General features: G+C 41.5%; 2 protein-coding genes across 3 annotated transcripts in view; both read left to right on the top strand.

Moving 5' to 3' along the window:
• Window positions 1-44,274, top strand: part of RAB3IP (RAB3A interacting protein) — a 53,469-nt gene extending 9,195 nt beyond the window's left edge. The window contains exons 2-11 of one of the 2 annotated variants that reach the window (XM_084609968.1): window positions 10,587-10,862; window positions 11,092-11,353; window positions 18,432-18,527; window positions 21,937-22,014; window positions 22,419-22,622; window positions 26,117-26,245; window positions 32,978-33,090; window positions 37,832-37,931; window positions 38,033-38,102; window positions 43,918-44,274. In XM_084609968.1, the coding sequence (XP_084466094.1) occupies window positions 10,587-10,862; window positions 11,092-11,353; window positions 18,432-18,527; window positions 21,937-22,014; window positions 22,419-22,622; window positions 26,117-26,245; window positions 32,978-33,090; window positions 37,832-37,931; window positions 38,033-38,102; window positions 43,918-44,000 (1,411 nt within the window). In that variant the 3' untranslated portion in view covers window positions 44,001-44,274. The remainder of the gene's footprint in view (window positions 1-10,586; window positions 10,863-11,091; window positions 11,354-18,431; window positions 18,528-21,936; window positions 22,015-22,418; window positions 22,623-26,116; window positions 26,246-32,977; window positions 33,091-37,831; window positions 37,932-38,032; window positions 38,103-43,917) is intronic. The other variant, XM_084609969.1, reaches the window with a different exon arrangement.
• Window positions 44,275-61,512: 17,238 nt separating this feature from the next.
• Window positions 61,513-119,740, top strand: MYRFL (myelin regulatory factor like). Its single transcript, XM_084613822.1, has 24 exons — window positions 61,513-61,589; window positions 65,421-65,488; window positions 65,580-65,838; window positions 66,943-67,034; window positions 69,054-69,204; window positions 75,315-75,510; window positions 76,868-76,944; window positions 79,740-79,850; window positions 80,707-80,797; window positions 84,951-85,151; window positions 85,542-85,650; window positions 88,907-89,016; window positions 98,518-98,681; window positions 99,342-99,405; window positions 101,918-102,003; window positions 102,683-102,754; window positions 102,843-102,889; window positions 102,995-103,153; window positions 110,226-110,288; window positions 113,571-113,658; window positions 113,932-114,006; window positions 116,189-116,297; window positions 119,109-119,183; window positions 119,279-119,740. Exons 1-24 carry the CDS (start codon window positions 61,531-61,533, stop codon window positions 119,363-119,365), a joined length of 2,613 nt encoding a protein of 870 aa, XP_084469948.1. The 5' UTR covers window positions 61,513-61,530; the 3' UTR covers window positions 119,366-119,740.
• Window positions 119,741-144,179: the final 24,439 nt, after the last annotated feature.

Raw genomic sequence — 144,179 nt, 5'->3', positions numbered from 1 at the left:
ATAGCTGCTGATGCTCCCTACGTAGACTGGCACTTCTAGTGCAGGGCCACAAGCACAGACTGGTGGGATCACATCATTATGTGCAGCTGGGATGACCAGCAGTGTGTCCAGAACCTTTTCGTGAAGAAAGCCACGTTTCTGGAGATTTATGAGCAGCTTCCTCTGGTGTAAAGAGACACATCTGAGGTCACCCTGGCTGGTCCAGAAGCAGGTTGCTATAACTATCTGGAAGCTGGCTACCCCAGACTGCTACAGGTCCATTGCCAACCAGTTTGGGGTTGGAAAATCGACTGTGGGTAAAGTGGTGGCAGAGGAAACTGAGGCCATCAGGCATGTGGTTTACCCTAGGTGGCTGACATTGGATATTCTGGAAGTAATTGCTGGCTTTGAGAGAATGTGGTTTCTGATCTGTGCTGGGGCTATTGATGGGACTCATGTGCCCATAGTTTGCCCTCCTCAAGGAGCATGTTCAGCCTCAAAGGTTACTACTCCATTGTTATGCAGGCATTAGTGGACCACAGATGCAGATTTATGAATGTCAATTTGGGTTGTATAGGAAAAATTTACGATGCCAGAGTTCATCACTTGGGAATCTACATTCATGGACAGGCTAGGATGCTATTCACACCAAATTACATTGACATAAACGACATTACTGTCCCCAATGTTCTTCTGTATTCTGGGGGACCCATTGTACCCTCTTTTGTCTTGGCTTATGAAACCATACCCTGATTTCAGAGGCCTTGGCCAAAAAAAAAAAAAAGACTTAATTACACTCTCAGCAGGTGTAGAATAATTGTTGAATGTGCTTTTGGCAGATTGAAATCTCATTGAAGGTGTTTACAAACCCATTTGGATGCCAGTGTCATCAATGCTGTTTGAATTACTATGGCTTGCTGCGATCTTCACAACCTTTGTCAAATCTGAGGAGAGCCATTTCCCCCTGAATGGATATATGACAGTGAGGGGATACTGGATCAGTACCCTCAGCCAGAAAGTATATCTGCCACTGCGGGAGCTGGTTGTATCTGGGCAGCAGAAGTCAGGAATGCTTTGCATTCTCACTATATGGACTTGCATGGCCCTATGGAAGAGGGGGAATAGTACCTGTATGAATGTGCTAGTAGGACAAAACTGGCTCTCTTATTTTGGAGGGGTGGTATTTGGCAGGGGGGTTGGGCTTGTTTGCTATGCAGTGTAAGTCTGAATGACATGATGAACAATGAATTTGGTTGGAGTGGGCACAATGGCTGTACAGGTGGAGTTCATAGAAATGTGAATTGCTGTGAACCCTAAATAGAGGAATACCATTTGCTTACTAATGCATAATTGCTCCTGAACATGTTTTCACTTTTATTATTGCAAATCATGATTGTGTAATGTGATGTAATGACAGTGACAAACTTTCTTGGCATCATAACATGCCTTATTTGTAAACATGTCTTAAAACAGTAAACCATTTCATCACGGAAATGCTTCCTCTTGGAACAGTCTGTGCAGTTACAAGGGGTCAGGGTTCGAGTTCCTGAAGAACAGCAGGCAGTATAGATTGAGGGTCCCGAAATAGGACAAGAAACAGAGGGTCATTGTCTAAAGTAGTTCAGTAGAGCAGGACAGAATTATTGTGAAATTTCCAGGACATAAAATGTAACAGTTCTAAAGTGAACCAACACATATTGTGAAGGGGATGCTTCAGTCCTCACACTGTCTCTGCACACAGCCTTGTTAATTGCCATTATAGAAGGGCAGAGACCATGGTAATTTTAGAATTATAACCTGTATTCTGTTACACGAAAATTTCATAACTAATTACCATTTGGAGTTGGGGGCGGGGAGGAGGGGCGTGTATAGTGCCCTTGCCGCCAAAGGCTTTCTCTTTCATTTCAGGCCTTTCATATTTTGGAAGACTTAACTGTTCTTGTGGTGCCCCACTGGCAGTGGGAGATGTTATTCCAAGCTGCTGGAGGGAAACTTGCAGTGTATGCAGCTGGAGTATTCAAATGAATAGTAACTGAACAGCACATTTTAGTGGAGTGGGCTAGTCAGCTATATGGGGGGGCCTGAAAAATACACCCCTATCTGCAATGTGACTAACTATCTGGAGTTCCTGCTTCAAGAAGAGTTTGTAGCTAACAGCAGCCAGGATTGGGTCAGAATCCATGAGAGAATTAATATGAATTATCCTGTTGTTGCTGCATACAAGCTCATTGAAATCTGCAACTTTACTCCATCCCGCACCCAGCACAGTTCTGGGAAAAAACTGCCACCACACTCGTACTTTGGAGAAATGATTTTGTGAATTGCATGGATTACCTCTAACTGAAATGGACTAGATCTGGAAATAGAATACTGTTTCCCAAACGCACACACGCAGTTCACTAATTACAGGTGTCTGCATAGACCCAGGAGACGTGATGGCAGAGTGGCAAATTTCTAAATAATGAAAAGAAAACAAGAGTGACCCTAGCAAACCTCTGTGACTTAACAGTTAAAATAATCTTTACAGCTGTTTATGAATGTTTGAAATTCCAAGTCACTGTCTTGAACTCCACATGGTGGGAGGAAAGGGAAGAGGGAGAGGGGACGCCTAGGTGGTGTGATACAGTCGGCCACTAGTGGCCAAATGTTGGTAGCCAGGGCTTACCATTTTTGCTTCTCTCCCATTAGTGTAATAATAACCTTTTGAGTCATACACTTACCAGGCTCTGGAATGGCTTCTGTCTCCACCGGATTCTCTCCAGGCTTGGCAGCCGGCTGTTCCTCATGGGGTGGAGTGGGGCAGGGCAGTGTCAAACAGCTCTTTTGAGTAGGGACTGAGAATTTGTTATTGGTCCTGATCCACTGTCTGCTCTGGAGTCACTTCATGCTCCTGACTGGGAGCCTGCTGCTGGCTCCCAGCAGTTCCCCAGGCTGGATTCAAGGGCCAATGGGGTACCATCCCGGCTGACCAGGTCATTATGAAGCACGGTTGGCTTCCTGCTGAATGCAGTGCCCGGGACCTGGTCAAAGACATCACAAAATGGGCATGTTGTTGGTGAGTTGCCTGAGGTGCAGTTATTGTCTCTGGTCTTCTGGCATTCACTCTTCAGCCTCTTTATATGCTCGCTGCACTGATCACCTGTCCAGAAAATCTTGGAGAGCTGGCAGTTTTTACCTGTCTGCTGGTATGTGTGATGATAGTTCCTTCACATTAAAGTTTTTCATACTTGATGAAATGGGAGTCACGGAGCAAAGGGATTGACGTACAGAGGAACTGGCAGGATTGTTGCTCCCACTTTACTTCCTAGGCCATATTCTCCACTTGTCTGCTAGTTGGGCATGTAAAAGGCATGTCATTTCAGGCAATTGTTCTCCCTTTCAGTCATGCAGAGGACTTGCCTCCCTGCTTTTTCTTCTCATTGAAGAAATTGGGATGCAAAGGAGAAGTGGGGAGGCAGAGAATGAGAATGTGATTGTGGAAAGTTTAGATTGGCTTATTGAGGAAAGGGGGAACTGAACTGTGAAGTGGTGGGATGAGTAGGAGAAATTGAATTGACTCATCAGGGTGGGAGGCAGTGGCTTTGGGTATGTTGTGGACATTTTTCAACTGGTCTAGTAAGTTCCTTTGTATAGCTGCAGGGGCAGTTTTTTAGCCCTGGTCTACACTAGGACTTTAGGTCGAATTTAGCAGCATTAAATCCATGTAAACCTGCACCCGTCCACACGATGAAGCCCTTTATTTCGACTTAAAGGGCTCTTAAAATCGATTTCCTTACTCCACCCCTGAGAAGTGGATTAGCGCTTAAATCGGCCTTGCCGGCTCGAATTTGGGGTACTGTGGACACAATTCGACGGTATTGGCCTCCGGGAGCTATCCCAGAGTGCTCCATTATGACTGCTCTGGACAGCACTCTCAACTCAGATGCACTGGCCAGGTAGACAGGAAAAGAACCACAAACTTTTGAATCTCATTTCCTGTTTGGCCAGCGTGGCAAGCTGCAGGTGACCATGCAGAGCTCATCAGCACAGGTGACCATGATGGAGTCCCAGAATCGCAAAAGAGCTCCAGCATGGACCGAACGGGAGGTACGGGATCTGATCGCTGTTTGGGGAGAGGAATCCGTGCTATCAGAACTCCGTTCCAGTTTTCGAAATGCCAAAACCTTTGTCAAAATCTCCCAGGCCATGAAGGACAGAGGCCATAACAGGGACCCGAAGCAGTGCCGCGTGAAACTGAAGGAGCTGAGGCAAGCCTACCAGAAAACCAGAGAGGCAAACGGCCACTCCGGGTCAGAGCCCCAAACATGCCGCTTCTATGATGAGCTGCATGCCATTTTAGGGGGTTCAGCCACCACTACCCCAGCCGTGTGGTTGACTCCTTCAATGGAGATGGAGGCAATACGAAGCAGGTTTTGGGGACGAAGAAGATGATGATGATGATGATGATGAGGTTGTAAATAGCTCACAGCAAGCAAGCGGAGAAACCGGTTTTCCTGACAGCCAGGAACTGTTTCTCACCCTGGACCTGGAGCCAGTACCCCCCGAACCCACCCAAGGCTGCCTCCTGGACCCAGCAGACGGAGAAGGGACCTCCGGTGAGTGTACCTTTTAAAATACTATACATGGTTTAAAAGCAAGCATGTGAAAGGATTACTTTGCCCTGGCATTCACGGTTCTCCTGGATGTACTCCCAAAGCCTTTGCAAAAGGTTTCTGGGGAGGGCAGCCTTATTGCATCCTTCATGGTAGGACACTTTACCACTCAAGGCCAGTAACACGTACTCGGGAATCATTGTACAACAAAGCATTGCAGTGTATGTTTGCTGGCGTTCAAGCAACATCCGTTCTTTATCTCTCTGTGTTATCCTCAGGAGAGTGAGATATAATTCATGGTCACCTGGTTGAAATAGAGTGCTTTTCTTCAGGGGACACTGAGAGGAGCCCATTCCTGCTGGGCTGTTTGCCTGTGGCTAAACAGAAATGTTCCCCGCTGTTAGCCACAGGGAGGGGGGAAGGTTGAGGGGGTAGCCACGCGGTGGGGGGAGGCAAAATGCGACCTTGTAACGAAAGCACATGTGCTATGTATGTAATGTGAACAGCAAGGTTTACCCTGAAAGAGTGTAGCCACTGTTTTATAAAATGTGTCTTTTTAAATACCGCTGTCCCTTTTTTTTCTCCACCAGCTGCATGTGTTTCAATGATCACAGGATCTTCTCCTTCCCAGAGGCTAGTGAAGCTTAGAAAGAAAGAAAAAACGCACTCGCGATGAAATGTTCTCCGAGCTCATGCTGTCCTCCCACACTGACATAGAACAGACGAATGCGTGGAGGCAAATAATGTCAGAGTGCAGGAAAGCACAAAATGACCGGGAGGAGAGGTGGCGGGCTGAAGAGAGTAAGTGGCGGGCTGAAGACAGGACTGAAGCTCAAATGTGGCAGCAGCGTGATGAGAGGAGGCAGGATTCAATGCTGAGGCTGCTGGAGGACCAAACCAGTATGCTCCAGTGTATGGTTGAGCTGCAGCAAAGGCAGCTGGAGCACAGACTGCCACTACAGCCCCTGTGTAACCAACTGCCCTCCTCCCCAAGTTCCATAGCCTCCATCCCCAGACACCCAAGAACTCGGTGGGGGGGCCTCCGGCCAACCAGCCACTCTACCACAGAGGATTGCCCAAAAAAAAAGAAGGCGGTCATTCAATAAATTTTAAAGTTGTAAACTTGTAAAGTGCTGTGTGGCATTTTCCTTCCCTCCTCCACCAACCCTCCTGGGCTACCTTGGTAGTCATCCCCCTATTTGTGTGATGAATGAATAAAGAATGCATGAATGTGAAGCAACAATGACTTTATTGCCTCTGCAAGCGGTGATTGAAGGGAGGAGGGGAGGGTGGTTAGCTTACAGGGAAGTAGAGTGAACCAAGGGGCGGGGGGTTTCATCAAGGAGAAACAAACAGAACTTTCACACCGTAGCCTGGCCAGTCATGAAACTGGTTTTCAAAGCTTCTCTGATGCGTACCGCGCCCTCCTGTGCTCTTCTAACTGCCCTGGTGTCTGGCTGCGCATAACCAGCAGCCAGGCGATTTGCCTCAACCTCCCACGCCGCCATAAACGTCTCCCCCTTACTCTCACAGATATTGTGGAGCACACAGCAAGCGGTAATAACAGTGGGAATATTGGTTTCACTGAGGTCTAAGCGAGTCAGTAAACTGCGCCAGCGCACCTTTAAACGTCCAAATGCACATTCTACCACCATTCTGCACTTGCTCAGCCTGTAGTTGAACAGCTCCTGACTACTGTCCAGGCTGCCTGTGTACGGCTTCATGAGCCATGGCATTAAGGGGTAGGCTGGGTCCCCAAGGATACATGTAGGCATTTCAACATCCCCAACAGTTATTTTCTGGTCTGGGAATAAAGTCCCTTCCTGTAGCTTTTGAAACAGACTAGAGTTCCTGAAGATGTGAGCGTCATGTACATTTCCCGGCCATCCCACGTTGATGTTGGTGAAACGTCCCTTGTGATCCACCAGAGCTTGCAGCACTATTGAATAGTACCCCTTGTGGTTTATGTACTCGGCGGCTTGGTGCTCCGGTGCCAAAATAGGGATATGGGTTCTGTCTATGGCCCCACCACAGTTAGGGAATCCCATTGCAGCAAAGCCATCCACTATGACCTGCACATTTCCCAGGGTCACTACCCTTGATATCAGCAGATCTTTGATTGCGTGGGCTACTTGCATCACAGCAGCCCCAACAGTAGATTTGCCCACTCCAAATTGATTCCCAACTGACCGGTAGCTGTCTGGCGTTGCAAGCTTCCACAGAGCTATTGCCACTCGCGTCTCAACTGTGAGGGCTGCTCTCATCTTGGTATTCATGCGCCTCAGGGCAGGGAAAAGCAAGTCACAAAGTTCCATGAAAGTGCCCTTACGCATGCGAAAGTTTCGCAGCCACTGGGAATCGTCCCAGACCTGCAACACTATGCGGTCCCACCAGTCTGTGCTTGTTTCCTGAGCCCAGAATCGGCATTCCACAGCATGAACCTGCCCCATTAGCACCATGATGCATGCATTGGCAGGACCCATGCTTTCAGAGAAATCTGTGTCCATGTCTTGATCACTCACATGACCGCGCTGATGTCGTCTCCTCGCCCGGTATCGCTTTGCCAGGTTCTGGTGCTGCATATACTGCTGGATAACGCGTGTGGTGTTTAATGTGCTCCTAATTGCCAAAGTGAGCTGAGCGGCCTCCATGCTTGCCTTGGTATGGCGTCCACACTGAAAAAAGGCGCGGAACGATTGTCTGCCTTTGCTCCGACGGAGGGAGGGGTGACTGACGACACGGCTTACAGGGTTGGCTTCAGGAAGCTAAAATCAACAAAGGGGGTGTCTTTACATCAAGGAGTATTTCAGGCAGGACTTCACGGAGGGTTCCAGTAAGAAATGGTGCACCTAAGTTATTGTTCTTATTGGAACAAGGAGGTTAGCCTGGCCTCTGATTGATTGATACATGGCTAGATTTACCTCGCTGCACCTTCTCTGTGAGTGACTGCAGTGTGACCTAGAGGAATGAGTCCCCTAGACAGGGGAGGAGGCAAATGATTACAAAACAAATCTGGTCTATTTCTTGTTTTGATCCACTCCGTCTATCTTTTACATCTTTGGCTGGCAGCAGACAGTGCAGAAGGACTGCATGCCATCCACATCTCATGGCTGCTCGGCAGAAGATGGTACAATACGACTGCTAGCCATCCTCATCTCTTGCCTGCCCAGCAGAAGATGGTACAGTACGGCTGCTAGCAATCCGTATCGCCTGCCTGCTCACCATAAGACGGTTCAATAGGACAGACTGCAGGACTAAAGAGAATGACCTGGTCAAGTCACTCCAAATTTAGTCCCTGCGCCCATGTCTGCCCAGGCGCTCCCAGCCGACGTGGCCAGGAGCACCTCGGACATGACGATGACGGCTACCAGTCGTACTGTACCGTCTGCTGCCACAAGGCAAGGGGTTGCTGCTACTGTGTAGCAATGCCGTACCGTGTCTGCCAGCACCCAGGAGACGTAGGGTGACGGTTACCTGAGCGGGCTCCATGCTTGCCGTGGTATGGCATCTGCACAGGTAACTCAGGAAAAAAGGCACGAAACGATTGTCTGCCCTTGCTTTCACGGAGGGAGGGAGGGAATGGGGGCCTGATGATATGTACCCAGAACCACCCGCGACAGTGTTTTAGCCCCATCAGGCATTGGGATCTCAACCCAGAATTCCAATGGGCAGCGGAGACTGCGGGAACTGTGGGATAGCTATCCACAGTGCAATGCTCCGGAAGTCGACTCTAGCCTCGGTACTGTGGAAGCACTCCGCCGAGTTAATGCACTTAGAGCATTTTCTGTGGGGACACACACACTCGAATATATAAAACCGATTTCTAAAAAACCGACTTCTATAAATTCGACCTTATTCCGTAGTGTAGACATACCCTTAGTCCCTATGTTTGAGCTTCTAAAATGTTTAAAAAAAAAATCCACTTTCACTCTAGTGATTGCAGTAGAGGGAAGCTGAAAACATATTGTTGAAGTTTTAACTTTGAAGAAATGGTCTGTACTTTTGTCAGCCTGCTCCCATCCATCTTTTCATTTGTTAATCTAACAGGCTTTATCCTCAAAAGTACATTAATGGAATATTTTATGATAGTTAAGCACAGGTGTAGAAAAAATAAGATTCTCTTGCCAAAGAAATTGTTTACATGGAAACTTAAAAATAAGCTGCTCATGTTTGTGGTTCAGTAGAGAAGCTGTAGATTTAGAGTTTACTCTGCTTACAAAAGAAACACTGTGCAACTGGAGGAGATACTACTGTTGTAGGTAGTTCTAAATAACACATTTCTACAGAAAACAGGAATGGAAGGAGGGTCCCTTTTAAGCCATACATGGTCCTTACTGTGCATTTTCTGGGATTTCCTGCAAAACATCTCTGTGAAGTAGCAAGGGCATACTTAACACAGAAACAGCACAGTGAAGCCATTGTGTTGAGGTGCAGGCACATTTTAGGGTTTTGGGGTGTGGTTTTTTTGTTTTTTTGTTTTTTTTTGGGAAACCTTACCTGGCAATGTATTTAAATAGCTAGTCGCATTAGGAAATAATTATCGATGTACATGTGTCCAGTCAAATACAATACTGGCAGTAGAAAACAGTTTGTTTTATTAAATGGACCAAAAAAGGGATGCAGTTACTAAATTACTGCAAATGCAAATTGCTGATCTCCACCCTGGACACTGTCCCTACATTGTAATAAGTATTTTTAAAAATTCACAAACGGGCTGCAAATGTAATAGTAAGTATATCAAATGATATCTGACTGTTTTAAACCTCATCTCTGCATACCTCCTCTTGCACCACCCTTTGTCATAATTTGCGGTGCTATGTCTTTTTAAATTGTAAGCTCAGAGCAGATTTTTGTCTGTAAAATGCCATACATGTCTGTTGTTTAAATGCTGTAATTCTTTCCCATGGTACTATGCAGCTACATGAAGACACATACTTTATATTTATATTGCATTTATTTATACTTCTAAACAATGGAAAAACCTGTTTGCATTGCCACCACTTTCAGAGGTGGTCATGTAAGTACTTGGTACTTAATTTGTCCCTCAAGTCTCCAAATTCTACCCTGAAATGTAGAATCCTGACTTTTACAAAGGGTTTGGATGTCATGTGAAATTTCTGTAAATTTGGAGTTACCTGGTCGTAAAGGGCACATAGTCTCCCTGATTTTATGCTGAAAACAAAGAAATTGTGTTAGAACCTGGTCAATTCAAAATAGTGAATTTTCACCTTATGGTGAATATGGGGAAAATGCAGAGATTTGTGCATGGCAGTTTTATTAGTATTTTACTACTTCATAGTATTACTATTTTGTATATCTTTGGGTTGATATAATACGCTAAAGATATAAATTTAAGGGCTCATTTGTCTGAGTAGTCCCGTTTACTGTTTTTGCTGCTTGAGCGAGCTATTTCAGGAACAGACCTGTAGTTTAACAAACCATAGAAGTTTGGGAGACTTATTTACAGATACACTGATTGGAAATACTTCACACACTGGAATATGAGCTTTCTTATGTTCTTTTCTGTGTCTATTTTATTGAGATCAAAAGAGTACTGATCTAGGGTAGAAGAGAGGTTTCAGAGTAACAGCTGTGTTAGTCTGTATTTGCAAAAAGAAAAGGAGTACTTGTGGCACCTTAGAGACTAAATTAGTTAGTCTCTTAAGGTAGAAGAGAGGTTTTACTTAAAACTTCCATTTTTCTCCTGTAACTTCTGTTCCCTACTCCACTACATACAACCCATGTGTTCGGCACATTTGTGTAGCTTTACAAGACACCTGTAGTCTAGTGCAAGCTGACTTCATTGTATAAAACAGAACACACATTCATCACAATACATTCAGTTCCCATCACTCTGGTAAACAGGCACCTAAAGCTTAGTCCTAAGCCCCCTGCTTCATCAGCCATGCTGTCCAGTGTTTGAGTAAGAATGGGTTGCTTGCATTTGAAGTTAATAATGTAATATATAAATGTATTCTTTACTAATCATTCTAATAATTTGCTTGTTTAATTCAGGGTTTCATATGATGAGGCTTTTATTATGGCCAGTGACCCATTGGAAGGCTTTCATGAAGTGAACCTCGCTTCTCCCACTACACCAGATCTTCTTGGAGTGTATGAGCCAGGGACTCAAGAACCAACTACCTCACCCAGCGTAATCTACCGCCCACATCCTTCTGCTGTGTGCTCTACACCTATCCAACCCAATGCATTAAATGTTTTTGACCTTCCCACACAACCTGTTTATTCATCTCCAAGGCACCTAAACTGTGGGGAAACATCAGGCATCAAGTAGGTTATTGATGATTAACATATCTGATTTATTTAAATGCAGATCTTGTTAATTTATTTAAATGGTTTACATAGCATGTCTTTAGTAAAAACATTATGAATATCTTTAACATCCTATGTTAAGTTATGCTTATAGTGGCACATGTAACAGCAAAACTGACATTTCTAAAAGTTTTATTCCTCTTAGTGTGTGTTCTTATTTAAATAAAGAAATGTCATTTCTTTCCAGCATCAATGTTACAGACACGGTTCCTTGTTCTACCTCTGGACCCCAGAGTGGGTCATCCAAACACAGTAGTTCCAGAAAGGAGAGCAATAATGCAGAGAGAGAGTTTTTGCAGGGTGCTACGCTAACGGATGTTTCCGAAGGGAATGAAGATATTTTTGGGCTGAGTACAGACAGTCTGTCTCACTTACGGAGCCCATCTGTACTGGAAGTAAGAGAGAAAGGCTATGAGAGATTGAAAGAAGAACTTGCAAAAGCTCAGAGGGTAAGATTTGTTTTATTGTATTCTCTAATGATTTTTGCTTGCAGAATAGAGAGGTTTGTACCATCAAACTTATAGATGGGTCAGAAGTCAAAATAGTCTGGGTCCCCCATGTTTTGCAGGATTATCACTACATCATTATTTTATGACAGGTTTCAGAGTAACAGCCGTGTTAGTCTGTATTCGCAAAAAGAAAAGGAGTACTTGTGGCACCTTAGAGACTAACCAATTTATTTGAGCATGAGCTTTCGTGAGCTACAGCTCACTTTATCTAAGTGAGCTGTAGCTCACGAAAGCTCATGCTCAAATAAATTGGTTAGTCTCTAAGGTGCCACAAGTACTCCTTATCATTATTTTATGTAACCTGATCCCCAATATCTGCAGTGATAATGACTCAAACCTCCTCTGGTAGTTTTCCAGTATTGATTCTTCTTGTTATGAAAAACGTTTTCTGTAATGTCTAAATTAAAACATTTTCTTTCCTTAAACTTAGGACGTTTCTCCCTTCTGAGAATAAGAATAATTCCCTTCTGTTCTGGTGTTACCTTGTAGGTGTTTATAGACGCTGATGATGTACCTCTTGAGGCGTCTCTCTCCCATACTACATAAATGTAGCAGATGCCATATAAAATAGAAATATTTTTATATACAGGTGTTCACATACTATAATGATGTATCATAGGGATGAATGTATATGAAAGAAGAAATATGAACATCAGTGGCACTCTTCACAGTACCAGTATGTCATACTTCGAATGGAATGCTGTCTTCTGTCAGATAGAATAGCCTTGTTGTTAAAGCATGTGACTGGGAATCAAAACCTCTGGTTTTATTTCTTGTTCTTTCCGCAAACTGACATGTAACCCAGAGCAAGTCCCTTAAACTCCTCTTCTGTTCCTTTATCTGTAAAATGGAAGTAATACTTTTTTACCATGCAATGTGCAGAGGTGTAATTCGTTAGTATTTGTAAAGCGCTTTGCCTTCCTTGGATGGAAGGTATGCTATATAAATGGAAAGCATTATTATTTATTGTGTTAACACCACTTCGTCTTTCTTAGAATTGCTAGTTTCCTAGTGGATGTTACCCAGTTTGTAGATGTGCTGTCTTTACTCTCTCTCCACATTTATTTGTATTTAACCCCATCTTGCCACATGTTTGGACCAGTCTTCCTGAATGCTTTCCCTCCCTCAGTGTTGGATGTTGTCATTAATTCTGTCATGGCTGACTTTACCCCTTCATTATGATGGTCAATGTAAATTTTAAATGTGGGTTCTCATATTATTCCTGATATTGATATTTTTCCACTAAATAATCACTCTTTGCCAACTTTCAATTCTTTGCTATACTGTTTTATTTTGTTGTAATTTGGCAAACAAAACAAAACCAAAAAACAATTGTGTTAAGTTTTTGGGGAAAGTCAATCACTGTCACTAACCAGTTCTCAATTCATTGTAGTTTTCTAAGTTTAAAGTTCCACTTTACAGAAAAACCCCAAACACTTCAAAGTACACAAATGCATAGCTAGGGTTACCTAAACAACTTGACATAGCCCTGGTATTGTCAACATGAGAACAACCAGAAAATCTGAGATAGGTTGACAATAGTTTCCCAATTTCAAACTTCCCAGATAAGGCTATCTGCCTAATGGGGTCCAATATTCATGTATGTATTTGAATATGCCTTCTCTCTCTCACTGCTGGACAGAGTTCTCAGAAAGATATCAGAGGGAACAGGGCATGTGCTACACTGGTAGTGTTTCTGGGCCTAGAAAATCTGTTATGCTAATGATTTGGATGGTGGTGGAAAACCCACTTATTTCCTCAGAGAGGCCACACACTTTAGTCACTTCTCAAGATGCTTTGCACCATCGGCGAGGTTGTAAAACGGAAATACCCTAGAATTTCTGGGGGTCTCAGTGACAGGTATGCTTACTCTGCTTCAGTCTAGATGAGCCACCACATCCAAAGCTTATCATAAGATTGTGGGAAATTTTGCTGACATAAGAGCCAGGATTTCATTCACCTTTATTCTAGGCATTTCTTGAATTCAGATATCCTAAAGCATTCTCCTGTCCACAGAATTTCCCTCTTGCAAACTTAATTTTGTCTGAGCTCTTTGTGAACCTCCTTTTGAGCTTATTCCTGCTGTTTCCACTTTCTCTTTCTAATCCTTAATCTTATTTCTAGTGGCTATCTTCTGATAAGAGTGTTGGAGTTGGTAGGAAGGTTGATTAATGCTCTCTAGTTATTTATTGGAACTAGACTGTATCTGTCTTTAGATTTAAACGTCTCTGGCACGAATTTAGTGTTGTGAGTGTGCATTCCATAAATAAAAAAATACATATAACATAGCAATATAAAGGACTGCCCATCCCACCATGAGAGATAAACAGTCACCAGCAAGTATAATAAGAATTATATAAACCTCAAACCCACCCCTTCTTAAAATAAAGTAACCATTTTGCAGCATAGCCAGAGGTTAGCCAAGACAGGCTCAGGTGAACCAATGCAAAAAAGCAGTCTTGTAGTCAGAAAACTTGAGTTGACTCAGTTTCATCAACTTCATATTGAAGATAACAGGGGCACGGGGTCAGTCAGTGAAAGTAAACTTTCACTTCAACCCACTATGGTGTCTTTTGTGTGGGCTGTTCAAGTTTGCAACTCATCAGCTATATTCCTTCATTAAAGCAAATATCAAGAAACTCAAATGACGGTTAGCCAAGCATGGTCATTTCAAGACTCGTTTCACTGACTCAGTACACTTGTACCTAAGACTTTTTCCACTCATGTCTTTATGCACTTATATTTTATCTGCCAACCTCAGATTGAGGTGTTTGTGAAAAGTGGTTAAGAAAAATGAGCCAACCACGTTTAGATGTCATCCAGATGAATAGTGACCATGTCTTGATGTACAGCATTCCGTGACCTGTTGAAGAGTGCAAGAGAGTGGCTTCAAGGGAGTTCCTTTTGTTTGTTCCCCATTTTAAGTAATTGGCATCTCAAAATTGTCTTTTGTTGGGAGCTTATCTGGAATATCTGATTATGCTGTGGCATTTCAAGGAAAACCAGACTTCCCATAAACAGATAAGTGCTGAGAGCAAACCTCTTGGTCCTTAAGCAATTAAAGGTGAATTGCAGATGCTGGTGGACCATGCTGACGTACTTTCAGTTGTGTATATGTTGCACTATATAAAAACCTTTGTTCATGAGGATCTAGTCAGGAAATAAAAGCACTACCATTGCTATCTATCTGCATAGGGAGACTATTTTTGACTTTTGTTTTTGGGTGAAATAATTCCATAGTAATTTTGTGAGTTTTCAGGTTTAAAATAGTTGATTTTTTCCAAGTAGCTTAACTTTTTTTTTTTTAAGTAGCCAGGTAGGGAGTTCCTCTAAACCAGCTGTCTCAGCTTGTGCTTTTTATTTCTCATTACTCACAGCTGAGTTTAGCTAAATCTTCAGTAACAGCTTCAGACATAAAAGAGCCTTAAGCATCTGCCTAGATATCTTTACTTTTAAAGCACATCAACCCAAAATATGTAGCTTGCTTGACAATATAATATATAGTATATGATATTCCTCCTAAATAACAGCCTGGAAACTTGCCCAACAGGATTTAAGATTTGACATGTCTAGCCAAACTTCTAAAAGCAATAGGCTATGTATGGTGTCCTCTGCTCTTTTTGTTATGTTTCAGTAACCAAAACTGAACTCCTGCTTGGACAATTTTATTGTTTAAGTTTACACTACAAGTCTGATTTACTTTGGCAGCCTACACTGAATCTTAAAAAGGCAGTCTTTCCAATCACCACAAGCTGAACAGTTTAAAAAAAAAATCCATGTATCTAAACCACAATATTTTATATGTATGTTCTGTCACTTTAAAGGTTTAAAAGTGGGCAAAACTAGTTTTACCTTTCAATGTGACTTGAAGATAATGCTTGACCTAATGTTATTTTAACTTCCTTTTGAGATTTACTGATGCATGTAATGTTTCCTTTACAAACAGTGAAGTTGAAAACTAAGTGCTGGTATGTTCCCTCTCCATTGTAGAAACATACGAGGCCTGAATATTCACCACTCCTGGATCAAAACCTGCCTTTTCCCTTCTTCAACTCCCCTACTTTTTCCTCGAGAAATACAGTTAAACAAAAAGGAACATGAGTAAATATAAACTTGCTGACCTTCAGTGTTGTCTTCCCTTGGGTTTATTTTTCTGTTTAATTCCTTTATTGTACTTTGTTTCTCTCCTTTTTATTTCCATGGTGTTCCTCTTTTTTCTCTTTCTTTCTGTTCTCCCACCACAAGATATGCATCTGTCTCCCTCCCTAGCCTCTTTCATTTTTCTACAGCATTCTCTTTGGGAAAGCTAGCTGCTTGTGTATGGAACAATATATATTTAGTTGGGAGATATATCTTAATTGCTGTGCCTTTGCATACATAGTACCTCTCGAAATACAATCTTTCAAAAAAGTTAAAAGGCTGCAGATCGGAAAAGCAAAAAATGAAACTTTCACACAAACCCAAAATAAACACAACTCCCAAATTAAATAAAAAAATCTACAAATTCCAACCTAGGTGGACCTATAACTGTGCCCTGAGGCTTGTCAAACTTTAGTTGTCCAAAAGCAGGATATTAGAAAATTTTGCTGCTGATGTTATTCTAGGAATTGAGATTAAGAGCTCAATTTGATGCTACAAAGTGAGATGTGGTTTCTCATGACTATGTCCTAGGGTGTTTAAGCTTTTGAAGACAATTGGGAACACCTGCAGTTGCATCCAGAACTGTACAGGAAGCCAATGCAGAGATTTGGGCATTGGTTCTATGTCTTCATAGTGATTTCTTCCCCCAAGGAAGTGCGAGGGTTGGCGGGTGGGCAGCTGAATATTCTGGGTGACTTTCAAGGGAAGTTTTAAGTAGAGTGTATTAGAGTATTCTATTGTGGCAGTGACAAAATTGTGAATGGCTGAGTTCTACATCACAGTGGAGTGGCTGTAGCCTCATGTCCCACTGGGGAATGCAGGGTGCTAAGACCTAAAGCTGTAACCTGAGAATTCAGAAACAGTGATGGCTTCTCCATTTTTAAATATCTAAAAAAACCCCACATTAGTGTGTATTCAGTGGTGCTATTTTATTGCTTTCATTGAGTGTCATGAGTAGAGTAAGCTGATGATTCGAGCCTATTGAATGTAAGCCCCACCAAAAATGTCTCGTGTATGTAATGTGATGTACTGTGGAGTACAGTGTTACATGCTGCCATTTGGAGACTTAGTGGGGCACCTGGAGGCTTCAGTAAAGGTGGCTTCCAATGAGGTAGTCTAGCTAAAGGTAACATGGACTGAGGGCAGCAGAGGGAGGCGGTAATAAGTAGGGAATACAGGCATCCATAGAGCTGTTTCAGATCACATGCACACCCTCCCTGCTGCCTCTTCTGCTTTTCCAGATCCATCAACAAGTGGAGTGGAAGGATTTCTGAGCGTGGTGGTGGTGTTGGATGTCAAGTAGAAGGGAAAAGAATTCTGAACCTGGAGTCTTGGATAGAAGAGAGCTTAGAGCTGAGGTGGGGGGTAGTTCTGAGCTATTGCAGGTTAAGCAGGAAGATGAGGGCTTCTTGACTACGGAGATAAATTGTTGTGTGGGGGTGTATGTGGAGGTGCTTCTGAGTTGGTGGGAGTTGGCTTGGAGGGAGCTGATGTACTCTGGCACGCTGTGAGCTGGAAGGGGGATGAGTTTAGTTGGCACAGATGAGAGCAAGGGGAATTGAGAGTCAATTGGTTAATGAGTTGGTGTACGTGAGGAATGGTAGATAAGAATCGAATTGAAAGAGGAGAGGTTGTGACAAAGACGACACCAAAGGCATTAAAGTGGCATATATACTGTTTTCTCCCACCCTGCCCTTTCTTGTAAAAGGTCCCAGGTTTTCATTTTGAAAGGGCCAAGCAGTGGGGGGGGAAGGACCAGAGTGGCCCCTCCCCCTTTTCTTCCCACTTCCTCACCAACCTCCCTTATACCTGTCAAAATACTCCAAACCCCAGTGTTTCAGTTTTTCACTTTGAAAACATGATCAACCTGGGCACCCTGGGAGGTTGTCACCCGCAGCACTACCACTTGTTTTGGGCTCCAGCTCCCGCTGTTCCTAACTGTATTTAGCACCCTAATGTCAGGAAGGACTGGCAATAGGAAGACTCTTCTGAGCTTTTCCTTCCATTTTTAAAATATATTCAAGAAATCTTGGACCATATTACCATTTACACAAAGACTTCTTTACGCTGCTTTGCTCGGTGGTAAGACCTTAAAGTTGGAGTAAATGTAATTTATGCCCACTTTACAATGTTCTGGCAGTGTAAAGGGTCCTGATAGGGGTCTTAGTGTAAATGAGATTAAGCTACCCAGTCCCCAAGCTTTAATGATTAAACTGATTTGATTTGACTGCATATTGCTGCCTTTACAAGGAGCAGGGATATAACTAGAGTGCTGTTTTGGGGTTAGCTAGAGCTGTACTGTAAGGAAGCTCTCTGGAGACAAAACTTTATATTAAAAATATATAAAAAAGATTCTGTGAACTGGGACTCTTCTTCAGACAAATGTTTTTCTTTAAAGGAAAAGAAAATAAAACATTATTGCTTTAAAATAAAATTAAAATTTTGGAAGGTATATATTATCTATATGGCTATATCAAGCACTAGTGAAAGCAGTATTCACATAGTCACAATACAAAACTTATGAAATTAGCAAACTTATAGAATTCTTTTATATATTCTCCTTTTGGTTTCTATAATCTGTTTCAGTGAATGTGGTCTTCTGTATTTCAGGAAAGAAGCCTTTGTACTTCAGAGAATTTTGGAAACACACATTTAGCTTAGTTGTATTTTTAGATCAGCCTGACAGGTTGCCATATAGAAGGAAGTACTAGGTATACATATACAGCATTAATGTTGTTGCCTCTAGTGTTAAGATCGATGTTTTGAAAGGTTTTATTTAGCAAAGGTTATCTGTTGCACTGATTTACTTGTGGCAGAGCTTTAAAAGCCCACAGACTACTACATTAAGTTAGAATAAATAATTTTCAATTTTCCGTAGGAGCTGAAATTAAAAGATGAAGAATGTGAAAGACTTTCTAAAGTGCGAGATCAACTTGGACAGGAATTGGAAGAACTTACAGCTAGTCTGTTTGAGGTTTGTTTGAGTCATTGCTGTGATATAATTAAAGGAGACTGGGCAAGGTGTGTTATGTAGCATCAGTACATTGTACTCTGATAGAGAAAAATCCAGCTTGTAAAAGAATTTGTGGTCTCAAGGCTTGGGCCTGTTGAAGTGGAGACTTGAGAGCAAGAAATCATATAGCTTTACATGTATGAGAGAGAGAGACCTCATTAGCCTTGTTAGTCTGCCTACTGCACCCAAAATGAGGGATGTAAGAAAAAATAGACCAGAAAGCTTAAAATGTGTCATTCTTCTCTTTTGTATAACCATTTTCTATCAAAGTCAGATTATCTGTCTAGAAAATTGCATAAAAAAGAAGTAAATTTGGGGCCACAATGAGGGGGACATAAAAATGAATAACTTATCATGCTTCCAGGTTTTAGATTTGGGGCCAGGTGCATTGCTCCCCAAAACTTTGAAATAAACCTATTAAATATACACAGTTATTTATGTGCATTTGTGTAATCAGTCAGTATAGAATCTGGTTGCACAATTAGAAGCATAGATATCAAAGGGGATCTCTAAAGTTAAGATAAGGATAGTTATCATAGCGAGAATGAATTTGTGCCATCTCAGGAAACCATTCTAAAGATATATTTATACTTAAAGGAGGCAGCATACTGCCTAGTATTGACTAGTATTTTAAAAAAATTGAGTTCAGAGGCATGTAATTGGAAAAGAATGAATAGAAGGCTAGAAAGAGTAAGGTAGAATGTGTGTGTATGAGAGAGAGAGAGATGGTAAACAAGAGAAAGGAGAGAGGAAAATGAGAGAAATTGGGTAAGTATTTCACATAAAAATAAATATACCTCTGAAACATTAAATTGATGCCATGTCACAGCACCATGAAAAAGTGTATTAATCTGTATTAATTAATTAATTTGTATTTGATATGCAAAACATGAAATGTGGGGCATTTAGTAACTATTCTGTAATGTGTTTAAGTGTTCAACACTCCCAAATGTTAACATACCACTGAAGCTTTACTTCTGTGATTACTTCACTAGGGCCTTGGGCCCTGATCCTGCATTGGGATCCACAAGCCTGGACCTTCGTGTTTATGCAGAGTCTCATTGGCTTCCTTGGGTCATTGAATGGGCACGGGGGCTTGTACTAGTGTAACCTATGTAGAGGGGAGGTAAGTCAATCTACTTACCAATTCTGGCTATGGAGTTCCTCTCTCTGACTTAAAATATTTATACAGACCATGAATTCCTGTCATCGTAAGAAACTACAGCTGGATTATATAGGACCATATAAATACTAAAAGTGGAAATTATAATAAGATTCACTTTCTTTCTCATCTTGGGAATCCTGTACCAGTCTTTACCATCAGCCAGTTATGCGCGCACACACAATTAATAATTTAAAATTCCTTTTTATGAATAACACTCCAAAAATAAACTGTTACAGCACAGTGTTACAATGCACCCTAGCTAGATGAATATCACTAACTAGAGATTTTGTTGTTTTCCTTGAAATGAAGACTATAACACAGGACCTAAACCTGAAGCCACATATATATATATAATTCCTTACAAAATAAATACAGGAATTGGGATTCTGACAATCAGAGATCTTCTACCTTCACATAAAGAAAAGGAGTACTTGTGTACTCCTTAGAGACTAACAAATTTGTTTACAAGTAGGTAAAATTGACAAGTAGGTAAAACGTTTAGTTATAGTATATAACCAACTATTTCAGCATCCACGCTATTGCATATGTAAACTTCAAACAAGAAAGAAAAGAAAACTTGATAATTACCACAGCTTTTAGGCTCACACACTGTCTTTGGTTCGGTGATATAGTACACCTCCTGAAGACATTTGGCCTCCAATCTGCAATTCCTTCTTAATGGTGTTTCCCAGTCTAACTCTTATTGACTTCTGTAAAATTGTAGGAAATGGCACTAAGATTCAACCCAGAGATTTAGTCTGGGTTACCCTGACAGCTCTATCTTCTCGCTGCAGGACTGGGTGGGATCTGACTGGTCCTCCAAATGGCTGCCAGTTTTGTAACCCTGACAGAATTCACTACTGATTGGCTTGCCACCTTGTCTGGGAATGTTTCCATATCTACTCAGAGCAAGTAGAAACAGCAGCAGTAATAACAGCAATGAGTGTGTTTGGCTGAACACCGTGATGTAAGAAAAAGAAATAGGGGTTACACTAGCATATCCCAGTGCAGGATCCAGGATTTATTTTGTATAGTTGTGTGTGTGTTTTACATCCCAAATACTTAAATTGTAATAATATGACACACTTTTTGTTTTGTGAGATGCATCCCTGCTTGGAAACTGCATGGTCAATGTTAAATGTACCTGTACAGATTGTATAAATGTGTGTGTTCTTATTCCTGCATGTATCTGTTGTGATTTAAGGTAATTTTATAAACCCATAATCTAGAGCTCTCATGTAAGCCAAGGGGAGCGAAGTCATTCCTGCTTTAATGATTTATTATTTTTTCTTTTATTTATATAGCATCCAAAAATATGCTAGGCGCTCTACAGATATAAGCTAGGTCCGTGTCCCAAATAATTTATAGTCTAAATCCATTGTGTTGACTTTCCTTGGCACCAGCCAGTCACAGCATTTACCCATGTGCAATAAGTTGTTGAATCAAGGCTTAAATAGACATGACATATACAGACAAAATGATGGTTTTTTTTTTTTTTTTTTTTTTAAATCTTAACCCCTTAGCTCTCTTCTATTTCCCTTTATTAGCTGAATCTTGCTTCCTTACCTGGATTGTTTTTAACACGTTACTATTTACATTTTTTAAATGTAATTTATTAATCTCTAGCCTGATATATTTGTTTGGTTTTTATGTTGCCCGTTTTCCTGTTGAATTTATTTTTACTGTTAAGTATTAGACTTCATATATTCATTCAATGAGCCGCCTTCATGCACAAATTAAGATTATTGAGGTTGGCTCTGCTGGCAACAGGAGAGCAGAAGCAGGCTCCTTTGAGTATGAATGTGTGACTATGTTGCTTCTCTTGCTGCTGGTCCTCTTTCTCAAGAGAGGAGTGGGGTCTTCAGTTGGCAGCCACGAGAGCTTGATTGGAGTTTGGAGGTCCTGCCAGGCATGGTGCTTAGGGGTTGGCTGCAAAGGATTTCAGTTGCCCAGTGTCTGTGATCAGGGCCTGCTGATCCCCTTTGTTTTGCCATTGCAAAAGTAATAGGTTTATAGATATTTTGAGTTAATAACTATTTTATTTAAATTCCAAGAGACATCACAAATCTTACTCTTTTTATATGTAATCTTCATGAAGAAATGGGTGGTTATGTCATTTATTTTTAAAAGTTTTTTTTCCCTGGATTTTGTAGGGTGACTATTTTATGGGAAACATGCACACTACAAAAACATTTTGTTTTATAGGAAGCACACAAAATGGTGAGAGAAGCTAATGTCAAACAAGCTACTGCAGAAAAACAATTAAAAGAAGCACAGGGAAAGGTGAGTTTTTTTTCAAACTTATTTTCTGTGCATTATTAGTGTTTAAATCCAGAATTGTTCGTGGGTAAAAAATTTAAAAAGGATCCTCACTTGTGTAAATCTGTGCTAATAATTACTGAATTGTTCTGTGCCATCTACATATACAGTCTGTAAACGCTTTTGGGTTTGGCATTGGATTTTTCCAGCACAATGTTGAAAGTTGGCAGTGGACACAGCAAAACAGCAGTGCTACTGCATACTGTGCTCTGAAGGTGTACATGTTGCTGTTCTTTATGCAAATCAAGACAATTACATTCACTATCCATATTTGAAAAGTATCTAACAGTATTGCCAATTGACATTTATATCATGCCATAATGTGTGCCTAGGTTGCAAGTACTTAATTGTATTTTCTCATTTTCAAGATTGATGTCCTTCAGGCTGAAGTAGCAGCTTTGAAAACACTAGTACTGTCCACTTCACCAACATCACCAACTAAGGAGCTTCAGTCTAGTGGAAAAGCTCCATTTAAAAAAGGACATGCAAGAAACAAAAGTACAAGTAGTGCTATGTGTGGCAGTCATCAAGACCTCACCACAGTGCAGCCCATTGTGAAAGACTGCAAAGAGGTAACAGTTCAAAGATTGTGTTCTTTTTGGCTAGTGGGATGGTCATTAATGTTTCCTGAATTAAAAAAGCAATTTTATTTTCATTCCCTATAAAATTGTGTATGGTTATGCATGTGTCTGTAAAATCTTTGTGTACCACTGATTGCTTTCAGAGATTTTTTCTGTTAACTTCTGTTTCATCTTGGAGTTCCATATCAATAACTGGTGAATTTCTGAATCTTCCTGTTTACCTTTAAATGCTTTCTTCGGGGGAGAAGATTCTAAATATTTGAAATATTATAAGATAGTTACCTCTAACATTTTCTGCAAGAGTTTTTTATACTGTGAGCTTTTTTGTTATACATTTGGAAAATGTATGAGACTTGGTTAATTTCAGGCCTTTCTGCACTATTGGGCATAGAACTGGGAAGAATCAGACTAACACATGGTAAAGTCAAACTATAACTCTGAAATCTAGTTAATCTAAAATAAAAAAAAAAGTTGTTTCCTACACTTGCTTCTTAGTCTACTTGCCAATTTTAATTGTTTTGCAACTAAATTAAAAATGTTTTTCTTTCTCTTGTTGCTGTTCAAGGGAAACAAACACAAAGGAAACTGACTGTATAGAGGAAATCAGGAAACTAATTATATACAAAATGATGTTATTGCACCAGTATTTTTTTAAAGGGTTGTAATATAATTCTCTAATCTTTCATATTTTAGTAATTTTAGGTGCTGTTTGTAAAGATGGAAAAATATTCAGACAGAAGAGTAATTTATAATGATTGTATCCCTTTTAAAATTTTGTTCCATTATAATTCACTGCTGATTTGATGAGGGAAAGAGTGGGGATAGAAGAGAGATACACATTCAGTACCTAGAAAGGAAATGAATAAGGCACTCAAAGTATGAAGCAGAAAGCCAAATAAAAAGAGCTTTTCAAGTCAGCTTGGTTTCTTTTAAATATTGGATGAAGAGGGAAACTCAGCAAAATACTAAAAATAAATGCAATGTAAATAATGACTGTTAGATTTCCAAAATGTTCAGTAAACACATACAAAAATTATGCTTTTTTTAAAAAAAGTTTTTCACCCCTGTGGGTGACTCTTTAAGGTATTGATAAACCATTCATTTTCTCATGCCTCAGAATTTTGATTGAGGCTACGGGGAATGTTCCTTTACGGAACAGCATACATTTATTGTGTTTCAGTTGCACAATGAGATTGGTGGCTTAGCAACAAAGGCATTTACAATCTGGTTTAACTGAGACAGCTGACTTTGATTATACCTAGGTGAAAGTCAAGTGGATCTAATAGAAAATAAATTGGCCTGCCTAAATTCTGTGTGTTTTTTTAAAAACTAATTATAGGAAAATGGTAAAATGCTAAAGATCAGGGAAAACTCTGAAAATGGATAGACTAGAATAGTACACAGGAGGTTAATATACATAAACTAATCTTTTGAGTTCAGTCAATTAGGATTGTTCTAGTGTGAATTATTTTCCCTCTGCAGTGCCTCATTTACATAGAATATTTTAAAATTATTTTTAAATGGTAATTTAAACCTTATATTCTTTCTAACAAGCATACTATAAAATAAGCATAATTAAATTCTCAGTTGGGTGTGTCTGCTTGTTGAACGTTACTTTCCTCTAGAACACCCACCCCATTCATAGTTTCTGAACTCCTGCTCACTCCATCTCACTAAAACAACAGCTTCTTCTCTTTCACAGTCCCTAATCATGAGGTGGCCCAGAAAATCCATCAATGGGCTTCTCTTCCTTTTTCTCTATTTCGAACTTTTCCTGTTTTCAGTTCTCCAAGTTTGTCAGTGAGTTTCTGTTTTCTTCTCTCAGTCCATAACTGTCCTCTGCCATCCTCTAGGTGGCCACATCTTCCCCATCTCTTATTTATTTAAATGGCATTCACCCTTCCTCACCTCACAATCCTCGACCCTCTTCAGCTTTCATGCTATTGACCTACATATCCAACTCTTTCCTTCCTGCTTCCCTCACACATACCTCCTCATTTGACCTTTAACTGTGGATTAATTTACAGACAAAACCAAGACCATTCCCTAAATCTTCATTTATATTATGACAGTAGTGTGCAAGGGCCCTGTGGAGGTAGGCACTACACCAACTATAGGAAGACATGGTTCTGGCCCCAAAGAGTTTACACTCACTTGTGTCATCATATTAGATTGTAACAAACAGTAGGAAGGAAAGGAGATGAGGGTAATGGTAATAAGGTCACAAAGTTAATTTGGCTAGTTAGTGACATCTTCATAACTTCAAATCTAAAAGGTTTTTTTATTTTCAAATATAAGTAAGTAGATGGACATCATCGGTCCTCATTGGAACTCTGTGTAGCTATTTTAATTTCATTTTTCTGTAGGCAGGTGTGGATCTTGAAGGGGTTGTGAGGAGATGGTAGTAGCCTTATGAATCAGTTCAGGGAGGGTATTCTGTGTGTTAAGGAAGACAGGTTTGTAGGGCAAAAGGACAAGTGGGTGATCCATCCTCAACATCCCATTTATTTGTTTCGCTTCTGCTTCTGTCTCCTTTAGTGCTGCTGCCTGTGCATAAAATACCATTCCAATCCCACTTCATCAAGACACTATCTTTCTCATTCAGAGCTCTCATAAGCTCCATCAGTTCCATCAAGAAGTGAATTAATAATAAAAACTACGCCAACTCCCACCCTTTCCCCAAAACCCCACCAATTATTTCCCCTTCATGCTTTCCCAATGTACCTTCCCCCTCCCCTCCCTCCCCCCCGAACATGATCTCATGTGGTTTGGCTTCATGTTCCAATAAATGCTATGTGGTACCTGTGAAATTATAGCATGAGATAGGCTTAGCAAAGTGGGAGAATGAAGTTTTTGGACTTTGAGGGACCTCAAATGAAGAATAACAGCGAGTTTAAAATGATGGGCTCGATTCTACTCTTACATTAAATTCTGTAGACATACAAAGGTATTTGTTTATTTACTTTGCTTTTAAATATAATATTAACAGATCACTTAGATTTGGTCACCTTACCAAACTTTTCAAATTCAGAAAATAAGCAGTGGACAGACTGAAAGGATGTAACAGATGCACAGATGTAAAAGAATTAGTGACTTCTTCCAGTTAAACAGTTTCTCTTGTATTGCCAAGGGTATCCTGACTTCAAGACTTCAATGACTTGCCAGTTTCCTCTCTTGTCTCATTTTTTAATATTTCAGTGCCCTAATACTGCAATAAGTTCAAGATACATGAAACAACACAACTTAAATTGCTTATTTTTGTATACTTAAGCAAAGCAGAGATTTAAAAAAAAAGTGTGGTTAATGTGCAGTTGCTGGAGCTATAGAATAATGTGGAATAGTGGTATTGGTTCTAATGCTTGTTGATTGAAATGCAGGTGGTATTAACTGTTCAGTTTTAGCAGAACTGCTGTAATCCATAACATTTGTCACTAGAATACAACTTCTTTTTGTTTAAAAAGTATCTTTCTGGGTTTGTTTGTTAGGCTGACTTATCTCTGTATAATGAATTCAGATCCTGGAAGGATGAGCCGACGATGGACAGAACATGCCCTTTCTTAGATAAAATCTATCAGGAAGATATCTTCCCATGTTTAACCTTCTCAAAAAGTGAGGTAATGTATTTATTCTGTCTAAATGTTGATGCTGTCTTTATATAATGTACATAGGTACTCATGGAACAGTTGTTTCCACATGTTTTACTCAGTACCTGAAGGCTGTAAATTATTTCTTCACATAGTTACATAATATTTAGCTATTTGCCTCATTATAAAAAAAATTGCACTAGTCAAAGTGAAGGGCTGAAGCCTAACTTAGAGTGGTAAGATGTTGTACAGCAGTGGTCACCAGCCCGTAGATTGCAATCTACTGGTCGATCCTGGAGCCTCTGACAGTCAATCACAATCTCCAGCCGCTAAAAGTTCAACTCCCTCCTCAGGCCCTACGCCACCAGCACTCCCAGCTATCTTGGAGACACCACTGACTTCCTGAGGAAACTACAATCCATCAGTGATCTTCCTGAAAACACCATCCTGGCCACTATGGATGTAGAAGCCCTCTACCCCAATGTTCCACACAAAGATGGACTACAAGCCATCAGGAACAGTATCCCCAATAATGTCACGGCAAACCTGGTGACTGAACTTTGTGACTTTGTCCTCACCCATAACTAATTTCACATTTAGGGACAATGTATACTTTCAGATCAGCGGCACTGCTATGGGTACTCGTGTGGCCCCACAGTATGCCAACATTTTTATGGCTGACTTAGAACAACGCTTCCTCAGCTCTCATCCCCTAATACCCCTACTCTATTTGCGCTACATTGATGACATCATCTTCATCTGGACCCATGGAAAAGAAGCCCTTGAAGAATTCCACCATGATTTCAGCAATTTCCATCCCACCATCAACCTCAGCCTGGACCAGTCTACAGAAAAGATCCACTTCCTGGACACTATAGTGCTAATAAGCGATGGTCACATAAACGCCACCCTATACCGGAAACCTACTGACCGCTATGCCTACCTACATGCCTCCAGCTTTCATCCAGACCACACGATCCATTGTCTACAGCCAAGCTCTACGATACAACCGCATTTGCTCTGTCCTTCCGACAGAGACAAACACCTACAAGATCTCTATCAAGCGTTCTTACAACTACAATACCCACCTGCTGAAGTGAAGAAACAGATTGACAGAGCCAGAAGAGTACCCAGAAGTTACCTACTGCAGGACAGGCCCAACAAAGAAAATAACAGAACGCCACTAGCCATTACCTTCAGCCCCCAACTAAAACTTCTCCAGTGCATCATCAAGGATCTACAACCTATCCTGAAGGACGACCCATCATTCTCACAGATCTTGGGAGACAGGCCAGTCCTTGCTTATAGACAGCCCCCCAACCTGAAGCAAATACTCACCAGCAACCACACGCCACACAACAAAACCACTAACCCAGGAACCTATCCTTGCAACAAAGTCCATTGCCAACTGTGTCCACATATCTATTCAGGGGACACCATCATAGGGCCTAATCACATCAGCCACAGTATCAGAGGCTCGTTCACCTGCACATTTATCAATGTTATATATGCCATCATGTGCCAGCAATGCCCCTCTGCCATGTACATTGGCCAAACTGGACAGTCTCTACGTAAAAGAATAAATGGACACAAATCAGACGTCAAGAATTATAACATTCAAAAACCAGTCGGAGAACACTTCAATCTCCCTGGTCACTCGATTACAGTCCTAAAAGTCGGAATATTACAACAAAAGAACTTCAAAAACAGACTCCAAGAGACTGCTGAATTGGAATTAATTTGCAAACTGGATACAACTAACTTAGGCTTGAATAAAGACTAGGAGTGGATGGGTCATTACACAAAGTAAAACTATTTCCCCATGTTTATTCCCTCCCCCCCACTGTTCCTCAGACGTTCTTGTCAACTGCTGGAAATGGCCCACCTTGATTATCACTACAAAAGGTTTTCTTCCCTCCCACCCCCACTCCTGCTGGTATTAGCTCATCTTAAGTGATCACTCTCCTTACAGTGTGTATGATAACACCCATTGTTTCATGTTCTCTGTGTATATAAATCTCCCCACTGTATTTTCCGCTGAATGCATCCGATGAAGTGAGCTGTAGCTCACGAAAGTTCATGCTCAAATAAATTGGTTAGCCTCTAAGGTGCCACAAGTCCTCCTTTTCTTTTTAAAAGTTCAATGGCGCAGCGGGGCTCAGGCAGGCTCGCTGCGGCCCCTGATGGGGGTGGGGCAGGGGTTCTCCATGCACTGCTCCTGTGTGCAGGCATCACCCCTGCAGCTCCCATTAGCCGGGAATGGGGAACAGCGGCCAATTGGGACTGCGGGGGCCATGCCTGCAGAGAGGGACAGTGTGTGGAGCCATGCCCCCGCCCCAGGCACCACAGGGAGATGCTGGCCACTTCTGGGAGTGGCGTGGGGCAGGTAGGGAGCCTTAGCGCTGCTGCCTGGCAGGAGCCCGCACCTCTGCCCCAGCCCTGAGCCCCCTTCCAGAGCTTGCACCCCAACCCCCAGTCTTGAGCCTCCTCTCAGAGCCAGCACCCTGAACTCACTCCTGCATCCTGAACCCCTGTCCCAGCTCTGGAGCCCACTCTCAGAGCTAGCACCCCATACCTCCTCCTGCATCCCAGCACTCTGCCCCAGGCCAGAGCCCCCTCCTGCACCCAAACTCCCTCCCAGAGCTCACACCCCTCACCCCCTCCTGCACCCCTGCCCCAGGCTCAGCTCGGAGCCCCCTCCAACACTCTGAACCCCTCGGCCCCAGCCCAGACCTCGCACCCCAGCCCAGTGAAAGTAAGTGAGGGTGGGGGAGAGCAAGCAACGGAGGGAGGGGGATGGATTGAGCAGGGTGGGGCCTCGGGGAAGGGGCGGGGTAGATCCTGGGTTGCACTTTAATTCAAAAAGTGATCTTGTGCATAAAAAGGTTGGAGACCACAGTTGTTCAGATTCCCCCTTCCCTACTTCTGTCACTGTATCCAATACTAACTTGGAGTTCTCTTGCTATTCCAGACATGACTCTTTCAAGTAGAGACTCTCATTCTTCTCCTATCCCTCCTTCAAACTCTAGTGCCCTGAGGAATTGGGGATTGTGTACTTCTCATCTTACTAGGGACCTTTTAGGAGGGACATTGTCCATTTACTATCTTTCTTACTTACGCCTTTATGTAAATGGCCATACAGGCCACAACACCCTTTACTCAGCAGACACCGACACCTGTCTTCTCTCCCAATCTATCAGCGCAGCAGAGAAAGTCAGGCTTTGGAGCAGGCAGCCAGAGCTGTGGTGCATTCTGCTTTCTTTGAGGAGGGAAGCCTTAGACAGAAGGGCTAAGCTCAGAGAAAGGTGAAAGAGTTGGGAACATAATTGATTTTGGATTAAAACAGTTGTGTGAATTTCACCTTCTTTGATTTTTTTTCTGCATTTTGAATTTTCATTTGTTGCTGTAAATATTTTCCTAGCCTGTCGCTTTGACCATGTCATCCCTCCACTGGCACCCTCTTCTCTATCATATCAACCCTAAGCTACTTGTCAGCACTTTCAAGGCCCTTCATAGCCTATCCCCACCCTATCTATTATCATTCACTACCAAGCTGTTGATACTTACCTCTGATTGGCCCATGATGCCAGCCTCCATAGCTCACTTGTTAAATTTTCAAACAAGCACTTTTGTGCTTTCTCCCATCCTGCCCTGTGTGCTTGGGATGTACTCCCCGTAAACGTGTGTAACGCCATTTTACTGTTCTTGTTCAATCATTCCTTAAAATGCTCCACTGTGGTGATGCCTATACTTGAAAACAGCTAGGCTAGGCTGCTGTTGTCTTGCCACAGCCTACCATGCTGACCAATATTGTCTCGTTGCCTTGTACTCTCCTGTTGGTTGGTCTGTATTCGTCTGTCTTATACCTAGTTTGTAAGCTCTTTGGCAAGAGACTGTCTTTTTTGTGCTGTTTGTACTGTACCTCACACAGTGGGGGCCTGGTCCATGACTGGGGCTCCTAGGTACTACGATAATTTAAATAAGTAGAAAAGTTACCTTTTTCATCATGCAAACCATTTTTATTTTTCATCCACCAGATATCAGTTCTACACAGATTAACTTGCTCCTCCCTTCTGTCAAACTGGCCTTTGCTGGTCATGGCCAGATATATTTTCTCAGTGCCTTTTCTCCGGTTTCTACCTATTGTAACTTATTCCATCTAGAAACCCTTTATACGGTTTAATTAAAAATATTGTTAGTCAATTAACTGGACAGAGGAGACTGTACAAGGATAAAATATGCAATCCCTCCTGCTCCTAGCCTGGCCTATCAGTTTTACAGAAAGATGGAGATGCAAATAGTTCCAAATGACTGTGGTGAGATCCAGAGTTAATAAATAAAAAAAAAAAGTAAGAATTCTCATGTTTCAAGTAGGGAGAGGTATTACTGTTTTGGAAATTTGCATGTTTTACAGTAAAGACATGAAAGAGGACGTTCATTTTGATTGCTAACCTCCTCCTCCCCCGACCATAAAGAAAGAAACACAACCTTTTACAGTAAATTGTAAATGAGATCAAGGCCTCAGGTGGGACAAAAGGGATGGAAAGCTGTTGTAGCCAGTAAGCAGCCAGTTGTGTATTTGCTGTCATGGGGAAATCTAAGGCTGGTTCTACACAACTCCTGGACCCCATTCCCAGATTTTCCAGTGATGCTGTGGGGTCAGAAAGAGGTATGGTTGGAGCATGCTACACTCCTAGAATCACTATCAGCAAGAGAGCTCATTACATACCTGCACTGTTTAGAGCAGCCCTAAGAGTGTCCTAACCTGTGCTGGAAAAAGCACAGAACTGGCCCAGGTCATTCCTTCTTTGTGAGTTTGCCCCTGTCACCTCTACACAGCACTTACTGGGTACAGTTGAAGATTCAGCCCTAAGAGTAAAAGAAATTTATTCTTGGATCTTCCTAAAATACAAGAGGCAAGATTGAATCTTTTAAGCCTACAGAGATTCATTTGTTTGAAGCAGATGAACATTGACAGCCTTTCCTGGCACAGTGCTAGATTTTTCTCCTGCATACAACATGATGATGATTTAATTGGGGATGGGTCCTGCTTTTGAGCAGGGGGTTGGACTAGATGACCTACTGAGGTCCCTTCCAACCCTGATATTCTATGATTCTGTGATTCTATGAACAGTCTCATGTCTTCACTTGACTGGTGTATCACTCTATCATGATTCATCCAGTCTTCTTTCAAATGGCCATTGGCACACAATCTGGGTAGCTATTTGCATATTGGTTCATTTGCAATCCATGTAGAGCAGTACGTTAACTTCTTTCAGTACAGTGTTTTATCTGTATGCTCCTGTAGTTCATATTTGTGTCTCTAATTTATATAACTAGGCCATCTTACTGTTTTCCCTCTGTAGCCCTCTCACCCTGTTAATTGCTACTGTAGACTTATTTGTTGCCTGAAAAGGCCAGGATGCAGTTACCACCACTTCTGTGCATAAATTACAGATAATCACTGTACATGGAGTGACCATCTTTTATTTTCCTTTAAGTATAACCAGACGAACTGAATGTGTAAACTAAATGGTAACTAGATTAAGTTGTGATGTCTGCTTATGTGATTAGTTGATGTGTTATATAAATTCTTGCCTGTATAAATATGCTGTGAATGTGAACTATTTTATTTTATTTCTTGGGGGAGGGGCAAACAAGGAATATTCCATTTAAACTTATTTAATACTGTATTCTGTGAGTTGATTTGTAAAATATCCAAAGCAGAATAACACTATATAGGTGGTAGCAAAGATCATTGGTACAGAGTTGTTTTAATAATACAGTTAGGAGTTTAGTGAAAACCATTGACGAATAACCCTTTAATGGACTATATTAGCGAAACAGAACTGTTGAGTCTATTTAAACAATCATATGGGCTGATATTGAGTCACATCCTGCTTAGTTAGCATTTTCCTCCAGGCAGATTGGAAGAGGCCCTGAGGTTTTTCGCCTTCCTCTGTAGCATGGGGCATGGGTCACTTGCTGGAGGATTCTCTGCTCCTTGAAGTCTTTAAACCACGATTTGAGGACTTCAATAGCTCAGACATAGGTGAGAGGTTTTTCGCAGGAGTGGGTGGGTGAGATTCTGTGGCCTGCGTTGTGCGGGAGGTCGGACTAGATGATCATAATGGTCCCTTCTGACCTTAGTATCTATGAATCTATATGTAAAAGCACTTTAAAACAATGAGTCAGGAAAATGAGTTAGGGAAAGGTATTTTAATTTCTGCTTTATGTTGTTTCCACAGGAAAATATTATAATCAAGCCTACTTTGACAACATTGATAATGATCTATTGTTTTTTAGGTATTCTATAAATTAACAGGTTTTATTCCTTCCTGAAAATCTTTTAAATAATAATTGGCTTTAAAAAAATGTTAAAAGTGAATGTCCAGATACTTGGACTGAAACACTCCTTGCTTTAAAAGCATGTTTGATTCAGCTTAAGAAGAATAATTTCACTATGAGTCAATGCTTAACAAGAAAACAAACTAGACTTTTTGTTTTTGTTGTTCTAAATGCAGTTACCTCACAGCTTGGAGTTCAGGGTTATTTGGAGAGGAGCCTGGGAGTTAAAACCAAAAGGTCCTATTTACACTGACATACAGGGCAACTTCTTAACCTATCTGGGGTGTTGAATTTGCATGTTTAGACTTTGCTTTAATTAAATGATTATTTATATAGCTGTAAATCTTGTATTACTTCAGTGCAATGGATAATGTCAAACTACTTCTAATTACTTTCTTTGCTATCCTTTTGTAGTTGGCTTCAGCTGTTCTAGAGGCTGTTGAAAACAACACCTTGAGCATTGAACCAGTTGGCCTGCAACCTGTTCGATTTGTGAAAGCTTCTGCAGTTGAATGTGGGGGACCAAAGTATGTTACACCAAATATTCTGTCATATGAGAGGCACAATATTTTTCATTTGGCATTTGAATGGTTCTTGTGTTTGATTGAACTGTTGTAACTGTTGCATGACCCTAATAAAATGGATATATCTTAACCTTTTGTTTATGGCCTCTGCATCAAGAATATTAGAATGCTATGCTGAACTCTGTTAGGGGAAAATAAATGAGGACAGGGACCATCTTTTTGTTCTGTTTGTACAGCGCCTAACATAATGGTGTCTGGGTCCATGATTAAGTTTCCTAGGTACTGTGGTGGTGGTGGTAATCATCATCCTCATCACCACACATGTAAAACACAGGCAGAATAACACTGCAGAAAAAGCCTATGAGGAATCTAATAATCTTTTGGTACTTCACTTAAGTAAGACACATAAGGAAGAGTAATATTTAATTCATTAAAACGATCCAGTTCTTGACTTAAAGGTTCAGTTTTCTCTGCTGCTCTTTTGTGTTCTGAAGCACCATCTACACTTAAACAAAGTAAACCCTCACAAAGTTTCGTTCCTGAAGAGTGTTTGATCTAATATCAGATAGGTAAGTTACATGCAATAAGTTAAATTGCAAGAGGCTGTGAATGTGGACACCATCTGAGGGGACACTATCCATTGAAAGGCTTCATGAAAGAAGTAGGTATGAAGAAATAGAGAGTGAGTGTTTGATATCTGGAGGTGTTTCAAGCATAGCAAGCTGCATGAAAAAATTCTGGAACCAAGACAAAGGAAGCAGTTGAAGGCACTCAAGAGGATGGCAAGGAGCAAGGCCTCACCAACAAGCATAGATAGGAGGGTGGAGTTGAGATGAGGATGAGTTTGAAGCTGATGCAGGAAGAGAGAAGAAGATGGGGTGTAAGTAACAGGAAATAAAGATTGTGTTAGCAGCTGCATTGTGGATGGAACTGCAGCAGTATGAAGTAAGCTATGATGATGGGAATTTGGAGAAGAGGAGGCTGTAGCAATTGGACCGAGAGGTGACTAAGGTATTGGAACAGGGCTCTTGCAATAGATGTGCAGAAGAAAGCAAGGAGTTTAGAGGTCATCTATAAAGAGAGAGCCAGGACTGTTTAAGCAAATGGTGAGCCTCCTGGCAGGAAAACCCAAGTCGTCTACTCTCTTCTGTCAAAACAATTTGTCAAATAAACATGTTCCCACAAAACATTTCACTTTGACAGATCTGCATTTTCTGATGGAAAACTGTTCCAGCTCTACTTGTATATTTAAAAAATTACAAAAATCATTATGGTGTCTCGTATCATATTTAATGTAGGATATTTGCATTTTGTTTTGCTATTCCCCACTTTTCCTAAAAAAGAGAAAAGGAAAATATTTTGACCACACTTTGAAGGAAGATTCAGAATTTTTTGTTCAAAGAAGCTGTTTAATGAGAAGTCACACACTCACTACTTTTGAACCATGCAGAACCCCAAAATCATTAAAGGGTTTGCATATTCTTAAATGTCAACTTAGTCCCTCGGCCATAACTGTGTCATTACTACCAGTACTCACAAGACAAGCGCAAAAAATCGTGGGGTTCCACCACTCCAGGTTAGTTGCTGGTATGATATTTACTTCAGTGCTATATGGTATATAATACATGCTGCTTAGTTCTGAGTACCTTGTGGGAATAATTATCTGAATCCTGTGGGGGTAATCAAGCTCTATCCCCCTCTTTATTGCAGCCCTGGTTGGGGCACATCATAGGTTCTACTCAACATCCTCTGTATGAGAAGAACCTCCCCCCCCATCATTGTCTTAACTCCCTCCCACTCCTTCCCTGTTCTGGGAATATTACTCATTCCGTTTTGCACTTTCTGTTTCTTCATACCTACTTCTTTCATGAAGCCTTTCAACGGATAGTGTCCCCTCAGATGGTGTCCACATTCACAGCCTCTTGCAATTTAACTTATTGCATGTAACTTACCTATCTAATGTTAGATCAAACACTCTTCAGGAAATAGACATTGTGAAGATTTATTTTGTTTAAGTATAGATAGTGCTTTAGAACACAAAAGAGCAGCAGAGAAAAGTGAATCCTTAAGTCAAGGACTGGATCATTTTAATGAATTAAATATTACTCTTCCTTATGTGTCTTACTTAAGTGAAGTACCAAAAGATTATTAAATTCCTCATAGGCTTTTTCTGCAGTGTTATTCTGCCTGTGTTTTACATGTGTGGTGATGGTGGTGATGATGATGATGATTACCACCACCATCACCACAGTACCTAGGAAACTCAATCATGGACCCGGACACCATTATGTTAGGCGTTGTACAAACAGAACAAAAAGATGGTCCCTGTCTTAATATTTCCTCTAACAAAGTTCAGTTCCCATGCGGCAGGGAGTCATAGAATAAAATGTTTCATATTGACTTCTATGTTTTATTATACATATTTAATATTTTGGAACCAAAACATATTTTGAATTTCCCATGGGATATAAACTCCATTTTATGATCAGTTATGTGTTTAATAACAATTTTGTCATGGAGAACTTCCTAGCAGATTGATTTAAATAGCTAACCCAGGCTAGTTATTTACTTGTAGGCAATACGCTAGACTGAGGGTTTTGTCATTGTAAGACCAAAAAAATTGGTTATAGGTTGTTTTTTGTTTTTAAAGTAGGTCATTAATATTCAAATGGTATTGGGGTGCCGCCTTCCAAGCCGGGCACCTGGCCAACAGCCACCGCTCCCCGGCCGCCCAGCTCTGAAGGCAATACCGCGACCCCCGCCCCTGCAACTCTTTTGGGTTAGGACCCCCAATTTGAGAAACACTAGTCTCCCTCATGAAATCTGTGTAGCATAGGGTAAAAGCGCACACAAGACCAGATTGCACAGTCTGATGCGTTTTTCATGACAGCTAATTTGGTAGGGCCCTATTTATTAGTTTTAAATGAATTGTAGTGAACTGCTCTTCTCTGTCATGTGACTTGATGTGTTTTGTCACCATCACAGACTATCTCCTATTTTCGTCAATGGGATACATGTCACAGTGGTTTATCTTTTTTCTAAAGCATTGGTTTGAGCTTCTAAATTATTTTTAGCATATTAAAAGGACTTAAGAATATAAGAATGGCCATACTGGGTCAGACCAAAGGTCCATCCAGCCCAGTATCCTGTCTACTGACAGTGGCCAATGCCAGGTGCCCAAGAGGGAGTGAATCTAACAGGTAACAATCTAGTGATCTCTCTCCTGCCAGCCATCTCCACCCTCTGACAAACAGAGGCTAGGGACACCATTCCTTACCTATTCTGGCTAATAGCCATTAATGGACTTAACCTCCATGAAATTATCCAGTTCTCTTTTAAACTCTGTTATAGTCCTAGCCTTCGCAACCTCCTCAGGCAATGAGTTCCACAGGTTGACTGTGCGCTAAGTGAAGAAGAACTTCATGAAATGAGACTTGTATAACCATAAGAACATAGCAGGAGACATTTTCTAGCTTTTAAAGTCTTTCCTCCTCTCCCCAAAAGCTTTGCCAAAATTGAGATCAGCTAGTCTGATAAACACTGAATGTATACTTTTTAGATAAACACAACAGAATATTTTAGCTATTGTGCTTTTAGTTGCTTTTGTTTCATTTTTGAAAAGAGTGTGGTTCTTGTACCTCCTGATTTTGGATAATGTAGAATGGGAGAAGAGCAAAAAACTTCAAGTCCACTACTCACCTTGGCATAGGAACCTAATTTACCTGTGAGATGTGCTGTTACTATGCTGGCGGTTGCTACAGAAAAATCTAAAACTTTTTTCTAGTTATATATATGAAGCTTTTATTGTAGCAACAGTTTTTTTCCGTCAGATAAAGCGGAAGATGAATTATTCCAAATTGTAAATACCCCCTTTTCTGTTGCTAAAGAATGTAGGTGAAAATTCATTTAAACTTAGTGCTTTCCCTTAATTGTTTAGCTGGATCACCATTAGCTAACATGACCCTTCCTCTGGGACTCAATGTATTATATCTGCCAGCATGCTTATTATATTCAGATGACCACAAACAGTGGTTGGGGTGCGGCGGGGAATGGACCTGGTCATTTAACCGTAGTTTTCTGTAAGGCAGCCCAAAACATTGCTGTCAGGCTTTCACTTCAGTCCCTCTATTCAGGATTTTTATAGTACCTTGAATACAAAATGCAATATAAACGTCAGCATAAAAGCAAAATTGATCTTATAAAATACATCTTACACAAATGTTTCAGGGTTGAGCAGTGTAACAACATAAAATATCAGTGCTTTAGGACAAATAAATATAATGTCAAGCGCAGTTCTTTAACTGATTTTCAAATAATTGACATTAACTCAAAATATAGTAGCATATTCCACAGATGAGGAGCTCTGTTGGACAAATCCCTAGCTCATTGTTTCAAGTTATATTCAACCAACTTGAAATGTAATGAATGAGGGAATATATGACTAAGAATGATCAAGTTTTCTCAGGTTCTGCCTTAAGGGTCTTAAAAAAGATGTTAAAATTAGTAAAATTTAATGGGGCGAGAATGTTAAAAACAGAATAGTCATTGTAAACCATAATAGCTGACAACCTAGAATAGTAATTGCAAACTACAAGTCAAGAGGCTGGAAGGGGAACTCAAGCAACTATTACTACATATCTTTCTTTAAAACAACTAAAACAGCATCTTGCATCCTAAAATTTGCAGGTGGTTGAGTTTCCAAAATTTCATTTAAAGCAAAATAAGCAAATTTTATATTTTACAGGAAATGTGCTCTCAGTGGACAAAGTAAATCATGCAAGCATAGAATCAAGTTAGGGGACTCAAGCAGCTATTACTATATTTCTCCTTTTTGCCGATACAGGGTAAGTATCTACCTTTATCTTGAATTCATTTGAGCTTACATTGTGTTTCCATACAGATATGTAATACATGAGAACTTTTTTTTTCCTTCCCATTCATTTAGATCACTTCTGTGTGTAACTTCTTTACATACATTCGGTATATCCAACAAGGACTTGTGAAGCAGCAGGATGGTAAGTGGAGAACTGTAGTTTGGTACAGATGTAAATATCCAGGTAAATGGTGTATCTGTGTCTAAAACATACCAAATACCCACTTATGCATGGCAATAGTGACATGATATGACAGAAAGGTCCTTTGCTGGTACCCATATACTAGTCATTACATTAGGTGTTCTCATACAGTATTTACATGAACAGTGGTTGTTCTGAGCTTAATGTGTAAAAATATGCAAGAGCCAAATGCAGATGGAAAATATGCTTTTAGCCGCTGCTATCAGGACATCATGAAGCAGTCTGCTTAGACACCCAGTTTACAGTGTGAATGACAAGCAATAGGTGAATTCTCCAGTAAAGGGAACAGATAATATTGCTGCCATTTCCTCAGGCTGTTTCCCCGACCTGCTAGCTTCATTCTTCTCTGGACTAAGCTTTGGACAGCTGGCTCTCTATCCAAGCTCCTATCTAGGTTAATAATTAGGAAAGCAGCTCAGTTGAACTGTTCAGTTCCAGTAAAATGGATACATAGAGCTGGCTATGAAGACACTGCAGCCCACAATTTAGATTTATACCATTTTAGAGAGATATTTTGCAAACTTACTGCTTTTTGGAGTAGGCTTTGAGCTTCATTTTTTAAGTGCGCTAGCCTTGCAAAGTTTCATGGTTGGTTTGTTATTTTTTAAGTCAGGAGGGACAGTTATGATTATTTAATCTGATTTGCATAGCATAGGTGTCACAAAATATCATCCAGCAATGCTTACTTCCACTCCAATAATCTGATTGAATTACAACAGTGGTCCCCAAACTGTGGGGCGCACCCCCCTAAGGGGACACAGAGGAACATTTAGAGGTGTGTGGTGGGGCCTGGGCCAGCCTCCATAGGGAGTGGGGAGGGAGCTCCACCCAGCCCTGCTCTGCCCCCAGCCCCACTCCAGCCCCAGCTGCAGGTCTGGCCACGGGAACTGGCTCCCGGCCCTGACTGTGGGCCTGTTCTCAGCTGTGGCAGCTGGCTCCGACCGTGGCCCCACTCCCGGCCAAGGCCCCAGCTACAGTGCTGGCCACGTTCCCGGCCCTGGTGCCCAACCATGGCTCCTGGGAGTGCACAGACCAAAAGGGGAAAGGCGCAGACAAAAAACTTTGGGGACCACTGCCTTAGAAAGACACATAGACTTGATTTAAACACATCTGGTGATGGAGAATGTACTATATCCCTTACTAAGTTCCAGTGATTGATTATCCTCACTTAGAAATTTGCTGTCACTGTTAAGTTTTGCTAATATGTTTGAGGCAAATGACTTTATTTTTTATAAAAGAGTAAAATAATATTGTCACGGTTCAGGACTGTCTGCGCTTTTGCCACTCCTCCACCTTCCTTCCCACCCCCCCACCCCCCCGTCTCTGAGTGCACCCCTTCAGGAGACAGGCCTCTTGCCTTTCCCTCTTTCAGGGTGGAATCCTGCAATTCTCCTACCTTCAGACTTGTTCCAAGGGCACAATATCAGCTGTGATTCCTCAGCAGCCTGACTGGGTTTGAGCCTTAGTGATCTTCCTTTTGCGAGCTATGACTAGTGTGAAAATACACAAAACAGCCTGTTCAAAACAAAGTACCTTTTAATCTTAACAGCAGGAATGAGGCATAACAAGAAAAAGGGTTTTCAAGACAAGTCTACATGCATCTGTCTTATCTAAAGGCTAGGTAGGTCTAGCTTATTCAGACACCCCCACCACTGCTCTGCACCCCTACAGTCTGTCTTCCTCTCTCCTGAACTTCAGGGGCTCAAGGTTTGTAACCACTCTCAAGTTCTTTGTTTCTCTTTCTCACTTGGAGTCTCCCAGAGGTTTCAAGTTGAAACCTTCCCCACCAGCCAGACTGCTGATCCTAGCATGGCGGAGGTAAAACGTCTGAGGAATTGACACCTGCATTGTCTTTTTAAGTATCAGTAAATAGAGGGTTATCAGAAATGTTTATCTGCTTTCCTGTCTAGATACAAACTAACCTATACCTAAATTAATCCTTACTAATTATATAGCAAACACAATAACAATCAAATTCATAGGATGTATAATCACAAAATATTACATCCTTCACAATCCATTAATTTTCTTTATTATCAGAGTAAACTTTGCCTTGTGCTGCAGCTGCTAAATTTTCATAGCTAATAATATAGATGCTTTTCAAGAAATTCCCCATAATTGCTTGTTTCCATTATCTCTAGAACTTCAGTAATGTTGATTGCCACTTCAGTATATTGGCAACAATATGTGTTGGATGTGTCAGTTGTCACTTCATGTTTACAATGTCACCTGAAAGTGCGAACAGGTGTTCTCATGGCACTGTTGTATCCAGCATTGCAAGATATTTACGTGCCAGATTCGCTAAAGATTCATGTTCCTTCATTCTTCAACCACCATTCCTGGGGACATGTGTCCATGCTGATGACAGGTTCTGCTCAATAACAATCCAAAGCCGTGCGGACCAACACATGCTTATTTTCATTATCTGAGTCAGATGCCACCAGCGGAAAGTGGATTTTCTTTTTTGGTGGTTCAGGTTCTATAGTTTCCGTATCGGAGTATTGCTCTTTTAAGACTTCTGAAAGCATGCTCCACACTTCATCCCTCTCAGAGTTTGGAAGGCACTTTATTTTCTTAAACCTTGGGTTGAGTGCTGTAGCTATCTTTAGAAATCTTACATTGCGTTTTGTGAAATCTGCAGTGAAAGTGTTCTTAAAATGAACAATATGTGCTGGGTCATCATCTGAGACTGCTGTAACATGAAATATATGGCAGAATGTGGGTAAAACAGAGAAGGGGACATACAATTCTCTCCCAAACAGTTCAGTCAAAAATTTAATTAATGCATTATTTTTTTAACGAGCATCATAAGCATGGAATCATGTCCTCTGAAATGGTGGCCAAAGCATGAAGGAGCATGCGAATGTTTAGCGTGTCTGCTACGTAAATACCTTGCAATGCCGGCTACAAAACTGCCATGCAAATGCTTGTTCTCACTTACTGGTGACATGGTAAATAAGAAGAGGGCAGCATTATCTCCTGTAAATGTAAACAGACTTGTTTGTCTTAGCGATTGGCTGAACAAGAAGTAGGACTGAGTGGACTTGTAGGCTCTGAAGTTTTACATTTTGTTTTGTTTTTGAGTGCAATTATGTAACAAAAAAAATTCTACCTTTTTAAGTTGCACTTTCATGACAAAGTGCACTACAGTACTTATGAGGTGAATTGAAAAAGACTATTTCGTTTATCATTTTTATTGTGCAATTATTTGTAATAAAAAGTACTTTGATTTCAGTTACAACACAGAATATCATCTATATGAAAATATAGAAAAACATTCAAAATACGTAATAAATTTCAATAGGTATTCTGTTTAACAGTGTGATTAAAACTGCTATTTTTTTAAAAATTGCAATACATTTTGAGTTAATCACATGAGTTAGCGGCGATTAATCAACAGCCCTAGTAAATTTACATGAAGACAGCCTACTTCTGAAGTTATGGCTGCACTAGAGATCTTACAGTGACGTTGCTGTAAGCTCTCTAGTGTAGTCACTCTAAGCCAACTGGCGGGGCTCACCTGTCTATTTAATTAATCCACCCTCAGTGAGCGGCAGTACTTACGGTGCTTTCTACACCGGTACTTAGGGCAGTGTAACTTACATCACTGAGGGGTGTGAATAAGTCACCCACAAGTGACATAAGTTCCACCGACATAAGTAGTAGTGTAGACATAGCCTAAGTATTGAACAGGTTTAGTGCAAATATATGTAATGCATATGTCACTGGTTTCTGCTAATAATAATTTAAGGAAATCGCAGGAAGTATGCTTGGAAAATGACTGGCCTTAATTTTAAAGCAATTGAATTTAAGAGGAGGATATTGTTCTGACCAAAAAAGCTTATATTTATCCCAGTTTGTGATATTATGCTTGCCACAATACTGTGAAGATTAAAAGACTGAAAACTATTTGAAGGGGAGAGATTATAATAGATAACATTGGAAACATTTTCCTATTTACCAGAATTGTTAATGTTTAACAGCTATGCTCTGAACTCAGTATTTTGGCTTGATGTTCCAACTACATCACACTTTTAGGAAAATTTATTTTTTTATATAAATTGGACCTGTTGCTTTATGCAAATATTTTCTCAGATAATGTATACAATGAGTTAGGGGAATATAGGCTTTTTTATGGTGGTCATCCACATACTGTATTGTATGCTTCTTTGCTACTTGTATGCTTCTGGTGCTATCTTTTTATTTTAGATAGAACTCTATCTTAGAGTTCAAGAATTTCTGAAAGATGACGGGGAAAACATTTTACTTAGTTTTTAGTCTTAATTTGAGCAATACCTTTACATTTACTTAGAGCCAGGACTATGATCCTAAGGAAGATGATGATGTAAGAGTGGTGTGTCTCTTGTTGTCTTATGTGTTTAACCATGTAATTCATTATGATTATGATTTGTATTACTGTAGCATGTAGGAGCCCTAGTCATTTACTGTACCATCTTATGCTAGGGGCTATACAAACACACTCTCATTTGATAACATTTTTCATATGTAAAATCATAAATTTTTGATGTTCCTAGATTACTGTTTACATCCAGTAGAACCAGTTGAAAAAGTTAGTTTAATTTTCATTCCCAGGTTTTGAAAAGGAGCACTTTTTCGTAATCCAAAAACTTTGGTTTTCCTTTTTCCCTTCTGTTTCTACGCCTTTCTTTTTTTTCCATTTTGCCACTAAAAAAGATCCCCTCTTTCAGAAGAAATAGGCAAGATGAAAATTGATTAAACTGAAAAAAGTAGGTCAGTGTTTGTTCCATAGTTTGTTTTTTAAAAAAGGGGGGGTGGCACCCCCTTGCCCCCCAATTTTTATGGAAATTTCTGATTTTAAAAGCCATTTTTAGTGTGAAGATATTTTTATATGGAAAACTTCAACTCTGACATCCAGTAAAGTGAGAGATAAGGTGGGTAGGATATCATCTTTTATTGGACCAACTTCTGTTGGTGGAAGATGGAGACAAGCTTTTGAGCTACACAGAGCTCTTCAGCTCTGTGTAGCTGGAAAGATTGTGTGTCTCTCTTCACCCATGCGTCTCTCATATCCTGGGACCAACACAGCTACAACAACATTGCAAACAATATCCAGTAAAGTGAATAACAAATACATGTATGACTGCCAAACTTCCATGTTTTTATGGTCTGGTTAGGTACAGCGATGTCAGCAAGGTTGCTATGAGACTTTGCTTTAAAACTGTTCATATGCAACCTGCAGAAGGAAAACCATTTCTGGCAACAGGCACGCCAGCAATCAAGGATGCAGAGGAGTTAATAGTTTAAGCCCTTTATGTGGGGATTCAAGGTTTCCTTAATGTATTATTACTGCACATAGTGGCAAGGCCTCTGGACTAAATATTTTAAATTCTTGCATTTTTTACATCTCACAATTCCAAAGGTCACTTAAAAGAGCTCTAAACATGCCTTCTTTTAAGGCTGCCAGTGTGTCGCAGATCTGCAGTTATAAAGTGAATAGAAAGCCCACTCCTGACTGGGATGACCTCTGTGTGTTGAAGGGATGGTTTTAAAAAAAAATAAATGAAAAACATTGTATAGTCCTTTCTGCAAAATAAAAGGATGGGATTTTGAAATTGGTGAAATTAGCTTTGAAATCATGCCACTTTGTAAAATGTTTCTAAAGATGAAACTACTGTTTGAATAAGGTAGCCTACATATTTCAGTTAAAAACCCTGAAGAAATGAGGATGGAGATTTAGTTTCAGTAAGTTTTCTACACTTTCTGTTTTGTACAGCGGATCAGATGTTTTGGGAAGTTATGCAGCTGAGAAAAGAGATGTCATTGGCAAAACTTGGATATTACAAGGAAGAGCTCTAATTCTTTACAGTCTGGCGCATGCGTGAACTTCGATATGGATAAACTCTAAAATGGCTGAAATTTTTTGTCACTTGATATTTATTTCCAACAAGTCGGTCCAAGATCTTTTCTCCTTTTTGCAAATTGCACTAAGTACTGTGATTATTTTAAACTCTCCTATGCTGTGTATGCTTAGATATGATACTTCAGTTGAACAAAATGTGGCAAGTACTCGTTATTGTAATTTACAATTGAAAACAAAACCTCTGATTAAATAAATGTTAGATTGAAGATATGTTTTTATTGTCCTGTACAGTTTATGATGCAGAATGGCATGTGAACCACCACCCCACATCCCCACCACCACCATAGTCACTCTAAACTCTGTAATCTGTAGGGTACTGACCCTTAGAAAAGAGTTGGTTTGAGGTACATCTCAGAATTTTATGAACAGGTGGGAGTAAATGTGTCTCTTAAACACTTAAAACGTTCCCGTCACTGCCGTATCTGGGCAATTGATCATCAGTATAGAAGGAAATTTGGGGATTTGGGGTTCTCTGAAATATTTTTTTAAATGTTGCCCTCTCCCTATGTTTCTCATTTATAAATTTGTAGAGTTTAAGGCCAGAAAGGACCATTAGATCATCTGGTCTGATCTGTGTATAACAGGCCCTTAGATTTAACTCAGTTACCCCTTTTATTGAGCCAAGTAACTCGTTGATTAAATCCTAACTTGGATTTTTGCTAAAGCAAATCTTCCAGAAAGGCATCATTCTTGATATGAAGACATGAGAGATTATGCTTTCTCTCCTACACTGAAGAGACCTTTACTACCTAGTATTTATTCTTTGAGAAGGTACTTAGACACTGTAATCAAGTCACCTCTCAATCTACTTTTTGATAAATTTAACAGATTGACCTCTTTAAGTCTCCCACAGAAGGCATTTATTCCAGTCCTCAAATCATTTTGGTGGTTCTCTTCTGCACCCTTCTCAATTTTTCACCTCCTTTTAAAAATATGGACACTAGAACTGTATGCAGTATTCTATGATCTGTCTCCCCAATGCTATATACAAAGGTAAAATCAACTCTCTACTTCCCATTTTATACATCCAAGGTTCACATTACCCCTTTTTGCCACAGCATTTCACTGGGATCTCATACATGTTGAGTTACTTGTTCTTAAGGCTAGTTGAGATGGAAAAACAATCGTACTATGTAGTATTCTAATGGGGGATATGTTCAGGTAGCTCACCCCTAAACTTTGGTGTACCACACAATTCTGCTCAAAGACAATACTATGGTTATCAGTGTTAGAACACTGCTTTGATTTCTAATCTGTATCCTACTCATAGCCACCTTCTGGTTATGCATCCTTTTTTCCCACCCTGTCCTTCATTCTCTCTGCATGTATCTGGTTTCTTTTTCCTTACATCTTTTTTTTCCTATATTAAGAATCAGTAATTCTTTACACATCAGTTTCCGTCAACTGCCATTGCACATGTAAATCATTTCTGCCCTCCTTCTTAGATGGAAAATTAAGATTAGCAAATTTCTTTCTGTTAATCTCCTCACACGTAGAACTGCTTGCAAAGGGAAACTGAAGAAAGATGATCATGGTTCCTTAAGAAAAATGCTTCTTTGCTCAAGTGCCACTTTGCCTGCTTTTGTTACGAAGTGGCACTTTGCCTGCTCCACCGGCAGACAACTGATCAGGATTTGTGGAACATAGCCAGCACTGTATGGCAGACTTACTACACATAATCACTTTGGGGAAAACAGTAGCTTGTTTTTGATCCTGACAGCAGCTTTTAATTTACAAATATCCTAAGATTATTGGTGGGTAAATTGATTATCAAATTAAAATGTAGAGACAAAAAACTTTTGCTCTAATTATAATAAAAGCACTTAAGTAGTAAACAGATGTTTCATTTATTATGAAAGATTCGAAACATACATAGTTCCCAAGTGATTTCTTTTAATCACTAAATATATACTTGCAAAAGATATCTCATTTTTACACAAAAGTAAATCAAATGAGCTGCAAGATTTAATGGAATAAATGTGTTTAACACAGTATTTCAGGAAAAGGTGTGTGTGTGTGTATGGGTGGGGGGCCGCGGCAGGTGTTTGATAGTCATTCCAATAGTGAAATACAATTTTTTCCCCAATCACTCTCCACTGCCAGCAACATATTCATTGAAACCATTGGTGAAAGGATTTTGTATATCCTACCACTGGTTCAATGGTTTCTACTGTAGCAAGCTGGATGAATTTTAATAATGTCAAAGGTTATTAATATTCTGTTAAGCAATAATAGCCTAAAGGTCTGTTTAATTCAGTTGCTATTTTCAGTAGAAAACATGACCATATGTTCATGGTTATCTCTCTGTGCTATACACAGAAATGCTTGCTAAAGATCTTAAATTATCATTATTTCTTATTTTGAGTATTTGAAAGATTAAAGATTTCAGAGTGTTAGCTGTGTTAGTCTGTATCATCAAAAACAATGAGGAGTCCTTGTGGCACCTTAGAGACTAACACATTTATTTGGGCATAAGCTTTTGTGGGCTAGAACCCACTTCATCAGATGCATGGAGTAGAAAATACAGGAGCAGGTATAAATACATGAAAAGATGTGAGTTGCCCAACTCAGACTTAGACTGACTTCTCACTTGTTGTTTTTGAAAGATTAAACTTTTCTGTTGTTGAAATCAAACCATTTTCAGAATTACTTTATTCTGTAATCGAATGATACCTGATACCTAAAAATCTACAATTTACAAACTGATTACAAACAACACTCATCCCATCAGAAAAGCTGTTTTGGTATCTGGTTCTGTGTAGGCACAAAAGGTATTTTTATATATATATCTGAAAGTTTATCATGCACACTTTTTTTTTTTTTTTGGTAGCCAAGGACTACAAAGGTATACCCATTGGGTTCTGGCTTCCATGAGGCAGTAACCCTGGCTATTAGTCTGGTCTCAATAAATTACCACCCTTTAACACTGATCTGCTAGTCTCTTGTCTTCTTTCTTCCCCCGCCCCTTAAATCCTATTTCCGCTCTATGCAGCTGTTCTATTGTAGTGTAAACTTTATGGTTAAGAGACCAGCCTCTTAGGAGAAACTATGCAGCTCTGTGACTGGATGTAAAGGGACATAACAGCAGTTATACAATTGCTGCCTCTGCAGTGACCTTAACGTCTCTGTATCTGGTCTTCATGCAGGTTTCTTGAGTTTGTATTCAGACCTTGATACTCCAATCCAAATGCCCCTTGGAGTTACCCACCATATTAGATATGGTCGATTTCCAATTTAGTCTTTGGGGTGAAAGGGAACAAACTACTTGGAGTGCATACGGTATTGCTCTATATACATCAAATAAATGAGGAAAGGTGGACTGGTGGTAGTGCCCTGTATTCAGGAGATCTTAGATCAGTTTCCAGCTCTGATGCAGACTTTGTGTGACTTTGGGCATGTTGCTTAATTTCTGTGCTTTAGTTTCATGACTATAAAATGGAGATACTACTTCCCATAGGTATATTGTGAGGTTAAATTCATATTTATGAAATACTCAAATATAATGCAGGGAACCATAATAAAAACCCAGATAATGCACAATTATGGTACAGTGGTGTTTTTCTGTTACGTTTGATCATATCAGTTTTTATCTATAGTACTTACTCATTTACACATAAATACACTAGTGCGGAAGGAAAAATACAAGATAAGTAATTTTTATTGCCTTCTTGCTTGCGCATGTGTAGCTAAGAGCATTACTGGGGGCAAAGGTCCTTGAAACAAGGAAGAAATTAGACTAATTTTACATAGTTTTCAATATGAAGTAAGGAAAATATGCCTTCCAAAATTTTCCTCCTAAAGTCTTGTCAGGTTCTTCTCTGCATGCGGTAGAAGCGTTGAGTCCATTGCTTGGAATTAGTTTTGAAAGAATCAACTTCCCTGGGGCAAAGACAATCAATCTGCTTAGGACATGTTCTTTAGCAGCAGAATGACATGATTATGAACATGTTCAAAAATACATCCGCTGGAAAAGAGAGGATAGTGCAACTGTTTCATAGTCTGATGTCCCTAAACTTGTGAAGAAAAAAAAAGCTTCTACCTTCTTGTCATGGATGTGGTGGGAGAAAATGAGGCCCTGCAGCAGTTCTTTGAAGGTAAGAGTACAGTTTCTAAAGTAGCTCAACAATTTCTGAAAGAGAAACTATTTCAGATGGCATGTGCGTTTTAATAAGATGTACTTAGTATTACTTTTTTTAATTTCAATTTTTAGTTTGGAGAAGAAAATATGCGGAAACACTAAATATTCTGATATTTACACAGCAGTTCCATGTAACAGGATACAAGAGGACTAATGACATAAGAGCACTGGAAGGATTCATTTATGCTCTCCTTTATACAGCAGAGATAGGAATAAAGGAAACTATGATCCCCAAGAGTTCCCAGTGATGAATGACAGGGAGGAAAGTACCAGGGAATGGCTAGATCTCCTAGTAAATGTCCAGAGCTCTTTAAAGAAAATCCTTAGGATATGGCAATATCCATGGAGCTTGAGAACCATTCTTCCCCACCAAAGTGGGAGCCAAAACTTGCTCAGCATGATGTTACTCTATTGAAGCTGACTGAACATCATTTTCTTGGTGTCTTTAGTCCTCTCCCTTGGACTTTTTTGGGAGGCTGTTATCTGATCTTCAACTGTGTCTAATTTTCTTTCTGTAAAAACTTCTTGCCAGATGTGTCACGGATTTCATCATCAGCCAGACCCCACTACAATCTCCACCTTTCCTCCTCTCCATCACAGTTAATATGCACTTTATTATGGGCAAATGTACACCTCTAGGAACAAAGAATGTAGGCCATAGTTACAGGAGACTCTATCCTGGCATGCGGTGACCCTGAAAAAGATTTGGGGGTTGTGGTAGTTAATCAGCTGAACAAGCGCTCCCAGTGCAATGCTGTGGCCAAAAGGGTTAATGTGATCCTGGGATGCGTAAATGGGAATTTTGAAGGGAGTAGAGAGCTCATTTTGCCTCTGTGTACTATATCCAGTTCTGGTGCCCACAATTCAAAAAGGAGGTTAAGTGGGGAGAGGTCAGAGAAGAGCCCCTAGAATGATTAAAGGATTAGAAAACATGCCTTATAGTGATAGACTCCAAGAGCTCCATCTATGTAGCCTAATAAAGAGTACTTGTATGGGGAACATATTTGGTAATGGGCTCTTCAGTCTAGCAGAGAAAGGTATAACATGATCCAATGCCTGGAAGTTGAAGCTAGACAAATTCAGACTGGAAAAAAGGTAAGTTTTTAACAGTCAGGGTAATTAACCATTGGAACAATTTACCAAGGGTCATGGTAAAGACTCCATCACTCGCAATTTCTAAGTCAAGATTGGATGTTTTCTAAAAGATACATTCTAGGAATTATTTGGGGGAAGTTTTATGGCCCGTGTTATGCAGGAGGTCAGACGACATGATCACAGTGATCCCTTCTGGTCTTGGAATCTATGAATATTTCTATTTTTTTGATTTTTGTAATCAAATAAACCTAATTTCTCAAGCCTCCTAACATTGAATGCAACCTGTTCAAAATGGTTATTCAAATTTAGATGATAAACAAAAGAACACGCAACTTCCTTTTTTTCTTTCCTGATTTTTCACTTTGTCAAAAAAATTTAATTTGAATTGGCTGGGATATTTGTTCTCGCCGCCATAACTCAGGTGTAAATACTCTTGATGTGAAACTGAGCCTCAGTGTAATATAAAAAAGCCTCATCCAATACATTAACTTATTTAGTTAATAACTATAGATCTTCCGTTGCCCTGTGTTCTTTTTATAAGCTAAGCAGTTCATACTATTAACGTGAATCTGATAAAAATATACTGAAAGTGAAAGTTAAACTGTTTCTTCTCTTTGCTTTCAGAAAGATTTAATTTTGATTTAAACAGACTGGTCGGTTTCTAACAAACCTTGCACTGTACTGAGTAACTGTTAGATACTTTATGAAAATCAGGAATTTAATCTGGGAGGTGTGTTCAAAACTAAGTCTAAGCACGCTGGAAGTACCTGCAGAGTACCATGGAAAGGTCGCTTCCAAAGCAAGGATTTAGGAGAACTGTGAAGCATACACTGGTGACTTCTGTGGCAATGATAATGCAGCAATGGAATCTCACCCTGGGAGAATTCCAGCAGCTCTTTTAGCGGGTGCCATTTCTGTAACTATAATCACTAAGGTTTTTAACCCTTTCAGTATACTGGATATATAACGTGTTCTGGGAACTAGATGAAAGCTTTGTCTTCAAATTAATGTCAAGTAACGAGACACAGTTTGGAAAGATGTTCCTATAAACATTTGTTCTAAGTAGAGTGAGTTAACAGTATACCGTTGTAATACAGGTGTCACACAGAGCAGTGCTGGTAAAAGGCTGAATTTCATTTTCTGGCCACAGTCACGTAGTATGAGTCAGGGTTACAAACAGCTTAATAACCTTGTCATATGACAAGAGTTGGTGTTCAGAGGCCAGTGGCTACTTTTAAAACCACAGCTAAAGCACAAAAAGGAGCAAGTATGTTAGCTGGATTTTGCTTCAGTTTAGGGTAGTTGTCACATTCACTACATATGATGTCAACTACTATTCTATTCTTTGTAGGTATCTATCCTGCACCCACCCCCATAGTATTTGAGATAATTTCAGTAGTGCAAAGAGATCACACCTCTATCACATGTTGTTTGTTCTCTTTTGCTCTCCCCAAAAAGAGAAATGTATGGAGTGGAGTGTCTTGTTTTGGTAGTTTTTTTTTTTAATTGTTAAACATATCTGTTGCTATGTGTTTGTTAGAGAAGGCAAGGTCAAAGAAATACACCTTGCACTTGGCAAGGAAAATGGTGAGGTTTGTGATGGTCCTTAGTTCCCAGGGCAGTTCACTGCACAGGTTCAGACCACCTCCAGAGAAGGCCATGTCTCCCTCAGACAGCTTTACTGTTGTTGTTGAGAGTTCCATTGGGCCAGAGCAACTGCTGCATTGACCACAATCTTTGTCCAGGAGCTTTAAGTGATGTTTTCAAGCCCAGGCCATGGAACACTTCGAAGATAAGGACTGAGACTGTAAACTGGATTTGAAATTCTATGGGAAGCCAGTGGAGAGAGCAGAGGACAGGTCTGATGTGTTCACGGCAGCCTGTGTTGCTCAAGAGGGTGCTGCAGCATTTTGACTAGTTGGAGTTTCCTAAGTGCTGAAGGTTTTATGCCCAAGCATTTTACATTGCTGACATCCAGCCGAGAGGTGCGGAAGACACGAATAACAGAAGCCAGGTCTTCATTTGCCAGAATGGGTCTGACTTCTGCCTGGGCAGGGCTGTGGGGTTTGGAACATGTGTTAATAACATCACCCCGGAGGATCTTATAACTTCCCATACAATGTTGCCACACACATTTTATCAGGACAGTACTGACCAGCAAATTATGAGTTTTCAAATGATACTTTACAAGGCATACTTTGTACAAAGATTATTACAATGGCTTGTAGGGTATGAACACATGTATTCCATCAAATACAAACTTTTTTGTCAGTAATGTGAGCAGATATTATTCCAAACACCTATGAAGTGTGTGTGCGTGTGCACCATTTTTAGGTCTCTTCGGATCAGTGCTGTTTCTAGATTGCTTTCAGGGTGGAGTGGCAGACATTTTAACAATTTTTGCTCGGCCCAAGTTGAAAGAAGAAATATTTCCGTCTTCACAGGTGGAAATAAAGAGCAATTTCTACTTGGATGAGAGATCGGAAAATGAAAGAACAAAAGGATGACTGAGGGAAATCTTTCCTCTAAATAAGAAAGTGGTGTTTGGGACATATTAGAAAAGGGAGATATCAAGTTCACCCTCTGAGAAAATACATTGAGGATACAGTTAAGTCTGGGAACAGGCCACCTTTAAGACCTTGGGTGTCCTTTTAAAATGTTCATGTTTAACCTCTACAAAGACGTGGTCGTGAATTTTTTTTTTTTGTTCGAGTGCTTGCTCATGTCGATTCCATTCTAGGTGTGTGTGCGCACGCATGTGCACAGTTGTCTGAGACTTTTGCCTTAGCAGCATCCATAGGGCCAGCTGTGGCGCCCCCTGGAGTGCCATGATCATGCATCTGTGTATTAGGTGCCAACCCTATGCCCTCTCAGTTCCTTCTTACCGCCCGTGACGGTTGGAGTGCCTCGTCTTGCCATTTGCAAGTGTGTTAGCGGTTCTTCATAGACCTGTGTTCTACTTAATCTGTACATAGTGTGACAAAACTCTGTCCTTGCCTCCAGGGGTCCCACGTTTCCCGGCGGATTTTGCTAGCCTCAGAGGCTCACTGTGACCCTGCACGTAACCCTTCTCTCTCTACAGACAAGGGTTACAGTCTACTGAGCCATTTTCATCATAAGCCAGCGAGGGAGGTGAGGGGAAGTTATCCTTCCTTGCATAGTCTCTGTTGTCTTCCAGGCTCAGTGATTAATCAGGGGGCAAAGGTGAGGGGGGAGCCCGAGCCCACCCTCTACTCCGGGCTCCAGCCCAGGGACCCTAATAGTATCAGCTATGGTAGCTGACCTTTTAGAAACATGACATGTACAATTCCCTGGGCTACTTCCCCCACAGCAGCCCTCACTTCCTCAAGCTCCACTTCACCCTTACCTCAGGGCATCCTTCCTTGTGCCTGATATGGTGTGTACAACAGCGCAGCTTCCTCCCACAGCTCCTGACACGCACACCCACCTGACTAACTGGGAGGCTTTTACTAGTTTCAGCCAGCCCCTGATTGGCTTCAGGTGTCCCAATCAACCTAGCCTTCTCCCTGCCTTCTGGAAAGTTCTTAATTGGCCCCAGGTGTCTTAATTGACCTGGAGCAGCTGCCATTTCACTTATCCTGGTACCAGGGATTTGTTTAGCCTGGAGCTAATATATCTATCTTCCACTACTTTTCTATAGCCATCTGGCCTTGCCCCGTCACATATTCCCCCCTCACCCCCACCGGCTCAACACCATAGAGTTAGGCAACTTGGGACGCCAGGCAGTATGCTCGTGACAGACCATCAGCGTTGCCATAGTGGCATCCAGCCCTGTTCCGTATGCGGAACTGGAATGGTTGGAGGGATAAGAACCACCTGGTGACCCTTGCATTCTTTTCCTTATTCTGCTGCATCCACTGGAGGGGTGCATGGTCTGTCACAAGAATAAATCGCTGGCCTAAGAGGTAGTAACGCAGTGTCTCCATAGCCCATTTGACAGCAAGGCATTCTCTCTCGACTGCTGCATATTTCTGTTCTCTTGGGAGAAGCTTTCTGCTTAGGTAGAGGATCGGGTGTTCCTCTTCTCCCACCATTTGCGACAGAACTGCCGCCAAACCCACCTCAGAAGCGTCTGTTTGTAAAATAAATTCCCTGTTAAAGTCCGGGGCTATGAGTACGGGGTCATTACAGAGGGCCGTCCGAAGGTCTGTAAATGCCCCCTCTACTGCGTCGGTCCACTTTACCATGTCTGGACCTCGGGCCTTCACCAGGTCCATTAGGGGACTTGCCCTAGTGGGGAATAAAACATGGGTAGTAGCCTACCATGCCTAGGAATGCACGGATCTGCTTATTTCGGGTTGGCCGGGGCCAGTTTTTAATTGCCTCTAGCTTATTCGTTTGGGGCTTCACTATGCCCCTTCCCACAATATATCCCAGGTACCTAGCCTCTGCTAGCCCTATGGCGCATTTAGCAGGATTAGCAGTGAGGCCAGCCCACCTTAAGGTGCACAGTACTGCCTCAACTTTCTCCAAGTGGGTTCCCCAATCTGGCGTATGGATGATGACATCATCTAGGTATGCAGCTGCATAACTAGTATGGGGGTGCAGCAGCTTATCCATGAGGCGCTGGAATGTGGCTGGGGCCCCATGTAGCCCAAAAGGGAGGACGGTGCACTGGAATAGCCCATCCGGGGTGGAGAATGCTGTCTTTTCTTTAGCTTCTTTGGTCAGAGGAATCTGCCAGTACCCTTTTGTCAGATCCAGTGTAGTCAAGAATCGGGCACTACCCAGTCGGTCCACCAGTTCATCGATGGGTGGTATGGGGTATGCATCAAACTGGGATATTTCATTCAGTCGGCGAAAGTCATTACAGAATCTCATGGTACCGTCAGGTTTAGGCACTAGAACAACTGGACTGGACCACTGACTGTAAGATTCTTCAATAACCCCTAATTCTAACATTTTCTTTACTTCGGCCTTGATTTCTTCTCTTTTGGCTGCTGGGATTCTGTAGGGACTCAGTGTTACCTCGGCTCCGGGGATTGTGCGGATATGGTGATAGGTCTCAGTCGTCCGCCCTGGTTTTGTAGAGGACACATCTTGGTTGCGATTAATCATGTCGACTGCCTCGATCTTTTGGATCGGCGTCAAGTTGGATGATATCCTCACTTGCTCGTGTAAGTTATCCTCCTGGGGAAGGGTCTCCTGCATGACTAAGCATGCCTCGCGATCGTGCCAAGGTTTTAGAAGATTGATGTAGTAAATTTGCTCCGATTTCCAGGGGCCTGGCTGCCGTACCTTTATAGTTCACCTCTCCCACGGCTTCGATTACTTCATAGGGTCCCTGCCACTGGGCCAACAGTTTACTTTCTGCTGTGGGCACCAGTACCATCACCCGATCCCCTGGTTGGAACCGTCGAAGCTTCGCTTGGTGGTTATAATGGGTTCGTTGGGTCTCCTGTGCTCTCTCCAAGTGTTCCCGTACAATGGGCGTAACTTGGGCTATCCGATCTCTCATCTGCAGTACATGCTCAACTATGTTCCTTCTGGGATTTGGCTCCTCTTCCCAGGCTTCTCTGGTTATATCCAATATGCCCCGAGGGTGGCGCCCATATAGTAGTTCGGATGGAGAGAAACCCGTGGAGGCTTGCAGAACCTCCCAGATGTCCAACATGAGGTAAGGCAATAGGGTATACCAATCTTTCCCATCCTGGCTCACCACTTTCCTGATCATGGCCTTGAGGGTCCTATTGAAACTTTCCACAAGGCCATCTGTTTGCGGGTGGTATACAGAGGTCCGTAGGGCTTATACATGGAGCAATGAACAGAGATCTTTCATCAACTTGGACATGAAAGGTGTCCCTTGATCAGTCAATATCTCCTTGGGTAGCCCAACCCGGGCAAAGATCTGTACTAGCTCCTTAGCTATTGTCTTGGAAGCTGTGTTGCGCAGGGGAACAGCTTCCGGGTACCGGGTTGCATAGTCCAGTACAACAAGCACATGTTGGTGGCCCCGAGCTATCTTCTCTAGGGGCCCTACCAGATCCATGGCTATCCGTTTGAAAGGAACCTCTATTATTGGAAGAGGTATCAAAGGAGCCCGCAAGTGCGGGTGAGGGCCATGTAACTGACACTCCGGACAAGAGGTGCAGTATCGCCAGACATCTTCATGTACTCCTGGCCAGAAGAACCTCCGTAGGATCCGTGTCTGGGTTTTCTCTACCCCTTGGTGTCCTCCAAACAGATGACTGTGGGAGAGACTCAATATGGCTTTTTGATGTTTTCGTGGCACCAGAAGTCGTCGTATCTCTTGCTCCTGCATTTGCACCACACGGTACAGGAGATCTTTCTTCACTATAAAGTAAGGTCCGGCACTCCGGACCTTCCCATCCACGGGTATCCCATTGATATTGGCCACCTCTTTCCTGGCATTATCATATCTGGGGTCCTCCGCCTGGTCCCGCCAAAAGTCTCTCTCCCGGGACTAACCTGCCCAAGCTCCCAGGGGCCGGCTTCTGCTTCTTCCAATGGCTCATTGCCGTCATGGCTGGGGGCAGCTTCTGGCTCACCTTCTGTGGTGGAAGTTTCTCTGTTGGCTGCTCACGTCCATCTGCCTACTAGGGAGGTCTTCTGACCCTGGGTCAGGATCTGGGTTCTCAAGGCCTTAGTGGCCTTCCTCTCTCTTTTTGTCTTCCAGGTCTTTCGGGGGGCTGAGAACAGATCCTGAGAAATCTCAGTGAACATTAGGGGTTGACATTCCCCAGTGAAGAGTTACTGTCCTCAGGGTTCCCACCTCCTTCCAGCCTTTCCGGGGGGAGTAAATTATCAAACCCTGGATAGTCCCTCCCAATGACTCCAGGATATGGGAGTTTAGGAACTACGCCCACGGTCACCTCAATGGGGTTTCCCTGAACCTCTGTCTCCACTGGGATGGTGGGGTAATGGCTCATGGCCCCATGCATGCATGTCACTGCTACGCGTTTGGCTTGTAGCAGCTGACTACTTTTTACCAGCTTACCCGATATGAGGGTGATAGCACTCCCAGAGTCCACAAGCGCTGTAGTCTCTGCTCCATTTATCCTCACTGGCCTGGTGTAATTATGTGGGGCTAATGCGACCCCCATGAGGTGGAAAAGGGAGCATGGGACCTCCCAATCCCCCAAGTTACATTGCATAGGCTCCTCGGTGCTGGGACACTGTGCTGCTATGTGTCCCCACTCCCCACATGCATAACATAGAATCATAGAATCATAGAATATCAGGGTTGGAAGGGACCCCAGAAGGTCATCTAGTCCAACCCCCTGCTCAAAGCAGGACCAATTCCCAGTTAAATCATCCCAGCCAGGGCTTTGTCAAGCCTGACCTTAAAAACCTCTAAGGAAGGAGATTCTACCACCTCCCTAGGTAACGCATTCCAGTGTTTCACCACCCTCTTAGTGAAAAAGTTTTTCCTAATATCCAATCTAAACCTCCCCCACTGCAACTTGAGACCATTACTCCTCGTTCTGTCATCTGCTACCATTGAGAACAGTCTAGAGCCATCCTCTTTGGAACCCCCTTTCAGGTAGTTGAAAGCAGCTATCAAATCCCCCCTCATTCTTCTCTTCTGCAGGCTAAACAATCCCAGCTCCCTCAGCCTCTCCTCATAACTCATGTGTTCCAGTCCCCTAATCATTTTTGTTGCCCTTCGCTGGACTCTCTCCAATTTATCCACATCCTTCTTGAAGTGTGGGGCCCAAAACTGGACACAGTACTCCAGATGAGGCCTCACCAATGTCGAATAGAGGGGAACGATCACGTCCCTCGATCTGCTCGCTATGCCCCTACTTATACATCCCAAAATGCCATTGGCCTTCTTGGCAACAAGGGCACACTGCTGACTCATATCCAGCTTCTCGTCCACTGTCACCCCTAGGTCCTTTTCTGCAGAACTGCTGCCTAGCCATTCGGTCCCTAGTCTGTAGCTGTGCATTGGGTTCTTCCGTCCTAAGTGCAAGATCCTGCACTTATCCTTATTGAACCTCATCAGATTCCTTTTGGCCCAATCTTCCAATTGGTCTAGGTCCTTCTGTATCCTATCCCTCCCCTCCAGCGTATCTACCACTCCTCCCAGTTTAGTATCATCCGCAAATTTGCTGAGAGTGCAATCCACACCATCCTCCAGATCATTTATGAAGATATTGAATAAAACCGGCCCCAGGACCGACATCTATAATTGCTTTTAATCACTCCCCTATCCCGGGGGTTAGGGGCTTTAGTCCCGGGGTGCCCCCCCTTCTTCCACTTAGGACTCCCCGGGGGTTTGGCTGCCCAACCTTCCAGGGTTGGAGTCCGGTGCTTGCTTCGAAAGGGGCCTTCCTTGGGTAGTCGGGTCAGTTCCCTGGCTGTCATTCATCTTTCTACCAGTGTGATCATCTCGTCGTACGTGGACGGATCATTCTGGCCTACCCATTTGCGGAGATCTGGCGGCAGTCCCCACATGTAATGGTCTATGACCAGAGTCTCCAAAATCTCCTCCGGCCTGCACAACTCGGGCTGTAACCACTTCTGCGCGAGGTGTATGAGGTTGAATAGTTGGGACCTCAGGGGTTTGTTCTCCTGGTATTTCCACACATGGAACCTCTGGGCCCTTACTGCTGCCGTTACCCGTGATTGTGCTAGGATCTCTGCCTTCAGACGGGTATAGTCGCATCCGTGGCAGGTAAGTCAAAGTAGGCCTTCTGGGCCTCTCCACGCAAAAAAGGGGCGAGAATGCTGGCCCACTGCTCCTGGGGCCATGCCTCACGCTGAGCAATCCTTTCGAATGAGAGGAGATATGCCTCTACGTCATCTCCTGATGTCATCTTTGGCAGACAACCAGTGGCCCTCAGGGTTCACGTCCCATCGGACCCCCGGGCCTGGATGATGAGGATCTTCAGCTGGTCCACCACCTCTCTCAAGAGGGCACGATCTTGGGTCGCCTGGCTTGTTAATAATTGATTGATTTCCTGCTGTAGCCACATAGACTCTTGTTGTGCCATTGCCTGAACCCGGGTGGTCTCCTGGTGGGCTGCTGTGGCTTGTATCTGTCCTTGCCTCCGTGGGTCCCACTTTTCCTGGCGGATTTTGCTAGCCTCAGAGGCTCACTGTGACCGTGCATGTAACCCTTCTCTCTCTACAGACAAGCGTCACAGTCTACTGAGCCATTTTCATCATAAGCCAGCGAGGGAGGTGAGGAGAAGTTATCCTTCCTTGCATAGTCTCTGTTGTCTTCCAGGCTCAGTGATTAATCGGGGGCAAAGGTGAGGGGGGAGCCTGGGTCCACCCTCTACTCCGGGCTCCAGCCCAGGGACCCTAACAGTATCAGCTATGGTAGCTGACCTTTTAGGAACATGACATGTACAATTCCCTGGGCTACTTCCCCCACAGCAGCCCTCACTTCCTCAAGCTCCACTTCACCCTTACCTCAGGGCCTCCTTCCTTGTGCCTGATATGGTGTGTACTACTCAGCCTCTCCAACAGCGCAACTTCCTCCCACAGCTCCTGACATGCACACCCACCTGACTAACTGGGAGGCTTTTACTAGTTTCAGCCAGCCCCTGATTGGCTTCAGGTGTCCCAATCAACCTAGCCTTCTCCCTGCCTTCTGGAAAGTTCTTAATTGGCCCCAGGTGTCTTAATTGACCTGGAGCAGCTGCCATTTCACTTATCCTGGTACCAGGGATTTGTTTAGCTTGGAGCTAATATATCTATCTCCCACTACTTTTCTATAGCCATCCGGCCTTGCCCTGTCACAATAGTTAATAGTAGGTAGTTAGTCTTTAGTGTTAAATTAGAGTACTTAGAGTCCCGACTGGAACTTCGTCCCCAAGTGGAGCATGTCCCGCTCCCCTGGCTTCAAGTCAGGTGCGTCATGCAACAGGCTGATGCAAGTCAGTGACCCACACGACAGCTGCCTGAAGTGTTTTGGGGGAATCCCATAGGAAGGACAAGTGTCGTATTTGTAAAAACTTTCGTCCTTGCACAACTTGGAACTGCCCTGTAACGTCTTCAACAAGGACAAGGTCCAGCTGAGACCATGCCCAGCTTTCCTGCCCAAGGTGGGGGCCTCAGTTTCATTCAAGCCAGGACATTTACTTACTGGTCTTCTTTCCAAAGCTGCATAAGTCAGAGGAGGAGTGTAGACTGCATGCCTTGGACATTAGGTCACTAGCCTTCTACATCGATGGAACCAAGCCATTCCGAAAGTCTATGCAATCACAGTGGCTGACAGGATGAAAGGTCACCCTGTATCCACCCAAAGAAATTTCTCCTTGGATCACTGCCTGCATTTGCTGCTGCTACAATCAATCAAAGGTTCCACCCCCAGCAATTGTCACCATCCACTCGACCAGAGTGCAGGCCTCTTCAGTGGCTTTTCTGGCCCAAGTGCCTATCCAGGACATCTGTAGGGTGGCCACCTGGTTGTCCGTCCATACATTTGTCCCACTGTACACTTACTCAGCAGGCCTGGGACGATGCTGGCTTCGGTAGGGCAGTACTGCAAGCCACAAAACTCTGCACTCTGAGCCCACCTCCGTAGATACTGCTTGTGAGTCATGTAGAATGAAATGGACATGAGCAAGCACTCGAAGAGAGAAAGAAAAGCCTACTTTTCATAACCTTTGTTCTTCGAGATGTGTTGCTCATGTCCATTCCATTACCTGCCCTCCTACCCCCTATCCAAGTTGCTGGCAAGAAGGAACTGAGAGGACATAGGGATAGTGGTTCCTAATATACCGACGTGTGAGCGTAGCACTCTCGGGGGCACCACAGCCGACCCTATAGATACCGCTAAGGGAAAAATCTGACGACTGTGCACATGGGCGCGTACACATCTAGAATGAAGCAACACATCTCGAAGAACAACAGTTGTGAAAGGTATGTAACACGTTTGTGTGTGTTTACCATACTTGAAATGTTAATGATTCCCCCTAGGTTTTGCTTTTTAAAATTTGACTGTGGTGAAAGAAGGAATGTTGATCACACCTCTTCAAACTATTCAGCCTCTTCCTTATTTCCTGCTGTGTGGAGGACAGTAAAGCTGGGATTCTGTAGCAAACAGAAGTTACTCCATTTTGATAATGAGTGAGTGATTCCTAAATGCACATTTCATAAATTGCTTTGTGCTCACATAACATAGGAGGAGTTGGAAGTAATGCTATAGCTAGGTGCTGGCAGGTACATAGAAGGGAATTGTGTAAACGGACAGATGCAGATTTGGGTGTTTGCAATTAAATGGTGTCCAAAGTTACTAGCAGAAGTCATCTCAGGATGAGAAGAGAAAAAAGCAGAGCAGAATGGAACTTCAGAGCATAGCCATTTACTCATGCAGATGCCTAGCAGTGTTGTCCATGCAGCCTGCCTTATACCATATTTATTATGAACCCAGAAAGGCCATAAAGTATTTTAAAAAGTAAGATTGTTTATCTTTTTAGGGAGTTCCAGCTGACTTTTGAAAAAGTCCTTGTTAATGCTATAGACCTTATAATCATAAAATCCATTTATAGCCTTCAGTTACTAAGCAACGAAGGACAAAGTACTGAACTTTTTCACTCATTACTAAATTCTATATGTTAGTGCTCTGGTTTTGTAAGGAAAACATCAGGAAGATAATGCCTAACATCAGATTTCTGATATTTTGTTCTGTTTGTCTAAAGTTAAACCAATCCAAAGGAAAGTGGTTTTTATGTGTTTTGAAGTGTTTCAAAAACAGTTTGACAACCCAAGTCTAGTAAATGGAGTAAAATATCAGAACCCCTGATGTCCAGACTAGTTGCTTTGTACTGATCCCAGCAAGCAGATGACTATGAAATAGTCTTCAATACCTGCATTTTATGGTGCAAAATATGGACCTACATCAACCTACCTTACACTTATATTTGATTGAATGATGTATGCAAACAATGGTTCTCGAAGTGTGATGTGAAGAAAACGTCTCATGTCTAGAGCTGCTCCGTCATCTCCCACTACCTCTTCCATGCTGCCCACTGCTTCTTACATTTCCCATCCCTCCTTGCATGTGGAAATCTAGCCCCAGTGTGAAAGTGTGGCCCTTCTATCATGTGCAGGAGGGTTTTATCTGAAGGCAGGGGCAATGTGGTTGTCTTCTGTACACATGAGAAAGTGAGCTACAGCATTCTGCATGTGCTGGAGTCTGGAGTATTATGATCTGGGGAAACCATGGACTGAATGTCAATCTTTCTTTCTTTTTAATTGAAGGGCAAGATGTGCATGGAGCCCTGGAGAATGCTATGGTGGATACAAGTATGTTGGAAGAATTCCTTGGCAGTGACTTGGAATTTGGAGCCTTGTAAGTATTAGCAATGAGAACTGAACTTGTTAGCACATTTCTTGGGTTCTGTAATCGCAACATTGCTACTGTCTGAACACAACAATCACACCTCAAGTCCCATTCAAATCTGTGTTCTACAGAAAGTAACTTGATCAAACAGAAGTCCTGATCCTTTCTTGAAGCTCTATGTCTTGAAAAAAGAGAGGGAGATGGCAATTGAAACATGATTTTCTTTTAAGGTACAGTAGAGTTAAAGGCATGGATGATACTGAAGGATAGGCTCATTGATAACTTTCACATTAGTTATTGTGGTAAATTTAAACGTGTCAAACATATTACTTTTTTGTGGATAAGAACTGCTGCTTCCATCCTAATGTCCCTTTCATAACTAAGAAACAACTCACTGATCTCTTTAAAAAATAATTTATAAATTACGATACACTATTCAACAGAGCATAATTGAGGACAACTTACTATGGACCACAAATCCATCAGACCTTAAAACACCTTAAAAGATAATTCATCCTAACTGCCAGATGACTGTCATTAAATACAAAAGATTGTTATTCAAAGCCTGAAACCTACCAACACCTGGTCAAAGAATGTTTGGGTGGGGAGGGTAAAACCTCATGCCATTTCTCATTCTGGACGTACACATACACTGCACAGATTTACAATGGGCTAAGTAGGCTATTACTGACCCATTTTCATTCATGAATTATGAATAAACTTTCTCAGTTTGCAGGCAGAGGAAAAAATAAGAATATAAGGAATGCTTTACTTGGATACTTGCGGTCTTAGTTTTTAGTATCACTAAGCATATAGAAAGAACTAGATTACAGATGATTAAACCTCCTTTAAAATGAGACTTCACTTCTCATGACCATATGGTATTGCCAGTTAACAGGTTAAGTAGGAAAAGCCTATTACTCCATATCTACTACCACCGTTATGAATCTACAGTAGATATAATATTATATACTTGTAGATAACTGCTGTATAATCATGTAACTTTTTTTATATATACATAAATAAAAATGTGTGTGGGGGGGAGGCAAAATATCAAATGTATCATATTTTGGGGGCTTAACTGATTTTTAACTATAGTGAAGTGTAGTAACATTTTATTAATTATTAGGTTAACAGTTCAATAACTATTCTTGTCAAAATTCTGTAACTAAAATTACAATTCTCTGCATTGAAGTATGAAAAACAAAACCAAAAATAAAGTTTTACGGAGAAATCCATATAAATCCACATAAAGAGCCTGGGCATATTTAAAATACAGATAAAAGAAAATTATACACAATTCCATTAAAGAGAAAAGTATATTAATACAACTTTTTCTCTGTTTTTTTTGAAAGAAGATATTCATATTATTAAGAAGGAGCAAGGATGCAACGCTGATACAAAAGACATCAGGCATGGTGCAGTGAATATAAAAACTGGCCCAAATAAGTTTTTGCACTTACATTTTGAAATGATCTTTAGGAACAATGCATACTATGTTGCAGGCACAAACAGAGTAGAATCTCAGTGAGTTGCTATTATATGTTTTTTAAAAATTGTGAGTGCCATGGAATACATCATCTACACTTCTCTCCTTTTGCACAGTGAAGCTGACACAATATGTGGTTTTCCCCACCTTTTTCCATAGTAAAGGCAAAAAGTGAGGGGCAAATGAAAAGTAAAACATTGAATTTTTGTTTCCCAAGTGGATACTTAATGGATGTACCAAGTTTGTGATTCAAGTTTATTTCAAACATATAATTTTTTTTTAACACAAAACCATGGTATTTTTCCAACTTGAATCTACAGTAATTTCCTTCCCCTTTCAATGACTGTTTACTTTCCTTCTTCTAGTAGTGTATAAAATATGTTGTTGGACTTTCATTTGAAATATTTTAATCTAAAACAGAAATTAGGTGGGTACCTGAGACAATGTCTGAAACCAGGAAACGTACATACAGTATATAGAAGGGAAGTTGCAGGCTTTTATAGATTTACAGTTCAAATTTTACGAGGCAAATCAGTTTCCTAACTCTAGTTTGTTAAAAGTTAGAAAACAATGTTTAAAATATTAAACACAGTTTTTAAAAGCTCTAGAAATATCTCCTTACTCTGAAGAAAACTTTAAATGTTATTCATACACTCACTTCTTAAAGGGCATTCACCAAGTCACATCTGGTCCAAAATGTAGGTTTTATAAATGTGACATTTTATAAAACCAAGAGCAATAGAACCTTGAAATGCACCACAACATGTAAGTGAAATGGATTGCAAACAAAAGTGAAACTGACTTGTCTTTCACAGTGTGCAAACTAAGATATACAAAATTAAACAGTGTAAATAGTAGAATGTAAACTAGATCACTGAAACTCTATTTTAATCACAAAAGTGTTTGCAATAGAGGTAAGGGCATTTTTGTATTAATGTTTTTAACTTAACAGCATCCCTTTAAATAATTGCTTTCTATTTAACCTTGTTGCAGGGCACTGGGTGTTGTACAAGCAGATAGTGCTCCTCCCCCACCCCCCAAAAAATTCCTTTTGCAATTAGCTTTCTTTTATTAACCTGTCTATTTATAAATCCTACCCATCAATTTCTCAGGCAGCATTTCAAAGTAGAGATTGAGTCTGAAATTTACAAAGGAGCCTATAGGAGTTATGCACCCAACTCTGACTGAATTTCCATTTCCTTTTGCGTTTAAAATAATTCCTACCTTTAACTGAGGGTCTCTTCCAGTTCTGGGAAAATTACAGTGTTATTGCATAGGCAATTCCCTGCCTTGGGCTCCTTTGAAAGTCCCAGCTGGAGTGTATGTGTGAGAGCTGCCTCTTGGCCAACATCAGGAATTGAATGGGGGCGGAGGAGGGGCTCTGCAGCTTGAAATGGAGAGTCAACCTCTTAAGCTGAGAGCTGTAACAGACCCCATGTTGACTGGGCACATTGGGGACATACACTGGCCAGTGGGTTACACATGCAGCTCTTATCTTTACAGACCATTTTAATGTAGTGTGATGTCAGAGACTGGCTTGCATGGTTATGAGCCTAACAAAAACATCATTTGTAATGTATTTTAATTTGTTCAGATTTCTAAAATGCAACCATAGGCACCAAGACTGTTCTGGGCAGCTATCCCATCGGTCGAACAAAGTGGGAGTGGGGTTTTATACATGGTATGAATAGCTGGTCTTAAATGATAAGGTTACGCTGGCTTTTATGCTTTTGCCTCAGCAGGGCTGTGTGCATTTAAAAAAAAAATCTACCAATCCTCTGTATTCCTGAGCATTTTGGGAGTTAGCTATGAACAATACAAATATTGACCCCCTGTTAAGGTCTTCCAAACTGAGCTGAAAAATTACACGGGGATGAAAATGAGTCCAAATAGACTGCCTGGGGGCGCTGAGCAAAGCATGCATCTTGCCTGGAAACCCTGCCCTGAACTCACTCTTTCCCAGTGAGTTTGCAGGGGCCTGGCTCTAGTTTCTATTTGAATCAGACAAATGCAAATTCAACCTCCTTCCATTGTGTCCCGTGCCCTCTCCTCTCTACTATTCCTACTTTGCATCTCTTAATTTCCACAGCGCTGAAGTTCTGGAGGCCAAAGCATAAGCCAGAACAAATTGTCTAAAGCTGATAGCTTCTGCTGATGAAGATACTGGGCGTCTCCCATCCACAGCCTAGAGAGAAAGGGAATTTTAAATTTTTATAGGCAGGCCAAGCCTTTAAGGCTACCAGGTCCATATGTTATGAATTACTCATGTGGTTTGAGGTAGTTAAAGATTGGCTTATGATTATTATGCATTTCTTTTCTTAGTGAAATAAAAGTATCCTTTTCATCTCTAGGCAAAGCCTGTTACCAGAATCACCGCCAGATTCAGGATCAGAACCATATTCTCCAGCACAATTGAAGGGTGGGTTGTGCGAGTTCTAATCTTACTGTACTTATTAGCATTCTTTCTATTCTCTTTATGATTAAAATGTTTCATTTGTTACTCCTTGCAGCTTTACATTATGATGCTTCAGGGCCAACTGGACTGCGGCCGTCACTTTCCTTCCCTTCTGCTGGGGCACCCGATACATTTCTTTGTAGATACCCTGACAGTTTCTCTGACGTGAGCACCAATGGACATTCTTGCGGTGTTCCTCAAGACTGCTGTCTCAAGACAGATAATGCCACGTCTCCATGGAATACTTCTATATCCTCCAGCTGTCTGGGTTTAAATTATTCCTACCTTCAGCCAAGGGCCGATCATAGTGCTGGGTAAGGTATAATTCTATTATGTAGGAAGGAAGGCAGATACAGAAGAGGGAAGGTGGCAGCTGTTCTTAAGAGCTATATGGTTTCAGTCTGGAAAGAACTACGTGTAGAAAAATACTGGTGGGTGCAAGTTTCTCCACATGGTGGCTCTGTTTAGACATTTTATGGGATCCTTATCAGCTATTGTTCTTTAAGCACCATGTTTTAAAGATTAAAAGTCAGATTAAAACCAAAAGCAATTCAATTCAATAAAAAGTTACAAGGTTAGAGAGAGATTGTAAGCTAATGAGTAGCTGGGATGGCAGAAATATCTCTGGTATTTTACAACACCCATTTGAGGGATTTTATTTTCATGAGTTAACATTCTGACGTGAGGCATGAGAAAAACCAGCTCCTCTTACTCGTGTGATAAAACCGAATACTCGTTATATACTTGATATAGTCTTCAGCCACCAAAATGTGTTGGGTGCTTAATAATAAAACAAATAAAGATTAAGGCAAAAGCTTTCCCTCAGTGACTAATCAAAATACCTTGGCAGGCAAAGGGAAAGGGTAACCATCCCCCAGGTTGTGGACTGGAACCTATTTTGGCTTATAGCCCTTGCCCCTACACCTGTCTGGGTGGCAAATAAAAGGTCTCAAGGATCCGTATAGCGGCAGATCCTCCAGCCCTGTCTCTTCTCCCATGTGGAACTAGACTCCATGCTGCACAAGAGGTGCATCATATCCCCCTTCTCCTCATATAGCAGAAACACTGTAAATGGTCTTTTTCCTTCTCCACAGAGGAGGGAACAGAGTTTGCCCCTGTCTGACTAAACCCATTCAGGAATAAGGCTGGGATTTTAGTACAACTGGCCCAAAACAAATGCAATCTCTGTGGTGTGCTGTGTGTGTAAAACTTGCTTTAAAAAGGGTGAATTCCTTGGTCACATGGAATAAAAAGGACACTGGTATTTAAGACTGAAAAGCATAAGTCACTTAATTCAGTAAAAATAAAACAGAATCGGAACTCGAGTGAAAATTCTGTTAGAAATCAGGTACATTGGTGTTACCTTATACATTTAGTTATTCTGTGGAGTACTAATGTACAATGTACTTTTTTTTAAGTATTTCCCTGGCATCAGCTAAAAAGAGAAGGCACTCACAATTGTCAGAAGATGCCACTGATTCTCCACCATGGACTAACAACTCTCAGCAGGGTAAGTGTTTCATATTGTTGACCACTAGGACATTTTGAAAGTCACGCTAATGCTGGCTCAGAAAAGATAACAGTATTAAACCTGACAGGACAGGCTCCTTCAAACAATTTTCTTCACTGTTTGCTCAAAAGTGAGGAACTATCTGTTTTTGCAGGTTACAGATGAAACTTTAAATGTTCACACTCACTGAGTGCACTCTTCAGCCAAAGGGTTCTGTCCTTCTTACCTGCGTGAGCCTGCGGAACGTAAGGGATTCTGTACTCTGTTGACCTAGTCAACAAAAGTTCACTAGGGCATGGAAACCATCTTGGGTCAGCTTAACAGGTGATTAATGTGGGGGGCAGAAGGAAGGAAGAGAATGCATTTCAGCGTCACTCGCCATCTGATTTGACAGCTCCCTTTCTTCTATAAAATGTACCTATATAAGGGTCTGATAAAAAGCTTTTTATTGTTTTCCCCCCAACATTCATGTAATTCAGGGTTTTATCATGATGAAAATGCTGAGTCTATAATCGTCCATATGTACCAAAAGACTCATTGGGCTTCTACAGGATTGGATCAACTTTGGCATATGAGATTGTATGTAACCGAATAGTTAGTTCACAATGAACAATTTATCTGATGAATTTAAGCCTTTTAGTGAGAAGCTTGTATTTAGCTGTGACACTTTGTACATTCCCCAGACCTGAAGAAGAGCTCTGTGTAGCTTGAAAGCTTGTCTCTCTCACCAGCAGAAGTTAGTCCAATAAAAGATATTACCTCACCCACCTTGTCTCTCTAATATCCTGGGACTGACACAGCTACAACAAAACTGCATAGTCAGAAGTCTGTCACTCTTTCAGACTTATAAGTTGTTTGAAATTATTAGATCAATTTTTGTGGTGGTTTCTTTTATCAACTAGTATATGGATTGACCACAAACCTTTCTTTAAGTATCTGTTGTTTGAGCTGTGTGGTAAATTGTGATTGGTCAGATGAGTCCCATAATATTGCTACTATTCCTGATGGAATGGATAAACGAGCAGTTGTAGATGCTTGCTTATGTGAATTTAAAATGTTAGGTTTTAATAATGGCGATACAGCTTTGAAATTTGCTCTGTGCAAACATTAATGTCAGTAAAACCCAGTGGCTCAATTTTAGTGGACTGTGAACACACAAGGGGCTCAAACATGGCAGAAGAAAATTAGTTTAAAAATCAAAATGAGTAACCAGAGAACACTGTTTGTAGTATTCACCCAGCTGTCTGTCAGAAACACAGTTATTGCAGCTAGGGGCTCTGGGCTGCAATTATTTCAACAGTGCTGTGCTTTTTCTGTCACACCATGCCGCCTCAGGCCACATAAGGATTCTTAGATTGCTTGCTCACTGTAGTGTACGCTATATTCTGGACTCCACTCCATTTATTTGTCTCCCACATGAAGTGCTCCTCAGCCGTCATGACATGTGGAGTATCTCAAGCATCAGCATTGACGCTGGCTGCTTCAAGCTGATGTAATCGGCAGTCTGGGATGTTTCTCATGATAAAGCATTAAACAGTGATTGGCCAGCCAGTTTGAATGGCTCAATGTTGCTTCTTTCTTTTCTTTCTTTTTCTTTTTTTTTTTTGCTATGGAATTAAATACTTGTTAGTTTGGACTGGTGGATTTTTTTATTTTAAGCTTATCGCAAGGGGGGTATTTGATAATTCTGGCATTTCTTCTTTCTTTGCTAGATCTTGTCACAAAATGATTATTTCAAAAATTAAAATGCTTAGCTGACAAATGATTTTTTTGCCATGTAAAAGTTGTCTTTTTCGGGGTGGGGGAGAGTAGAAGAATTAAAAGCAGTGCTACCTGAGTGATATCTCAGAGCATGAAAGGTAAAAAAACAAATACTCTGTGACAATAAAATAAGGCAGGAAAATATTTTTGGAATAGCTACGAAGGAAAACAATGTTTTTTTTATTTGCTGGTCTTCTGCAGTGTTACAGGCTAGCCCTGGCATGTAGCAAATGAACTGTGGCATTTGTCTCTTCACAGTGACAGTAAAGGACTGTGGCACTGAAGTGCAAGACTATGACAGCGATGGACAGAATGTAGCGGCTGTGGACAAATGTTATCAGGCTCTAACATGGCAGCCATATCAAACTTCTCACTGGAGCAGCTTATTTAACTATAGTTACGAAACACTGTAAGCACAGATGTTTACACTTGGATTTATTTTTGTTTGTTTGCACTGAGCTGCTGAAATAAATGGTACATGTAGTTTTCAGAATGAAATGAGGTGGGGAGGGAAAGTGACAGTCAGAAGTGAGGATGAATCTGATCACCAGATTTTAAGGAATCACTGAAGGTTCATGCCAAGCATTCTGATATATTGTTTTCAGCACAGCAGAAGGACTCTAAATCAGGTGGCTTCAGGCATGAGAACACTTCCAAGCTAACTTAAATCTATTTGATTTTTTTTCTCCTTTTGGCAAGACAGTTTGGAGCAAATAACTATTGCACATACTGCACATCACCTTCTCATGGCCTAAGGTCCTCTTAAGGTAGTTACCTTTGTTACTTTGTTATTGCTGCATGGGCTCTTGTAACCTATGCAACGAGGTTTTAATATTGTGCACCTGTTTTGCCTGTACAGACACAGAATTTTGCAGCAGCAACAAAAGGGGAAAAAAACCTCCCCAATATCAACATACCACCTTCAGAAAGGTCACTGCAAGTTCAGCCCTCCCTCCATCCCCCAATTTTCTATGTTCTCCTATTCAGAGAACATTTTTTTAGCAGAGATCCTTCCATGTCAGCTTGTTTATCTCCCAGGGTTGCAGCAATTAGTCACTGTGCACAGTAGAGAAGCCTTTTAAGTGCTAGGGTTAACTTGTATTTTCCTCCCGCTCCACCCTCCAAAAATAAAAAAAACACTTGCCAAAAAGAACACTTTCCAAAAAAGGTTAATTTGGGTGCATCATGTTCAGCCCTGAACACTAGTGTCTTCCATTTATGCACAGACAGCACTATGTAGCTGCAATATGAGGTGTGGGGTTTTTTTTTAAAACACAACCCCATGCTGAAGGGATTCAGAGTAGCAGCTGTGTTAGGCTGTATTCGCAAAAAAAAAAAAAAAGGAGTATTTGTGTACTTAGTCTCTAAGGTGCCACAAGTACTCCTTTTCTTTTTACTCTGAAGAGACTGTCTTACGGGTGAGCCAATAGTTCAATGTCTCTGCCTTTCAAACCTTGGTGCCTTTGCTGGGAAAGCCTACGAGCCTCCCAGTCGGCTTGGAGAGGTGATTGTGGCCTGGATACCTCTCCACAAGGAAGTGGCCTGCCACAGCCAATATATTGCACATCCACTTTTAGTCAATGGCTACATTTGAGCTGTGAATTAGAGGTGATAGGCTCTGAATCCAGTCTTATCAGCTATTTAGTTCCCCAGATGTTGAACACTTAAAACAGATGTACTTTTTTGGCGCATTAAATCAAGGAACAGATACTATGATGATTACCATAAAAGTACCTAACTAGATAAATTATGACCATTATTTGGTCACTTAGGGGATTAGCATCTTTTTTTTTTTTTTTTGAGTATAGGTCCATGTTAGTAGTCTTTCTCCCAAGATGCATTGTAGTTATGATCTGTGTACAGAATTTCTCTGCTTCCTGATATTATATCCTGTTTGTGTCAAAAGAACGTTCGTATTATCACTGCTAAGTCTAGATAGATTGTCATTGAGCCTAAAAAACCTTACTGTTTCCTCTTTTTTTAGAATTTTGTTTCTAAGAAAAAATTACCATTTTCTTTTTAATCTTTTGGTATTTTCACCGTCACAGTTTACAGCAGATGGGATTCCATTCTGAAACATGTCTCGAGCCAATTTGTTCTTGTTATAAAAGCTAAGATGAGATGGAGCTAAAATTCTAGATCTGAAAATTCCCTTGTTCTGGGAAAATTTAAATCTGAGCTGTGTGGCTCTGGCCTGTTTCTATTAAAAAAAAAAATTCTCAAATTTCAGCTAACTCTTAAGTCATGGGTTAAGATTTTCAAAGGTAACTGCTGATTTTTGTGGGCCTCAGTTTTGGGATATCCCATCTGAAACCCCTGAAAGTGGCCTGAGTTTTCAGAGGGTGGATACTCCATACTTTCAGAAAAGATGGCCCCTTTATGGTGTCTCAATTTGGACACCCAAAATTACTAGTTATTTCTGAAAATTCTGGCTATTGAGTGTTAGTTTTTCAGCCTTCAGCAGTCAGAATGTAAATGCTAATTAAAATTAAGTCAGGTGGTGATCCTGCAAACACTCAAGAATGGGCTTTATGTTATACACATTAGTAGTCCCATTAAGTGCAATGGAGCTATTCATGTGTGAAAATGTAAGCACATGCACACATTTTCCCAGGATTCTGGCCAGTATATATTTGAGACATCAGTAATCCTAACTGCAGGAATGCAGTTCATGTAATCTTAAACTCACAGAATCTGTGAAATGAATAAACTTCCTGGAGACTTCAAATCAAGAAAACGAGAATAAATCTGTTTATTTTTAATTCCTAGCTACAAGTGCAAAAATTAGGAGGAGGAAAAAGTAATTCAGTGTTTATTTAGGGCAGCCAGTCTCAAACTATGGGTTGGGACCCCAAAGTGGGTCCCAATCCTGTTTTAATGGGGTCACCAGGGCTCGTGTTTGACTTGCTGGGGCCCGGGGCCAAAGTCGAAGTGTGAATCCCACCACCCAGGGCTGAAGCCCAAGGGCTTCATGCCTGGGCGGCAGGATCAGGCTTCAGTCCTGGGTGGCAGGGCTTAGGTTACAGGCTACCTGCCTGGGGCTTGAAGCCCTTGGGCTTCGGCTTTGGCCCCCCCACCCAGGGTGGTGGGAGTAGAGCTTTGGCTTTGCCCCCATCTCGCCTGAGTGGGCAGGGCTTGGGTGGGCTCAAGCTTCAGTCCCCCTCATGGGGTCGTGTAGTAATTTTTGTTGTCAGAAAGGGGCTGTGATGCCATGAAGTTTGAGAACCCCTGATATAGGGGAAACAGAATTACATGTTTATATAAAAAAAACCCTAATCTGTTTATTTTCAAGTGCAAAAATGTTTACAACTCCCTTTAAACATTTAAATCCATCAGTTAACAAACTCGCCTCCACTTGCACTCTATCTATTTAATTTGCTGCTGCTGCTGCTCAACGATTTATTTACAGCTACATTTTAAAGAGATGTGTAAGGCATTGTTAGTCAGTGCACTAGAAATGGCCTCATGTCACGGCTGACTGCTTTCATAACACACATACAGGGCATGATCTTCACTGTTTTATGTGCGTGATTATACTTTTTCACATGAGCAACTTTACTGACATCAGTTGGACCACTTGTGCATAAACCTTCGTATGTCCTGGGCCTGAAGGTTCTGATCTTGCAGCCCCTCTGACCATGGAACTGATATCGACTTCATTGGCAGCTCCATGTGTGGAGGGCTTGAAGGAGTGGGGCTCTCAGTCTGTGATTTAACTCTGTGGATCAGATTACACCTCCCCTTAGATGAGTGGGAAGAAAGGTATGAGAGAACATTTCTCTTCCCCTCCCATACACCTTGGGCCTCTGCATGGAGTCCACACAGAGTCCCTCCCAGTGCTATGAAAGAAATACTGTTGGATTTGCTAGCAACCCAGGCAGAGGTGTGCTGATGTGGAGTGTATTCCAGGAAAGCTGCACTGGAGGAGCACTGTCAACATTACAGAGGCATAGACAGGTGAAGCATGCTGTCTCCTCATGCTAGCATTCCAGCCGTCTGCCTCCTCCCCAACCGCACCACGGCTCAGACTCATAAGAAATATCACTGAGCCCTAGTTAGGCAAAGGAACAGGCTCAGCACCTTCAAATCCCAATAAAACTCCTTGCAAAATCAGGCCTAGATACTCCATGTGTTTCTTAACTGCTTTATGAAGATGTGCCTGGGTACAGTAGGTAAGAATCCAACCATGACAGTACTCTTCAGAATAACCTTCAACCCAAATCATTCCTCTTGGGGAAGGAAAAGCTGTACTTCTATTTCTTGACCTGTGTGTCTGCATTGAAGCAAATGTTCAGAAATTGCTTTAAATCGTCATCTTATAAATTGGCATTGCCCTTACCTAGAAGAAATTTCAAAATTTATATAGAGGCTTAAGGAGTTTCTTCAGCGATGATGCTTTTAAAACCTGCTATACTCATTATTACTTATGTTAAAAAATAAGGGAGTTCAGAAGCAATATGGTAGTTTATGAAGCCTTTTTATCTTTGCTCTATATGCCAGAAAATCTATGATTAAAGTTTGTTCAGAAGATGATAGTCTTTATAAATCTTTTGTAAAATATTTATATTAAATCCTTCCAACCTATAATGACCAAATAAATGGATTAGTCTTGAAAAGTTGTCATTAATGGTTGTGCTAATGAGGGGTTCCATAGTGGAACTTGATCATTATCATCAAATCCCTCATTAATGAGGAAAGTCATTCTTCGTATCTGGAAGATTTGCCGTGTAGTCCTGTTACTTCAAGATTATCAGTCACTTATGTCAGCAGACTGCAACCATTGTCTGGGTGGCTAATTTGCTGGATCTTTCTGAAGATCTTTTGACCCCTTTGCCTGATGTGCTCTGAATCAGGGAATATAAAGACAGAGAACTTTTCTCTCTAGCTGATAAATTATCCCTTCCAATAAGTAGAATAGGGTTCCATTACTTTGTGGATGAGGAACAGTACTATAAAACAGTGCTTTGTGGAGATCTCTCCAGATGTGTCAACTGTTGTATGTTTGGCCTGAGTAAAACCCTACTCCACTTCAAAAGCTACTGTGAAAGTGTTTGGCTGCATGAATTCCGGAACAAAGCAAGATGTCTACTTGGCTGATTGGCACGTCAATAAACACAACGCATTTTCAGCTCAGCTACTTACAGTGGTGCATTTTGAGCTCTGGGAATAAACTGATATGGTTTGGAGGTATGCTTTTCTATATGATTTGTAAGCGAGAATTGTGTAAATTTCCCCCACTCTTAACCTTCCTATATGTAAGGTGCCAGAGTAGAATTACAAGTCAATTTAAAAAGAATTCCTAGTCCTACCCTTATGAAGATAAAAGAACAACACATGCATAGGTGCCGACTTCTTCTGGCTCTGGTGGGTGCTTGGCCTGCCTCTGCTCCCACCCCGCCCCGCCTCCAACCCCTTCCCCAAAGTCCCTACCCCAACTCTACCCCCTCCCTGCCCCTATTCAATTCGTTCCCCAAATCCCCGCCCCAGCCCCACCTCTTTGCCGCTTCCTTCCCTGAGCACACCATGTTCCCGCTCCTCCCCCCTCCCTCCCAGAGCTTGCTACAGCTGTTTGGCGGTGGAAAGCATGGGAGGGAGGGAGGGAGGATTGGAGACGCTGTGCGCTGGGAGGAGTCGGTGGAGGAGGAGGTGAGGCGGCGGGGTGGGGCAGGGAGCTTGACTGCTAGTGGGTGCAGAGCACCCACTAATTTTTCCCCGTGGGTGCTCGAGTCCCGGAGCACCCACAGAGTCAGCATGTACACATGTAGATCTGTTGCTTGAGATTATACATAATCCCACTTTCATTTAATCCGTGTTACACTGTTGCAAAAAAATCAACATCATTCTGGGATGTATTAGCAGGAGTGTTTTAAGCAAGACACGAGAAGTAATTCTGCCACTCTACTCCGTGCTGATTAGGCCTCAGCTGGAGTATTGTGTCCAGTTCTGGGCACCACATTTCAGGAAAGATGTGGACAAACTGGAGAAAGTCCAGAGAAGAGCAACAAAAATGATTAAAGGTCTAGAAAACATGACCTATGAGGGAACACTGAAAAAACTGGGTTTGTTTAGTTTGGAAAAGAGAAGACTGAGAGGGGACATAACAGTTTTCAAGTACATAAAAGGTTGTTACAAGGAGGAGGGAGAAAAATTGTTGTTCTTAACCTCTGAGAATAGGACAAGAAGCAATGAGCTTAAATTTCAGCAAGGGAGGTTTAGGTGTCAGACATTAGGAAAAACTTTTGTCAGAGTGGTTAAGCACTGGAATAAATTGCCTAAGGAGTTTGTGGAATCTCCATCATTCAAGATTTTTAAGAGCAGGTTAGACAAACACCTGTCAGGAATGGTCTATATAATACTTCGTCCTGCTATGAGTGCAGGGGACTGGACTAGATGACCTCTCAAGGTCCCTTCCAGTCCTAGGATTTCATTATTTAACTCCACCCAAAGGAACATGAGCAGGGTTTGTCACTGAAATGTATGTTTGCTTACTGCAGCTGTTCTTTATTCCTGTTTTCGTAGCCCTGATGTAGGATACCACATTGTCACAGACAAAGGATTTAATTTTTCAACAGCAGATGATGCTTTTGTATGCCAGAAGAAGAACCATTTCCAGATCACAGTCCACATCAGTGTTGTTGGGAATCCAAAATATGTCAAAACCCAGCAGGGGTTGAAACCTATCGAAAAGTTTTACTTGAAAACTTTTGGAATTAAGGTAATTCTCCCTGTGCTTTTAATTTGTCTTCATTATAAGTATGTGATTATCAGTAGAGCAGGAGGAATAGTGCAAAAAGCATTTGCAGTAATTTATTTGAATAAAAAACGGAATTCATTTCATTACTGTTGACCCTTTTTGTTAGTTTTTTGGTGTCTGGTAGAATGGGCAACATTTTGTTCATCAGGATGTGTTCAGATAGTGAGATTGTGCACACCTGTGCAGATGTGTGCTGAAGGGTGCAATGTTTGTACAGCTATCATAACACTGATTTCCCTCCTGTTAGTTTGTCATCCAATCAGGGAATGTAGATGGTACCATATGACTTAGGTGGTCAATCACATACCATGAATAAGGACTAATTAAAAAAAGTAGTTCACAAAAATGGTAAAAATCGAATTCTATTCCCAGACAATCCACAAACAGAAAAAGGGCTAAACTGGTCATTATGAACAATTCTGCCAGCTCGATTTATCAGGCTTACTGTATACATAAACAGTCAGGGGTGGGAAGATGGTACATGATTTGGGTGGGGAATGATAGTTTAGAGTGGAATTTCTGCACAACAAAAGTGGAGGTCATCTTTGGATGATGGCAGAGGCCTGAATCTATGAAATTTAACCAAGCTCTCTGCAGCCAGTCAAGTGGAATCCAAAATTTCATTTCTCATCCTCAATTCCTTTTGTGTATAGCAATGCTCTTGTATTCAAATTCCCTTCTGTCTGAAAGATTTGCCCTAGGTTTTATTTACCAGAAGAGGGTAGTGGTTTTAAATATTTGTATAGGTATTTTTAAAGGATACTGTAGTTAATAACTTTGCTTCGCTTCATGCTTCTTAGAACTCTAATACATAGTTAACTGGTGGAACTCACTGTCACATGGTATTATTGAAAAAAGAGCTTGACAGGATTGGGAAAAGGTTTAGACATGTCTAAAAGAATTTCTGGAATTTCCTGGTTTGTATAAATAGTCATAAAAGATATCCACACTCATGCTTCAGGACATAAACCAACCGTTAACAACTTGGGATCAGGAAGAAACTTCCCCCTTGACGTATTATTGCATAACTGTCCATGAAGGAGGCTTTGAAATCTCCGTTACTTACTGGCTACGGTGGGATCCATGAGTCTGGACTAGTGAAACACTGCTCTGAACAGGTGGCGATTCCTATGTCGCTATATATGTGGTTCCACAACAATTGAGAGAGTTTGGTTTTCTAATTAATTTGTATATTGACGCTTGGTCTATTCTCACTACAACCTTTTACATTTATTTGTGAGAAAATTAACCTGTTAAAAGTGTAACCTGTCACGTTTTCAAATTTGTACTTGAAAAGGTTATTTCCTTTTAATTATAGGCGGACGCCCCAAATCAGATAATCACCATTGAACAGTCTCAGTCGGACCGAAGCAAAAAATCTTTCAATCCTGTTAAGTAAGAATTTTTTTCTCCCTCCCAATTCTCCTCACCAGAAATTGTTGTTCCATGGCAAATAGATAGTAATTCTAGGCCTGGCTCTACAGTCTTTATTCAAGCAAAACTCTAATTGACTTTACTGAGTCACAAAGTGAGGAGTGCATGTCAGCCCTGGAGCTGGGGGAGAGGCTCCAGCTGTGAGCTCCACCAGGGGGAGCCCAAGACAAAATGTGAAATAATAGCAGCGGTGAAACTGACGAGTGTCGATTTCATTGCTGGTAGGCTTCTTCCTGTGAAATTGAGCCCTGGACCGAGCTCACAGCTCAACCCTGGTGACTGGGAGGGCTCCAGATATGAGCCCAGCATGGCTGTCAGTTCCCCACAATGCCCCGCTACAATTTGTGTAAGTGCTCCTGGTGAGGACACGCACCACCAGCAGAAGGAGGGCAGTGTGGACACCAACAGCTGATTTCATTACTGCTGTGGCTGACCTAACTTAAGTCGACCTAATATTGTAGTGTAGACAAGCCCTAAGACAAACTTACTGAAAGCCTTTTGTACTTCCTCATACTTCCTTTTCCTCTCGCTGCTGATAGTCAGGCTATTTGTGTCAATATCAGACATCTCCTTTCTAAACCTGCTTCCCCTGATTTATTGCCTGATATCCTCATCCAGTGTTGCAACATCATAGCCATTCTCCTGAACTATTAATGTCTCAGTTGGTTTATGTAAAAAGGCCCTTGTCTCTCTGAAACACAAGAAATGCTTTTTTTGGGGGGGTGGGAGGGCACTTTATTTTTGGTAAAACACGTTTGCTAGAGGATTCTTTTAATTTTGATGACATATATGTCTTTATTGTAGCAGGTGCCCAATGGTTGTGTAGAAATGCACATTCCCCTTCACATCAGCAACCAATCCAACAAAAAGCAAAGAGACCTGAGATTTTTAATTTATATGCAGAGCTCCTGAACACTTGGGACTTATACCAGAACAACAGTGTTTAGAGGAGTCCCTGACAGCATGGACCCCCAGAGCACTAGAGAGCCAGAAGCAGAAGAGGGGGCACTGGAGTTGATTTGGAGATGTGGGGCACAGATGGCCCGGAAATCTCCAGCGATCTACAAGATCTGTGTGTTCCAGGCACTCAGAACTGCCTGTTCCATCTGAAATTTAGGGGGATGGTTAAGAAAAATGGCAAGGGGAAGTGTGCATGTCAAAGCCTACTCCTAATGCGGGAGAAGTTCTGCAAGGATTTCCTCTCCTCCGGCTCCCTCCTGTGTGCACCGTTATATTTTATAATGAAAGGCAGGAAGAGCTGGTCCCATAGTATTAATCCAATAATGTATAGGTCTAGTGGATACAGAGTCTGCTTTATTTTTCAGTTCAACTCCTATTCTCTGAGTTTACTTAAAATCTGTCTGTCAGATGGATCACAAAAAAAAATGTATGTACATTTTTGGAAAAGTTTGAAAAACAAAACAAAAAAGACCTTTTAGCTGCAGAAGCAAAATATAATGTACAGCAGAACAGAACAAAAAAAAATTCTATAGGGGAGTAGTTTCTGTCTAAAAACCAGTGTGTTTATATCACATGTATCTTAGTAGTTTGACCTCTGTTAAACACTTCCCTTTTGTTACTAGTATAAATATTTCAGTTGCAGTCATGGACTGGAATTGACTGCGTCCTATGACCGAACATTTGCTTGTGGTCGTAGAAATTTTGACAAAAATAACTCTTTCACACAGCAGTGTGATTTATAGGTAAATTCATACCACTTTTCTACATGGATAAAAACATCTGACCAAAAACATTTTGGATGTAGAACATGCCAAGAGAAAAGCAGCAAAATTCTATAATAGAGCTCTGTGTGGTTCAAAAGCTTCTCTCTAACCAACAGAAGTTGGTCCAGTAAAAGATATTACCTCACCCATTTTTTCTCTCTAATATCCTCGGTCCGACATGGCTACAAAAACACTGCATGTCATATAGATACGACGTAGAGGAAAAATCGCCACATTAAGTTTCAGAAAAGGTTACATCTCCTATTCAAAAATCCACAGAGGTGAACGCTGAATTGGGAAATGGGGGACAGATTAGCCCGTAGACTTTTCCGCCATGGTTCTTTGACTAGCTACCAAGGGATGGATTCTCAGCTGGTGTAACTTGATGTTGTGCCACTGACCCTGAAGGAGTAACACTGATTTACACCAGATGAAAAGCGAGTAACTGGACGATTCTTTGTCCATGAAAAAATTCATCATTACATGCAATAGTGGACACGAAAATGCAAATCAGATATAGGTAAAAACAAACAGGAGAGAAATTATGGTTTGGTTAATGTGTTACTGTAGGTTGAATGATCTATGGTAGTATCCTAAATTAGCAACAAATACCCATGTATGTCAATGGGCCTATTATGTGCAGCTATGCATGGCTCTTGGTGCAGAGATACTTAGTATATGAATATTACTAAGAACCCAAATATTCCCGCTCTTGATTGGGTACCGTATACGATTGACTACATTCACCCCCTTACTGAACTACCTGACGGATTGTTGTGATGGATTGATTAATGTGAGTCTGATGTGCTTTGGCACCAAAGTTGAAAGGTGCCATAAAAGAAGAAAATGTGACATTTTTATAAGTGGGGGAGCATTGCACATGTACTGAGGTGCCTCTGCTGTCAGCTCAGTATATAAAATCAGAAAAATGAAGCATATTAATCAGCTTGAGCAAACCTGCAGGACAATCGGAAGTGGTCTAGGTGGAGGGTGGTGGTTTGCCTCTTAACTTGTTTCCTTTTTCTCTTTTAGACTTGATCTACCAGCAGACCAGGCAACCAAAGTGACATTGGGAAGGTTACATTTCAGTGAAACAACAGCAAATAACATGAGAAAAAAGGGGAAACCTAATCCTGACCAAAGGTAGAGTGATGGTCCTCTGGGGGGCGGGAGTGTAAGGGAGGCGTGACCTGGCTTACAATGAGGCAGATATAGTCTGTGAAAGTTTGTGTTGCCAGCTCTCATGATTTTATCTTGAGTTTTATGGTCTTTGGTGTCTTTCTTGAAGACCCAGCTCCTGAAGTTTTAGAATTACGTGAGAGTCTGTTTTCATTTTACTACCAAAAAAAGAAAAGTTTCTAGTCCTCATGGTTGCAGCACAAAGCTGGAGAATATCACCCAGATTATACTTTAATGGCTCGGAAACCAGAATGCAAATAAAAAGAAACCTAGATATAGAGTTTAAAAGCTTATTTATTTGTAGCCAATCTCATGAGTTTTTGGGGGCCTGATACATGATTTCTTGAATGGTTGGAGTTAGCAATACTGAAATCTTTCTATTGACTTCAATGAGCATTGGCTCCAAAGAGTATTTAACAGAGAATGAACAAAACAGAGAGTAAGAAGTGTTAATTTTCCTCCAATTCTGCAAAATAAGTTGTATTTTAAACATACTACTATTGTTGGTAGAATAATTTGGCCAGAAAAATAGTGAGACAGTCAGAGTCTGGACCCCAAGAGGAGGGGAAACGGGGACTGGCAGGGTTGTAGGAGTAACCAGGCTGATGGAAGCCAGGGTGAGACCTTTATGTTGGCAGACTGGCTACTGTTATCAGGGCTCTGAGCTATGGCAGCATAGTATTAAGACACCCAAAATTATAAGGCAGGCAGTGACAGAAGCCCTTAATGGTCAGGGTGGTCCCCTACAGTCACAGATACGTTATGCCTGTGAGATTATTTCAGCTTTCTTGTGAAGTCATTGAAATTAATTTCATATTAGATACTTCATGCTGGTGGTTGGACTATATGCTGTCAGTCAGGACCAGTCCTATTTATTGTCTGCACATGTCTCTGAAAGGATCATTGTGAGGGTAGGTACAAGTTTATTTGAACCACGTTCTGATTTTCTTTTCACAAGGGAGAATCTTTTGTTTATTGTTGGGCAGCGTGCATTTTATAATTGTTTGTAGTACACATGGTGATTTAGGGATCTTCATGTTTTTGAGGGCTTGTTGTGAGGCTATAAATAGTTCTGTATATCTGTGTGTGTGCATGTGTGAAAGATGGACATGTTTTAAGAGGAGTACATATTGAGAAGGGAGTGAGAAGACATTCAAAAATATGGGGAATTTTAGAAAGCTCTTGGATTGTTTTTAAAGTATGCGCAGTTTATAATCTACAATAGGCACCTTTTGAACAATTAATTTTTGAAAAAGCGTATGTGTTTGTATCATATTTAGGAAAAGGAATTTAGAGTAAGGGACGACTTTTGCTCTGTCCTTTGAAGACCACATTTAGGGCAGATCCAATTGGACCCAATTCTGCTCATTTTTACATATGCCAGGAATCCTCCTAAATAGGACTACCCATGCGAGAAATGTCTACAGGATGGGCCCATGAGGGGTAGTCTTCCCATGATTTTTAGACTGCAGTTCTATTTTATGAAGAGTAACTCAAAATGGCATTCTGAAGTTCCGTATTTACTATCTCTTGATTATTTTTGTATCAATTGTGCTCAGTTTACAAATAATAATTTCTAACTTCTGGGCCTGCGAACTGTCTGAGATTGGGAGTCAAAAACTTCCCAGTCCATGTCTCCTCACCCATGTCAAATTTTCTGCAGGCTAATTTATGTCCTTCATGACACCTGTGCAGTCCCATTGCTTTCAATGGGCTTAGTACTGGAACTTAGTAAACAACTGTGTTGATGAGGTACAAGGTAGGATAGAACCCACAGCTCATGCTGTTGTAATTGTGTTGACTCTGCAGGGTTAAAAGGAGCTGAAAACAGTGAACCTTTATTTTTCTCATTGTAGTAAAATACATTTGACTCTGAATACACGAAAGGAATAGATATGCTAAATAAAAAAGCTATTTTTTATAATCACCATTGGACTGCACTTGAAAAGGAAAAGTTCATGTTCTTTTTTTGTAGAAATATTGAGAATTAAATAAGATGAAAGAGAACTAGCATGCAGAGCTGAAAAAAGAATAGATTTTGCAGTTCACTGTCAATGCCAACAAAACAAAAACACCACAAATTGTTTTCTGTTGAACCGCAAATGATTTTTTTAAAAGTTTTTGGTGAATTAAAAAAATTCTGGGTGAACGAAACATTTTGTTTTGATTTGAGCATTTGTAAACAGTTTTATTTTAAAATAAAATTAAAGGTAATTTCAAACCAAAGTGATTTCAGACAGAAAAACTGAATCATTTAGTTTCAAAAAATGTCAAAGTGAAACATTTGATTTTTTTCAAAATGGACAACTTAGCAAAACCGATGTGAATTTGCTAAATGTTTTTCACTGAAAAAAGTTTTCATTGAAAAATTTCACCCAGCTCTAATTACATATGCCACTGACCTATTATCAGAAACATTTAATGTTTTTCTTTTTAATAACATACCTACTTCTTATATAGTACTTTTCATCAGTAGATCTCAAAGAGCTGTAGAAATGAGATCATATACATAGCTACTATAGTCATGTAGTATTTTTTGTGTGTGATACATGTACTTCATAACAATTTAATAGTTTGTAATAACTAGGCCTAGGTCCTCCCCTTCCCCCTTTAGTTTAGTTGGGGGGGGGGCATGGGGCAGGGCAGTAATTGCTGCAGTCTGTTCATTTTTGTTATAAACATTTTTTTTAAATTGCCCAGGTGCTGAGAGCTTGGGCTGGGTGTTCTTTTGTGGGTGGATTTAGTATACGTTTCTATAAATCAACTAATGAGGTCTGTGCTACTTTATCTCTCCTGTAGCCTCTGTTTTCAGTGCTCTGCTCCCATGAATAACTCCAGTGCCTGCCTCTGCTACTGCCCATAGTTTTTCCAAGCAGTAGCAGCATGAAACTGATCTGATTATTTTGAATAGCTGCAGTAAAACTGACCCCAGTACTATAATTCTGCTTTGCTGCTGCCTGGTAAAGCAGAGCTGTTGGAGCTGTCTGTTTGCAGATTCAGGAAGACGACTGCATTTTTGCATCCAATTCACATTTGGATCATTATCTTATGAACCGTAAGGGCTAGTATCTTAATTTTTGCTTTAAATAAAAGCTTATGTTCTGCAGAAGTTCATGGTTTAGGCTCCCACACCCACCAGATTGTTTTAGCACTTGTGCCTATGGTGCCAGTCAAATAAATAAATGATTGAATGGACAAAAATAGAGGACTGAGAATGTAAATAATGGCCATATCAGTAAAAGGACTATAGCAGCGTTCTGGTCTGATATGTTTGCAATGGAAGGCAGGGTCATGTATATAAAGACATCACTTACTGCAGTGTGGCAAAACTTACTGAATGCATCGCGATGGGAAAAACATACACTCTAGTCCGCCATACTGCAGAGTTAAAGATTAAAGAACTACAAACTGAGTAGTGGTTAACAGGCACATCAGCTCATGCTCTAATTGGTCAGTTAGAAATGCACAATTCTCTGTATCACAGATGGTGTAGCCTTGCAAAAACACAAGGCCTTTATAAAGGAGTGCTGAGTTTTTGGCACTTTGGTATTTTGTTTAGATCCACATTTTAATGTCTGAATTCAGTGTTAATTTTTTATTTTTAATAAGGAAATAAACAAAAAAGCATTAGGATTTTTGTTCATTGAGCTTTTTTCTCTGAGAGCAAGATTAATTTTATTTGATTAATGTAAAGTAATAGAGTTCGGACAAGGGGTAGTATTTTGTAGAATGTGTGGACGTGCTTATTTAGGGGTCCCTCATTGAAAATGACAGCTAACTTAACTTGTGAGTGCAAAAGTTATATATATTACAGATGGTGACTTCTCCAGGAACTGCTGTTTTTAAACCTTGCATGTCTCCAGGCCTATGCAAATATGTTTGAATATGATGGAAATTTCCATGTCTCAGTTGATAAGTAGAATTCATCTGGTAGCTTTGATTTGTTGCAACTGCCATTCCAAAGTCAATTTATCTATGTCCACTTTAATCAGCAATGTTATTATCCATTGCAAAAAAAAAAAAAAGTTAAGCCGTTAGAAAATCTCATTGTTCTATTCTTTTCCTGAGGCATCTTAATAAGGTTTAGGTTGTTCAAAGCACTTAGGGGTCATGGATTCAATACATTGCTTAATTGTTGTTTTTTGTTTCTGGAAACATCCTCGAGCTGCTAAGTGCTTTTCAGACATAAAAGAAGGCTGAGTCTCGGTCACAAAGAGCTTAGATTCTAAAAGACACAAACAGGCAAAGGGAAGAGGAAATTGGTACAATGTTGTTATTAAAGTAGCACTTTGGAGCCCTTGTCCTGGACCTGGACCCGGACCCCATTGTGCTGGATGCTGGACAAATACAGAACGAAAAGATAGTCCTTGCTCCAACCAGTTTACAATAAAGAAGTGGTAATCAGCCACTTCAAGTAATATAGTTGTGGGATAGTTTCGTAAACATAAGTTATTCCTAGGTACCCACAATGTGGACACCAATGTACCTTCAGTCTGATTTACAGTCCAGAGTGTGTGCATGTTGGGAATGCAGTATGCATGAATTCAAGCCCAAATCCACCTCTTATCTGTTCAGAATGGACCTCGGACAAAATAAAAGGAGAGTGTCTGAAAACGGGTAAAAAAAAAGAGAGAGAGATCTGTATGTTCAATGGGTTTCTTTAGGGAATGGGGAATCTTTCGAGTGAGATGTGTTAAAATCTGCCTTTCTCTGTCTTGTCCAGTGTCCAGTCCTTAGTGAGCTAGTAGGCTAGAAGACAGTTTGTTGGCAAATCAGAAATGATTCTGAGGTCTGATCACAAACCTAGTTACTTGAAAAGCTTTGAAGTTGATCATCTTCCTCAACATTATAGTAAAATATAATACAAGAAAAGGCTTTGCGGGCACTGCAAATGTTCTAGATGGGAAACGTTTCTTTGGAGGTTATCCATTTTGATGTGTCAAAGTTCAAAAATGTAGTTTAAATGTGAAAGATTTGTATGGCATTTCATATTCCTTTGGTAAATTTGATAAAGCAATAGTAAATCCGTGCTAAAGTGTCTTTGACTGTAACAAATGTTTTCAGGCATCTAACCCTGGGCAGTTTGAGAATGACAGTGATGTGTTGTGGCAGCGAGGACATGTTCCAGAGACCATAGTCTGTCATGGTCGAGTAGGAATTAACACAGATGCACCAGATGAAGCACTGGTCGTCTGTGGAAATGTGAAAGTGATGGGGACAGTCATGCATCCATCTGACAGTCGAGCAAAACAGAATATCCAGGAGGTGAGTGAAGTGGAGCTTTTAGGGCATTTACATTTACACCACAGTGCATGTATGAATTATCCTTCTGACACACACGAAGTAGATTCTGTTATCCTAGACACGTTGGAATGTTGGCCTTAGGAAAGTGAATGCACTGCTTGCGTTGTGGAGCCATCCTGTTTGAACTGAGAGGTGGGAGGGACTTTGAACTTGGATGAGGCTGTGTCTGTAAATGAAGTGGTTTGACTGAAATGTAACTGGGAATACAAGTAAAAATAACAGCTGGTCCATGTTGAATAGGGAGATGTTTGATGGCAGCTGTGTCATGCTTCTCAGTATGCTTGTGCAACCCTTGATGTGACTCTGATCCTTAATACTGGGACATGTGAAACGTGGTCTTTGTGCAATTAGGTTGATACAACTGAGCAGCTGAGAAGAATAGCGCAAATGCGGCTCGTCGAGTATGACTACAAGCCTGAGTTTGCATCTGTAATGGGAATAAACAGTCCCCATGAAACAGGTATTCAATCAACGCTGCTTCTGTTCTAGTGTCTGTCCTTTTATATTTGTATGTTGAAGCACAATGATTAGTTCCCTGGCACTCCAATCTTATTTTTAGGATGCTAAGGCCTTTTGCAGTGTTTTTCTTTTAAAACTGAGGCATAGGAGAGTATGTGGGTGTCTGACTGTGTGTGTCTATGTCTCCATTTTAGTAGATGCAATCAGCTGACATTTTCCACGGTTGGTCTCGGCCCGGAGGTGATACACCTTTTCTAAGGCTTTAGCCAAATTGCTTCAACCATTTTTGTGTGTATTTGAGCACTTAAAACATAAATCCATATTATTATTTACCTGTATTACCATGGTACCTACGAGCCCTCATCATGGACCAGGATCTCATTGTGCTACATACTGCCTTACATATATGGGCTGAAAATTTGTGCTTAAAACAAAACAAAAATGTCTATTGAATCTATTGAGACTTGGCTTCTTTTGTAAATCTTGTGGCGATCTAAGGTCCAAAACAGGTTGAATACCGTCATGTCTCTTTTCCTTTGTCTATAAGTGATAAATAACAGTCAGCATGGACTTGTCAAGAACAAATCATGTCAAATCAACCTAATAGCTTTCTTTGGCAAGGTAACAAGTCTTGTGGGGTGGGGAGCAGGAGCAGGGGGAAGTGGTAGATGTGGCATATCTTGACTTTAGTAAGTCTTTTGATATTGACTCGTATGACCTTCTTATAAACAAACTAGCGAAATACAACCTAGATAGAGCTACTGTAAGGTAGGTGCATAACTGATTGGAAAACCATTACATAAGAACATAAGAATGGCCATACTGGGTCAGATCAAAGGTCCATCTAGCCCAGTATCCTGTCTTCCTACAGTGGCCAATGCCAGGTGCCCCAGAGGGAATGAAAAGAAGAGGAAATCATCAAGTGATCCATCCTGTTTCCCATTTTCAGCTTCTGGCAAAGTTTGCAGATGATACCAAGTTGGGAGGGGTTGCAAGTGGTTTGGAGGATATGATTAAAATTCAAAATGATCTGGACAAACTGGAGAAGTAGTTTGTAGTAAATAGGGTGAAATTCTATAAGGACAAATGCAAAGTACTCCACTTAGGAGGAGCAATCAGTTGCACACATACAAAATGGGAAAGGCCTAGGAAGGAGTACTGCAGAAAGGAATCTGGGGGTCATAGTGGATCACAAGCTTAAATATGAATCAATGGTGTAACACTGTTGCAAAAAAAAAAAAAAAAAAGCAAACATCATTCTGGGATGTATCAGCAGGAGTGTTGTAAGCAAGACATGAGAAGTAATTCTTCAGTGCAGAGTAGAGCGGATTAGGCCTCAGCAGGAGTATTTTGTCCAGTTCTGAGCATCACATTTCAGGAAAGATGTGGACAAATTGGAGGGAGTCCAGAGAAGAGCGACAAAAATGATTAAAGGTCTAGAAAACATGACCTATGAGGGAAGAAAAAATTGGGTTTATTTAGTCTGGAGAAGAGAAGACTAAGGGTGGGGGGGACATAACAGTTTTCAAGTACATAAAAGTTTGTTAGAAGGAGGAGGGAGAAAAAATTTTCTCCTTAACCTCTGAGGATGGGACAAGAAGCAATGGGCTTAAGTCGCAGCAATGGCGGTTTAGGTTGGACATTAGGAAAAACTTCCTGTGAAGGTGGTTAAACATTGGAATAAATTGCCTAGGGAGGTTGTGGAATCTCCATCATTGGAGATTTTTAAGAGTAGGTTAGACAAATGCCTGTCAGGGATGGTCTAGATAATATTCAGTCCTGCCATGAGTGCAGGGGACTGGACCAGGTGAGCTCTCGAGGTCCCTTCCAGTCCTATGATTCTATGATCTGACTTCTACTTGGTTATTTTTGATTTAGTATTTGTAATTGTTTTTTTCTTTTCCCTTCCTCTTCCTTTCCATGTTGTTTTCTCCCTTCTTCCTCAATGTTCACTTCGAATCCGTAGCTTCTATTTTTACCCCTGTGACCTCTGTGTTTGCTGTTCCTTCCTTCCCATCCACTCCGTCCATCTGCACTATATGAAACCAAATGGGAAGAGAAATGTTTCACGTCACTGTCTTTTCCCTGCCCTTTACATGCTCTTCAACTTAGGTGTAGCAAATAACAAATTGCAAAGGGCAGAAAACTTGTAATTATTATTTGTATTGCAGGAGCACATTCAGACCTCAGACAGAATCAGGACCCATTGTGCTAGGGAGTGTCTAAAACATATAGTAAATTACAGCCCCTGCTCCAAATGGCTTGCAAATCTAAATGACAAGAAAGAAACAAGTTGAAGGAGAAGGAGCTTCCTCAGAGCCAGTAGGATGTTATCTATTACTCCTCCTCATAATACAAGAACAAGTCAATGAATTGGAAGGGCAGCAAATCTGCATGATCATCTGGTGGTTATGAGTTCCATAGGCTATTGCAGAAGCCAAGAGTTTGGCAATTTTATAAAGGATTAGACAACTAGAACATTATATTGGATGAGATTAAAAAATAAGGATAAAAGCCCTCTTGTTTCAGAGAATAAGCCAGCCTCTAACTGAAGGGGAAGTTGGGAAGAAACTTAAGCATCTGATTATGGCCAATATCAGAAATACAGGAAATTGGGCTAGGGACCCACCTGTTCTGTCCCTATAGAGCAAATTCCATATTTCTAATTGAGCCATCCAGTAAATAATATATATATGTAGAAGCAGATAGTAGTTCTAGATAAGGGAGTGTGTGGTTTAGAATGGTGAAGACTAAAATGATAAAAACCTGTAATTAGAGCTGCTTGAAAATTTTCTGAGGGAATGTTTCTCCATCAGAAAATGCTTTTTTGTCAAAATTGAAACATTTTGGAGAAACATGCCTGGATATGGGAAAAACAAGCAAACCAGAATGAAGCATTCTGATAAAGATGATTTTTCTTTCCATTTTTTAATTTTATATTTAGGTAATATAAAATACAAAGTCAAAACTGGAATGGAACATTTAGATTTTATCAAATAAATGTTTTGATTTACCTGTAATAATAATAATAATTAATATATTTTGAATTTTGGTTCTCAGGAAATTTGTTTTGTTCCATTTTGGAATGGAAAAAAATCAAAATTGCAGAATTTCCTACAAAGAGGAAAATCTGGTTTCTGCAGAGCTCAACTTGTAACTTTTAGGATGGCCACATTAGGGAGAATACAAATTACAATCTGAGAGTAAATTGTTTTTTTGGTTTTTTTTACACTAGTTTTTCATTATTTTGCAAACAGGAATAATAGCCCAGGAGGTGAAAGAGCTTTTGCCGACAGCTGTAAAAGAAGTTGGAGTTATTACCTGTGAAAATGGAGAAAAAGTAGAGAACTTCCTCATGATTGATAAGGTATATTATTGGTTTACTGCCATTCATTTATACAGTGCTATGGTACTGGACATGAAACAAAGACTTTAAGACAATGCATTTTTTAAAAAATTCAGAAGCAAATGCAAGTGCTTTTTTGTCGAGAATCAGCCACATAGGTTTTGGCATTCAGAACTAATTTGCTTTTTTTTTTCCTTTGGGGAAAGGAAGCTTTGCTCTTGAACCATATTTTTTTATTAGTCCAGCGGTAGGACTTGGTGAAGATCCTGGCTGTCTAGTAAATCAGTTTCAGTTTAATTTTTTGCTGACCAACAAAAATTAATTTCCTTTTTCTTAATAATTTGGTAATGTGCTGCAGAAACATTTTTGAGGGTCTTGAGGCAAAATGCATTAAAGCGGAAATGACAGTTAAAGAGAGTTGCAAGTAAATAGTTCTTCTGGATTCTTTAAATACCTGTCTCTGTTAGTCACTTTTGGTCTTCAGTGTCTGATTCATATTTGCTGTCTTTAGTTCTCATTAAGGAGTCATGTGAAGAGGTCTATGTGGACAGTAAGGGCCTGATCCCGCATGATGATGTGTGTTTGTAGACCGCTGCCCCCATATGGAGCCTCACTGAAGTCAGTGGGGTTCAACATAGGCACAAGAGTCTGCACACATGGAGCCTAATATGCTCCTGCCAGTCAGGGGTATCTTAGTCAGCCAAGAGAGTGAAATTTCATCACGCTAACTTGATCACTAATTATTAAGGCTCACAAACAGGTAAGAAACTTCTGCTGGACCACATATTTTGTGTTTGGCAAGATGCAAATGTCAGTCTTTCAAATTTGAATTGATCTCCCCCCTGTAGGTATTTGACTAAGAGGTTTTTTTTAATTATTTGAAATCTTAATATAGTAGTATTTTAATTGAGAGATACTTAAAATGAAGTGTGGTCACACAAAATTTGGATAGAGATGTCTTAGTGGTAGAGCTAGAGCAGCCAATCTTATTACAACAAAAGTCTTTTGTGTCGGAAAGTCTGAATTAATGTAATGGTTCTTAAGAAGAATTAAGCTCTTGTGGTATTTTACTTCACAAACTGGTAACTTTCTTATTCTAATCCTCTTGCTTTACACAAAATGTAAAAGCTAATTCTGTATGTGGTGTGTGAAATTTCTCTATCTTAGACCATTATCATAACTTCAAAATCCTACAGGAAGAAATGTGTATGGTACACAGAGAAATTAACATGCTTTAATGATGAAGATAATGCTGTTAGGTTTGTACTATGCAGTGTCCTGCTATATTCTGATTTGTTGTGTTTCACAAATGTGTAGTCATAAGCTGAATGTTGAATAGTCAGAACAGTCGACCTTAGAAATCAAAGTGTCATCTCTTCTAGTCTCTACAGTGACAATATCAAAAAGCAGATCTTACTGTGGAGGGTACTTATGTTATCATAGATAAAGATTATAGATCTGTGTGCATAAACCTGGGATTTGAGCAAAACTTGATTTAACAGGAAAAATTCTGCCAAAGTGAAATGAAAATTAGTAGGGAGAAGAGAACATTTATAAATATTGGAGGTAGTTACATTTGGTCTGAACGACAGCATGGCTATAATCCCATATTCATTGTTAACTATGTCATTTCAACTGATTTTTTATTCTGTATTTTATTGAAACTGTTGTATCAACCAGGCAAGGTACTAACAAGCTTCAACAGGACTTTATTTTCAAAGTGGAAACCTCTTTACCAAGCTATTGCCACACCCTGTGTAGCTCTCTCCCAACCTCTCAACTCCTCCCCCCTCCTTCCTGTTTTCTGTCCTTTCAGACTCCCAACAGCCAGTGCTCTCAATTCTAATAATTACAAGCAACATCTAAACACCACATTCCCTCCTCTCTTAAGAAACTCTCCCAATTAAAATAAACATTATTGTTCTAACCACAAGAACAAATATGAAACAAGACACTATACTGTTGGCAGAAATATTACACTGAAAACACTGTAGATACTACATAACATAGTCTCTAGTCCAGACAGGTTGTTGTCTGGTTCAGACAGGCCATCTCTCAAGCCCTGGTTCCAGTTCAATGTCTTGTTGTGTTGGTACTACGGTGAAGTCATCCAATGCAGACTGGGTGTTGGCATAATCTCCTCTTGGTGCATAGGCAGGTGCAAGATAAGAAGCGTTCCATACCCACCCATCAGAAAGTCGATAGGTGTAAGGTCCCTTCTTCTCTATGATTTTAAAAGGAGCTGTGAATTTATGGTCCTTTGCATAAAATTCCAGGTTTTCATACTCTAATGAAGGAACCACACTCAAACTTTGGTTCCTTAGCACCCCGCCACTTGTCTGTGAAAGCCTTAGAGTTTGCTTGGTTCTGTTCAACTGTTTTTTCTCACATCATCGTCGTTTGGGGCCTCAGGTCGTGCCTTTAACAATCCAGCAATGTTCAGTTTAGTATTCATCTGTTTCCCATGCAGTAACTCTGCGGGTGGTCTTTGCATTGTGACATGTTGTGTAGCCTGGTATGCTTGCAAGAAATCAGTGGTGAAGGGTATCCACAATCGCCCTTCCAGTTTAGCCATTTGCAAACTCCCTTTCAAACTTCTGTTAAACCGTTCGATTTCCCCATTGGCTTGAGGGTGATATAGGGACGACCTTCTGTGTAAAATGTTCCTCTTTGCTAGAAAAGTTTCAAACTCCAGGGAAGTAAATTGACTACCATTATCTGAAACCAGTTCTTTGGGATTACCTTCACTGCTAAAAACTGAAGAGAGGAACTTAATTACTGTAGCAGAAGAGATTTGCGATGTAAATGCTACCTCAGGCCATTTACTGAAATAGACTATTAAAGTGATGGCATAATGGCAGTCAATTGGAGCAGTATCAAAGGGTCCTACAATGTCAATCGCCACTTTTTCCTATGCAGATTCAAGAAGAGAAACAGGCTGTAATGGAGGGGTACATGTCACTGCTGTCTTATCATGCATTTGGCAAGTGACACAGGATTTTATGAGTGCTTCAGTTTGAGAATCCATCCCTGGCCACCAATACAGATCCCGTAGTCGTTGTTTGGTTCGGACAATTCCTTGATGAGTATCGTGTGCCAGGTGTATGAGTTTTGACTGTAATTCTTCTGGCACAAGGAACTGGTGTGTACCTCGTAGCACACAGCCATCAAACAAAGAAAGTTCATCCCGAATTCTAAAATAAGGCAGCAAAACTGAGTCAAGGTTTTTAGGGTTACTGAGCTCTTTGTCAGAAATTCCTGTAGTTTTCATTGAATTGGACACGCTGAACAAGCAGCTTGAAATTGTTCTCTTATAACTGCAGTGAGAGCGCTTGTAATAAGCGCAACTACTACATCCTATCCTCCGGTTGACCATCTGGTGAAGGCAAAGGCAGGCGAGAAAGGCAATCAGCTACCACATTTTGGTTTCCAGGCTTATATTCCAGTTCATAATTGAAAGAGAGTAGTCTTGCAGACCATCGAGCAATACGGTATCCTGCTCTTCCCAGTCCTTTTGCGGTGAGCAGCGTCGTCAAAGGGCTGTGGTCTGTGCGTAACTTGAATGTGCGGCCCCACAGGTAGAGTTCTCCATTTTTCAGTAGTCCAGACACAAGCAAGTGCTTCTTTTTCGACCGTAGAATATTTTCTCTCAGCATTACTTAGTGTCCTTGAAGCAAATGCAACAGTCCTCTCTGTGTTGTCCTCATGCAGTTGTGTGAGAAAAGCCCCAAGTCCATAATCAGAAGCATTAGTAGTTACAATTGTGGACAATGCAGGACTGAATAGTGCAAGTACTGGACTATGTACAATCAAGTCTTTCACCGTTTTGAAACTAGCTTGTGCATCGGTTGTCCACACTAAGGTTGAACTTCTCTGTAGTAATTCCCATAATGGTTCAATGACAGATGCATAATTGGGAATGAATTTTGCATACCAGGAGGTAAGACCCAAGAAGGAACATAAAGGTTTGCAAATCTGTTGGAGGAGGAGCATTTGAAATTGCCAGGATATGATCTGGATCAGGTTTTAGTACAGCCCGTGAAATTGTATGCCCCAGAAAGGAGAGTTCAGTTTGTCTAAATTTGCATTTGGACCTATTGAGCTGGAGGCCTGCTGTGCTGATGCAGTTTACTACAGACTGAAGGTTATTGTCATGCTTCTCAGAAGTATTTCCAAACACAATAATATCATCCAGATAGCACTGAACTCCATGTTGATTCTTCAGAATCAATGAAATCATTTTTTGAAAGGCACTAGGGACAGATGTGAGACCATATGGAACACATTTAAAACGAAATAGTCCCTCATGTGTAATAAATGCTGTGCTCTGCTATCTTCATGCAACATAACCTGGTGGGTATGCGCTCTGCAAATCAAGAGTAGAGAACATCCTTGTTCCACGGAGTTCTGCAAATACTTCTTCTATGTGAGGAAGAGGATGGCTGTCAATCACAATAGCTTTATTTGGCTCCCTTTAGTCCACACAAAGGCAAATGCCTCCACCCTTCTTCTGCGTCACTACTATAGGAGAAACCCATTCCAAGAAGTCAATCTCTTCAATAATGTCCTTTTGAATAAGTTTTCTAAGTTCCTCTGAAACAGCTTCCCTGACTGAAAATAAGTGCTGTAACTTCTGTCGTACAGGCATCACATTATTCCACATTTTAACTTTATGCAGAAACTCATAAGCACAGCCGAGTTACTCCTCAGCCTGGTGTTGGGTCCCAGCTGAAACTGGTGTGTGTACCGCAAGAGTGCTTTGCTGAGGAAGATCAATTCGTCCATTAACTACCCTGAGATTTAAAGCACCCAATAAATCTCTGTCAAGGATAGGGGTGCCTTTGTGGACAATGTTACACAGCAATCACCAAAAGTAACTATTGCTGGCAGGCAGCCATGTACTGGAATATGGTTTTTCAAATAGCACACCAAGTGAAGTTTGGGTTCAGTAAGAGGCACATCTTCAATGTAAGGCAGATAAATGGAATCAGGTAGTATAGATACTGCTGAGCCAGTGTCCAACATTAGCTGAATAGAGTGTGGTTTGCCTGAGGGTATGATGGAAACGTTTACAGTGCACTTTATCTGTTCTGGAATATGTGCAGTAGTGATTTTGTCCATGCTCAGCACAGTAACATCTGGTATTGTAACTGCATGCACCTGTTGATTGAACTGGTTACTGCGACATATTTTAGCAAAAGGTCCAATCTTTTTGCAATGATTGCACTGAGCTACTTTTGCGGGACATCCTGTGTAGCTTGCAAGGTGTTGTGGGGATCCATAGCGAAAGCATGTTTTTACTGTATTTTGAATTTGCTGATTCGGTGGTTTTTCATTAGTTTTCCTTTTGCAGTTGTGTGTCTGCAGCGATAGTGAACTTTTCTGCAAAGGAGTCACAGCCTGGACTGCCTCCTGTATCCATTATTTTGGCTTCAGCTGTAGCTGACTCAATCTGAGTAACAATGGTTATTGCTTTTCCTAGTGTAAGTTGTGGTTCTAGAAATAAGCACTCTCTTACATGAAGCATGATTGTTTTCTCAATGAGCTGGTCTCTAATCATCTCATCTGCCATATTCCCAAAGTCACAAATTACAATCTGACTCCTCAGGGAAGCAATATACTGCATTATAGCTTCCCCTGGTTTCTGCTCACGCTGGCAAAATCTGTAGCAATTAGCTACTACATTCACTTCTGGCACAAAAAAATTCTTTAATGCAGTGAGTGGTCACATATTTATCATCTGCAAGGGGAAAAGTGTAAAATATACCTTGCCCTTCTGCTCCAAGGCAGTGGATTAGCAGAGCATGCTTGCTTTCTTCAGAAATCTCTGTAGCACTGATTGCAAGCAGATAAGTCTCAAACATATGGATCCACGTAGTAAAAGCAATTGGAGGCTCACCTTGGCTTTGCAGAAAGGGTGCAGGTGGGTTCAGAGGCAGAAGATCCATCCTCGTCACCAAAACGTTGTATCAACCAGGCAAGGTACTAACAAGCTTCAACAGGACTTTATTTTCAAAGTGGAAACCTCTTTACCAAGCTGCTGCTGCATCCTCTGTAGCTCTCTCCCAGCCTCTCAACTCCTCCCCCCTCCTTCCTGTTTCCTGTCCTTTCAGACTCCCAATAGCCAGTGCTCACAATTCGAATAATTACAAGCAACATCTAAACACCACAAAAATCTCAGATTGTGCGTATGGAATCCTACCTACCATTAATCAAACCCACCCAGCTCATATGAAAGAGCCATCAGGAGTATGAAATATTCACCTCATCAGGAGTATGAATAATTACACTTCACCTATATGTATCATATTAAGAAATAAGTTTACAAAGACAAACTTGAAAACAAGCTCTTTCTTGCCTATGCTGTAGTCCATATAAATGAAGCATGTGTCAAACTAGTAGAATAAAAGTTTTGTGATAGTGGTCCCTGTATACTCTTTACCTATATTTGTGAATAGTGCTGGGCAAAATTGTTTGTCTGAAACAGATGTTCAGTGAAAAATGTGGATTCAGTGACACTGAAACATTTAGCAAATTTGTGTCAGTTTTACAAAATTCTTTGTATCTTTTCATGAGCCACTTCAGTTTTCAAAAGAACCATGGAAAGAGGAGACAAGAGGCAGAAAGCTCTGATTCCTCTCAATTGTGGCTTAGAGTTCTTATGTTCCTTCCTCACAGTGGTGATGGAAGCTGTAAGAAGTTTCATTCCTGTCCTTCACTGTGTTTGTGAAGTTCAGGCCAGGGCAGCTGTCCTGTGTGAAGGGCAGGCTGGCAAATTCAGACCACTCAATAATCTCCCCTCTGTAACAGGCTAGGACATGTTCCACTGTTCCATTCCATTTGTCACTTGAAGAGTATTCAATTTATTTTGCAGAATAAGATTGGATCTGAACTAGTTTGCCTGCTTCTGTGGAAGCAATAAGGAGAAGATGAACATACCGTCTTCACTGGTGGAGTTTCAACTAGTTTGGTGTTCTGGTGAAGCTGTGGGCTATGCCCTCATACCTGATGAAAACAGGAGGGGAAGTTCTAGGTTTACTATTCAAAGGAATTGTTAATGCATTTACTCTATTAGTTCAAGATGCCAAAGACTTGTGAGCGATTGGTTGGCTCTTCATCAAAAGCCATTGTTTAATGTTAGTGACAACACCAGTGTAACTACTGCCCTATACCAAATGTTCCTATTTTAGCAATGTTCATGGCAAGGCAGCTGCATCTTCATCTGGATTTTCTAACTTCGTGGATTCCTAAACATCTGCTTTACAGCTGTGTCACAGACCTGGCTGGATGCTCCTTTTTCCTCTCCCTAATATTTCCTCTCTGGCCTTCATCTTTTCCACCATCCTACTTATGTCCCTCACTACACACTTAACCTCCCTTGAGTCTCCCCTTGAGTTCTTCTTCTATCTGAGGGGCACCCCTAAAACTCTTCCTTTCCCCTCTTTTTCTCAGGGTTTCTCTTCCGATAGAACTAGATAATTTCACAGAGGATAGGTCCATCAATGGCTATTAGCCAGGATGGACAGGGATGGTGTCCCTAGCCTCTGTTTGCCAGAAGCTGGGAATGGGCAATGGGATGGATCACTTGATTACCTGTTCTGTTCCTTCCCTCTGGGGTACCTGGCATTGGCCACTGTTGGAAAACGGGATACTGGGCTAGATGGACCTTTGGTCTTACCCGGAATGGCCGTTCTTATGTTTCTATACTGTCCTCTTCCAGCCCCTCAGTTCCATGTTCACTATTCTCTTCCATTCCAAATCATCTCCTTACCAGGTCCCCTTTCTGCTCCTCCACAACCCCCAGTCTGTTCTCTGCTCCCTACCCATAGTATTTCCCCCTCCTGTATTTCCAGCCCAGCAAACTTTCTGCTGTCTCCTTTTCTGTCTCCCCTTCTGCCTAAGTCAAGACTGGAGCTGACAGAATGCTTCAGAAGTGGTTGCAACATCTGTTCAAATAAAAATAACTTTTACTCCAATGGTCTCCATGACTCCTTTTATTCTCTTTCTGCAAACCTTGATAGGAACCTATGTGAAAATGTACTTGTACAGCTTTCAGTGACTTTAATAGGAGATGGGGGGGGGCGAGTCTAAGAATTTAGTGTAACATTTTGAAGGTGTATTTAACCGAGAGCTTTGGGGGTTTTTGTGGGACCTTGAGACTCAGAACCTCATCTTCAGTGAGGCACTAAAACACTAATCTGCCTTTTCTTCCAAAGAAAACATTCCTTTATTTTGCCAGGTGAGTCATTTTTCTCAGCTTCTCGAAGCTGCCCAGGAGAGAGTCATGCATGATTTGAAGAGAACAGGAAAAGCAGCCGCTTCATATCACTGATATATGGACAAGTGATCACATCGTTAATTTCATGGTTCCAAGCACATGACGCTGTTTTGAAGTCACTTGTCAATAAACATGCTATAGTAATTGTTCAGTGTGTGACTTACCATCTCTACTCTAGTTCTGGTACATGGTATTTTCAATGAAAAAGATGCATCTATGTATGTGTCTTATTTCTGCATGGCTTGAACATACTGGAGCAACTCACCAATCTTTGGCAGAATAATTGCTTTATCCAAGTCTTAATGGGAACATTCAGGTTATACACTAGCATGGGAAGTTTCAAACGCAGCAACAAAAAAGCACGCAGTCATCCCGCTCTTAGCATAGATCAATGAAAATTTCAGCTTAGAAATGGAAATGTGCAGGTGGTGAAATACGTGCTACCCAGATAAAGGTGGCACTAACCTTCCTAACAGAACTTTGGTACCAACGATGATGTATTCCTTGCGCTGGGATAAAACAAACAGGGTGTTAGAACTGCTGGGTTGGGCAATGAGCCAGCTGAAAGGTCTGGGAATTTACAAGAAGGTCATGGGAGGCCTTCTGACAGGGTCTATGTAGTGCCATTTATCCCGTCATAGCTGAATACTTTCCTAGCCCTGGTCCTAGTAGTAGCATCAGGGTCCCTCTTCCCCATCTCTCTCTCTCTCTCTCTCTCTCTCTCTCTCTCTGTGTCCTTTGGAAGTTCGTGTTTGGTTTACAGGATAGGCATCTGAGCTAGTTAGCCCATCCCATAGCTAAACAAGCCAGTGAGTACGTAAATCCTGGAGACAGCGTTAAGCTGCAATGGCATAAATCAAAATGTAGATGCTTGCCATGATACTTCTGGTGCCTAAATTTCAGCACAGTGTTAATTCAAGACAAATTTTAGACTTGGGTCAGCACAGTTCTTCAGCTCATTCACTATTTTTCTTATAGAAGTGCTCATATCCAATTTACCGCAAATCGAACACAAGCACTTTCTCAACATAGCTAGCAATCCAGCAAAAGGATTTTATGGTCCCAAGAGGCCTCACATTTATTTTGAATTAATTTGTGTTTGTATCTTAAATGCTGAAACCATCTTTGGATGTGTGAATTCTGTACACATCCTTGGTTGTGACATCTCATTGATTAATACAGTACATGTCTGCTGTCTGTCTGTCTCTCTCGCTCTCTCCTTTTTTTTTCCTTTCACTCCTCAGGATCAAATTTTTATGGAGAATGTTGGTGCAGTTAAGCAGCTCTGTAAACTAACCAACAACCTTGAAATCAGGATAGAAGAATTGGAAGTGTGGAATAGAAAACTGGCCAAGCTGAAACGGATGAGCAGTTTGAAGTCAACAGTCAGTGAAAAGAGCACATTCAGGTATCCCAGGATCAATTCGGGAGAATTGTCTGATGATTCTGATACTGGAGATGATAAAACAGCCTGGGTGATAAAAGTTAGAACTAATTTAGTCTGGTGGGGGTTTCGTTCCTTTCCAGGTACTCTTACTTCTGAATTTTGTAATTATTTTTTAATTCAAATCATGTGCAATCATACAAAGCTTTCCTATTTCTTAAGTCACTTCTTTTTTCAAAGTTTAAAATCTCCATGTCTGAAAAGCAGCAACTCAGTAGCAATCACTTCTGGAAGCTCTGCAGCCTAATAAAATAAGGCCTGAATGACTCCGGTTATAGGCCTGTAATAGCAATTTCCAAGTTAAGGGAAATCCACAAAAACCTCTTTGATGAAGAAAATCTTACTTACAATTTGTGTGAAATTGATGAGCATTTCATATTTCTAAATCTTTTTTCAATTTTTCTTTGAAAATAAATGTAGCATTTAATAGCATGTACCTGAGCAAGTTGACGAGTGCCCTTTGTTCTTGAAAACAAAGCTATGGCCCCACTGACTTTTTTTGTTCTTTTAAAATGTTGCTATCACAAAGGCATGTATCATTAAAATCCTACTCAGAAAACATCCCTTTCCCATTTATTACTGCTGAAGCACTTGAATGGTAATCAGTTTTTTTGTATTTTACAGCAAATTTAGTCGAGCTGCTAGTCTTTTACCACCAAGAAAACAAATCCCTATACCACACAGTAAGGTGAGTGAAATGTACTATACGGTGGGTGTAAGAGTGAGTGAGACAGAGAACGTTCTTTATAAGGCTTAGGCCTGGTCTACACTACAGAGTTTAGGATGATGTAAAGCAGCTTATGTTGACCTGACTCTGTAAGCAGTTACACTAAAATGTGACTCATACCAATGTAACTCACCCACTATCTCCACAAGAGACGTAGCGCTTAAGTCGATGTAGTGAGGTTGATGCAGTGTCAGTGTAGACACTGTGTTGCTTATATCAACTGTTGCTGCCTTTTAGAAACCATCCCATAATGTCCAACACTGGCAGTTAAATTGGTGCAAGTGCTCCTGCTGAGGATTCACACTGCCAACAGAAGGAGTGTAGTGTGGACGTGTAAAACCAATTCAAATACTGCAGTGGTTGTACATCAATGTAACCTAGGTAGACCTAATTTTGTAGTTTAGCCTTGCCCTTAGACATAAGTGCTATAAGATTTGGTGGAAATGGGGTTTTTTGACATATGTTAAACCCCATTGAAATGCATTTTTTCAGATTGCATGAAAAATGGTATTCATGCCTCCAAAATAGAATTACATGCAATCAAAGAATTCCACTACCATGTTTGTTCAGTGCAATAGGAATTGCTTAAAACCAGGACAAAGTGCCTCAGAAGAGCAAGAGAACAAATCAAAGTGAATGTATGTATGAACGTAACAAAACAGTTGTTAATTTTGAGGGGGAAAATGTACCCCTTAAAAATCAGGAGTAGTTCACCAATGCAAGCAGGACATGAGGGAAGTTCCTCCTGGGATCTGAAATTTTTGGCTCTAATAAAAAGGAAGCGTGTATGAAGTCTTGTAATACATCCCAGGTGACAGGGTCAGGCCAGATGGCTACAGAAGAGTGTTAGAAGGCAGATATATTAGTCCCATATTAAGAAGGTACATTTTCCCTGGGTAAGGTAACGGGCAGTTCCGGAACAAGACGGAACTTGCTGGAACAAATTCAGGCAGGCAGGCTAATTAGGACACCTGGAGCCAATTAAGAAGCTGCTAGAATCAGTTAGGGCAGGCTGGCTAATCAGGGCACCTGAGTTTAAAAAGGACCTCACTTCAGTTTGTGGCGTGCGTGCGAGGAGTTGGGAGAAAGAGGCACTAGGAGCTGAGAGTGAGGACGCGGACTGTTGGAGGACTGAGGTGTACAAGCATTATCAGACACCAGGAGGAAGGTCCTGTGGTGAGGATAAAGAAGGTGTTGGAAGGAGGCCATGGGGAAGTAGCCCAGGGAGTTGTAGCTGTCGCACAGCTGTTCCAGGAGGCACTCCAGACCTCTGCATTCCACAGGGCCCTGGGCTGGAACCCAGAGTAGAGGCCGGGCCCGAGTTCCCCCCAAACCTCCCAACTCCTGATCAGACACAGGAGGAGTTGACCTGGACTGTGGGTTCCACCAGAGGGGAAGGTCTCTGGGCTGTTCCCCAACCCACATGGTGGATCAGCAGAGACTGCGGGGATTATTGTTCTTCCTTTTTCCCATGCTGGCCAGTGATGAGGATAGCTGAGTGAATGGGCAGGTTTGAGCCACTAGCAAAAGTGACCAAACTGAGGGCTGCCGTGAATCTCTGAGGCAAGCAAATCCGCCAATAAGCGCAGGACCCACCAAGGCAGAGGAGGAACTTTGTCACACTGCCCATATATTTGAGCCTTAGTCTATCATTTTTGTTTATGTGATGCCTACTTACCATCTCTCTATGGCTCAGCGGTTGCACACCCAGTATTGTACAGTGTTTCCTCCTTCAGATTCCAAAGCTATTGTGGTGAAAAAGTTAGAACAGTTAGAAGTTAAAACATGCAAAGTGTGCAACAGGAAGTCTCATCTATGGCCATGGGGACTCCCTCTGTCACAGCAATGTTCACTGTATTCTGATACAGAAAAGAAAGGGTTAAAGGGCATGTGCTGAACTATTTTGTCATATTCTTCTCAGTCTGATATCGTTAGTCCTGCCATTTCATATCACCCATCGCTATTGTTGGTGTCAATGTGCGCTCATAGGTGATGGGACAAAGCACTCTGTATCCAGTAATGATGATCCTCAGTCTCTCCATATTCTGAGACCATTTTTCCTCTTGCCCAAATGTACTTTCTTTTTGTATTTATATTAGATTCAGTTAAGCCTCTTCCTGGGCACATACTGGAGGTTCCTCCTCTCGTAGATGTGGTTGCCACCAATTAATTTCTTTGGTTTAAACAAAGGGGCGTTTCCTCCAGGGGTGAAGATAGCAGCCGAAGAAAGCAGCATTTTCTGTGATTATTACCAACGCTAATCCATTTTGGGGACAGCATTCTTTTCCTGTCCTCATCTTTCCATTTCCCTGAACTAGTGACTTCTGTGATATTCCTGCCACCAGTCCATCAGGAGATGTGGGACCCCATTTTAGGGAAAATTAGCTTTATTAGTTATTTACCAACTGACAATTCGTCAGCTACATATTACTGGGTATTTCATGTCAGCTGAATGTTTTTTTTTTTCTTCTAGGTTTGTTTTTCTGAGAGAAAACAGTCATGGCCCAACAGGATTTTCCAGATCACGGTAATAGCTTTGGTAGCTGTTATGGCACTATGGTAAGAAATATATTATCCACACATTTTGTTTCTTCTCTTGCCCCCACCTCTTATCCCTTCAGAAATCAGATTCTGGTTGTCCATAAACATTGGCTCGAAAGAAACATTTTAAATTAGAATGTGGAGCTCCTTGCAGTAACAGTTGCAAAAAATGAGCGTAGTGTTTTCTCTTCACTACTAATATTCAGTGCATGGAATATGCTCAATTTATTAACTTGATAATAATGTGCCTCTAAATGAGGCAAAGTCAAAATATTTGTCCCTCATATAAGGGTTGCCTGTTCTGTTTTTTTTTATTCTAGAAATATTCTGGTCGTACACACCTAGAAAAGGGACAAGAATATTATTACTGCAGTGTCCTCAGCTAATGCTATAGTACTTTTGATAAGGGGACGTTGAACATATTTTCTGCTGTATTTACAACTGTACGGTTGCTGTTACCTCAGAGGAGCTCTCTTCCCACAATGCAATACTTCAACCCACACTCAGAAAGGAACACATCAAAAACTGCTGGGTCCCTTATGCCAGCTAAAGGCCTGATCCTAAATTGGGTCAATGAGAATCTTTCTATTAATGTCAATGGGCTTTGGAAGAAGGGAGCTTGCTGTTGAGATCCTATTAATACGGTGTGTGCATCAGATGATGGGTATGAATCTACTGACTAATTATCTTTTTACAGTGCCTTGACAATATCCACCCTTTACATACTTAGCATAGAAGAGCAAGACATTAGTCAAAATCCCATTCACAGGCAAGTAGTTAAACTATTATGACTTCTGTTTCAATAAACAACTTCTGTAGATGTTTTGTAACTAATCGTTTTTCTTCTCCTTCACCAGCAATGCTACAAGTTCCATTACGCAGCATCCCTACACCACCGTGGCAGGTACTGTATCTGTTGTTGTTCCGTATGATGTGACTTCAGTTTCTGTGCTGCTGCAAAAAGTCAAGAGACAAACAGCACTATTGAGGAGTTGGTTTTTCTTTGTAGCACTCAGTGACAGCACAGCTTCTCCAACCATGACATCCAGCATTACAGTCCCCGAAGTGAATTTCTGTGACATCTTGCCTTGTGACAAGACCTATTGCTGTTCAATTCATCAAATACAAAGAAAAATTCCAAGATACCAGACCATGATGACAGAGGAGAGTAAGTTGAAACATGAATTCCTATTACAGTAACTCCTTCTCACTTAAAGTCGTCCCAGTTAACGTTGTTTTGTTGTTATGTTGCTGATCAATTAGAGAACATGCTTGTTTAAAGTTGTGCAATGCTCCCTTATTTGGCAGCCGCCTGCTTTGTCCACTGCTTGCAGAAAGAGCAGCCGGTTGGAGCTAGCTGGTGGGGGCTTGGAACCAGGGTGGACCCGCAGCCCCCCATCAGGTCCCCTAAGTTCCCTGTGTGGCAGCTGCCCAGCAGCCTATCAATTGCAGGCAGTTCAGCTGTCCCTCCCCCCACCGCCATGTGCTGCTCCTGCTCTCTGCCTTGGAGCTGCTCCCCGAGCCTCCTGCTTGCTGTGCGGGGGAGGGGGAGGAAAGGGGTGCTAATATCAAGGTATCCCCTTTCCCCCCACTCCTGTACCCCCATCTCCTGCACCTTATCTCCACGGGGGGTGGGGGGGGGAACACTACAGGGCTCAAAACTGAGGGAGGTTGCTGGCAGCAGCTGCTGTCTCAATTTGCTAAACTATTTAAAAGGGCAATGTACTTACAGTGGGGTCAGCATATTTAAAGGGGCAATGAGCATCTCTCTCTCACACAGGGTGTGTATCTCTGTCTCTCTCTGCCATGCTGTCTCCCCTCCCTCCGTTTGTGCTGCCTTGTAGAGTGTGAGGCTACATTAACAACAATGTGTTAACCCTTGAGTGCTCAGCCGAGTGCTAGTTCATCATTTAGCAGTAAGGCATTCCCTGGGAAATATCCCACCCTCTGACTTCACCTCAACCAAACTTCACAATCATTGCTGTGTACAGTATTAAATTGTTTATTTAAAACTTATAGTGTGTGTGTGTGTGTGTGTGTGTGTAATATATATATAAAAACAGTCTTTTGTCTGGTGAAAAAAATTTCCCTGGACCTTACCCTCACTATTTACATTAATTCTTATGGGGAAATTGGATTTGCTTAACATTGTTTCGCTTAAAGTAGCATTTTTCAGGAACGGAACTACAACATTAAGCGAGGAGTTACTGTATTATTAGAGCTCAGCAGGAAATGATTTTTTTCTTCCTGGAAAATTTTTTGAGATTTCAAAACCAGTTTCCTGTTGTGCCTCAGGACAAAACTGAGACTTTTTGAAAGTTTTCATAAAAAAACAAGGACACACACGCACCTCAGAATAGCCATAACCCAGTTGCACTCGTCTGGGATGCAGGAGAAGCAGATTCAAGTCCCTACTCTGAATCAAATAGAACAGGGGCTTGAACCTAGGTACTCCATATCCCAGGTGAATGCCCTATCCACAAGGGTATTCTGTGGTGGGTAAAAGTTCTATTGAGAATAAGCACTTAGGATCAAATTTCTAAAGGTATTTTGGCACCTAAAGATGCAGATAGGCACCTAGTGGAATTTTCAAATGTGGTTAGGTCATTTGAAAATCCCAGTGGTCACCTATCTACATCTTGAGGCATTAGTCTATAACATCAAGCTGGGAGCACTTTTTACTAGCCAGTTATACTTAGTTAATGACCCAAGGTGAAGCTGAGGGCAGCTAAATCCTTTAATAAACCATCAGATACTTTTGACAATGAATTGACTGGATGTGGTGGAGGGAGAAGTAACTCGTGTTAAAAACTGATCAAACTGGTATAGTTCCAATGTGATATTTTTTCAGGGCATGCATAGTAATTTCACTGCCACAAAAGTGAAATGTAAAGTAATAAAAACAAAGAGCTTTCTCTTCAGGTACGGGTTTTCCAAGCACTGTGATCTAAGAGATGGCATTCTGAGACACTGCACTGTAGAATAAAATAATACTTATTACTAAAATACATTTCTTCATATTCTCTCTACTACATATATGGTAGCATAGGTAGTAGCAGAAAGCGACATTTGGTAACTGATGGCGCTGTAACATTAAATGGGGCCCCAACCTGGAAAAGGCTCGAGACTTGATTTTCTCTTTACTTCCAGACCTTAAAATAATCAACACTTAAAAATGAATGTTGGTACTCTTAATCCCAACATTCATTCTCCTTTCTTCCCCTTTCGTTGACCTGAGGATTGGCCACTAACCAGTCAGGCTGCCAGGGCATGAATACTTGCAATGACTACAGGGGTGTAGTCCCCATGGCCTGAGTCAAATGGCATGACTTTCACAATGTCAAGGCAGGGATAGTGCTGCATATCACACTGGCCCTGAGAGACCCATCCAAGATCTTTACAGTACTTCACAAGGGAATTCAGTCAGGAGAAAAGAAGATTCTGAGCCCTGAAGTAAGGAGAGTCTTGTATTTGTAATGATCTAAAAGGAGCAGCCAGTACTGGAGTCCAAGACCCAGATCTGCAAAGGCCCTGGGTAGGCAGCAGGCCTTGACTCTTCTTGACACCTGGCAGAGAGACCTGGTAAAGGGACATTTAAGTTGTCTATATTCACCATGATCCTGGTTCAACTTTTATGGATGGGCTATGAAAATCTTGCAATTCAATATACAGTTTCAGTGGTGGTGACTCCTTGACCAGTATCTGTATCATAAAGTGCTGTCCTTCATTATTTTCTAGGACTCTCAATTAATCACAGTTAACGCATGCGATTAACTCAAAACAAATTAACTCATTTAAAAAAATTAATCTTGATTAATCGCAGTTTTAATCATATTGTTAAACAATAATTGAATACCAATTTAAATTTATTATTATTTTGGATGTTTTTCTACATTTTCAAATGTATTGATTTAAATTACAACACAGAATATAAAGTGTACAGTGCTCACTTAAAACATAATGTAATTACAAATATTTTCATTGTAAAAAAGAAACAAAAGAAATAGTATTTTTCAATTCACCTCATACAAGTACTGTAGTGCAATCTCTTTATTGTGAAAGTGCAATTTACAAAGGTAGATTATTTTGGTTGTATAACTGCACTTAAAAACAAAACAATGTAAAACTTTAGAGCTTATAAGTCCACCCAGTCCTATTCTTGTTCAGCCAATTACTAAGACAAACAAGAACGTTTACATTTACAGGAGTTAATGCTGCCTGCTTCTTATTTACAATATTACCTAAAATGAGAATAGGCGTTTGCATGGCACTTTTGTAGCCAGTATTGCAAGGTGTTTACATGCCACATATGCTAAACATTATCTCCCATAAATGTAAACAAACTAGTTTTGTCTTAGCGATTGGCTGAACAAGAAGTAGGACTGAGTGGACTTGTAGGCTCTAAAATTTTACATTGTTTTATTTTTGAGTGCAGCTATGTGTTTTAAAAAAAGTAGTTCTTTCATTATTAATAGATTGCACAACAGTACTTGTATGAGGTGAATTGAAAAATGCTATTTCTTTTGTTTATCTAGTTTCTTTTGTTTAATAAAAAATTACATTTTTTAAGTGAGCGCTGTTCTTTGTTCTGTGTTGTAACTGAACTCAGTATATTTGAAAATGTAAAAAACATCCAAAAATATTTAAATAAACGGTATTCTATTATTATTTAACAGTGCAATTAAAACTGATTAATTGCGATCTTTTCAATCATTGTGATTAATTTTTTTAAATCATTTGACAGCCCTATTTTTAAATCATTGCTGTTAGTAAATAAGTAGTGGTTCTTATGATTCCAGCTGAACTAAGCCCCGTAAAAGTCATAGCTCAACACAATACATTAAAAAGGACAGCCCTGAATGACTTGTATTACTCTGAAGCTTGAATGAGTATCAAGATTTCCTTAATTAAAAATACACTAATCTAATTTAAAAGTGAGAGAACTTCATGAAAAAGAAAAAGCTGTCATCCCCATCTGGGTACCTTTTATATTAGATGATGAGAGTGCATTCCGATAGCAGGAAAAAAAGATGCACAGAACAATACCTACTGTTGGAATCTCATGCTCTAAATAGCATGAAGTATGGATCCAAGAGTGAAAATCTGCTCAGCACACAAGCTACTGAAATATATCAAATCTACAGCAAACTTAATGAGGCTGAACAGATCTCCCAAACGGATGGTGGTAATGTCAATAATCAATCCAATTGCAGAGAAAATCAACAAGCAGCTTAATGTAGCTGTATCCAAAACAAATGAGAAGGAAGAGGTTGAACAGACCAAAAAGCTGAAAACTAAACACAGGGAAATAATCAGGACAAACGTGTATTTTAAGGAATCAGTTCACCAATCTAAGAACGTAGTCACTGAAGGTTACAGCTGTTTGCAAATACAGTGGAACCGAATGCAAAATCCAGAGTGCATTTCAGTGGGGCCTTTCCCTGATCTCCAGGCACACGCACATTTTGTGGGTGCCAACAGCAGTGCATACACTACTGGGTGCACAAGTGCTTTCAGTGCAGATCCTATCTAAGTATGTTTCAGATTTGCGTAAAATGAACAGTTGTGCTAGTGAGACTCAATTGCTTGAATGTTCAAGGACAGCAGAAATAAAACCACGTCCAAGCAAGGCCAAAGCAATTCTTTAAAAAATGTCAGCAGATTTTCACAGATTACATTTTGTAGCATTTGCCTCACTCTAGTTGAACATGGTCCATTTCCCCACACATTATTTCCTCAAATAGGGCTATAGTTCTTTGTTTCCAGCCTAGCAGCCACTATGGCGTATCTATTCATGCTAACAGTCCCTGAGGAGGAGGGACTGTCCTTATTTTTTAGCAAAATTTTGTCATTTCCTCCGTGTGCTTCCCCCCCAAATCATTGCTCCTCATGGAGCTCAATGAGGGCTAAAGGCTCATTACAATTTTTAACTGTACGTGTCCCTATTAGTTTCCTTCAAATGTTGTCATTTATGGATTCATAACAGTGTGCACTCATTAGATCAACATAACATGAGGTTATGATCATATTCAGTGTCCTCCTCTCATAGAAACGTGTTGAATGCTTTGGACATTTCAATGAATACCACTGCACTTCTTCTTGGTAATTTCTGATCCTCTGGAATGATGTTCTGTGCCTCCAAACAAAAAGGACTTTACCTAGAATTCTTTTTCCTGCATTTCATTTTGATCCCACCAATGGACAGGATAAAGCAGTAATTTGGATGGATGAGGTAATATTTTTTTATTGGACCAATTTCTGTTGGTGACAGAGACAAGTTTTTGAGCTCCGTGGAGCCCTTTCTTAGGTCTGTATATAACTTGGGTGGATCAGAGGAAATCTGGAAGACCTGGATACCCAACCCCATGCACTGCCCTCCTCAAAACAGTGAAATCTAAGTTAAATAAATTTACCTTTGCCCTAATTCTATGTGTCATTCAGAGCTTGTTAACTGAAAAGCCTAACGCTTCCATCATCTTCCATCTAAAGAATCCATGGTGGAACTGCTCCAGTGTTCCAGCCTGTGTACTGAATTTTCCAGCAGAGCACTCTAAAGTAGAAGTAGCAAGACTACAGGGAGAATGTCTGCTTTTCAGTGATCAGTCTGTCAGCTCCAGCAGAGGACTGAGGACCACTTTCAGAAGGACTCTTAATGAGCACACATGCTGCCAGGGAAGTTTGCAATGCGTTATCTAAAATTTTGATCAAGATTTTCCACTGCGAAGAACATCAGAGAGGAAAGAACAGGAAGGGGCGGGGGGGGGGGGAGGAGACACTACAGAGAGTTTGTAAATTTAAAAGAATGAATGAGCAAATTGGAATAAGGTGATTGTGGTGGGAGACAAAACTGGCAACATGTGAATTATTCAGAACAAAACACCTCTTGAAATTCAAGTTTTTTTTCTTGTATTTCATTTCTGTCATCTTGAGACCTTAAACTTAGCCCTTTAAACTTGTCCTGTGCTGTGGGTTTGCCACAGCCAACGTGTCAACTGCACCTCAGTGGACAGATTGTCCATCCTGAAGACAGGCAAAGGATCCCTCAGCCTCTGCGGAAAAGATACAAAACCCCACTGCCATGCTTTTAGTCTAAGGCACAGACAGTGTAGTGATTATACTGTAACCCCTGTACATTTCAAGTGTCCTTATTAGAAAATAGAGACATAAACAGTTCACAAAACATACCTAGAATTCCTTAGTCTGGTGCTGATAGTCAAATCCTTGAACTTACAGAACAGAGATCAGTAAATACAATGATCACATTTCTAGATTTCTCCGTCAGTTTCTCTGGACTGAAGTCTCAGGCCTGATCCACACTACAGAGTTAGGTCAGCGTACATCGACCTAACTCTGTAAGCGTCTACACTAAAATGTAGCTCCCATTGATGTAACTTGCCCACTACAGGATTTAATAACTCCACCTCTGCAAGAGACATAGCACTTAAGTCGATGTAGTTAGGTCGACGCAGTATCAGTGTAGACACTGTGTTGCTTCCATCGACTGTTGCTGCCTTTCAGAAACCATCCCAATTGGCCCACACTGGCCTTTAAATTGGTGCTAGCACTCCAGATGAAGACGCGCACCACCGACACAAGGAGTGTGCTGTGGACGTGTAAAACCAATGCAATTACTGTGGTGGCTATATGTTGACGTAAGTTAGCTTGACTTAATTTTGTAGTGTAGACTTGCCCTCATCCCTCTGTCCCTGACGTACTACATTTTAGGTCAGTCCTTGTTGTCCTATCCCTTATGTTCAGAGGCCTTGGATATTCCCCTTGCCTATTTTTATGTAGCCAGGTATCCATTTAGCCATTGCCATACTAGCCGGGAGGGCATCCTTGCTAATGACATCTTTACAGTCAGATGTATGCAGGTGCACTGTGTTGGGAAGTGAATTAATATCTCTTTCTTTCCCTTGTACAACAGCCTATATATTCCATGCTTCCTGGGGAAAATCCTTTCTATTTGGTTGTTTATTTTTTTCTTCTTATATACCGTAGCATTTCAAAAGCTCATTTGATTCTGTTGTCAACAGTTCCCTTTCCTTTGTATGCACCTTGGTCTGAATGAAGCTGGTTTGCGTTTTAAATGAGTCCATCATTCATGGTACATGTGCCTTGGTGGTCTGTCATTTGGGGTAGAACATTTTGCTATCTGTCTTGTGTTGATGTTTTTCTGTCCATTTTTAACATTAGAATAGTTTGTACAGGGAGATCAATAATATTGTCCCCTTCCACAGGAGACAAAATTGAAGCACTACAAGAGAGGAGATTGATGGAAAAATTTGATCTTGGAATTGACTGTAAGTCCTCCTTTTAAAAGAAATACTTTAAATACATACTTTATAAAACTTTTGACTACTTTTGTTTAACTTCCTGAGGGCCTGGTTTGGGGAAATTGCTTTATAACTGGTGGTTATAGGAAATTGGAGTTCTGGAATCTGTTAAATACCTGTGGTCCACTATAATTTTCTTGTGGAATAAATTGCATAGAAGTGTTCTTTAGACTTTTACAGATCTGCCTGCAACCCCCTTTAAGGATTTATTTGTCTTAGACCTGGGGATGATCTGCATAAAGGTAGGACTGCATATGTTGAACTCATCTCAGCTGAACTTCTCTTGCACTTATTTTCTCAGTATACTTATTGAGCCAAAGGACTTGACTTCAAGTCAAATTAATGGAAGGTGTGTTATATACAGTTTTCCCCTCCCCCCGGCCAAGGTAAATGACAGCTCTCAACAGAAGCTATATCCTGCATGACGCTGAGGACTCTGGGCCCGATCCAGCAAAGAACTTAAGCCACTGAATAGGCTCAATAGCAGCAAAGGGACCACTCGTGCTTAAAGTTAAACACATGCTGAAGTGTAGGTGAGCAGGGTTGTCTGCCGTTTGGTGGCACAACTGCTGTCGGGTTTACAACACTGGTGGAGACTAACTTGTGTTAGAAACAGTGGGAATTTCCTGGTGCAGACAAGGCTCTTAATTTAACTTAATTTAACTGAAGACTTCCCCCTTTATAGGTTGCACAACACTATCAGATCTGTTCTGGACAAACGAATCACTGTGTTTGCATCTCATGGTTGCAGATAATATGAGAGTGCACTCTGGCATTGCCGAAGCATGAAGAGCATCAGCGCTTATGTTTAAGTTAGATGGTGTTTTGTTTCTAGCAGCAGCTTGTTTAAATAAGAGTCCATGTGAGCCACTGGAGGGGGCACGGGCATTCAAGTCAGGAGACCTGGGTTCTATTTCCTGGTCTGCCCTAGACTAGCTGTGTGACTCTGGCAAATCCCACACCTCTGAGTCTGTTACCCTCCCATCCTATGGCTTGGCTGTTTAGTAGCAAGTTCTTTGGGGTACAGACAGTCTCTGATGTGTATGTACCATGCCTAACACAATGAGGCCTTGATCTTGGTTGGGGCTTCCAGCATGCTGTAATACAAATCATAATAAAGTAGTGATGTCATGAAGGGAAGGTTACTAATGTACTAGATCTTTAAGGGACAAATATGGTCAATCTATCTAAGTTATTTATGCCATCTATTGCCATAGTAGCTGAGCACCTCACGATCTTTAATCCTCATGACACCCCTGTGAGGTAGGGAAGTACTATTATCCCCATCTCACAGGTGGGGAGCTGAGGCACGACAACACTAAATGACTAGCCCAATGTCATACAGGAACCTTATGGTGGAGCGGAGAATTGAGCCCATGTCTCCCAAGTCCCAGACTATTGGCCTAACCACTGACTTTCCTTCTAGTCTGGTAACAGCTTCCTTCCTCATCCTTTCCTGTAGTCATTACTGTCACAGTTAAGAGCAACTGCACCTGGGTTCCCCTCTCCAGGGCCCTGCAAGGGCACCCACTCTAGGCTCCAGGATTCTCAGACTTCACCTCTCTTGAGTGGAAGCCTGCGTGTCTTTACCTCCTGATCAGGGTATTTCCAGGCTGCACAGTTCCCTACCTATACTGTAACCTCCCCAGCACAGTCAGGCTGCCTAAGCCAGCCTACTTTCTTGTTCTCCTGAGAGACAGTAAATAGTTTAATTGCCACAGTTATTAGTTACCCACAGCTCTCTAAGCAAGTGCTTTATTCTTATGGTAAAAGCATTACTGAGAAAATATATTAAAAACAGTAAAAGAAGTTACACACATGCTAATAAGCTTACCAGAGATCACCCCCTATTCCAGTAGTTCTCAAACTTTTGTACTGGTGGCCCCTTTCACATAGCAACCCTCTGAGTGCAATCCCCCGCCTTATAAATTAAAAACACTTTTATATATATTTAACACCATTATAAATGCTGGAGGCAAAGCAGGGTCTGGGATGGGGGCTGACAGCTCGGGACCCCCCCATGTAATAACCTTGCGACCCCCTGAGAGGTCCCGACACCCTAGTTTGAGAACCCCTGCACTACTCCAACAAGGGCTGTGGGCGGCAGTTAGTCATTCAACCCCCCCCACACACACACACCTGGAGTTTTTCCTGTGCTCATGAGTTCGTAAAAGCTTTCACTCAGGACTTAGCTCTCCTATGAGTTGGTGAGTGCCTCCTTTATCCAGCTGGGGCCTTTGAAGAGATCATGAATAGGTAATCAGACAGACCACAGGTTTTTCTTCAAGGCACAGCTTCAAAAGGATGGCTCTGAGAGTGGGTAATGTGTATACTCCCTGTTCCCAAGTATTTTCTAGGAACCCCACTCAACTGAAAATTTGGACTTGACTTGTCCATTGTTTTAAGAGAGTTCTTGGAAGCACATAACACTTCCCAGTGTTTACGTTAGTCCTGTCACCCCTAAAATATGAAATTCAGATACAGAATCTGAACCAAGTTCAAACTTCCATAAAGTCTGGGGAGGTGGGTTTGACCTGGTGTTCGAGTTCAACACATCCTAAAGAGAAGGAAGAGAGACAAAGCTGAGATCTGAATTTCCCAAAATCTCAGGAGCTAGAGGTGGAGAGGGGGTTGATCTGGTGTTCTGGTTTGTCCTAATTCTAGATTTTAGCTGATCTGTTTCTTGAACCACAGTTTAATTGGTATGTAAGTGCATATGTACCCATGTTGTATCAAATAGGTTAATATAAAATCAAATGCTTTTACAGAATGAAACATTTTCTGCAGGTGCGAATTCTTCGAACAGTAATTCAAGGGATTCTTAGAAAAGTAATTCCATTCCATTCTGAATCATTTATCTAGGAAAAGGCAATGATTTTCAAATTAAGGGCTGGTGTCTCTCAGGTGTATCTGTGCAAGAGCAGCTCCTGTTAAGGAAACTAAATATGCAAATACACTCAGCAACTCTACCTTAGATGCTCTGTTCTAGGAAAATGCTTTAATATGAGGTGCCCAATATGTTGCCCATGGAATTCTGACATGTGACTTTTACTTTCAATCTCCCCTTTAACTGTGGAATGAGGATAAAGCTCATCAGCTGAAGGTTTCTATTGCTGGTGACTAGACCTGCAGCAACTTCTACCATGGATAATAAGGGGCTGGGAACTACGGCGTTAACTGCAATGTTATTACTGTCTTACCCCAAACTCCTGAAGTAATCCAGAAAAAAATTGTTCCTAATGTTTTTAGGGATTGATACAACAATCAGTTCCATGCAGATTTTGGAAACGCAGCAAAAAATTGACCGTCGCTATTGTAGTAAAGGTCGACAGTGCAGGTGGGTGAAATATTTTGTTATATTTTATTAGTGTGATGAGGTATGAATGCCATTAAGGTGGCATTGGTGCCTGCCTGTCCTCTCATGTGTTTTGATAAATATCCATTCCATTTTTCAAAGTTAATTGCAAATATTATTGTTTAAAAGAGACTTTTTACAGCATAATCTATTAAATGTTTTTTCTTAATCCAGATATAATTTTCATACTCATGCAGACAAACTTCATGAACTCTTTGGTGTTAATGTTGTCCCTTTATTGTTGCCAACATTTAGGTCTGGAAATTACAGCTATGTTATTCCTGTTAACAAATACACGCCCATCAATGTAATACTCTCATTGGAAATCAAGTAAGTACAATCAATGCAAGTGTCTATAGGAAAAATGTGCTCTGGGCTTTAGAATGAAATTGCTTCTGCCGCATTTTTCTGGACCCCAGATGAAACTCATTCCTGTGCAGAGGGCCAGAACTATGTCTAGGCATAACTTAAGTCTTTGAAATAGCTCTGCAGTGGGATATACTGCATCAGGCTAGTGCCAGCACTCTGCACAAGGATGCATTTCACCCACTGAGACAGACGTTAAAATGTGATCGTCTTAGGCCCAAATCCTATAGATAAGCCCATATGTAACTTTACTCACTGCCCATAAGCATTTGAAGGATTGGGGCCTTCATTTATTGTGATTTTTCTTAATAAAGGAAATGTTAATTAAGAGACTAGAAAATAGTTCCTGTCCTTACCTATGCCATGGGGCAGAGCTAACCAACAGCAAAGCTCTTAGTCAGCAAAGGCTTCTCGTCTTGAACATAGGTCGAGTTCCATTCTGTTCTCTCAGAAGTAACCGGTTCTTCTGCTCCTCTTCTCCTCCAGTGGAGGCTGATCCCACTCAAAATGGTTGTTGAATTGGGAATGCTTAGTTCTGCCTCATGACATTTCATTACTCTGATCTCTCAGAATTCCAAGGCAGAGTTTTATGAAGCTAATGGAACACGCTTTAAAGGCAATCTGCTGACCTCACATACGAACACTCTCGCTTGTAAGATTAGTGTGACCATAACAGGACTCCTACTGAAGTGGCTGTGCATCATCTGAAGCGGTAGAAAGAAACCTTTTGTTTAAGCGTGTGACTTTATGTACAATGTTGCAGCCCTCGTGCATGGATATGAATGTGTCATGCTCATAGTTTTAGAAAATAGGGTGCTAAACTTATTGTCATGCTCCCGCTGTGTTCTCCAGTTCTTTTGCTCTGAATGTATTTCAGTGACCTTTCACTGACAAAACAAACCAACCAGAAATCCACAGACAATCCACATTTAATTGCGTGTGTTGTTATATCCAAATACTATGTTCTTATTTCCGCTAAATAAAAATCAAGTGACGCCAACATACCCCATTGCAACCTATCTAGGGCACAGTACGTGGCATGTGCATTATACATTCGTACAATTGCTGTGTTGTACAAATGTCTAAGTAAAGCTGTACAAGCCCTTTTTTCTCCTCCCAGAAAAAAAACAACCCTACATTTTTATGCCACCTTGCTGCTTCCATTTTTCTGTCACCTGTTGCCTCATCCAGCTTCTTCTGGGTCTGTTTTTTTCTGACCCTCAAGTCCTATCACAGCTGCCCATGCTGGCAGGATTGGAAGGGCATGACCATGGTCAGATACTATTGGAAAAGGAGGGGGCAGGGTCTTTTCAGTGGAAGGATTCTGACTGGAATTCTCTCCCTGGGCCAGTGTTGACCTGGGACCTCAATCAGGGCAAAGCGCAGGATGTGCTTGTTCCCTTTTTAATTGCGTGCATGTTTGTGCACAGCAGGATTGTGGTTCTTTGTGAAGGTTCCTGTTCTAATGTGTGTGTTGGGCTTGTCTTCTGTCAAGGTTTGTTTACTGTCTTGTTATGGTGTCCAAAGGTTTTCTGGCCCTGGGGAATGATAAACTAAAGCATGTAGTTATTGTTGTTTTGGAGAGATTGGAATATGCTATAGCCTTTGGTCTGAACGTCCTTTAGTGTTGGAGAAGTTTATATGCAGACATGGATTTGGCTTTGCAGTTAGATGGGCTGAACCAAAACTGCAGATGCAAACTCTCCCAGGAAAGAGTCCAGATCATGATTAGAGTTTCTGAGCCACAGAAACCCTAATTTCCTTTATTTTGGCCACTAGGGGTGTGTCTACATTGCAGCTGGGGGTGTGAATGGCACCTGGTGCGGACGTGCCCACGCTAGCTGTACTCTGGCTAACTCGCTAATAATAGAAGTGAGGTTGCCATGGCGTGGGCTGCACATGTGAGTGTTTACTCCGGGGAGTGAAATGGGCTTGTGCAGCCTGTGCTGTGCCATTTCCTTACTTCTATTTGTAGCTCTCTAGCTAAAGGACAGCTAGTGTGGGTATGTCCACATGACCTGCCGTTCACACCCCCAGCTGCAATGAAGACACTACCCTTAAGAATTTGTTTTAGTTTTTTTCCAGTCTGTATTTCAGTTCCAAGCAGCAGAGTAGAACCTTGGATTCTTTTTCTTTTTTCTTGAAGCACTACGGAGCCATTAATCGTCTTTCAATGCAAAGTCACTTTTGGAAATATGTGTTCCTATCAGTCACGAAACAGAAACAAAAGAGAGACTTTCCAAGAAACCACCCAGGTAACACTTTTCTGAGTTGCAAAGATAAAATACAGAAATACATGTTCAATGTCCCCATGAACTTGGCCCTGAGAGGTATTAAGCAAAGAAATAATTTGTAACTAGTCTCGCCCTCTGTCAAATCATTTGGCACTTCTTAAAGACATCCCTGCACACATCTTTCTTAGACAACCCTGATACCTAAATTGCATGAGACTGTGGGCCTCAGTGATGCATTTTGGGATGTCTTTAGGAAGTGCCAGTATATGTTATAGATGAGACGATAAAACTTTGAAAAGGTTAGTCATAACTCATGTATCTGCTGAACGTCCCTCCCCAGTACAGGAGATGGAGACATTCAGGTTGTAATTCTGTGAAGCTGTGGGTGCTTAACTCCCTTCCCCAGCAGAAGGCCATCCTGGGGTGATCAAAGCACAGAGATGTGTTAGGGGTAGGGGACAGAAGAGCCTACACTGAGGAACTCCAGGCACATGCAAAGGCAGCAAAAGCAAGCCAACAAATCTCTAGGTTCAGTCAATTCCGCACTTGTGGGTGCTTGAAAAATATCAATGAAAAACAGATACAAGATTAAAACCCTCAAATTATTTTGGCAAACATATTAGGCCAAATTCTGCTCACAGTTTAATGGTGGAAATCCAAACTAAAATCCAAATCTAATAGAGTTAGTCTGCATTTCCACTGGTGTAAATGAAAGTAGAACTTAACCCGTTAGTGCGAATCAGTTTGCTGCTCCACATTGCAAAAACTGAATTAATGATGGCTTAAGGCTCCCATTGGGCTCTTGTGAGGGTGGCTTTTTCCTGTCTTCATTTCTCCTCTGGCCTCTGTAGACTCACTCAAATATAAAATGCATGTTACATACCACTTGGGGTGCATGGACCCTCACAAACTTCAGAGCTGAAACTCTCCACTGGTGGTAAATACCTATGGAGGAAGATGTAACACGATAGGACTCTGGGGTGTTCGCCACCGTGGCCACATGGTGATGAAGTCCCCCACCCCCAAGCCCCTGGCCATCCTACTGCTTCCACTGCTAGTGAATTATGACTTTAAGGTGAAATCCTGGCTCCATTGAAAACAAAGGTAAAACTGCCATTTAGTTCAGTGGGGCCAGAATTTCACCTATAAAGCAATGTAGAGAGAAGCTTGCTGTGTGTAGGTGAGAATTATTTTCATATATTCTCTGGGATGTCTTGGGGGGAATAGAAGTTGTCCCAAACACCAGAACTTTTCCCTCCACCCAAGCCAGTTGGAGGTATGATCCTGCCAGGTGTTGGGCACTCACTTCCAGCAAAGAGATGGGTGCCCTAAACTACCATTAACTTCAGTAAGAATTGAGGCAGCTCAGTACCTCACAGGAATGGGTATTTAGTCTTTATTGTACTTGCCTGGAAGTGCGTCTGCTAGCTTAAAAAAAGGGTGGGAGTGGGGAATAAAGGTGGTAGAAAATTTGCAAATAAAATTCTAGGGCAAACCTACATGTCATGAACACTTGGGAGTCGTGTTTGGCCCATTACACATCTGCTTTTAGCTTGGGGAACATACATGCTCCTTACACCCTGCATTCTTAAGTATTATTAAATTGCTGATTTGCTGCTGTGCTGATCAGCTGGAGCCCTGTCTTCCTCTACCTGCCCAAGATGACTTTCAAATGCCATTGAAAAAGATGTAGGGTTGCTGTGGCTACAGCAAATCATCAGGTACAAGCGAATGAAGATCCTGGGAGCTCTGACCTCCAGCTGTATTTCCAGCAGCCCCTGAAGCTCTGAGTCAAACCCAGAGAGTCTCCATATCTGCCCACGTAGGGATGTCATTGGGACTGACTGGCAGCAAAGCTAGTCAGGCTTCATGTGTCAACTTGAAATTCACATCAAAGGACTAAAGCTGTCTAGTTTGACCCATAGGTAAGAAACTGCTTCCAGCAGCTGTAACAGTGAGTTATTCAAGGTTGGCATGAGTCAGAATAAAAATGCTGCTATTGAAAGTGTTTGTTTTCAAGCTTATTTTCCTGAGCGTAGAGAGATTTATTCCCCAGGGGTTAGTAGCCCAGCAGTCAGCTGGCCTCTGAACAATTTCTGCCTAAAATTTATAATGTGCATAATACCTATTGCCCCAGGGTGAGGGGGTAGCTGGGACTTTGATATCTGTGACATCTGTGAGGTCCTTGAATGAAATGTGAGTGCCAAGTCAAACCATTATAACATTGTTCTTCCTGGAAATAGTGGGGTTGAATCATCCCTATACAATCTCAGGGAAAAGTGTCAGAGCCAAAATACATTATTTGCATTTGTATGTGGTAGAGTGTTATATCACACACACACAACCAAATCTTGCATGCGGACATCTTCTTGCAACAGTCCTGGAGTGAAGATGCTGCTTTATGCCTTGGAATACATAGAAGCCTGTGCACACCCAGGGTATTAGTCCTGCTGCGGCTTGTTAATCAGCTGAATCACGTTTACCACTAGTGCACTGTAAACTTTACAGAGCACTTTGGCACCTCTGGAAAATTTTTAGTTTCCTAAAGGAGTCAAGAGGGAACTTCGTGATTCACAGCCAGCCTAGAATGCTGGGAGCCAGATGTCTGTCAATTCCTGAGCTGATCAGAACAAAACCCATTCAGAACATTAAAAGTCAGCACTTTCCTTTTGTCTTTAAGTGTGCTGACTTCTCTCACTGTAGCTATCAAGTCTTGTTATCGCAATGACTCATACTGCATTTGGCAATGAAATGCTTTCACAGCCTATCCTTCTCTCCAACTGAATGTAAAATGAGGTTATCAAATTTCTTTTTCTATAATTCATTATCTAGGGATGTCAGCATATTTGGATTCTCCCTGTAACTTGGTGGTATGACAGCGCATACCATTTCCGAGTAGCTGCACCGGTAAGCCTTTTTCAAATGGGAAATAGACCAAAAGACACATGACATTTTAGCTGTGATTAGTTTCTACATTAATCTCCTTTATTTTTCTCCTGCAGGATCTTGCAGACTGTTCAACAGATCCAAATTATGCTGGGATATTTTTTACGGATTACTACTTCTACTTCTATCGACAGTGTAACTAAAATATTGCTGATCATTCTGTTTATTGGGGGGAGAGATAATACTCATGGTACCGAAAAGACTATTGTCTTAGTAAAAGCTTGCAAATGAAATGAGATGTGTGGAATGTTTCCTAGTTTTTGTTTAACCGTTAACTTTTAGAGACAAGTGGGCAAAAATAAATTATTTGACTGTAGTCCAGACTCTGCATGTCAAGTCATTACTTGTGAAAGGACGTGATTTCTGAAAATCAATGGAGAGCTCAGTGTGTAGATATTAAAGGGTTCCACTGCTCTTAGCACAGCTATAAAATACAGGAGATGGGGGGGGAAATAGTGGCATTCTAATATACTTCAGACTGTTCAGAAGACTTTGACATAATAAAAATATCAGTTGCAGCTGAGACTTGTTTTTGTCCTACAAGCATCTACCCTCCAGTATTGTCTGCCTCCTTCTTTATAGTATATATGATTTCTACCAAACAAAAGCTTTGTTATAGAGGAGGTTGTACAAGTACAAAATCTCATTGACGTAATAGCGACAAGTTTAGGAAACCTCGTTCCACAGTGCATGCAATTATTTCGCTGCGTCATGTGGGCCAACACACCCGTGCTAACATCACACTCAGCAACAAATGTGCAACTTTAACACCAGTGATGTTGATGCTAGAATGAAGAGTATGTTTCAGATATGAGCTTTTGGTTTGATCTGTGCAGAAGAATATATCCTTGGTTATTTTTTGGAGTGTGTCACGGCTGTGCTGTGCCCCAGCTTTTAAGCAGTCTCTTGGAGAAACCACTTCAGTGGGCCAACCCCAAGAGTTTCCCATCAAGTAAGTCACTTTCATGCACATCATTCATTAAAAAGTTACAGAAAATTCCCACTTTGTTACAATGTGTAAAGACATGTGTCAGTGTGCTGGAAGAGTGAGAGAACAGGAAAATGATAATGGGATGCTGTGCATAGTTTTGTAAGATAGACGTGTACTTGGTGGTATCTACATTCTTCTATGTTTAGGAAAATTGTTTTTTTAAGGATAAGGTTAGGATGACTGTCACTTAAGTTGTACGTTTGCTGTTGAGATAGAGGAAGTACATGAATTATGAGTAATGGATGCTGTCAGTAAGTGGGTATAAGGAAAATTATTTGTATTGGGGAGGGAGGAGAAAAAGGAATATAATGGTGATATTCTAGATTTTGGGAAATTGATGAAATGTACATGTGAGCAATCTTAATCCTAAATTAAATCTATTGTTTGTTTGTTTTTTGGGAAATTTCTCTGGTTTCTAAATAAACATAACAGTGCTAATATATATTCAGATGTTTAGCCATGAGGGGAAAAGCTCTGAAGAAAATCTTGCCTCTAAAAATCAGTTTACTTTAATCTTTGACCACAAACACTAAAATGTCTTAATTGTAATTGTATGGCTACTGCCTGACACCACTATAGGGCAGAATTAAGGTTGTCTGGGTGCCTTAAGTTTGTATTTCTTTAATGTAATCCTTAACTCTGAACTTTCTGGGTTTATAGAAGTTTGGGGATAATTGCAACCTCCCTGAAATTTTTTACTCCCAAATGACTAGCAGAAACTCTCAACCTTGACTCCATCTTTGCCGGGGAATATGTCATATAGATGACATATTCTATAATAGCCCGGAAATGGGCTTGATATGGAAGTCTGGATCCAAAAGGATTCAGAATCTGGACAAAACCAATTTCTGCTTTTAGGTTTCAGAGGAGAATCTCCTACATTGATGGTTGTCTCTTAAAAATTACACATGCTCGCCATCAAACACATGACCATACACATGCATTTTTAACAAAACTGTAGATCAATAGGCCTACCTGCTGTTCATTGGATATTGCTCTTGGTAGATATATTGTTCTAACTGACCTGTAGCACTGCAGTGGGAGAATGTGGGTTTTCCACAATGTAACTTCATCAAAACAAACCTCTGGTTAATGCTAGTGGAGACCCCCCCCCCCAACATTTTTGTGCAACATTTTCATGGTGTGTTTTGTACAAATTGAATTTTTGACAAATTTAGTTGAAAATTCTGTAAGTTTCAACCAGTTTCACCCATGGCACATTTATCTAGCCACTCTCCTTTTAGGACTTGATGCAGGTTCAAAGGAATGGCTGTTGTGCAGAAGCCCATATTCTAAGTTTCCAACGTAACAAAAGTCCAACTCTTGTTGATTATTTATAAAGTAAGCAAAAGTTGGAAACTGACTAGTACAGTACAAACTGGATAGTCTAAGTTAAAGTAATTGTGATAATGGGTCTTCATAGCTTCTGGAAAAGTCTCAGCTTGGTATGACAAGCTGAGATTCTAGAAAGGGGAGGAAATGTTTATAGTTAAATAACCATGTCTTTTGTTTTGTTACTTGTAAATGGGATGAGGCTGTCACTGACATCTTCTTGGACACTGAGCTTAAATGAAATGTAGATAAACAGGCTCAGGCTGAAGCCCAACCCCCTCCCCACCTCTTCCGTCCATATAAGCACTTAGGACCCAGGTCCCAGAATCTGGTGGAGGATAAGTCCAAGCCTAAATCCCTCTGGGACTTGGGTCCAAATGTTATCATTTTGTAGTGTGGATGGAACATAGGCCTGGGTTCTCAAGACTCATGTCCTTAGAGACCACCAACACTATCCCATAATCCCATGGGCCAGTGTTCCTAACCCATTCCAAAAGTAGCCTATTGACTCCCAGGAAATGGAAGCAACCCCTCTGGTGCAAGTACAGCTGCTTGGCGTTTAACCCTTCCGTTTGATTCTGACCACTGAGCTGCAGACAGAGATAACTGTCTATGACCACTGACAGGAACAAGTCTTTGACAAGTGTGCTACTACCTGGCCACTGAACCACAGTCAGATACTGGTAAATCTCTGGTGTGAGATGAGCATGACATTCAAATTCAGTCAGAATCCCAGAAACGACCATGTGTACCAAGTAGTAGTGAACATGTTGATAGTGTTGGAGATTCACTGGACCTATGACCAATGCAGAAAGCAAGTTAAGCAACGCAAGAGAGAGTGCTGGAAAGTCAGGGATGAGAACAGCCCCTCGGAGAACTCACCATCATCCTGCCTCTTTTATGAGGACTGTGACCAGGTGCTCGATACTATGCCAAAACACTGATCCCGCAGCAGTTCATGATAGCCTGGTCAGCCGGGATGGTGAGCTTTTGACCCTCAAATCCAATATAGCACTGGAGGGGAGCCAGCAAACAGTGGATCAGGCTAGCAAAGTGACTCTGATGCTCATACCAGTCCCCAAGGAGGCTTTGCCGATGGAGCAGCTGTCGCATGTCCTGGATCCAAACCTGGAAGAATTTGATGACCCCCAGGAGGAGCAGCTGGTCACAGAACAGGCAGCAGAAACAGATGAAGCAGAAGTAGCCCTGGAGCCTGGTAATTTTCTGGCTCTGTTGTTGTTAATGTACAAATGGGACTGATTTCCAGTTTGAGCAATTTTTGAGCAATGCAATTTTTGTTACAAGTCATGGGTAGCAGTGTGTATTTAGTACTAGAGAAGACTTCATGCCAGCCCCATGGCATTATCCCCCACACCACAACGTGGAATTCAAAATGAAGACCAGGAAGTGAAAAACAGTTAAGCATTTCATGTGACATTTTTACCTGATACGCACACATTCTTACAAAGATGTGCTGGGGTGTTCAGAGGAAGAATCTTATATTGCCTTGCTTTTCTGAGTACTCAGAATTTTTGAGCCTTGACGTTCCAAAGGCACTTTTCTCTGAGGATGTTCTGAACCTTTTTTGAAGTCCTGAGGCAATAATGCACTGTGATATATCTGCTTTCAGGCCCTTCCACCTTTGCAGCTCAGTCTCAGTCCAACAGGAGACTGGTTTTTCAAACGGTTGGAGAGCGGTCCAAGAGGCAGCGTTTCCTCAATTGCCTTAGGGTTGACATCCTGGACAGGGCCAATATGCTAGTCAAATACCAAAGGGAAAAGGATTCATGACAAATGGAAATGCCCAGGCAGGCTGTGGAGCATGAGGAGAGCACGGCAGTGCACGAGGAAAGATTGGCAGTGCAGTTTCTGGCACAGGAACATTGCTTGGGGGAGGAAGATAGAGCCCAGCAGCAAGACCTGTTTGAGAGGCTGCTTGCACTAGTGGCCACTGGAGTTCAGGCTTCTGCTCCAACTGCACCACGTCCTGAGTTCTCTCCAGGGTACCAGGTCCTCCAGCCCAGGAATGCATCGGACAATACCAGGGTTGGGTGGCCAATGCAACCATGGCTGAATGGTAGTTAGACAGGAAAACGTACCTCCTGCAGTTCTTCACTCCTTTGCAGTGGCACCAGGTGTGTGCTAAACATGGTAGAAACGGACAGGAGAATGGTAAACCAGGAGGCACACACAAGTAGAGGGTTTAATTATTTGCAGGGACAAAACATACCTGAAGATGTGTGATGCTGTGTAAAACAAAGGTGACCATTTATATCACTCTTGTTTCCAGGGTTACAACATTCCACAAACCTTATACAAAGTGTATCATATAAGGTGTCGATGGAAAAGTTATGATTTGCTAAGTACGATTATCCTGTTTATATGCATATATCATCTTTGTATCTGAAATAATGAATATTAGCTATGTACTTGTATCTTACACATGTGTTGTATTCCTGGGTGACATCCCCCAGATAGAAGTTACATCAAGGCTAGACAGCTGTGTGTTAATGGCCCCGCTCATCAAGGATACTCAGCTGTCACAGTGGGCCATTGAAGAAACTCATCCCATGCAGGTGGCTCTTCCTGAGGATGCCTTCGACAGGGAGGGGCCAATGGCCGCTCCCTGTGAGTCACAAGCCATGTGATATGCTCATGTGACCCTGGACTCCACCTTGGGCCAGTAACTTTCCAGAAACAGGGGAGGTGGGCCTTCTTTGGGACAGTAAACTTCCATGCACCGGGCAGAGGATATAAAAAGGCATGTGAGCCGTCTTCGTTTTCTTCATTCCCGGCTTCATTTCTCTGGATGGGATTTCTAACAAGGAAGGTCTGAACAAGGACTGATGACCCCCAATCTGTTTGGGTGATTACAGAGAGACTTTTGCAAGATAGCAGTTTATTCCATCACTGCTACAAACCTGATATAAGAACTTTGCAACCACTTGCATGATTCCTTAACCATTCAATAATTCTTTTCTTTCTATTTTTAATTTAGTTTTTACTTACTAAAGGATTGGCATCAGCATGATTATTGGGCAAGATCTGAGTTTTATATTGACCTGGCTAAATGGCTAACCCCTGGGGATTATAGGGACCTTATAGCTGATGAAATTGGTTTTCAGTAACCACTCCTCATAAAGTCCAGTGTCTGGGTGGTGAGACAAGGGCTGGAATGCCCAAGTAGACTGCATCTCTGACTTCTTGTTAACCAGTGTGGTGAGACAGAAGTTCACATTTGTTCCTGGCTTGGTATAATCTAATGATAGAATAACCATCAGTTTGAGGTGAATCTGCCCCATTTCTCAGCAGTCTGTCCTGAATTTGACATTCTCAGCTGTGACCCACTGAGGCATGGTGACAAGATGTACTTACAGTGAGCATTCAAAGGCTACAGCAGGTGCTTTACTAGAGGGCTAGACTACCCCTATTTAGTATGATCAGATCTGGATGTCAAACCACGATGACATCCCATAGTAATACTTGAGTTAACATTTTTTACTTGACTTTCAAATAAACCACCTAGCCATCTCTTGACTCCTTCAAAAAAGACATCTTTAAAAACACTGTTGGAATTTCACAGCTTTAAACACATTGGTCCAGCCAGCGAGACCACTCTGTGTTACTGATTCAAAAGTGGTTTTTGGCAAACTGCCCTACACAGAACTGAAAGCAGATTCTAGGTCCCATCATTCACACATGTTCCCCTGAAATTGAGAACTACTGGGCATCATTGGCATAAACTAGACAAGATTGTCAAAAGTCAATGTTTAATCACTTTTTATAGGGTCTCCCTTCCGGATTCAGACAAGATTCCCATTGAACATCATTACCAGATTAAACTTTGAACTCCACACTTAAAAATGTGAGAAAACAGTCCAGTGGGGATCAATCATTTCTTAGCTTACAAATATTTGTCACCTTATTTTTCCATCATATGGGTGGAACGGGAATACTGTATCAGTGCATAATCACCTTGCATGCCATGGAAGGAGGCAGGGAGAGGTGGGGCGCATTAGTCCGTGAGCACAGAAGTGGCACAGGCATGTCCACGTGGCATGATAATTCTCTCTGCTTCACTCATGCATCTGAATCTTTTGCCCTCATATGTAAAGGAAGATGTGCATGAGTCCCATGAGGGAGCCAAGCAGCTGGCTGACTTGTACTCCATTCTGGCCCCTCTACTCAAGTGTGGAGAGTGCCTGGGGCAGAAAAAGTAAACCAAAGCAGGAGTAACTGAAGTTACTCACATGAGAGAGCAGATAGTTAGGAGAGTAGCTCTGTCTAGTGCCCAGAGGTGAGTAACATTCCCTCTCTCATTTGCACATCAGGTCTCTGGTTTCTCACTCTGGTTGTGGTAGCCATGGCGATTTACAATAATTGCTACCCTGTTCTTCTGCTGTGAGGTGTTTTATGTCTATTTGCTCTAAACATTGTTTCTTACGTACTTCTCGTGTTTCTCTCGTGCTTCATGCATTTGGCTCTATGGACTTCCCTATCCACACAGTGTGCATTGCTTTTTTTATGTTAACTGTGCTATTATCATTGGAATACAGTAAGTGCCTCCAAAAGACCATAGTGCAATTGTGACCTGAATACCTAATCTATATTGTTTGTTTTGTTGTCTCCTTATTGAGCTATGTATTTATTTATGTAACTTAAAAACATATCAGCGACCCTGTACAGTAGCTGCTGCTTCACGGTACACAGGGAAATCGTATGAGAAATCAGAACTGAGTTTCATATGTGACGCAAGATTTTTGAGGCTGAATTTCAGGGTATTTGTTTCCTTATGTGAAGACCTCATTCTTGTTAAACGTAGTGTCCCGTGCTTATGAAGCAGCAGTACAGACATATCGTGAAAACTCTCATGATAGAAACCACAAAGTCTCTTGGACTAGCTCCACTGAATGGCAGGTACGCAGCTAGCTGCACTGGAAACATGTAACTAAAGCCAAACTCTTTTAGCTTCCAACAGGGTCAAGGGAGGCTTGCTTCTCAGAGGAAAGAATCCAAAATGGGGATTGCAGCTAGAGAAGATGCAGCAAAACCCTGCATTTTGCCCTGTATTGTCATGTAGTTTTGTCCCTACCTGCTGATTGGCAGCACTAATGCACTTGTGCTTTTTAAGGTCTCCTGTAAAGCTGCCTCTAGTCTATTGTGGAAAAATGTACTTTCAAAAAATGTCTGACGTACGCAGCAGACTATTTGCTCAGTCCTTTCTCCTCTTATTGTTCAGATCACCAAGAATAGCCACACTCTGCTTGAAACCAGGATTTTGGAGCAACCGAAGTAAAGGTAGCCCTGATTGATCTATCCCAGCTTTTACATAAGACCCAGGACCTTCTCAGACAGGATATTTGGGGCGGGTTTAGTCTGTGCTATGCAGGTATGCAGCCAGGATGGATGGTTTAAATTAAAAAAAACTGCTAACTTTTATCTTAAGTGGTAAATGTGAGTGAGAATGAGTATTGGGGCTGCCAGCGAAGTCAGTGATAGTCGCCAGTGCTTAGCCCTTTTCAAAATTAACCCCCCCCTTCTAGTTAGTAGCCAAGACGTGAATTTAGGTGCCTAACTTTAGACCCCAGGTTTGAACATTTTGGTCTTAACTCAAGGTGCTCATTAATCTGGGATGCAGCTGTCTACTACGTAAACACACGTTTAGAATATATGCAGTAAAAATCATTATGAACAGTGGTTATAGAGCAACTTAAAGAACCACTTTCCACTGCTAAATACCTCTGTTGGTTAGCAGCCCTCTCTTTCTGCCCTTCTGTCTCTCTCGTGCGTGCCCACACACAATCAGACAGACAGCAAATCATGACCATGTTATGGATTTGTTTCGTGATACTTTTTTAAAGCTGATATTAGTGGTTTTGAGTTCTGAGTGGATTACTTGTGAAACTGAGATATTTCTAAATATCCCAGTCTACTCGCACACAGTTGCAGTAATGGAATACAATTCAAAGGCACTAAAATCAAGCTACTAAAACACTGGTGCTTCTTAAGAATAGGATCTATAAGGCATCCACACAATAGCTACGTACTGTATGCTTAAATGCACAGATAAATGTTGTTTCTGCTTCTCAAATCAAGCAACAGGAAGTTCCAAAAACCTTTTCGTTATTAGCACTCAAATCACTGGCAGTCTGCTTACCTCCATACAAGACATTCAGGGAGCCATGGTCCCAACCTTGATGAGTTTACACGCTAAATATACAGAGACAAATTGTACTACTGGCTGACTAAAAGATGAGTCTTTAATAGATGCCAGAAGATGTCAGCAGGTCACTGGGTAATGTGTGACCAGATTGGCTGTGAGTTTAAAAATGTCAGCAAGGCAGTATAGTATGAAATAAGTACATTTGATATGGATTCAATGTAGGCACAACCATTTTTAACACTCTCACATATCTTAAAATAGTCGAACTGCCTTTTACAAATGTAATCTCTCCCTCTCCCCCCGGTTCCCAAATAGCTTGTTTTACTGGCCTTAGATTTCTTTGCCCGAATTTCATAAAAATTGGCATTTTCAGTTAAAGTACAAGCTGCTGATTTAAAATAATAGGTTTTATAATGGAAATCCTGACCCAGTTTTAACCTTCCTTGCCATAGTCCTGGAACAGGCTGGGGAGTCTACCAGGGTCAGTCAATGAAGTAGTGGAACAGAAGCCTTTTATGACTATTTGGCCTGAATTCAGAGAGCCTGTTTTCCCCAACAGCTGACCACGGCCATGGAGAGGAGCAGACTTGAGGTTGCGTCCTCACTTGGCTCTTCAAGAAGGTCAGTTCCTCAGATCAGTCATCTTTATTTGGCGTCTGCTATTCCAAGCAAGGGTGCTGGAACAATTTTTATAGTGGGGGTGCTCAGAGCCATTGAACCAAACTGTAAACTCTGTGTATAATGGAAACTACTTCAAGACGGCGGTGCAGCAGCTCCCCCCATACCCTGAATTCCAGTACGTATGAGTCCAGTCAGACCTATTCTCCTGAAACCCATCTCTCCCTCTCTCTCTCTCTTTGGATTATTTGTCTTTATGGAGGAAAGGCCCTCACCTGCTGGCCTCCTACTTCAGGGCCTTAACTGACTATACTTCCTTTGGCCTGACAGATATTTTCCTAGTCATCCTGGGCTCCTGCTTTATCTTTTCCAAAGAAGGGAATTGTTACAATACTTTTAAATAATGAGATTTAAAAGAGGTCATCTTAGTAATGGGAAAAAGGGAAGCTGCTTTTATGAATGGAGTTTGGGACAAAACTCCTTTTGTTAAGGGGCAGCTTCTTTAATTTCCAGTTGGTATAAAATGTATCGCATCAATGTTGGTGCACAGTGCTACAAGCACAGAATTTACAAATTCAGGTTTCATGTCCATTTCACTTGCAGGAATATTCAGCTGGGTTACACCATTGCTTTGCATTTCTTATCCAACCTTAATGTTACACTTTCCTCTCCACAACATAATCTAAATGATAGACCAGCTGGATGTATTGATTAAAATCCTTATTTGGCTTTTTTATTAATCTTCATGGTCCTGTCCTAGAATTATGAGGTGGCCAGGGTCTATCAGAAAAGAAATCTGTAGGAGCAAAATGCAATATTTACAAGTCAAGGCTTCTACCTAAAACATATTGCTGATTCCTAAAATAAGTTGATTTGTGAACACACTGTTGTACCCACAAAGCATTATACATTTTGGGGGAGGGATATCTCAGTGGTTTGAGCATTGGCCTGCTAAACCCAGGGTTGTGAGTTCAATCCTTGAGGGGGGCATTTAGGGATCTGGGGCAAAAATTGGGGATTGGTCCTGCTTTGAACAGGGGGTTGGACTAGATGACCTCCTGAGGTCCCTTCCAACCCTGATATTCTATGATTCTGTCTGGGATAAAGCTCTTTCAGACTAGATTACTTCTAAATGATTTGCATGTATTTTGCTGACACACTGGATGGCATTTTTCTCCATATACCTTGGTAAACACACAGATTAAGAAACACCATTAGGAGCTAGACATAATCTCATTCTCTGGACTGTGTGCCAAATCCTGCCAATCTAACTCAGGAGGAATGTTCATGTAAATCCTCTGCATGGACTGTCATCTTAAACTCCCCTGCAATGTCAGGAAGGAAGGGGGTCATGATGATCAGCCTCAGATGCCCCACATTCCCAAATGTATATTTGGAGGCATGGATGTTCTTCTAGTGCATAAACTGCAATAGCAGCCCAAAGGAGCTGTGCTTTAGCCCCATGCGCTGTCCAAGAATTCCATCCTTCTACCTTGGCTTGTACAAACTGCACAAAGTCAGTTTGTACAGGCAGGGTGAAATTCACCTGAACTGAATGATTGTCCTGAGCATCTTTGCAGTATCAATACTGTTGTGTTTTAGCAAAACCCATCATATCGTGATGATTTGATTTCATCACTAACTTGATGTGATAGGCAATCATTTTAGTGTATGTTTGTTTTTCCAATAACAAAATAAGGCATTAACTAAACATAACTATATTTTCATGGTCTCTCATCAAGGATAATTTAGACCCCAGATCTTTTTCTGATACTCATTTAGAGTCTTGGACCTCTTTTAAATGTTTGGACTAACAGGGATCATTAGCATAAATAAAATTCTGTAGTTATGCCACCTCTAGTTTGGCCTGATTTGGTTCTGATTCTGCTCTCATTGAATGGTGAAATTCCTGCTTCTTTCAGTGGAAGAATTATTGGGCCCTAAAACTCTCTCTCATGCTCTTACTATGTCCGTGTAACTACATGTAATTGTTTCCCTCACCCTTCTTCTCTCCTTCTCTTCTATTGGTTCACACTCACATGTTGAGTGTAGAGTCTAGTTTAAGACCAGACATTTTGGAGCAGGGACTGTGCTAGATGCTGTACACAGGTATGATTGGGACCTTGGGTGCTCCCACAATATAGATACAGTACTAATAAATAGTAATAATGGGAGTTTGGGACCCAGATCGGGCCCTTCTTTTTACTCTAAGTTTCCATTTCCCCTCTTTCATTATTCAACATAAATGGCTGTACTGATTGTGGATCCTTGAAGACTTTTTGAAATTTCAGGAATAACCCTGAGTTTTGTCAGGTGAAGAGTCCTGAGCCATAGATTTTTTTTTTTCCTAGCATCTTCTCTTGTTGCAAGGAGCTTGTACTTTGAAGTGTCTTTAAGCAGTCTGTCTGCAATAGTGTTCAGTCTTTCCCTGGAAGGGTGATGGAGGAGTAGGGATGGGCCATGGGTCCGTGCTTCTTGTAAAACTTGAACGCTACCCTGATTAGAACTGAATTTCTCGTCAAATGCCTGCTCTGGCCATTCGGAAATAGTCTTCTGGAAACGGAATTACTTTGTGGCTACCTCCTTCCAGAGCCAGCGCCCTAGTTTGCTGCAGTGTGTTCTGTAGGTCAGGGCTTCTCAACCTTTTTGATACCAGGGACCAGCCTGCTGCCTTCCTAAACTGTGTCAGGGAGATCACAGGGACTTGCGCTGGTCCACAGACTGGTCGTTGAGAAACACCACTCTAGGGCACATGTCTCATTTTCTAGAATGGTCTGGGATTTGCTGCATCTCCGTTATTCCACCCTGTTATCTTCCAAAATCCCCATTCTTTCTCCCATTTCAGGAAATCTTGGGCCCAGAGAAGTCACTTCTGGCTTCCTTTTCCCAGTTCTGTTGTTTCATCTGTAGCAGTAGCCATAATCATTTTTGAAAGATTTAATTTCTTTAGGTCCAGAAGCCTGCATTAGCTGGGTTGCCATGGTAACCATCTCACTGGATGCCGAGTGTTGACTGTATGAATCCCACAGGAGCACGAGTACCCCTTTCATTTACAAAAAAATGTTACTGGATATCAAGTTTTAATTTGTGCTCACTGTTTTCGCTCAGACTGTCAGTAGTAGTGAGCTCTTGAGCTATGCATCCATTACTTTTAATGGTCGTGTCACATCTCAGATGATTTATGTGTGCATCAGCATACCCACTGTATTTGGGATCATAATCTTGCCCATGGGATATAAAATTACCCAGAAGTGCCTGCAATGCAGAACTCCCTGTGGCCCTCCCAATTCCCAGCTTGTTTCCCTGTAGTCCATCAAGAGCATGGCCATTCAAACCATGTTCTGTGCTACAGTTCCTGCGGAATCCATTTGACATGTGTTCGCACTCATTTGAATCGCTCCTCTAGCTCCTCGTCTCCTCCCAAACCAAGTTCAGGAATTTTGTCCTCTTCAAGACTGTACAGTTGTGCCCCTGCCTGTATTTCTGCTCTTGTCTCATCACATGCTTCCTCACCCTCCTTGTCAGCTCCTGTTAACCCCTTAGCTCACTTTTATTGGTGCCTTCTTTCAGGCCACCACTTTCCCAGGGGGCCAGCCTACTCCATTCTCCATGTAAATTCCTCTGAAAACCCACTACTTCCCTGAGGCCCACACCCACTAACCTACATCAATATTAAGTCATTAAATGCTAAGCTAACAGAGAGCTTCCCCTGGGCCTCCAAGTTGGTTTGCACCTGATTTGTTTTGTCTTAGAGCCTAATCCTACAAGTGCACCTGTGCGAGTTGGCTCCTGTGCCTGTGTGGAGACCTGTTGACTTCTCTGAGGCTCCAATGTGACAACAGGGTCCTCCCTTAAGACGCAGTTGCAGAATCTGGGCCTTAAGCTATAAGGCCAGAACCTCAAAGGCTTTTAGGTGCCTAACTCCCATTGCTTTCAATTTCATGGGAGTTAGATTCTTAAATACCTTTGAGGATCTGGGCTGAAATTCCTCTGGGCTAGGTCTGTCCATACAAGTGTATTACACAGCACCAACAATCAGCAAATAATATAAGTGCCCTGGCGCAACTTAAGGCAAAGGATGCAGACCTAACTCGGAATTTTTAGGCAGGGGCGTTTGCCACTTCATAGCATAATGTCATTCAGGGGTGCTGGAACGCAGTGGGGGTGCTGAGAGCCATTGAACCAAACTGTAAACCCTGTGTATGATGGAAACCACTTCAAGCCAGGAGATGCTGCAGCACTTCCCACACCCCTAGTTCCAGCACCTATTATGTCATTTTAATATCTTTTTTTTTTTTTGTATTTATGAAAAAATAATTGGAAGTGCTCACCACCACAACAAATGACATTTGGGCTTTGCAGATCTCCCTTGATTCCTCTGTGTAGAAGACAGGGATCATTTGTCTTAACATAGTTTGCACCTTTAAGCACTTCAGTACTGTGCTGCTTCTGTCTGTGTAGGTTCCAAGAGCCATTTCCCCTTATTTGAATTGGTTTAGATAAGCTTGTTCTACAGGTCAGAACAGAAGCTGCATGTATTTGTGTACAAAGAATGATTGATTGTCAGTCCAGGTTAAATGCATATATAGAATAGTTCCAGCCCACAGGATTAGCAAAAAGCATTTCAAAGTCAATTGCATCAAATTAGATGGCTCAGACCCACATACTGTACATAGTACACTGCTTCCTTCCTCCTCTGTGTCTGTCATCTGGAAGATGAAAAATTATAAAGGCGGAAGCTGAAAGCATCATTAAATGTTAATCTGCTGGGGCTTCCTTAGTGCTACTGAGGTCAGTTTCTGTTTCTGAATATAGTGACAGATGGGTGTCCGCTGTGAAAAAACGCAGCTTTGCCAAAAGCCATCAGGACATGAGCTGTCCGTCATCCTGCACGTGCTCCCACCATGCGCCCTATTAACAGTGAATGTGAGCTCTGTGTGTGTTTTAAGATGGAAATGTTCAGAAGGGAGCATAGGGGGATGTGAATTCCCACTAAGAATAGATAGGTAGAAACACAGGCATGGATATTACGTATTGACAATAAATTAGGGAGGATAGGCTTCAAAGAAGAGCCAGTCATGAGCTTTTGGCCGCTGTAGGTACATCTCCATTGTGTTTTAAAGGCAGAGAGTCTCAGAACCCAGGTGTTCAGACCCAGGCTTGTGGAGTTTGTGCTGTGACACTAGAAACAGCTGTGTAGATGTTCGGGCTCTGGCTTTGAATCTCTCACATCCTGCAGCCTTCAAATGCAATTTTAAATTGGTTTGTGCAGAAACATTAGGGTCTTTAAATTGTTGCTAACGGCAATTTCCCTCAAGTTGGAGGACACCATGACTTTGCCACGTTTGATTCAGGAATCAAACCTTGGAGGTTTACCCATTAGTACAAAATGATATTTGAGGTCATTAGCTGACAATCTTGGGAATTTTACTTTCATAAAGGAGAGCTCCATTGCTGTTTAGGTGGCTGAAATGTAAGAAAGGTGAATGGTCTTGCTTGGGTCTCTCTCTATATACACCTGTTTTGTACTGTGTGTCTGGATTGCTATAGCTTTTACAGCATCTCTTTGTAATGTACCAGGGGGAGGATGCAGTGTAAAACAAACCAATACAGGCCCTCTCCACACAGCACTACACAGCCTATTATTAGCAAGCATGGTGCAATTACTGCTTCAATTGCCACCTTGTGCTACTTGTTTGACACACTGAATGCACTACGGCTGACGAGCTAAGGTATTGCTCAGCAACTCCAGGGAGAGTTGCTGGCACTGTGACCCAAAGCCTGTCTACTGGCAGATGAGACAACGGAGAAACGAGTGACTCCCTAGGCCCAAAGAAATCCTGCTATTTCACACAGTTATGTTGGCTAGTCTGCAAACCTGCTGGTTTCAGTACGTAAGGGGTGCTGTTCCCAATGCCCCTATGGAGCGCAGGCAAGTTCCTCTGTTGCTTTAGATGGATCAGAGACTTCCTTCCCTTCCTGTCTCTAAACTCCTGTGTGTCATTGCCAGTGCTGCTGTAATGGCTGCCCCCAATCCACTCTTGAGCTGGCTGTGTTTTGATGGTGGGGGAAGGGTTTCATGTATCATTCTACAGAGCATTCTGAGGCTTGCGAAAAGGACTCTATACATCAGCAAATAATAAAATTCCTCGAGTTTGCCACCCCGAGAGGACAGGCACACTCTGCTGAACGGATAAATAAGCCCAGCTGTTTCAACTCTGCCTGACCTTACTTAACTTCACTATCCTGCAGAGTATGCAATTTACAGGGCTGCGGTTATATTAGGTAGGTTAATTGGACACGTCATTCTCTGGGCTTGATTTTCTTTTAAGGGCACAAAATGCTTCAGTGCTTGTATAATTGTGTACTGTAAAAGTCAGCAGATCAGTCCAGAATGAACCTTTTTACTCTTTTAAATTGGCAAAGTTTTATAGAAAGCATTTTCCATGTCAATAAGAGAGAGCCTACATATTCAGCCTCTTGTTTCCACTGAACTGAATAGCATCATGTCTGAAACAAACAGACTATCTAGCTGTGCTTATGCACAAAGTCAGACTCTGAATGGATATGGCCTTTCCACAAGAGAAGCAGAGGCTTGACTCTGAGAGGGAGGCTGTGTCGCAGAAGCTGCAAAAGCTGCAACAAAATTATTGAAATCCTGGAACACGCTGACTTCTAGGAACTGGAATTACAAAGAAAGCCTGGCTGTGGGTGTAGCCAATGACGCTTATTGAGGCTGTTCTGTTTTCTCTCTATCTTGGTACATATGTAGCCCCAGTTACTGTTGTATCTGAGTCTCTCACAACCAGTAATAGAATTCATGCTCACAGCCCTGTGAGTAGACAGGAAGAACTATTATTCTCATCGTACAGACGAGAAACTGAGACACAGAAGGACAAACTTGGCCAAGTTCACTCAGGAAGTCTCTGGCAGTGGAGGGGAACCAGGACTTCTGAGTCCTAGGTAAGCCTGGCACCTAAACCACTGGATCATCTTTCTTCCCATATAGACATATCTCTATTAGGATTGTGTGAGTTTTGTAGGGACTGGTTTATCACCTGCATTGTGCAGTTCAGTTTTCAGGAGATCGAAATGAGCCAACTGAAACACTCTGCTGGGGAAATCCAGGTCTGTGAGCCACTGTGATGCCTCTCTGCTTCAGCAAGAGTGAGCTTTGCTGGTGATTAGACTGTGTCAGCTCTCTGCCACACCAGTCTGTCACCTCACCAGCAAACACCTCAGCACTCTACCAGTCTTCACCTTGCCTAGCAGGTAATAATCAGTGAACTCTGGTCCCTGAGCTTTTCTGAGATGTCTCGCTGCAATTCACAGCACTTACGGCTGTACAGTCATAGAAGATATTAAGTCCCCTATTATTTTAAAGTGTTTGTACATTACATCTTATTAACTGAACTACAGTAACTTCTCTTCAAACACCGCACTGAGTTGGTTTGTAGTCAAAATAAAACAAGTTTATTAACAAAAGGACATAGGTTGAGTAATACCATGTAGAAGGAATAAAGCTAGAAATGGTTACAAACAAATAAAAGTAACAATATGCTTTCTGATGGCTAAGACCTAACTCAACAAGCTGCAGTCTTTGTTCAAGGTAGTTTCCTCACCACTCTCCCTTTCCCACCAATAGCTGAAGTGACAAAGTTCCTCCTCTACCTTGGTGGGTCTTGCGCTTATTGGTGGATTTGCTCGCCTTGGAGCTTCACGGCAGCGCTCAGTTTGGCTGTGTTTATGAACCCACAGTCCAGGTCAACTCCTCCTGTGTCTGACCAGGAGTTGGGAGGTTTTGGGGGAACCCGGGCCCAGCATCTACTCCGGGTTCCAGCCCAGGGCCCTGTGGAATGCAGCTGTCTAGAGTGCCTCCTGGAACAGCTGTGCGACAGCTACAACTCCCTGGGCTACTTCCCCATGGCCTCCTCCCAACACCTTCTTTATCCTCACCATAGGACCTTCCTCCTGGTGTCTGATAATGCTTGTACTCCTCAGTCCTCCAACAGTATGCGTTCTCACTCTGAGCTCCTAGCGCCTCTTGCTCCCAGCTCCTTACACGCACACCACAAACTGAAGTGAGGTCCTTTTTAAACCCAGGTACCCCAATTAGCCTGCCTTAATTGATTCTAGCAGCTTCTTGATTGGCTGCAGGTGTTCTAATCAGCCTGTCTGTCTTAATTGTCTCCAGAAGGTTCCTGATTGTTCTGGAACCTTCCCTGTTACCTTACCCAGGGAAAACGGACCTACTTAACCTGGGGCTAATATATCTGCCTTCTATTACTCTCCTGTAGCCATCTGGCCTGACCCTGTCACACTGGCTAATTCTTAGCTTAGATTCCTGCATAGTCCAAGGCTCTGGTTTTCCTTGTCTCCTCAGGTGAAGGAGAACTTCAAGTTTTTCTGTGTGCCCTTAATATCTCTAAGTTTGCCTTTGTTTTCAGGTTAAGTGGGTTCCCTGGGATTCTGTCTCCTTCAGGGGGCTTACTCCATTTTGATTAAAGTGTCCCTTAGTATGTCCCAGTGTGTTGCTTCCTGAGGCAATTTTGCAATATAACTGCTCTGTTCCTGTAAGCTGTGATACAAATGAGCAGCCCATTGAATTTGGCCACACCAGGTTTGAGGTGTTGGCCTCTTTCCTTTGTCTGGAGAACATCTGTTTATCAACTTGCCCTGACATAGCTGGTTTACAAACCTTTTAGTGACAGACTTTTAACTGTAACATCAATGAGTAGCCCTAATTCCACATACAACACTGTAACGTAAATTTCACAGTGATATTTTTGACCAGTGTGGTGTTAGCTTTCATATGATCCCTCACAAGACCTAGTTTGTACAAAAGTCACTTCAGCAGTGTTTAGCGCAGGGGTAGGCAACCTATGGCACTTGTGCCAAAGGCGGCACACGAGCTGATTTTCACCGGCACTCACACTGCCCGGGTCCTGGCCACCAGTCCAGGGGGCTCTGCATTTTAATTTAATTTTAAATGAAGCTTCTTAAACATTTTAAAAACCTTATTTACTTTACATACAACGATAGTTTAGTTATATATTATAGACTTATAGAAGGAGACCTTCAAAAAACATTAAAATGTATTACTGGCACGCGAAACCTTAAATTAGAGTGAATAAATGAAGACTCGGCCCACCACGTCTGAAAGGCTGCCGATCCCTGGTCTAGGGTATGAATACAGTGGTGCCTAGGGTCACACCAAGTCACACAAGTTTATGTGGAGGTTTTGAGTTTGATAGGCTGTCTCAGAAGGGAAACATGCCTCCTTTCCCAAAGCAGGGATGATTTTCACAGGCTATGAAACCTGTGGTGAGAGGGGGACCCAGCCTGGGATAAGTTTTATGTTTATGCTTCTCAAAAGTGCTGGCAAAAAAATCTGAGGTTGAAATTTTGCCTTGATTCAGTGGGGCACTTGGATCCTTCGCTGGAGAGCAGAGAGAAGGGAAAAGAGAAAATTCCACCAGCCATTTCTGAGGCGAGATGAGAGGAGAGGTAACAGAGACCTAAGAGTCTCTTCACCTTTGGCAGGAGGTGATGGGGAGCAAGGAGCAAAGTGGCTGGAGCCGCTATATCATTCACAGAATGAGGAAGGTGGGGGAAGAGAAGGGTAGTTCCCAAACTGCTGCTTTTTCCATAGGACCTGTGGGCCCAAATGCAGGAGGAAGAGTGGAGAGGCAGAAGCTCTCCTGCACACCCAGTGTTTGGGAACAGCAGCAGAAGCAAGAAACCCTGCCATAAAGGACACGTAAGTGTGTGTGTTAGGGGAGTTATAGGGGGCAGAATCAGTAGGGAGTGGAATTGCTTTAGGGCAGAGCTGATTTATTTAGAAGCCAGAAAAGGTGAGAAAAGGGGCACAATTGATTGGACTAGGAGCTGGTAGAATTAATGGGGGATTTATGTGATTTATTGGGGGGAAGGTGAAAAGATGTCAGTGGAAATTAAATCTGTATGGATTTGGTGGTGTGGTAGCACACGTATTCTTCACCCAGGTTATGTAGGTATAGTCCTCAGAGAGGTAGGTGTTGCGAAATATTTCGATACCTGCTCCTAACTCTTCCTCCAGGCCATATAAGGAGTGAGTGAGAAAGTTGTGCCCTGTGAAACAGAGGAGACACCTTGCCCCTGACAGCCCTTCAGGTCTAGCCCAGACACACTGGAGTGGCCTGGTGCCTGACAGCACCTGGAGAGGTATGAGGGCAAGGAAAATCATATTTGGAAAGGATACTTTGATATCAGTGTATGTAAGAAAGCCATGAGGAGCGGGACATGGTCCTCTTCCCTTTTAGTTGCTATGTGTATTGGCTGCTGTCCTTACTTCCAGAATACAGCTACTGTGGCTTGAATGTTACCCCTGCCCCTGACTGAAACTGCCCCTGCTGGGTGGCTGCTGCTTCCTGTCCCTGCTTCTGCATCTCCTCTCAATTTTAATTGTAAGCATGGAGGGGAGCTGGAATGATTCAATGGGAAAGGGTTCGCTAGGGCCCCCTCCATACTGTTGGGGTGCAAGCTCCTCAGACTTCGTAAGGGGTGTATTTTGAGTCTCTTAATCAATTTTTGTAAAAAATATATATTGTGTTCAAAAATAGCCACCCAGCTGGGGGTGTAGCGCCGATCCTGTGGATCCGTGACAACATCTCAAATGATCTGCTTATTCTTTGAAATATACAGCATATAGTTGCCCTTCTTTTTTCACTGAAAATATCTGTAGTTATGCAACTTACCATGAAATTTGCTAGATCTTTTAAAAATCCCTACACCATATTAATATAATCTGAGAAGTGAATCCAACAGGCTGACTCTCTTTGTATGATTTAATTATACATTTATCCAAATGATATATCACCAGTTTTTGTGCTGACCAATCTGTTTAAATCCAACTGCAGTTTCTGTGTTTCTCACAGTCTTCTATAGCTTTTACTAACAAACAACTCAGGGCTTGTCTACGTGGCAAGTTACTGCATGGCAAGCCAGGGCATGAATCTACAGCACCCCAGCTTGTCATGCAGTAATGTCCCATGTGGACCCTGTGACAGCACAGGGGGTGGTCCCAGAGTGTGACTGGGCTTCCTGCTACTTGCAAAGTGTGCTAGGCTGCTCTCCTGGGCGTTCAGTCCGCTGTAGCAGAGTCCACACGGGGGTGTTACTGCACAGCAAACTGGTGCTCCATAGATTGATGGGTACCCTGGCTGGCTGGAAAGTAATTCACCGTGTAGAGGAGTCCTGTTGTTTGTCACCAACAAACTTCTTATCGCTTGGTCTGCTTTCAGTCTAGAACAAGGCATTTGTGCTTAACCTACAGCTACGGATTTTCCTCAGTAACCTCCTATAAAGAACTTTATTTAAAAATAAAGGGTTTGAAAATCTATTTGACTATGTAGCGTGTGCAAAGTCAAACACACACAGACACTTTTGCAGGATCAAGTCTAAAAAGACCGACCAAGGGTGAGGAAAGGGACGCAACATACAAGCACAATGAATTAGATGATTGGCTCATGTCTTGTTTGCTCTCTAGCATTTAAAACTGTGTTATTAGAATGTTCTCAGTTGCTCCTTAATGCAGCTGTTGTTAGCTGTTGTTTTTCAGAGGCATAGTGGTAGTCACAATTAAGAGATGTGACTAACTGGGTTAACAATCACCCCTCCAAACACTTGAACAAGACTGGAGCCCAGCTATAGCTATTTATAGTATTTGTTGGGCTAAAAAGACCGAGAGATACAGGATCTTTATATTATTTACATTATTCTATTTTCCAAATTTACAAGTCAAACATTTTATTGTGAAATCTGGAATCAAGATGACTCTATCCAGACCTTTAACCACATTGGAGGAGTTGACCCTGGAACAAAAGGTTTAATTTCTAAGATGTATAGGATTCTGATTGAAAACAGATGTTAAGAAAACAACCCAGATGAAAAGAGAAGAGAGGGATTTGAACAAAGAAGTTGATCTGGATGAGTGGGTTTCTATATGAGAAAGGGGATATTTATCTTCAGTCTGTGTAGCTCATAAAAACAAGAATAAGTTATTGCATAGATGGCATTTGACTCCAGTTAAGTCCCATCCTATTTTTGCTACTAGGGGTGCACTCTGTTGGAAGGGTTGCAGGGAAAGGAGAACATATTTTCATGTATGGTGGTTATGTCCAGGAATTAGACAATTTTGGGAGGAAATTATTAGAGATTCATCTTATAACAAAATGCCAGCTTCCCACAGATCTCCTAAACTTCCCACTTAATGCTCCAGTGAAGGATCTAGATTTTAAACAGAACAACAAATTAATTGACTTTTTTATTGTTAGCAGCAAGACTTTGTATTGTGCATTATTAGAAAAATCTGTTTTTTCCTCTTATGGAATTGTGGTATAGTCAAATATGGACTGTCCTTGTAAAGTAAAAACTTTAACACCAAGTATGTACACAAGAGAAGCGCCAAAAAGAGGATAGGTATTTAGAAAGTTTGTCACCCAACAAAAAACAAATTAGGTTACATTTTATTGCAACTTTGCCTTAATAAAAAGTTCCGCTCCCCCCCCCCTGTATGCCCCCCCCCGCCCCCATCCTATTACTACTACTACTAACCCATTCGTTCAGAATCAGGGATCTAGATGTTGGAAGAAAAAATATAGGCTTCCATTACCTCAGATGCAAGCTAGATGGTGCTAAAGCATACTAATATGATGTTATTCAACTAATAGCTGTTTGAAATTACAATCTTGATGATCAGAAGGACCTGGAATAAAGGAGTCTCTGGAGTTAAGATTTGGGGTTTTTTTAGTTTTTTGTATGGCTTTGCATATAATTTTTGACCTGACTGAATAACAGTAGGTCCTGGTTCCCTAATCCAACCACCACAGGCCCTGCTCTTTGGGGGGCCTCGTGCTTCAGGTGGTCACAGGATCCAGGGGTCCTTGGGAGTTAGCGGGGGACCTGGCGCCAGCCTGCTCTGCTCCGCCCCGCTGGCTCTTGGCGTCACCCTGGGGAGGGGGCAGAAGCCGGAAAGGGGCGAGAGTGGGGGCTTGAGGGAAGGGGTGGAATGGGAGTGGAGCAGGGCAGGCTGGGGCCAGGTCACTCGCTGCTGCTGGGACCAGGCCCTCCACTAACTCCCCAGGCTCCGCTGGACCCCACGTCCCCCTGAAGCACTGAGCTCATGGCAGTTGCCCCAGTGTGTCATATGGACGGGACAGCTCTGAAAATATAAGCCCAAACGTTGGTGGAGCCGGGCCCATGTTCCTGAATATTGGTGGAGCACAGGCACCAGGGGCCCATGTAATGAGCCGCCTATGCCATTGAGGGAATGAGACCACTAGCTTCAGTAAAATCATGCATGCACTTAAGTCTGCAAGTTCAGGGCCTTTGTCTGAACTCAGGCAACTCTCATTATCGGTCAGCATAGAGCAGGTACTCAGATTTTCCCTTTGGCTCCCATAGTGAAATGTAGCCCAGTGGAGTGGGCCCTGGACTGTGAATCAGGGCTTGTCTTCACTACTGTGCTACACCGGCGCAACTGCATCAGTGCACTTGTGCTGAGGTAGTGCATCTGGTGAAGACACACTAGGTCAACAGGAGAGCGTTCTCCCGTCAACGTAATGACTCACCTCAAATAACTTTACATTTATAAGTTGCACTTTCATGATAGAGATCACACTACAGTATTTGTATGAGGTGAACTGAAAAATAAGATTTCTTTTGTTGATCTTTTTATACAGTGCAAATATTTGTCATAAATAATAATATAAAGTGAGCACTGTACACTTTGTATTCTGTGTTGTAACTGAAATCAATATATTTGAAAATGTAAAAAAACACCCAAAAGTATTTATAATAAATGGTATTCTATTATTTAACAGTGCAATTAAAACGGCGATGAATTGTGATTAATTTTTTTAATAGTTTGATAGCCCTGGAGCTAAATATTATTAAATATACATAAAGGGTTTAAAAATAACATTGTGGAAAGGTCTGTACATACAAAGTATTTAAATATGCCTAAAGGTTAATGGTTTAACTGACAGAGTCCTATATTTATGTACAAGTCTGTTTTGTGGAGCTCTTACTGTCCTGCTGTTGCACATAGAATCATAGAATATCAGGGTTGGAAGGGACCTCAGGAGGTCATCTAGTCCAACCTCCTGCTCAAAGCAGGACCAATCCCCAACTAAATCATCCCAGCCAGGGCTTTGTCAAGCCTGATCTTAAAAACTTCCAAGAAGGAGATTCCACCATCTCCCTAGGTAACTCATTCCAGTGCTTCACCACCCTCCTAGTGAAAAAGTTTTTCCTAATATCCAACCTAAACCTCCCCCACTGCAACTTGAGACCATTACTCCTCGTTCTGTCATCTGCTACTACTGAGAACAGTCTAGATCCATCCTCTTTGGAACCCACTTTCAGGTACTTGAAAGCAGCTATCAAATCCCCCCTTGTTCTTCTCTTCTGCAGACTAAACAATCCTAGTTCCCTCAGCCTCTCCTCATAAGTCATATGTTCCAGTCCCCTAATCATTTTTGTTGCCCTCCGCTGGACGCTTTCCAATTCTTTTACATCCTCCTTGCAATGTGGGGCCCAAAACTGGACACAGTACTCCAGATGAGGCCTCACCGATGTCAAATAGAGGGGAATGATCACGTCCCTCGATCTGCTGGCAATGCCCCTACTTACACATCCCAAAATGCCATTGGCCTTCTTGGCAACAAGGGCACACTGTTGACTCTCATCCAGCTTCTTGTCCACTGTAACCCCTAGGTCCTTCTCTGCAGAACTGCTGCCTAGCCATTCGGTCCCTACTCTGTAGCGGTACATGGGATTCTTCCATCCTAAGTGCAGGACTCTGCACTTGTCCTTGCTGAACCTCATCAGATTTCTTTTGGCCCAATCCTCTAATTTGTCTAGGTCCCTCTGTATCCTATCCCTACCCTCCAGCGTATCTACCTCTCCTCCCAGTTTAGTGTATCTGCAAACTTGCTGAGGGTAAAGTCCACGCCATCCTCCAGATCATTAATGAAGATATTGAACAAAACCGGCCCCAGGACCGACCCTTGGGGCACGCTGTTTGATACCGGCTGCCAATTAGACATGGAGCCATTGATCACTAACTAACCTTTGAGCCCAACAATCTAGCCAGCTTTCTATCCACCTTATAATCCATTCATCGAGCCCATACTACTTTAACTTGCTGGCAAGAATACTGTGGGAGACCGTGTCAAAAGCTTTGCTAAAGTCAAGGAATAACATGTCCACTGCTTTCCACTCATCCACAGAGCCAGTTATCTCATCATAGAAGGCAATTAGATTAGTCAGGCATGACTTGCCCTTGGTGAATCCATGCTGACTGTTCCTGATCACTTTCCTCTCCTCTAAGTGCTTCAGAATTGATTCCTTGAGGACCTGCTCCATGACTTTTCCAGGGCCTGAGGTGAGGCTGACTAGCCTGTAGTTCCCCGGATCCTCCTCCTCCTCCCCTTTTTTAAAGATGGGCACTACATTAGCCTTTTTCCAGTCGTCTGGGACCTCCCCCGATCGCCATGAGTTTTCAAAGATAATGGCCAATGGCTCTGCAATCACATCTGCCAACTCCTTTAGCACTCTCGGATGCAGTGCGTCCGGCACCATGGACTTGTGCTTGTCCAGCTTTTCTAAATAGTCCCGAACCACCACTTTCTCCACAGAGGGCTGGTCTCCTCCCCATGCTGTGTTGCCCAGTGCCGTTGTCTGGGAGCTAACCTTGTTTGTGAAGACAGATCATGAGGACACACATGAAGATTGCATCTCTAGTTGTCTGAGACACTATGCTCCATCTTATACACTCTCCATAACATCCTGTACAGTTCAGCCTGAACTG

Source organism: Lepidochelys olivacea (genome assembly GCF_965140295.1).
Source record: "Lepidochelys olivacea isolate rLepOli2 genome assembly, chromosome: 1".
Taxonomy (NCBI): domain Eukaryota; kingdom Metazoa; phylum Chordata; order Testudines; family Cheloniidae; genus Lepidochelys; species Lepidochelys olivacea.
Note: the sequence above shows the minus strand (reverse complement) of the source record. Positions and strands in the feature narration are given on the sequence as shown.

Bases quoted from the DNA above. Each gene is read 5' to 3' on its own strand.
- MYRFL (XM_084613822.1), top strand. From the start codon at position 61,531: ATGGTGGATACAAGTATGTTGGAAGAATTCCTTGGCAGTGACTTGGAA. The intron at 75,511-76,867 runs GTAATTCTCCCT...TTTTAATTATAG, and splicing joins TGAAAACTTTTGGAATTAAG to GCGGACGCCCCAAATCAGAT. The intron at 80,798-84,950 runs GTAGGTACAAGT...AAATGTTTTCAG, and splicing joins CTGAAAGGATCATTGTGAGG to GCATCTAACCCTGGGCAGTT.